The sequence below is a fragment of the Abramis brama genome (genome assembly GCF_963993115.1).
Source record: "Abramis brama genome assembly, chromosome: 6".
NCBI lineage: Eukaryota > Metazoa > Chordata > Actinopteri > Cypriniformes > Leuciscidae > Abramis > Abramis brama.
This window is the reverse complement of record NC_139968.1, coordinates 27,473,958-27,618,136: the sequence shown is the minus strand read 5'-3', so window position 1 is coordinate 27,618,136 and position 144,179 is coordinate 27,473,958. Positions and strand designations below refer to the sequence as shown.

Sequence of the window (144,179 nt, the reverse complement as noted above, 5' to 3'; positions counted from 1 at the left end):
TAATTCCACAAATCAATTCAAATATCTAGAACATGGTTATACATTGGTTACACCAAATAATCGTACCCAGCTTGTACCTGATAGAGAGAGAGAGAGAAAGAGAGAAGAAGAGAGAGAGAGAGAGAGAGAGAGAGAGAGAGAGAGAAGAAGGGAGAGAGATATTTGATTTTTAGAAAAACTTTACTACACAATAATCATTCACAGAAATTTTACACATTATTTCATCTCAATTCATCAGAAAATAGTAAAGCATTGTTTTCAACTTCACAAAGTACATCTCCATAAGTCCAGATCTTTTCAAAATCCAATAAATTTTTCATATGAAAATAAAAATAAAAATCATGCTTAATTCTCGCTTTTACAAGACCTTTAAACACACTCACTATATTGCATTCATTTCCATATTCAATTTTCTGTTTTCTACTTGCATAAATAGACATTTTTGCCTGACCAATAATAAAATTGAGCAAACGCCCCATTTTTCTCTTTGTTTTTGAATCCTTAAAACCATAAATAAAAACATTTATACTAAATATTTCACCAAAATCATTAAAAATCACTTTCAACAATTCAAACAGAGGCTTCAACCTCTCACAATGTGCAAAACAATGAAATATCGTTTCCCTCTGTTCACAAAAAGCACAATTTTCTTTTACAAGCGGATTAAGAATAGAAATAAAAGCATTAACGGCAATAATGCCATGCATGATTCTCCATTGCAAGTCTCCAATAAATTTCGTCAATGGTGGCTTATATAACGTACCCCACATTGGCTTAAAACTAGAATCCACACTTAAGTGACAGCGCCAAGGATTGTCAGAACGATGCATCAATTGTTCTTTATTCAACACTTTTACACACATTTTATAAAAACTCTTTCCACCAATAAACATAATATTTCGGTCCTTCCAACCTTCTGACATTGTTAAAGGACAATTAGTATCTGTATCTGGCAAGTCTGGAGAAAACCTCATTACAGGAAACAAGTCCTCAGCATTTGACTCACTTTTTAATGTTGAAAAATCATAGAGAAGTGTCCATTCCTCTTCAGATAATGAGTCTCGACATTTTTTCAACATCTGTCCAACTATTCTTTCAGACCGAAGTCCTAGTCTTTGAGTCAATGCAACAGAGTTACTTAAATTCCATCCAGTCACTTCCACCAAGTCCTTCATTGTTATTATCTTCTCATTCTTCAATCTTTGTTCAAACCATGGTACTATTTCACAAGACAAATTCAGACGAGATCCATTAATCAATGGTTCTAGCATTAACCAATGCAAAGATTTTCCATCAGTGGACCTTGTTATTTTCATTAAACTCCATGATTTTCGAACACCTTCATAAAAACAGGATATTTCTTTCAACCCCATTTTTGAAGAATTTGTCCAAAATAATTCTCTCTTTAATCCAAACTTTCCAACCACACTTAGAAGCTTAAAAGCTATATTTGTCCAAGACAGTTTCTGATACAATAGTTTTTTAACAAACTGCAGTCTGAAAGCGGCTTTCCGGCTTGCAAGGTGTATTAAACCTTGTCCTCCCTCCTCTACAGGAAGGTACACAACACTCTTTGGAAGCCAATGCAATTTGTCCCAGAAGAAATTAACAAGAGAGGTTTGAATCTTCTCCAGCAAGCCCACTGGGGGTTCTAATACTGCCAAGCGATGCCATAACATAGATGCCACTAAGTTATTGATTACTAGAATTCTTCCTCTAAATGACATTTTACTCAAAAGCCATTTCCACCTCCCCAATCTTCCTTGAACTCTTTCTAAAACATTTTCCCAATTCTTTTGCATTGTGGTCTCATCACCCAAAAATACTCCCAAATACTTAAAACCTCTATTTGCCCATACCATTCCACCAGGCAAAATCGGGTTTTCATCCTTCCAATCACCCATTAAAAATGCTGAACTCTTTGACCAGTTAACTTTTGAAGAGGAAATTTTACCAAAATTTTCAACAATTTCTGTTAGTCTGTTAATGTCTTGTTGATCATTCACTAAAACAATTACATCATCAGCATATGCTGACATTTTTACAGTTAAAGCACTATCATAATTGAAACCACAAATACTCTCCCTTATTTGACTTAACATAGGTTCCAAAGCAATTGAATACAACATACCAGACATTGAGCATCCTTGTCTGATTCCTCTTCCTACCTTAAACGGAGCACTCAAGCCACCATTGATCTTCAATATGCTTTCAATGTCCTCATAAAGGACCTTTATCATATCTATAAACCCAGGAGGAAAACCAAAAGCTTTAAAAGTATCCCATAAATAAAAATGTTCCACCCGGTCAAAAGCTTTTTCCTGGTCCAGTGAAATCAGACCGCACTTTAGGCCAAAAAGCCTAGAAACCTCTAAAACATCTCTAATTAATGAGATGTTATCCACAATCGATCTTTCAGGTATACAATATGACTGATCTGTGTGTACTATCATTCCCATCACTTCTTTTAGCCGGTTAGCCAAGGTCTTAGATAGGATTTTATAATCAGCGCACAACAATGCCACCGGTCTCCAATTTTTTATTTCCTTTAAGTCACCTTTTTTTGGGAGCATGGTTAAAACTGCCCTTCTACAGCTCTGTGGCAGCTTGCCTCCATTTAAGCTTTCATTCAAAACTTCAAGCAAATCTTCTCCCAAAAACTCCCAGTAGGCCTTAAAAAAATCAACAGGCAAACCATCAATTCCTGGTGCCTTGCCATTTTTTAAGCTTTGTAAGGAAACATATAACTCCTCCCTTGATAGGGGTTTCACTAATTCTTCAAAAGCATTTTTAGGCACCCGAGGAAGATCTTTATAAAATTGTTGTGCCATTAAATTATCTTCTTTATGCTCACTGGCATAGAGCTCTTCATAGAACTTAGTTGCTCTTCTGCGTATATCAGCAGTTTTCCTAAGTTCTTTTCCATCCTCAGATCTTAAACAGTGCATTAACCGACTTTGGCCATTCTTTCTTTCCAAGCTAAAAAAGAATCTGGATGGGGCATCCATTTCAGACATATTCTGAAACCTTGATCTCACCAGCGCCCCCTGTGCTCTAACTCCAAGCAGATCAGCCAAAATTGTTTTTTTATTTTTCAGTGCCTTAAAGTTCTCTTGATTACCTATGGACCCACATAAATTTTGAAGCTCCAAAACTTCAGATTCTATTTTTTTTATAGATCTTGTAATGTCCTTTGTCACATTGAAAGCATATTGATTACAAAACTGTTCAATTTGAAGCTTTCCAGCATCCCACCATTGTTGCAGTGAAATAAAATTTTCTTTTTGTAATCTCCATTTTTCCCAAAGATACCAAAGACATTTCTTAAAATTAGAATCCTCAATAAATGCACAATTAAAATGCCAATAAGCACTTGTAATTTTTATAGAATTAATATAGACAGAAGTAATCACCATAGAATGATCTGAAAAACCTACTGGACATATGTGACAACTTTTATAGCATTGAGACTGAAACTTATAACAATAAAATCTGTCCAACCTTGCCAAAGCAATGTGATTTTCTCTTACATGTGTCCAAGTGTATTGTCTTATATCGCCATGCAAGTTCCTCCAGACATCACAAAGTTCATTTGATTCAATAACTTGCAACAATCGACGTCTTGAAGCACTGTGAGGCTCTAAATGATTTCTATCGATGTCATTGGCGGTACAGTTAAAGTCTCCACCAAGTATCAAATAATGCTCTTCACATTGCTGAATTGTATTAGCAAGTGTGTTTAAAAAAATCATTCTCTCAGATGCATTGACTGGAACATAAACATTAATCAATTCCAAAATAACCTTGTCATATTTTGCTGTAACTTTTAATAACCTTCCTTTCACTATCTCTTCTACATTATAGGAATCTGGCAAGAATTTTTTGGAAAATAAAATTCCAACTCCTGCACTAAAAACACTGTTATGACTTAAAAAGATCTGACCATCCCATTCTTTTTGCCATTCTACAGCATTTTCTTGTGTGCTATGAGTTTCCTGTACAAATGCGATATCTACACCTTTAATTTTCAAAACATCATATAGTTGTGCTCTCTTAACAGCGTCTCTCGCTCCATTTAAGTTAATGGATGAAATTTTAAAATTACTCATTAGGAGAGAGCAAAACAAAAGGCACAACACACACACATTTATATTACTCCACCATTTGATCACTTTCATTTTGCATTATTTGAGAACTCAATCTTTGCACAATTTTCTTCAGCCGATACACATCTGGATTTGACAGACCATTTTCCCCTCTTCGCCTCATCGCCACTCTGGCTGACTCAATAAACATCGTCTGATCAGAAAAATGGTCAATGACTTCAACATTTCGCTTCCCCTTAGTGGATTGTAGAAAATGTCTTATTCGCTCCAAACTGTAACCACTAAAGTCTTCCAGATTTGTATTAATGAGAGAATCAACAGTTTCTCTTTCACTGTCTGATTCTGAAACCTCATCTGCACTACAGGGCTCCCCACTAACTCCATCATCATTTGCAACACCGTCCTGTATTTTTTTCTTAGATTTAGGCACAACTTCCCATTGATTTGTTTTTCTCTTAACTGTTGGAACTTTGAAAATTGTCTCCTCATCTCGAAAAAGATCTGCTTGTAGCTCAATCAGATTTACTTCATCACTTCCCTGCGTTTCCTTTGTATTCTCCTCTACATTTCCATTCACCTCTACCTCGTCCACATTTTTTCCTTTTTCACCAACTACAAGCACCTGTTCTATTTCATTGCTCTCCTGATTCTTTTCCTCCGAATCTCCTCCCACAGTGCTATTTTTCTGCGTTTCTTTCTCGGTACATGAACGCATTAAGTGGCCTTCCTTACCACATCCAAAGCACTTCAAACCTTCAGTTGTCGCAAAAATAACGTAGTCAAAACCGTCAATCCTAAACTTCAGAACAATATTCAAATCCTCTATATCGCTCTTCAGCACCATATATACTTGTCTCCTAAAAGAAACAACATGTTTCAATAATGGAGACTTGCAACCTAAAGGAATCTTCCTTATGGTTGAGACAATCTGACCATGTCTTGAAAGTTCCCTCTCTAAAGTTTCGTCCTTAATGAAAGGGGGCACATTCGAAAGCATAACTTTCTTCGCTGGATTAACCAGAGGAAAAACTTTCACAAAGCTATCATTCAGCGTTATTCCTTTCTCAACAACCTCATTCACTTTTTCAATCTTATCCAAAAACAGGACAACAGCACCGTTCATCCTAGATGCAGACCGTATACTGTCATATCCAACAATTTCTCCAATCACTATACTAACCTCCTCCACTGAGCTCTCAATGCCAACCGGCACTTTAATTCCATGCCGCCGGGTGAGCTGCGCAAAACCCGCTCCTCCCGAACTCTCCATGGCCGCCAGTTTTAAAAACTGGCTAACCCTCCCCTATCCCACTCTCCCCCTACAAACACACACGATACCAATTCAGCAAGATATAACAGAAGAGAAAGAACATAACAGACCGTAAAAGTTGAGAAGAAACTTCAGCCACGCTCCGAATCACCCTCCACTCACTCGCTCAACAGACGCTCACGCATGCGCAAACACACACAGAGAGAGAGAGAGAGAGAGAGAGAGAGAGAGAGAGAGAGAGAAGCCCCTTTCACACAGAGATTCCGGAAAATACACGGATAAAGTGACCCGGGTTCATTTGATTTTGGTTCATTCACACTGCCAGTGATTTGCCGGAATCAGAGAGTGCGTTCACACACAACCCGTAAAAATCCTGTAAAGACACGTGACATCGACGTGACATGTAATGTCTCAGCAGCGTCTTCAGTTTGCTTATGAGCTGCGATTTCTCTCTCGAGAAACCACGCTTGTGCATTTTTTTCTCTGATTCGATCATAAACTTGCGCATTACGTACCGTTTCACAGCTGGCGAACGATCCCGGCTTCAGCGTCATCACTACGACACGGCATTATTACGGCTTTTGTTCACACAGTGCGCGTTCCGGGACTTAACACGGCAATGTTACTAGGTCCCCAACCCGGCATCGATCCTGGCATCAATCCCGGGTCATGTTTGCGTTCACACAGAAGGCGTTCTGGCAATTTGCCGGCAATTTCCCGGGTTCAAAGCGCTGTGTGAAAGGGGCTAGAGAGAGACCACCTATCCCATTCCTGTCCAGCAAAGAAGAAGAGCCCCGAGAGTCAGAGCACACCTTCCTTTATCCTCTGACCAGGTGACATGGGGGATGGGCGAGACCACCCTCAAATGGCTTCTATTCAATGAAAGGGGGGCTGGCCTATCTGGCCTTATCTCTAAACCAGTTTTCTCTAAACTTCTCTAAACCTTATTTCCTTTTATATTATCTATCTGGATATGAGATATCCGTACCACTCACTTTGAGACATTTCAAATGACACCAAAAACGCCATTAAACCATGTTCTTGTGTGAGTTCTTTGTTGTTTCTGAGGGGAAGAAAGGCTGTATGGGGAGGTCGAATGTTAATTAGCCAGCAGGGCCATTTTGTCTCATAGACCAGGCCTCAACCAGTATTTTCAGTCTTACACAATGGTCACCGTGATTTTGCCAAGTAAGACATGTTCCTGGATCAACATATTTTGTTGATCCTGGAATAACATTCCTGTCCCAAAATTTAGTCCTTACCCTATCCCTACCCCTAAACCTAACCCTACCCATAACTTTTCCCTAAAATCAGAGGGAAATGATAGGTGAATAACACTGATGTTGAAGCACCTCACCCTTTGTTCTAAGCCTAAACTTGACATAAACTGTAAACTTGTCCCTCAAATCTGATTGGTTGATTGGAAAGTTGTTCCAGGATCAACAAAGATGTTGATCCAGGAACATGTGGTACTTGGTGAAATCACGTTCACCCTTACGCAATATAGATTGTTTCAAAGCAGCTTTACAGTGATAATAGGAAATTACAGTAACAGAGTTTTTTTTTTTGCTTTACAGCAGCTCTAGAATAAAGTTATTGTCCAGCTAAAGTTAGTTTTGATTGATTCAGTTCCGTCACAATGATCATTAGTTATAAACTTAGAGGCCGCTAACACGACACCGTTCTAACAGAAAGTTCTTAAGTTCTCTCTACGCAAACTTTAAAACACGAACCTGTGAGAATGCGGACGGCGTGCACATGCGTATTACGAGTTCAGTCTATAGGTATACGCATTTGAATATGTGCGCAGGCGTGTAGTCCTTCCCTACAAACCAACCCTCAACAAACTACTTGTCTGGCCTTAAAATTTATAAAACATAATTTTTATCGCTTTCTTTAAATTCCAAAATAATAGAACATTAAACACTAACAGATCTCTCCCTATATTAATATTGAGCAAAACACATTAAATTTAATTTTAACATTTGCTCTCCTTTAAAGAGGCTATATGCGATTTTCTGAAATTTAAACTCGCGACTGACACCTGTGGCCAAAAAACGGAACTGCTCTTCCTTTCTGCTCGCTCTCGTACGTGCACACTTCACAAGTCATCCGCTGCAAAGAAGTCAACATTATGTTTACAGAGGTAAGAACAGTCAAATACATATATTGTTTGAGAAACTAAGTTTGTTTGCTGACTAGCGGTGGTGGCAGAGTGATCTGAAACGTTTAACATGAACGCGCTTGACGTCACATCCGCAGACAGCGTGCGAAAAATCCGACCCGACAGAAAATAGGAAAAATAGGATACAGGCTTATAGGTGCACCCACTGTGAGCTGACAAGGTGTCAGTATGCTCATCAGGAGATGTTTGAGTCATAAATGGTCAAATAAAAAGGCTATTGTTACGTTTATTCTGGGGAAAAAGTTGCACATAGCCCCTTTAACAGTTACAAGCAAAGCATGCTGGGAACTAGAAATCTGTTGTAACTCATTCCGTGAATGTGTGTAGATATAAATGTGTGAACATACATTCACATTTATATGGGAACATGCATGTGCAATATATGTACACAATAAAGGATTAAACTTTGTAAATATTAAATGTAATGCTATTTTTGTGTTTATATCTGGTTACACTTTATTTTAAGGTTATTACTATGGTAAGTACATGTAACATTTGTAACAAGGACACTGTAAAATAAAGTGTTACCAAATATTTTAGATATATTAATATATAGCCATACATGATCAATCGCATTATATTTTTCAGTATATTCCCATATATTTTTGTTCCGTAAGGGTCTGAACTTTATTGATTGGAATATTTTTTAGGTTTATCTTTGTGAGCTATAACCCCAACACAATGTCAGCATATTTGAGTATTTTCCTAAACTTGTTTAAGACTATTAGGGCCAACATTACTTTAAATTTTAAGAGTATCTCCAGTTGTAATTTTAACTTGTTAACTGTATTAGATTCAATTATCTCCATGAACTGCTGTCTGGTGTCTCAGGTTTTAAGTCAGACTGACAGGACTAATGTAAACTACATACTGTTTTCTGTTTGTTCATTACAGAACAGAGTCAACGTTCATATTCTATATCAGTGGTAGTTTTATCGTTATTGCTGGCCATAATTGCAGTTTCTGGAGGGATTGTGTTCTGGCACATCAAGAACCGTAAACAAGCAACACCAAGTGGTAAGTATTACTGCAGTTGAAATGAGTCTTTTGTGTTTCACCATTTCAGTTTCATGTATAATTTTTATAGTTAAAATGTAATTATTATAACAGTTGAATTTGAAGTAATACATTATGCTACAACAACATTCTGTGCACGTCATGTACAGAATACGGTAAGATACAGTGTTGCTGTGTGCGTTGTGTCTCGCTGCCTGTAAAGCTCCGCACCAGTGCATTGATGGATCATTCATGATCATTCACACATGAAATCTCAATGCCTGTCTGTGCTTGCTCTCTTATCATAGCCTAAGCAAAGATTCTGCTCTATGTTAAGATGAGTTAAAGATGATTTTAGATTTAATGCTAGTGATTCATTTAAAGACATCGTCTGTCTGTATTATAAGCATGTGGACACCCCTTTCTACTTCTACTCAGCTACACCTGTTACAGGTGCGCACATCTTTACAAATCTGACTGGAAAGAAATGGATAAAAATGACAAATAATCCAGTAGCAACGTCAGAAAAGACTGCAGTTTGTCAGCTGACAGTAAAACCTGTTCATCCTGTGATTTAAAAATCAGTCAAAGAAAGAAAGAAAAGACACCATTTAGACTCTGAGGAATAAATGTTTTAAAGATTTTTTTAAATTATGTAATTTACGTCAACATGTTTTTGCATTGTTGTATATTATTTTACATTATTTAATATTCAACAATATTATTGATCTGCCTGCATCGACACCATTATATGAGAACTTCTCTTGAGAGTGGCTGTATAAGTTAACAAAATGAATAACTTTTTATACAACAAAAATGAACCATCACTGAGCTTATGCTGGACGATGACACTATTTTCTTCTAAAAACAAACTTTATTGCATTATTTTCCTGTTATCACTGTAAAGCTGCTTTGAAACAATCTGTATTGTAAAAAGCACTATACAGTATATTGACTTGACTTTCAATTTTATAATGATGATAAATGCCATGGATCTTCTTTCTCCAGTTTTGCATCTGTTCATCAACACTGTTCCTGATTTTACTTTTGTGTTTTCTTACAGAAAAGCAATGAAGATGCTGAAGTAGTGTACTCAAGTGTTATGACCTAAGGAGCACAATTACTTTTAACATTTTGTCAACAATAATTAAGTCTCATTGCAGTATAGAGAAGTGTTTCTCAACTACTGGCTTATGACCCAAATATTAATGAACCAATGTTACATGCATTAAAATACTTCTGACCTTACTGTATAGATACTGTAAGTTAAATAATTTGGGAGAAAACCTACTTAGGACTGGTAGTGGTTTGGAGAATGGATGCATTTTAGAAACTAATTTCATATTCAGCTAATTTAATGTTAATAAAAACCTGTCTAACAATGAAACAATACTTGAGCTTGTGCTTCAGCTGCCTTAAAACAACTGTCATTGTTTGTGTATTTTCCCATATTTCAGCATTATGTCATGAATGTTGAATGGAATGCAACAGAATAAACAATTTAATTTCACTTCATGAAGCTTTTATTATTAAATCACTTTTCTTAAACTATTTTCTCAAACCTAAAACAATCTAGTCCCTGATAGCGTTTAACATAACAAACACTAATTACACAAAAAAATAATGAATTTAGTTCTTTCATCCAGTTAACATATTAAAACCAGCTTGCTTTAATCTAACTATCACCTCAGCAGTTACTGAAGATTTCCTGCGTGATTCCTCCGGGACATGTTTTCACAGGTTTGGCTCTTCTCCAAGGCGGGAACACTGGATTGTTTTCCGCCCTCATTATACAGGGATCACTGCAGCACATAGCCATGGGTGGAGCGTAAAGTCCAGCTCCCCCTCTCTGGATGTACCAGTAATATGGGCATAATAGGTGGAGTGACGGTCTAACTCGGGATCATATAAGCAGCCGCTCATCTTGCTCTGGCATCCGCTGTTAGCGTCCCTCCTCCTCCCCAGCTCCACTGACATAATATGCATCTTGCTGCCATACTCCTCATCCCAGCATCAGTAGTCCCACTGAGAGCTTTATCTGAGCTGGAGCTGAAGCTGCTTCCTCGAGCCCCTCCACTGCCGACAGCAAGCCAAATACGCTTAACCTTATAGAATGTTCTTATCACATTATTAATATTTGATATGCATTCTTACGGCGTTGAGTGAAACACTCTTAGAACAATGTTCTTGGAACTTCTTAATGATATTGTTTTTACTTGATGAATGTTTTCATAATGTTGAGAGAACTTGTAGAACAACATTCTTGGAACATCCATTGTGTACTTGGTGAATGTTATTGTTGACATTCTTGGAATATTACAAATAAATGGTTACAATACGGGTTGGAGAATGCTGTACTAACATTGTGTAACCTTTTAATTAACGTTCTAATTACAAAAAGAAAACAGAAATCATTGTAGAATCCAGCCAAACTCTGCAGCTGCTTCTGGTCACAGTTTTAATCGTGTTAATCTTCTGTTGCCGCAGGAAATATGCACAAGCAAAAAAGACGGCAAGTATTACAACAGAAAAAATACATATTTATCAAATGCCAACAAATCCTGTAACCATTTGAGTTTTATAAATGCTTTCTTTTTTTATTTTTTATTTTAAATATCATTGAACCTCAAAGTTAAAGCACAAATACACTGATTGTAGCCGTTTACTACAGATTACTGAATTTCAGCATTTCATTTTTAAGCAATTTCTAGAAGAATTTCATCTTTTTTAAGACAGACCACATGTCTGTAGAACACACAACCAATAAAAGGATATGAAACTTTTTTTTCAGGGATTTTCAGAGACTCTTATACATGTAAAATGAGATTAAATGTGTTTAGTCCTGCGTGTGTGTTAATGACTCCCTCTGCTGAACGTTTGAGAGACTTACAGGTATCAATATGTTATAATGGGTTTGGCCGGTTAGCTTGGTGAAGTTAGCCTCTGCTAGTATAACCATAACTACACTGTCTGTGGGACAAAAAGCATCTTTCATAAGTCTTAAATGACGGCCTTTGACTGAATAATTTCAAAACTCCCGTTCTAAAGACAAGGTCATTAAAACAGGCCATTTTTAATTGATTTCTGCCTAACAATATTAGCAAACATTAGCAACATTATTGATGTCATTTAGCTAAGTGGTGTAAACTGTGTAGGAATTTACACATTAAACAATGTAATGAAATTGGCAAGCATGAAGTTTGAACAAGTGAAGTAGTGAACTCTTCAATCCAGGTATAACTAATGTTATAATATTCTGAATGTGACGTTTTTAATCATATAAAGTTTAAATTTTTCTGAAGAAAGGTGTCGTAATGTAAAACAGTAAATAGTGCACTGTTTAACGAAACGTTTTTGCAGCTGCTGTCAGTATTATTTATGTCTGTATAATGTGGTCATTTATGGACACCAGATGAATGTGAGTTTTAGCTCAAGTGTTGTTAGCAGATTTGTTCTTTTGTACTTGATATTTTTAGGCTGCAAGAGTGGCAGTTGTCTGTTTTATGAAGAAACATTATTAAATAATCTCTCTCTGCACTGATAATGTTTGTCTCTTTAAAGTAAATCTCAGATGTAGATGTTGAACATGGTGAAATGAAATGCATTAAAACTGATTCATGTAAACTTGATTGTTTTCAGCCATATTGGATTCTGTTGAATATTAATTGACATTGAGGTTGAAGCTGCGTTTCAATGTACAATATGTGGACTTTATGTCAAACACTTGATGCTGCCTACAAATGTTTCTATATATTGTAATCATTATGGATCACAACTTGTAATAATTGCTTCAATGAGCTCAAATGAATACATGATATAGCTAAACACATGATCTCCATTGTTTTAGAAGTGTTCATTTCTGAAATATGGACATTACTTGGACACAGTCACCTCTGATAACAGATCACAACAGATCACGAGCACTATATTGTGAAAAGCGCTATACAAATAAATGTGGATTTTTTTTTTTTTTTTTTTGTAAGTGATAAATGGAGAAGAACATTAGAAAATTCAGATATATACTGCAGTGTTCGAATGGTTGATTTTTCTGATTATCATGACCAATTAGTCCTGTCATAGATTTAAATTTACATGCAATACTGAATGCTTCATTCCAAGAAGGACATGTGAATGTGACACATTTATTCATGTTAAGTTATATTTTTTCTGAAGAATTATGTTTATTTTATTGTATGTGAGTATAATGACATTAAAGGCATTCTATTCTATTCTATTCTATTCTATTCTATTCTATTCTATTCTATTCTATTCTAACAGGAGTAATCTGTGGGTTGGACATGTCCCCACCACTTTTTGAAACATCTCATGGCACGGATGTTTTTTTTTTTTTTTTTATTGTACATATCATTGTATTATTTTACAGGGGGGTTACCGTTTATGTATTTTAAGGAACATATACTCTTATTCTAAAATATTCTCTCTGATTATGTCATTATGATTTCCCATACCTTATGCTACATAACAACCAGATGGATATTATTGACAGGTTGAACATTGTTATGTAATTGAACATAATGTGGTGGGATATAATATTCCACAAACAGGTATGAATTTTTTATTTTTTTTTCTGACGTTCAAGCTGAAGTTAATAAGCATGTAAACCTGTTCATGGAAAATGGGTAATAGTTGTAAAAACAAAAATCTTGTTAAGTCTCATGGATTAGACCATAATATTGTACTACAATGAATTAGATAAAACTGGAAGAGTAATAATGAGATGCAAATGAATTAGTGAATATTATTAGCTCCTGATGAAGCCACTAGAATTCAATCTTGAAATCTATTGTGAACTTGTCACATCCAATAACTCATTTCCACCAGCAGAGGTCAGTGTCACAACAGTAATGACCATCAGTCTTCAAATGTCTTTGGATGTTCAGACTTGCAGGGCACAACCTAACACTTTTTAACTTTCTCAGTTTGAGTAAATCCACTTAGGTTCATAGTATTTATTTTTTACCACATTAATTTCCCACATGTCTAGTACAATTTTGTTTTCGTTTCATTAATACAGTGTGTACCTTTTTTCTTTATTTACCCCGAAAGAATGGAAGTGAAATGTGACAGCATGCCCCATAGGTGGAGCACATTAACATGACCATATGACAGCTTAAAATGCAATCTGATCTAATAAAAAATATATATATAGCCAACAAGACAAACTAAAATATGTTGTCAATAAAATACAATTATTAACCTTTTCATATAAAATAATGTCATTTATTAATAATTAAAAATACTATATTTTTTGAGTTTGACAATGAACACACCGGAAAACACAGCTATACAACATTCAAAACATAATCATAATTAATTATTTCTGAACATTGACTCTCAGTCTGTATGCACCTTTTCTCATGGTTTCGAAATATAATTCATAAAAGTATAGAATAGAATATCATATTTCTAATAGGGGTTCATTGTAACGCAGTGTGACAACATGCCCCACCTGCACAACTGAGATATAAACCCTGCTAGTGTGTTCTGCTAGTTAGATCAGCATTAAAGGGCACCTATTATGACTCTTTTCACAAGATGTAAAATAAGTCTCTGATGTCCCCAGAGTATGTATGTGAAGTTTCAGCTCAAAATACCCAACAGATCATTTTTTACAGCATGTTTAAATTGTAATTTTTTGGGGCTCAGAAAAACGCACTGTTTTAGTTTGTGCCCTTTAAATGCAAATGAACTGCTGCTGCACGGCACAGGGGGCGGAGCTTCATGAGCTCGCGCTCAGAGTCAGGACAATCTCATCTGATAACATCAGAACAGAAACTCTCAGTTGCGGTGTTCATTTCGACTCGGAGTCGGACAATAATGCCCAAAGAGCCAGATAATATATATGCTGTATGGACATAGAACAGGTATAGTTTAGTTTAATTATGGTTATAACTTATTTGTCATCTGCTTTTATCCACTATTAAACAAGCCTGCTGTAGCAAAACCCGTCCGAATGATGACCAAAATATACTGACGAGTTCAGTGAAGTTTATTGTACATCACACAAAAGATGAGCATTAGTTTTACTCTAGAGAATCACTGTAAGAGCTGAATAAACACAGTATAAGAAGTGCGCATTAAAGTCTTAACCATAAACTCTCTCTCTCTCTCTCTCTCTCTCTCTCATTATCAACAACATACACAGCGAAGTACACAAAACACTCGTTACAACTTACAGTAAACAAATATACACACCTTTTCAGTGGGTGCTAAATAAACTGGTAAACCTTATATCCGTAAAATGACTCGATGAGCTGTCATAAAGAGCGCGCTCTCACTTTCATTTCTGCCGTGTCCAGTCACGTTAGGCCTGTTGCTCCGGAGAGTGTAAGCTTGATCACAAACAGTACAGATCCATCCTTGAATAACAACGGGAGTAAATGAAGACTGCTATGTTCATTCTTACATCCATCAACAACACACCTCAATCGCTTAAGAGACATTCTTGTCTACAGCTGCTCAAGCGTCGAACAATGGCGGACTCTGCACTGTAAAAATAAAAGGTGTCTGGAGGAACCTTTTGGGGTTCTTCACTTTGCCACACCGGCGGAACCGTCTGTAGATCCTCTGTAGGGTCGGTTCTCTGAGGAACCACACAGGTTTCCTGAGGAACTCTTATATTAGGCACTGTGTGGAACCACTTTGGGTGCCTCCAGGAACCAAATTTGATTTTTTTTTAAATATTTAATTTCATATTGTTACTGTGGTTACCTTTGACTTCTATTATAATAAACAAATTGAACCAAATACAAAATAAGAATTGTTTATTACATATTTGATATTCATTTTTATACATACACTTCCATGCACATGGGGAAAAAAAGCTAACTATAGATTAATATCAATGAATACAAAAAAAAAAAAGTATAATACATAAGCAACATGAATAATCAACCATGTATATAGCCTACAATAGATAAACAAGAAAATACATCTCAACAAAATGCATGGAAACACATATGTTCCACGAAATAAATCAATGTAAAAAAATTACATTTTGTCTAATTAAAAATGTCCATCTTCACTTAACTTTAAAACATTTGTGTTTCAGTCCGATGGTAAGTCCAAAAGCTCTATCAGATGTCAAAAACAAACAACAAACAGTGCTAATATACACTCATTGTGCTGTAATATTCCTGAAAATTATGATCCTAACCTTTATCTCTATACCGAAATCTCAGATGGTTAGTTATTCAGCTATTTTGAATCATAAAATGTCTGGGATGCCGTTAGACTGGAGACTCTAATGTACACTATGGCTTTTGAAAAGCTTAAATGTGTGACTTAAATCAACAGTGTTCATAAATGGTTGTTGAGTATTCTCATGGAACAAGATAGAGGAAGTAGAAGTAGAGGCTTCGACCCGGAAACAGTATTAAGGTGCAGTAAAATTATCTGTTGTTCTGTGAATGTTCACTGGTGAATTCCAGTCATTTCAAGAATCCACACGATCAGCAATTTCGTTTGTGGTCAAAAATGTCACTATGGGACCAAATTGGTGTGAGGTACTTAAAGAGTTAGAAAAGTGAAAAGGTACAGCAGATTCATTTTCCGTTTGTTTTTCCTCTTTTCTGGTGGATGGTCCAGGCACTTCAATGATTTTCAGGTCTACAGGAGGATTTTTATTCTTGTTCTAACTTGTATTTCAGCGTAGGGGTGGTGTGGCGCAATGAATAAGACACATGCCTTTGGTGTGAGAGACCCGGGTTCGAATCCACTGTGAGACACCAATGTGTCCCTGAGCAAGACACTTAACCCCTAGTTGCTCCAGAGGCGTGCGACCTCTGACATATATAGCAATTGTAAGTCGCTTTGGATAAAAGCGTCAGCTAAATGTAAATGTACCACAATCCCTGCAAAGTACAAAATGTACTGTTAGTAAGGTTATTAAATTGATAGTTGTGAAATTTTAATATTTTCCTCAGCCTTGTGACGTTCCAAACCTGTTTGACTTTCTGTCTGTGGAACCCAAAAGCAAATCTCAGGCATAATGCAACCCCAGTCACCGTTCGCTTTCACTGCATGAAACACAAGCAGAAAAAAATTGTGTAAATCATTCATGAAACCATTCTTATGTACACTTGTCTAGCTCAATTCAATGCAACAATTTATGTAAAAATGGTTAAGATCCAAAAATGTCCCAGAAAAGATCCTAAAAATAATCAATGAGTTCTCAACTCATGTGTTATGGGTTGTGTTGTAAGTCTTCTGAAGCCATATAATAGCTTTTTCCTTCTTTTTTTTTGTCGAAAAAGATATACTTGAAGTTATAATTCAGAGTTAAAATGTCTTATATTCAAATGCAAATGATAAAGCATAGCATGCATAGCATTATTTGTGAACCAAACCTGTGATATTATTTTTCTGAGTCACATGAATGAGATTTGAGAGCATGAGGGAAGATTTTCAGAGAATAACTGATTAAAAAACACAAGTACACAGTCAAACAATACAATTTCACACAGCTAAAGTTCATAGTAATAAAGTACCTGCATGTGGTGTATAGGTAACTTACTGTAATTCAATGTTGCCACTGAAATGTTCAGATTATTTTAGAAATGTAATGGTTGTTCTGGGGAAACAAAAGAACAAAGCTTATTATTCACAACATAATATTTATTGGCCAGTAAATGGCTTTAAAATGGTATGTGAGAGAATGAGGGAACCTGTAGTAAGTAAAGTTAGGCTAAACAAAAAGACCAAACTATATTAACCTGCTTTTGTTATTTATAACAAACGCCAATGACGACAGCAGGAATCAGCTAAATTAGTTAGGCTATATCAGCAATTTGACGACACAGTTGTACAGAATATGTTGAATTGAATGACTAAATCAATCTAAGACAATAAGTCAATAATTTCCATTTGTTCATTAGATCACCGTAGTTAGCATCGCGGCTAAAACCTTCATACCAGATACTGTGCAATAAACTAGTGGTAAACACTGTAAAAACGTAGTAATGTATAATAAATTTAGTTTATATATATGTGTGTTTATATATATGTGTCAGTGTTTGAATATATAGTGAGTAGACTCTGTATTTATATTTATTTGGTGAGTTTACAAACCTTGTAACGGAGAGCCGAACAAACGGCGGAAGCTTTGATGATGAGAGGAGCCGTTACTTTCAAACCCGATGACGTCGATCAGCTGAGCTTTGTTGCGCGCGAGCAGCGCGAGGATCACTGAAGCGACAGCAGAGGAATAGCAGCAGTTTCGTGACAGAATAAAACTTTTCTCCTCCTGGTTCTTCTTTTTCATATTATTAATATTATTATTATTTAGTGTTGTTGTTTAAGGTTTAAATTACTCAATAAAATAGGCCTATACTAAATAAATGTAAGCTACCCAAGTGAAAAAGACGTAGGCTACTGTTAAATATATTAAAAATGCATTAAAGTATATTTGTATTGTAGGTCTACTAAACACACACTCAAATACCTTTTTTAATACATTTAATAGTACGTCTTTTTCACCTAGGTATGTATACTGAATCAAACTTAATAGCCTGTAATAATAATAATAATAGGATACTAATAATCTTATTCTGGCCTCACTGAACCATTGGGTTCCTCCAGATGCTGGCTTTAACATAAGAGATCTTCCAGGAACCACTTAAATGTTAAAAGATCTTCCAATAACCCTTTTATCGCATTCAAGTTCCTCTATTTTCCCCCAAAGCACTTCAAGGTCTCATGCAGTGGCGTCATGCCCATTCAAAGTGAGGGGGAACGTGCCCCCTCAGATGTTTCCTCCCTGATCATTTTTTATGCTCCATAATACTCCATAATATACCAGAGCCTATAACGACTCAAATGTATTCTTCTGGATGTGTAATAAATCGGTCAGCATCAGCCCGCCCCTTTTTCCTTATATGGTGTCTGTGTATATCAAATCTAGACCGCTGAATCTTTGCTGTGTATGTTCAAGCAACTCACTCGTCTCGCACGTTGAGCTGGCAATGTTTTACAGATGGTCTGTAAGTGGTAAGTGGGCAAAGCAACAAATCGGCATTGAATTAGTTATCGGATGATATTAAAAGGTAGTGGGATTATTTGTGGTTGACCTGGAAATTTTAACTTGATCAAAAAGTTATGGATTTGATATTAGCTGAGAATTCAGAGCATTAACTTAAGTTGTGTCAGTGTAACGTTATCGATAGCTAGCCTAGTCTAACCGTAAACTAGTTGGCTAACGTTACTGCCATACAAAGCCATAGTAACGTTATCTGATCGGTTTTGAAACATCTGTTCTGTTTTGTCTTGTGTCAAAGTCTCCAGCTGGTTCAATTGTTTTCAGTTTCATAGAAACAAGGGTGTTAAATTTGTTGTAGGCTAACTGCAAAATCCAACCTAACGTTATCAAGGCATCGACTTGATGTTTCTCCCATAGACTTATTCACGGTTCTTCACGGATCAGGCAGCTAATTCAAATGCAGTGAAAAAAGATAAAAGCTTTTCTGTTAGCTCATAAATTACTCTTTACAAGTTCCTTATTTAAAATATAATAATGAGCAGTGTAACTACCGTATTTCAATGATTTTACTAAAGTAATGTTACATATTACATTTGATTTGATTACTTTTTTTACATTTCTCTCAAATATTAACCATTTTCAAATAAACAGGGTAGTGTTAACCATATTCAGCACTGAAATCTGTCAAACTTCTTTCAAAGTCCTTCATCACATATTAATATTAAAATAACTTAATTTCAGAGCACCACAAAGTCAGACCTCAGCACCTTTATGTACCTTTAATGTAAGATCGTTCTTAGGTCACATACCAATTTAAAATCATAACATAAAAACTGCAATGGTACTGTTTTTAAAATCATGTGTAGTAGGCCTAAGTGTACAGTAAGTGTGTGTGTAAACACGCTTTAATGAAGTAGACTTCAAAAGCTTTTGAATTTGAGCTTACAGTTCTTTCATCAACCTGTCTTTTACATAAACTTACAAAATAGATAGGCTACTTTAACTTAGTCCTCAGATAGAGGAGGGTTGCTGCTAGCTCCGTTAAGGTATTTCTGTCCCTCCCAAACTGCATTGAAATGGTATGTTTAGCAGCCAGAATTAAAAAATTTTCAGGGGGAGAAACCCCCTGACCCCTCCTAACATGATCCATATCACCCGTCAGAAAACAATTGCAACATCTCAGATTGTGCCCCCCCAGAATTTTGGCTTGCATGACGCCCCTGGTCTCATGGTAATGAAAAGGTGACTCCAGAACCTCTGAACTAAATACAAAGTGCTTAAAGGATCCCATAAGTTCCAGCAAGAACCTCATAGTTTGTCAATGCTCCTCCAGTAACCCTACTATAGGAGAAAGAGCTTTGAGGCACCTAAATTACATTTTGAAGTTCCTTGAGTATCCGACAGGATATTTGAGGCTCCTTTAGTTTTCACAGTGTGTGTCCAGCTCACTCAGGGCGGGTCTATGCTCAAACTGAAGTGTCACTCAACAGTCGTGGGAGGGGCCTGCTCAATTCTACGTCACATTGTGCCGAATCTGAGAACAGCTCATTCTGAGACAGTGCTTATGATTTATTGAGATTGTAAAAAAAAACACTGGGTGGATTTTTATCATTCTAGAGTGGTTTTGCTCACACACTGCCAACACACATTTATGTTCAAACACCATGTAAAAGTGAATTTTGCATAATAGGTGCCCTTTAAAGAACTGTTAAAACTGTTATAAGATTATATCAGATTTGTCTCATTGTATATAAACACTAAAAACTAAGATGAAAAATGACCTTCAGTAAGAAATTTATTTTTGTTATGGTTAAATGATGAGTGAAGTTATGTAAGTTACCGACTAACATCTTTTGATGTAGGCAAGGTTTTCTTTGCATGGTTTTCAGACTTTGTTTTAGTTTTTTTATGCGTTTTACGCTTCCAGTCTGTTTGGGCTATTAATGAATATGATGGTTCATCATTTTGTCTGTTTTTGGCGTGCACAGAACTCCTCCAGGGCATGGGCGGAAGGACCAAAAAGGGCACTTAAAAAAATATATATATATATATTTTTTTTTAATAAATCACCTGTATTTAAAGCAGTACCGTCTGTCTGTTGTGTTTATATTTTAATGACTTCCTCACAATTATTTGGAATATCTCGCTCGATGAAGAGCAGCAGTGGGTCAGAGAGCCTCTCTTCATTACCAATGAAAAGATGTTGATACAATTAGAATGCATAACACATCAAACAAAAATAGGGAAATGATAATAATATTACTAAATATTATTTACTTTACCAAACAAAACAGATAATCAAGTAGGTAATTATGAGGAATTCTTAGTTAATATTAATTTCAGCATTTACTAAAACATTATTAAAATCAAAAGTTGTATTTGTTAACATTAGTTAAGGTCTGAGGTGTTTTTGGGGTCCTTGAGATGTTCTGACATGCCCTGACATTTGTGCTTTTTTCAGTTGCTTATAAACATATTAATGGCAAAAAAAAATTACACACTATTTAGCACAAACAGGGCTACCATAATATGTGAGCAACAAGAATGTACATGTCTGCATTTTTGAGAGAATAATGTTTATGCGTGGTTATTGAAAAAACTAAAAACTAAAGTTTCTGAAATAAGGCCATAAAACACATACTAAATATGTGCCAATAAGACTTTTGTCTAATAGATGTCATTGCCTAGTGTTTTTTCTTCAAAATGATGTGAAAATCACCCTGCCTAATCATTCACATAACACAATACATTGATTTGAATTTTGCAAAGCACTTTCTGTTTGGAAAGCCAATATGCGGAGTGGGCGTCACAGATAATGCATATGTAGTGGTTCACACCTCAGGAGACAATGGGGCCTGCATACTTAATTAGCCATTCATTCAGGTGAGTCACTGAGCCACAAGAATGCAAGAGCAACAGTTGGAAGCATCTCAATTCTTTTTTATTTTTCCACATATTGTGCTTGCAATTTGGCCTATAATATCCAAGGAAAACATGTCTAGTAATTGTGCAGTTAATTCTCATACTGTATTTTCAGTTTTGGAATATTTATCCTCTCCCCAAATTTGTCACTAATAAAACACAATAAAAATTATTTAAAGAAAAGGCTTATATTTACCTTTTAATCGTTTGTTTACATCTACCTTGTAAATATATTTTTTTATTAAAAAGGTTACAATTACAACAACAATTCAAGTGTAATCTTTCTTTGTAAAAACTAAAGTATACATTTTATCATACATATTTCAAAGTTAAAAAGGTTACAACAACAATAATTACAATTTCAACAATATTTCAAGTGTACTCTTTCTTTGTAAAAAAAAAAGATTATAGGCCTACATTTTATCTATGTATTCATTACTTTGAATATAGCCAACATTGGAACAGCTAACATCTTAGTTGATGACTTTATTTTTGACAAAAATAGTAGGCTATTTTATATATAGAAATTGCTAAACAAAAGCTTATTTGATGTGGCAGTATATTCTACAGTAAAAACTGTACCCAAATCTAAACAAAATGTTGTCTTTCATATTTCGCCTGACTGTAACGTTGTTTTCATGAAATATTAGTGCATATTGTTAATTTGCCGTTTAATACGTTGCTTATACAAATAGCCTACATTTTACTTAAACATATTTCAGTTGATTTTTACTCATCTCAGTATAGCAATACAGTTTGCTAAAACAACATAATTCATTCACACACGCGATTTAAATTTAACTTCTGGCAAAGATGAAGTTGATGATTGACTCGCGATCTTCGCAGTAGGCTAGTGAACGCACCGGAGAAATGCACATTTATTAGGCTACATAGTTTTTTTTTTGTTTTGGATGGTTTTGTTTAGAACCAGCTTTCTGTAAATATATTTAAAATTTTTTAGACATGATGGTTCATGATGATCTCCAGTTCAGACCTTATGTTGTGATTGCTAGCCTATATTTACTTTAAATCCAGTAAATTTGTTAATGAAAAAATTATTAAAATTAAGATATAATTGATACAAAACGAAATTCGTTTTAAAGAAAGGATTTGTACTTTCTGTTTTGAGGTCTCTGTGAATGTTTGAAAGTCTTTTAGTGCTTAGAGCGCTCGCGTCCATAATGGAGAACTGTCACGTAATATTGTTTTTTTCCTCATAAATGCGAACACGAAAAATAAAAGACAAAAGACTTTAAAGTAAAACTTACTCCGAAATTGTGTCCTCGGCGGAATTCGCTCTTCAATATGCTGCCGTTCGTCGTCTGTTACAATCTTCCTCTGAGGAAACAACCCGGTATCGTGCATTCTTCCTTCCTCGCTGTCCAGAATCATCTGAAGGGCGTCTTTATTACCGGAGAAGCGTGCCATACTCAAAACGCGATGAACTATCAGTAAGTCTGATAGAAACTGTGTTTTTATGGCATTGATCGGGGGGCGTATGCGATGCATACTAGATCACCTAAACTATTTACATGTGAATCGCGCTGGGGGCGGGGCGCCCGCAGCTGATTATAAAGATAATGAGGCAGAAGGAAAAACGGTACCTCTCCTTGCTTTCAAACGGATTACATGAGTTGAAAACATTTGTGTTTTATATAAATTACTTCATTTAAAAGAAGAGATTTCAAGCTTCATAAAGACATAACTCACATGCCTGTGTGAGAAGTATTCGCTGAGTTATGATTCATTTTCGGACGCGTTTCAGAATGGACTACACGGACAGAGAGAAGGCAGAACCTAGCTTCGTGTTTATTTTTCTTTTTTTGGCAAAAAGCACCACACTTTGTTTTTATTGTGAGTATACACAAAAATAATACACATTTAACAGAATCGATTGATGTATGAAACTCCTATGGAAAATCAAAGTCAACAGAGTATTTATGAGTTTCTTTTACACTGATAAAAAAAAAGCGAGCTGGTATCGCCGGCGATACCGCCGACCTCAGGGGGTTAATGCACTGACTGTGACATAACATGAACAAACAATTAAAAGTTGTATTAGCCTATTATTAACTAACAAATAGGCCTACAGTTAGCCTAACAAATGTTTTGCTCATGATTAGTTAATGTTAGTTTAGTTAATATGAATAATAAACAATGAACCTTGTTGTAAAGTGTACTATGAAATCAAACATATAAATCCCTTACAATTTAGAGCTGGGCATGAACTTAAGATTTCCTTTCACTATAGGCTATTTCCCCAAGCTATTAACACTTGCTATGGCCTTGGATAAAAACGAACGACATTGTCAGGCTCAGAATGCGGCTGAAATGATACTTTTATGATTGTTAAGCATAACTCACATGCTGCCGCAACTTTTACAGTAGCATGGTAGAATAAATGTACTTTCCGTATTAGCTTAAAGGAGAACTTGGTAACTTTTTTAACTTAATAAAACTGTCTAGAAATCATTTGGATGGTTAAACAACCTGTTCTGGTGATATTGGTGACTTTCCCCGCTCCCCCCAGCGTTCCCAGGCGGAAAACCAACCTTGCAACTTGGGGACTACCGTCCCGGCAAGATAGAAATTGGAAGTCTCGTGAGAAGCGAGGACGAGAACGAGAACGAGCGCGAGCGCGAAACACAAATTGCTTTACGGCAATTCGACATAAACACACACACATGTATGATGTTTACCAGATTACCCACCTCGGTAGACATAGCTCCACGCGATACAGTTGGCTTGCTCCGATCAAAACAAACGCACATGAGCAGCGGTAGAGAGGGGGAGGAGGCCGCCGCAAGTGAGTTTTTTACGACCGTGTTGTGAAATATACGCCCCCCCCACAGCTGTAGGGGTAGCTCGTGAGGAAAACATGCGACAACAAAAGGAAAAATCAGCGAAGAAGTGACTAGAGTTCGCTAGAGTTACCGAGTTCTCCTTTAAAGGTGCATTGCGCAAGAGTCTGAGTTTTCGCAGAACTACGCCCCCTCTGGCGGCAAGCGAAACTGCAACCAGAGGTGTGCACGCTCACGGACCACACGCACACGCACGCTTGCACGAGCTGGTCATAACCCAAGGAGCATCAGCCGCACAAATCTTTTGTTTACAATCATAATGTCTCCAGAGGTAATAAAGTTTTAAATCTGCAAGTAATTTAAAATATGTGAAAGGAAAGGCAATTGAGTAAATAACACACTTATGTGTGAGGGACAAAAATGGGGGTAGTAGAAAACTTCGTTTTTTATTCCCATCTATCTCCATGTTGAACTGTGTTATGTGTTTACTGTATCCACTTATGACTATTATTATGGAAACACGTTCATGAACAATATAAGTTACTTTGTAAAAGCTCAAAATAGTAATCATGATACCACACACAGTCGGTCAACAAAGTACACCCAAATGTCTCAAGGTAATAAACAATCAAGTGGCACTATGACGTTACCATAAAAGCCAAACAGGCTAATCCGCCGAAGATTTGCGGGGGTTTAGCCTGTTTTATTGATCAGCTAAGTAGCATATTCCAATAGCAATACATCGTAATTAAGCTGTAATTTGCTCAAAATTTGTGTCTAAGTATCTAACTTATATATCAGCATTTTATATCACAATCATTCTGAACCTGATCACTGACAATGGTAAGTTAGTAAAACCTATTCCGATTGTACATTTATCTAGCTTACGCTAAAGCATTACACATTTTATGGATCGTCATTTATTGTCATTATTGGCCGTATCAGACATTAGAGAATGGGATATATCTTACCTTTTTATCAAGAAAAAAGCCAACTGAGGATCCCGTTTGAGCCATAGAGCAGACCGGAGATCTCTCCATTTGTTGAAAGCCTTCCCTATGTTTACTCTCGTCTTACCCCGACGCCTGTCTGACTCCAATTTGGACCTTTTGGTTGCACTAGACAAAAGTTCTCTTTTTTTTATCTTACGTGGAGTTTGCGTTGGTGTTTGAAATGAACTACAAGCCGGTCTCTTAGAATCCATTTTCTACGGAGAATGGCAGCGTCGGCGCATACACAAACCTGCCAGACATATGAGCGTGCCGTGAACGCGCATGACGTCACGCCCAGTCTCAGATTCCGACCCGAATCCCTCTTATTTATTTTACTGTACAGGATTATAGAGGCAATCGCAGTGATCAGAGAAGGGCTCATTCAGCCCATCAGGCAATTGTTTAAGCATGTATCGGTTAGAAAACGGGTATTTTTAACATGAAAAGTTGCGCAATGCACCTTTAATGTTACCTGCATGTAGGGATGGCTGACGCGAAACAGTCGTTCCGAAGCTTTGCGAGATCCCGAAGCGCAGATGCTTCGAAACACTAGGCTTGTTTGAGATGAGCAAAATCTGCGCAGAATCGATCACCGGTGATCAGCGCGAGATGCATGCCGGTTAGAAATGTGTCCGAGTGCGGTCCGTCTTGCTCTGATGTCATGCTGACGTATGTCAAAAATCTCTCGCGAGCGCAAGGCACACCTGTCGGATTCTGCAGTCGAGCGCAGTTGCTCTCCACCGACTGCGCTGATCAAAAGCATGATGGGAAACGACTTGCTGACGACACAGCTTAATGTTCATTGGTTTAAACAACTGTGATGTATAGTTCTCTTTTAAAATGTTTGATTTTAAAACTCTGATATCATGTTTTATGTGTACGTTATGTGTGAATATTCCCAAACTATCTAACAGTGCGATCTCTATGGGTTATGCAATTTAATTTTTATAAAAAATAAATAAATAAAAACACATAGGCCTATGTCTGTATTAAAGAAAAAAATATTGATAAACATGTATTTGGAATGGAATTAAATAACAAGTAGGCTACTTTGGGTGTCTTGTTCATTTTATTTATTTTCATATAAAAGCAACATAAATTGAATTACATCCAGTTTATTAGCAACACTGTGCACGAGCGTGAATCCCGCGATATCCATCTTTGATCTCGCAGGTGTCAGATCCACTACGAGAAGAGAGATCTGTCTGGCTTGCCTGCGCTTTTTTCACTCCTCCTCTCACTGCAGCCGCCTACTCTCGACTACATTTCAGGCGAGGCAAGGCGCATCTCAAACAAGCCTATTGATCCGAAGCGTGATTCAAAACACCAATGTCACGTGACTATGGCCAAACGAAGCCTCGAAGTGTTTCACAATGAGTGTTTCATCAGGTGTGGTCCGCCGATTCAGCGTTTGATTGACACGGTCGGGAACAGACCACACAATCGCACATCTGTATAAAAATGAAATCAACGCATATTGACCTTTTGGGTTTTTGTGAGAGGAGCCTATAGGTTTCAAGCTTCACATATTAGAAAAATACAATAATAAAAAAACAACACATTTTTTTTTAATGACTCGTCAAGGTTGTTTCAGATCAACACCTGCAAGTGACCACTAGGTGTCACCGTTGAGACGGGTGTCGGATTGATTCGAAGCCTCGAAACAATATGGCCCATTTGGTTCAACTGTTTCATTGCTTCACAAAGCCTCGATCTGCCTACCACTACCTGCATGCTGCCCGTGCAGTTTGAAGACTCGCGGCGAACTGCTGCGTACATAGCGCTGCAAAGGAAACTCCGCCTACCACTTCACCTCCGCCAAATGCTTCCGCCAAAAAAAAAAAAAAAATATTTAACATTTTTTTTGTATTATTATTGTTAGTGGCAATGGTGTATTAGTGTATTCTTATTTATTATAATATTATAATATATATAATATTAAAACACAGTAATGTGTTTGAACTGAATTATTGTACTGATTATTGTACAATAAAAAAAAAAAAGGTTCTTTAAAGGTCCTTTACACGTAGTAAAAGTTCTATTTATTACCGTATCGTCCTGAAGAACCGTCCTTTATATGCTGAAATGGTTCTTTGTGTTAGAGTTTAGGGTTCTTTATTCCCACCTTTTTGTTTTTCAAATCTGTAACTGTAAAAACGCCTCATTACTGATTTTCTGGATCTCAGCTGTACAACTACAGTTACTACACGGACTGTCAACACTCTCAACAGGTACATGATTTTTTTCTTAAAATGTCTATAAATTATAACTTTGAAAATTGTAATAATTTCCTAACAATCATGTATTTTTCTCTTTTAGTTTAACTGAACATGTAAGTGTGAGAAGCTCTGTTCAGTTAAGGGTACTCCTCTTCTCCACAAAGTAAGTAGGCTAACAGACTTTATGCCTAACATACCCAGTCAAAAAAAAAAAAAAAAAAAAAAAAAAAAATTAAAGCTATACCATGACTTTATATCACTTTTTCCTTTTAACATGGTATAGGGCTCATTCTGTCCATTTTTGATAATTGTGGCCAATGTCATTTTGGCCAATTTTGGCCAATGTAACTCTAAACTCAATCAGATGCTGTCCCGTATCATAACCTCATCATCTGCAGAGAGAAACTGCCACTCAGAATACACACATAATGAAGGACGTAAAGACATTATAGGGGATTGTGAAAAAATTTCACTGGAACTTGGTCTTCACATCTGTGTTCAATGTCAGTTGTTATTTAAGAATGTATTCAGCTAACAACTGTTATAGCACTGTCATTTTTGGCTACAATCTTCCATGTCAATGAAAAATAAAAGTACATGAACAAGAACATGTTTTTTTTTTTTTCTAGATGTAAAACCCAAATAGAGGCAATACTAATAGTAATGAAAATAAATATTGTTACAAGCCGAAGAACCATTTTCCTTAAGAGTGTAGGGTTACAGTGGGTGGAGGAAGTAAAACCAGACAGAGTGTGTGTTGTGTGGATATCAGCCCTTTACAGTATTAAAAATATGAAATAATAGAGAAGATTTAATGTAGTGTTTTATTATTGTAGAGTTGAATAAGATGTTTTAAATAGGGAAATTATGAATGTACATCACAAATTTAACTGAAAATGTAATTCTACATGAATACACTGGCTTTAAGGGGTTCCTTTTTCTTTTCCTTTTTGCAGAAAGCATAACAATGATGTTCTTCATGCACCTTGACACACTTTCCAGCTTTCTGAGCCAAAGCGAGATGTGGTCTATGCAGGCTATTGGTTAAAGGCTATTGATTGTATATGTGGAAAGTGTGTGTGGGTAGGTTGGTGGGTTTAGTTGACTGACAGTTTGGCCCTTAACTTCAGAGTAAACAGCCTTACAGCAAACTAGTGCTGTGAGTAACAATACAGCAATCTTTGCCATCTTGAGCCAAATCCACTTTGAAAGTCCCAATGTAAAGAAGAGTTTCTCGTTTCTCCCTTCTCTGTAGACTAGGAAGTATTGGGGCTTACCGTCAACTGCCATCTCTACAAGTGTGAAACAAATGTGAGGAATGCTTATGTTGTTTGTAAAATATAAGTATAAGAGCTGATTGTATGTATGATTTCCTGTTGCAGGTCTGAATGTAGTTTCTAATGCAATCGAATGAACTATGAAATATTATATTTTTAGTAACATACTGACATAATTTCATGGTATAGTAAGGGTTTTTTGTGGGTTTTTTTTTTTTTTTTTTTTTTTTCTGTGTACTAACAATGTCCAACAGTGTATATACAGTACATTAACACATCACAGGATTATTCTGTCATGTCTTTCTTTTTTTCTCTCCTGTTATTCATGAACATTTTCACCACATAAATATTATGTAAGTACATACTGTGCAATTTAAAACAATACTTAGGCCAAAATAATCTCAGTATTCTGTTCTATATTCCATAGTGCAATTTCCTTGATTGTACGTAAATTTGTTAAACAACTTTTTTTATTGCATTGAATTATTTTTCTCATTGACTGAAGGATGTGGATCTGCATAGAGCTGCTTTCTAGGTCAAGTGAACATCACACGGTGTGTAACGAAACATTGCACCATAGCATAGTGTCACCTGACTGTTGACTGATATCTCGCAGGACATAATCTTAGAGAATATGGTTTACACATTCATTTGTTTCTGTTTGTGGCTTTTAGGTGGTAAGTTCCACATTTTTTATGTCTTCAGTTCTTTTAGTCTTGCATGTATAGTCAGTAATGATCTGTCATCCTACCGAGTTTAAATCGTTATATTTTCTACATTAAAGTGGTAGTTCACTCAAAGATGAAAATTCTGTCATAATTTACTCATGTTGTTCCAGACCTGTATGAGTTTATTTCTTTTGTTGAACACAGATCAAACAGTTGAAGGTAGCCATTGACTTCCATAGTATTGTTTTTTTTTCCATATCATGAAAATCAATGGCTACCTTCAACTGTTTGATTACCAACATTCTTCAAAATATATATTTTTTTGTGTGAAACTCATACAGAAACTCATACAGGTTTGGATCAACATGAGAGTGAATAATTGATGACAGAATTTTCATCAACTATCCCTTTAACTATTCAAGTATGTCTTAATAGTTTGGATCTGTTAGATTAAATAGTGTAAAATGGCAACAAAATGGCAATTCGCAACTGTTTTACAATATCTGAGATGGAAAATCTTTGACTTGTTCACTGTTTTGTTCCAGGTGTGTCTGGTGTTTATACAGATGAAACTGAGACGATATCAGTGATGGAGGGAGATACTGTCACTTTACACACTGGTGTTACTGAAATACAGAGAGATGAACAGATTCTGTGGACATTTAGACATAAAAATTCAGAGACTCATATAGTTGAAATCTATAAACAGATCATCTCTATATATGATAGTGGTAAGAAGGAGAGATTCAGAGGCAGATTAAAGATAGATGAGAGAACAGGATCTCTGACCATCACAAACATCAACACATTACACTCTGGATTTTATAAACTACAGGTCATCAATGAAGGGGTCAAACACAAGACTTTCAACATTGCTGTCTATGGTGGGTTAACTAAATAAATCATTATATATATATATATATATATATATATATATATATATATATATATATATATATATATATATAAAATTTTTTTTTTTTTTTTTTTTAGGTCTTCTAACTGATCCTGTCATCAGTGATTTATTGCAAAAGCCTTCAGTGTCAGAAAGATCATCAGAGCAGAATTGTTCACTGGTGTGTTCAGTGTTGAATGTGAGTGATGTGACTCTCTCCTGGTACAAAGGAATCAGTGTATTGTCCAGCATCAGTGTGTCTGATCTCAGCATCAGTCTCTCTCTACCTCTGGAGATTCAGTGTCTGGATGATTCCTACAGCTGTGTAGTGTCTTATTCATTCACCAACCGAACTACACACCTCAACAACACTGATCTCTGTCACACATGTCCAGGCAAGTCAGCATTAATGTTAGTACTCTTAAACATCTGAAAGAGTTAAAGTGCACTATTGTTCTTATGTTTCCTCCCTCAGACTCTGTCCACTGTTGTGGTTTCTCTGAAGCTGTGATCCGATTGGTCATCTCTGCTCTGGTGGGCGTGGCTACTGTTGCAGTGCTAGTTTATGACATCAAATCTGGAAGCATTCAATATGACAGGACCAGGGGGTGATGCTTTTAAATCTTACCACATATTTAGGGGAACTATAATGCTTTTTTCTTTTTTTTTATTCTTTTTTTTTTTTTTTTTTAGTGTGTAATAGCTGTTTGTGCATCTAAACAATCTGTTTCAAGTTACAAAGCACAAAGTCCATGACAAAGGGAGTAAACAAACCTAATATTTCAACAACAGGCTACAGTTTATCTTGTTTTTGCATTTTGTTTTTGTGGTCCATAATTGCTCTTATTTTATATCAGCTTGTGGTAGACTGTCGTATTCGACGTTTCAAATAAATTAAACTTAAAAAAATGTAAATTAAAAAATAAATTAAGCCTTGCATGGTTATTCATTCCACTGCACTGCATCTCATGTTAAGAGCAAAAAAGCATTCTGTGTGAGCTGCATTTATTCAGATCACTGCGATTCATTATGTGTGAACAACTGACCTATAAACACTAAATGATTAGAATTGACATTACAGAATCTATATGTGACCCTGGACCACAAAAACATGGTCACATGGGTAAAAAAAATTAAATTGAGATTTTGCTGCATTCACTCACAAAAATAAATGTTTTATATATTTACGGTAGGAAATTTACTAAATATCTTCATGGAACATGATCTTTACTTACAGTTTTTGCCCGTTGCTTGAACACATTTTGCAAAACTTCGCTCATTGTGCCAAAACTCTACACACAAGTAAACATGACACAACACTGGGAAATATACCATTCACATCTGTGTCAAATTGAAACTCTACTATCAAAACCTAACATTCCTTTGTCAAAATGTAACTCTTATGACAAAATGACACATACTTGCATCATATGCATACACTTTCAGATCAGGGGGAACACACTAGTCTACTTTATATAAAACACTGCAGTCTTTGATTTTCACTGTTTATTCAGAAGGCATATTTTCAGGAGGCACATTTTCAAACAACAAAAAAAGCAAATAGGCCTACTCAATATTGTATATTGCAGTAACATGAATTCAGATAAAGCAAAAAAAAAAAAAAAAAAAATAATAATAGAAAAAACACTATGCTGTAAACACAGAAAATCATGGCAATTGTGCATACGTGGGCTCATGGATCCCGCCGTCTGTTGGGGTCTGACCACAGGACCTCATTGACATCACAAGCAATGTCTTCTCCCGCTAGGCACCGGGGAAAATATCCCCTTGCATGTCGAAACCATCCATGGATTGCTGTCACCTGAATGTCGCCGCAGGCCTGTTCCATTGCCTGCAGAAGAGGCATGCGGGCATGTGGTTGGCGGTCATATACACGCCATCTCCAAGCCGAAAAGAATTCCTCTATAGGGTTTAAAAATGGTTATACTGTAAGTAATCATGCATGGTATTTTTCACAAAAACTACCACTTTGGCTGCAAAAGGAGCATTAGCACCCTGCAATACCCTGTACACGTGATGTGGTAATGTGATATACTGTAGTACAGTGCTGCCTGTAAATACCATCTGAGTAGAGTAGAAGGTAGAGAGGTGAAGACAAACATATCTGTTTTCTAGTCGGAATGTTCTTATTACAGATGCCACTGTGAAGCGGCTTAGATGTGGGTGGACTCTCTGCCCAGCTTCCCTCATAGTCAGGCCATGGTTGATGATGGTCCACCAAAGTTGCTCTTATATCATCAGAAATAGGGGTCCGTGCATGGCCTCTTCGACCTTGACCTTGACCTTGTCCTCCTCCTCCTCCTCCTCCTCCTCCTCCTCCTCCTCCTCCTCCTCCTCCTCCTCCTCCTCCTCCTTTTTGTAGCTGGCTGATTGGTGTTCAGTTTTGCAAGTAAGTGCCTTCAGGTGTGTATTTGAGTGGTTGCAATTACCCGATGTGTTTTGTATTTTGGATACATGTGTTTTCCAAATGGCACCCTGAGATTTCATTTTTGAACAAAGTGTCTTATGCATGAAATAGAGTGTAGTATGCAGGACCAAGTGTGTTGCATAAAGGAGTAAGTGTGTTGCAGAATTGCAACTAGAGTGCAAAGCAGCGCTTTTGTTTAAGGTATGGGTACATGTGTTGGAGGTATGGTAACAAAAGCTTCAAGTTGTGTTACTTTAGTCTAAGCATGGGTCTATAGTGTTCAAGCAACGGGCAAAAACTGTAATATCCTAATGATTTTTTGCATAAAAGAAAAATCGATCATTTTGACCCATTCAATGTTGGCTATTGCCACAAATATACCCGTGCGACTTGTGACTGGTTTTGTGATGCAGGGTCACATATATAGTACACATGATATGAACGCGTCTCCCTACTATGTCCACCACGTGGAGCTATAAATGGTGCTCCCTTGAAAGAGTGTGCCTGCGTTCGTTGCTGAGTGAACAACATGAGGCTTGTGGAAGTTTGACTGGGGTAAATCTCGCTGCTGCACTGCTGCGACAGTGACTTTCAGAAATGACTCCTGCTGGAGTATCTTGGGACTGGAGGTTTGAGTACGAGGCTGGAGAACGCCCTGCCACAGCGTCCATGACATGGAGCCCCAAGCTGTAAAAAGTCTAAGGAACAAAGAGCCCCCAGATGTCACGGACGGGGAAGGAGGTCCTCGTCCCTAAAGGCAAACGGGCCACTGATATCCAAAGCGAATCTCCCTACCACAGAAAGAGGGAGCCTACGGTATATAAGGAAAAAGCAGAACTACCGTCCTTCTGACGCGAGGGGGCTTAGATCACGTAAAGACATGAGGCCCCACTGCGCCCAAGGGACATACGAAAAGGGAGAGCTCTCACTGCATCCAGATGAATACATGCCCTGCGGGGCTAGGTAAGCGGAAAGATGCAAAATAGTAGGGAGAAGCGGCCCAGACTCAGACGGATGCTAGTGTTTGTTGTGCTTGTCTAATGTTATGCAGATCTGAACGAACATATGTTTCGAAGGCATGGGACGACCATCGACCTAGCATTTTGATTTGGTGATCAGAAAGACCCCTCTGCGCTGCTGTGGTGGCTGCCCCTATGCGGAAGGAATGGGAAGAGAAATGTTTGGTTGGGATGTTGGAACAGCTGATGCTAGAGAGAGGGAAGCGGCTGCTTATATACTCAGGCTGTTGATTGAAAGATTAGATTGGCTCACTCCTCCCTAACTGACGTAAATGGAACTTCATAAAGATTTTGAGACTATTTTTTGTGTTATTTAATTTGTCATTAAGATGTGACCATTTCTTCCTTTTATGTAAGCCAAATAATGTTCTGCATGATTTAAAGCAGTGGTGGTGGGCTCCCCTGGCCCTCAGCGTCCACTGTCCTGCAGATTTAGCTCCAACCTCAAACCCACCTGCCCATGATTGTCTACTGCCCATGATTGTCTGTAAGTAAACCTGAAGACTTTGGTTACATTTTCAGATGTGCTCGATTATGGCTGGAGGTAGGCTAAACTCTCCACCTCAAAAGGGCCAGAGTTGCCCGTTCCTGATTTAAATTTAAAAGCAGCAGAAATAAAAGAGTACATGCCTGCACACATACGCATTCAAACGTGCATGACTATGGACTAAACACATAATAATAATAATTTGTTACATTTATATAGCGCTTTTCTGGGTACTCAAAGCCCTTTACATGGAAGGGGGGAATGGGAGTGAGGGTGGATGATGCAACGGCAGCCATATTGTGCCAGAACGCCCACCACACACACACCAGCTTACTGGTGGAGAGGAGACAGTGATGAAGCCAATCAGTATATGAATGATTAGGAGGCCATGATGAACAGAGGCCAAGGGGCAAATTTGGGATTTTTAATGACCACAGAGAGTCAGGACGCAGGTAATACGCATGTGCATGCCGTCACCGTTTTTCAGAGATTCACGTTTTTGAATTTTACACAGAGATTATAACAGTATTGGTTTCAAAACTAACTTTTAAAAACTTGCACTTTGAAACCTATTTCAAAGATTGCGTTCTCAGGCCACCAAAACGCTGTTGTCGTGTAAATGAACGGCCACAACGAATAAAGTTTTCTGTTTCTGAAAACAGTGTTGTGGAAACGGCACATAAATTAATAACTAATGATTTTCACAACGGAAATGAATCAACCCTGAACTTACTTAAACTGAATAATGACTTTCTTTGCTACTCTCTCTCTCTCTCTCTCTCTCTCTCTCTCTATATATATATATATCTGTTGCATTAATCTCCTGTTATCACTGTAAAGCTGCTTTGAAACCATCTGTATTTTAAAAAGTGCTATATAAATAAAAGTGACTTGACTAAACTTTGTTTAATTCAAGTAAAAGAATTATAGGCCATGTTTTTACCTTGGATGTTTTATAAATAAACGCAAGTGATTCTAGTGTCTCTGATCTCAGCCCCAACACCTCCCCCTCTCCCAAAAGGGTGTGGTGTTATGTAACCAGAAGATTTATAACAATTTCCCCCTCATACCTCCAGGTTTAACAACCTGCCTTAATTCGTCTGTTGCAAACATGGAAAACACGCTTTAATGAGCAGATATGTTCGGACATATTTTGAAGAATATGCTTTCAGACACTGCTTTCATCTGCTTGTGCATTCTGATCACAAATGGTAAGTCAGATTTATTTCATAAAATTCTGTCAAAACAGACCTAACATGCAAGTAATTGTTAAATATCAAAATTGTTTTTCAGTCATACACAGTAAATTTTTTCTTAAAACTCAATATTTATTAGAACACTTCAACACACTAAAAATGTCTGGGTTAATAAACACAAAGTAGGTAAAAGTGACCCTGCAAAGGCATTTATGGTTTGTGTAGAGGTTTTACTGAAACATGGCACAGTTTTATTACAGAACTGCAACCAGCGTCACACTTTTACTCGAAAGCCAATAAGTACATCAGCTCTCGCAGCTATATAAATTTTATGTACATAAACCTCGCATGATTCATGTCTGTGTTCCCCTGTCTTGTCCCATGTTTAGCAGTTCCCCGTAATGTTTAAAGCCTATTAGTCTCCCAGGTGTCTCTGGTTAACCACACCCCCTTGTTATCTTGTTTAGCTTGTTTGCCTCTGTATTTAAACCCTGTGTCTTGTGTCAGTGTTTGTGGGTTCTTGACTTTGTTATTGTTTGTTGGCGGTCCTGGGTCCTGGGTCCTGGGTCCTGGGTCCTGGGTCCTGGGTCCTGGGTCCTGGGTCCTGGGTCCTGGGTCCTGGGTCCTGGGTCCTGGGTCCTGGGTCCTGGGTCCTGGGTCCTGGGTCCTGGGTCCTGGGTCCTGGGTCGTCTAGTTTTGGGTTTATTTAATAAAGTTTACTGCATGTGGATTCTGCTTCCTCCTATCATTCAACCACATCGTTACAGAAGAACCCACAAACACTGACACAAGACACAGGGTTTAAGTACAGAGGCAAACAAGCTAAACAAGATAACAAGGGGGTGTGGTTAACCAGAGACACCTGGGAGACTAATAGGCTTCAAACATTACGGGGAACTGCTAAACATGGGACAAGACAGGGGAACACAGACATGAATCATGACATAATCACAGGCTTTTCAACATTAACAACCAATTACAGTTTACTGACAGCTAAAACTTGGAAATCCCCTGAAGTTAAAGGGTTAAAAAATGAAGATGAAAATTCTGTAATTAATTAGGCTACTCACCCCCATGTCGTTCCAAACCTGTAAGACCTTCCGTTCATCTTCTGAACACAAATGAAGATATTTCTGATGAAATCTGAGAGCTCTGCAGTGTTGTTGCTTCATGTGGGATCAGAAACCTCTCGGATTTCATTAAAAAATTCTTCATTTGTGTTTTCCGAAAATGAAGTAAGGTCTTACGGGTTTGGACCGACATGAGGGTGAATAATTAATGACAAAATGTATATTTTTGGGTGAACTAACCTTTTAACATAGTATGCAAAAAGAAAAGAAAAAATAATTCTTGAATACACACCTCAAGTTCGATGGTACGCACGAGTGAGTGAAACAACAATGTAGTGTCTTTAAAATCATTCTTTTGTGCGGAACTAACACTGTAAAAAAAAAAAAAAACAGTAAAACGGCAGCAAAGTTTCCAGACGGATTCCGTTAAATTACAGCAAATAATCATTTCACAAAATTACATACAAAAAAACGTAAAATTACAGAATTGACTTTACAGTCAAAATTAATAAAATTACAGTATATTAATGTTGATAATGGCTTATTACACTGTAGAAAAACAGATAAATGATGTCAAATTACATGAAAAAAATGTCACTTTCAGGTTAAACTGTAAATTTACGGTTTTATAAAGTTATTTATAATAATGCTGTCTATCTACAGTAATTATCTTTTAATATCCTGTGTAAACTATGAACTATGAAGTTATGTATAAAATGCAATAAGTACATAAATTCAAATACAAAGTTTGTATATTTACAGTTTAAATTTTTACAGATCCAATTTCACAACTTTGGCCAATTTACAGTCACTTTCTGTTAAATTAACTAAATGTATAAGTACAGAATACCTGCACATTTACAGTATTAGTCATTAAACATAAACACTGAACATCAAGATACGTGAATGATAGGAAATACATGCTTAGTAATTTAGAACATGTAAAAATATCCACATTAAAAGGCTATTTCTGCATACCTTTATACTCTAATACAACTTATCCAAAGTGACTTAAAAATTATGAGAACAATAGAAGCAACAAGTGCAGTGACAAGCCCCAGTTAGTGTAGCACAGTACAAAAAGCAAGTGTTTTATTTTTTTATTAAAACAGATTTAGTATTATTGGGTCAAGTGTTTATAAAAAGATGGATCTTTAGCAGTTTCTTGAAAATGTGTTGAGTTGGGCAGGTCATCCCACCAGCAGGGAACAGTCCAGGTAAAGGTCAGTGAAAGTGATTGTGTGTCTCTTTGGGATGATGGCACCACAAGGCGCCGTTCACTTGCAGAACACAAGCTTCTGGAGACACAGATCTGAAGAAGTGAGTTTAGGTCTTGCTGCAGCATCTGGATCAGTTGCAGAGGTTTGACTGATGCTGGAAAGCCTGCAATAGTCCAGTCTGGATAGAACAAGAGCTTAGACAAGGAGTTGTGTGGCTCCGATACGAAGGGCCGGGTCTTTCTGATGTTGTATAAGGCAAATCAGCAGGATCACAGCAAGTTTGGTTTGGCTGAAATCCAAACCATTTGGCAAGGTTGAGTTGAAGGTGAAGGTCATTCATCCAGCAAGAATTTTCCATCAGGTAGGCTGAGATGCGAGCAGCAACCGTCAGATCCTCTGGCTGGAATGAAAGGTAGAGATATGTGTCATTAAGTGATAGGAAAAGCCATGTTTTAAAATGACAGAGCCTAGTTGCTATACACAAAAAAAAAAAAAAAAAAAAAACACATAGATGGGTGGAATCTAACACAATCGTGGTTTTACTGTAGCAAAACCAAACCTTGTGCAGCAACACGCCACAGTGGCCTCACAAGGATCAAATTAATATTCACATGGGAAAATATAGTATAACCAAATTACATTTTCTGCCACTTTTAGTGCAATCTTAGGGAATCAGAAGACTCGGCCATTACGATATTTTCCTTGTTTGCCATGATCATCTGCTTTCACACCAAAAAATAAATAAAAATAATAATAATATTTTTTAAACTCAGTATTACATTTACACAAGTCAGAATATGTTCCACTGGGACAGTGTAAAACCTCAACTGAAAAACCTTAAAAATGGTAATCAATCCGCCAAAAACATGGTTACTATAATTTTACTATAAAAAAAAAAACAAGGATGTTTTTTAAGAGAAGAGTTTTCAGCTTTCAGACAGGGTTTTAAAATGTCCCGCAATTCAAGAGATTGATTTACTGACATATACTATTACGTATTAACGAAGATTTTATACACAATTAAACAGACTTTGATATCTACTGAAGCTTGTTTTAGGTCTTTTGAGATGTGGGTTCAACTAATCTTTCTTAAAACAGATGGAAAATTGAAAGACGCATGCTGCTTTTTAAGTGTTTTGCCCTACAGCTCTTGGCGCCAGTTATGACTGAATGTCATTTAAGAATACTAACGTTAGCTTGGAAACTTTAAACTTAACACAAATGTAATATAAAATATCGTTCACATGTAGTATAATGAGACTCTTACCTCAGCCGGTGATCGTTTGGCATGATGCCCGCTGTGACGAACCAGGCTCACTGAAAAGGACGCGTTATTTCAGAAGAATCCGAACTGACTGACTGACTGACAACAGGGCTCCTGCTCACGGCTGCTCTTGACGAATACGATTGCTTTGAACCACTGTTGATCTCGCAATCCACTTCACGAGCTTATACTGAATTCAAATCTCCCGCTTGCCCTTGATACAGATCCAAACTTACTCGACAAGATCAGCTAACCGCTGTGGGCGGAACTAAACAGCAGAAAAGTAATGGCGGCAAATTTGAATCTGTGTCATCCAGGGGGCTAATCCAGCACTGGGAAAGCGAACCATCCCCGGGGGCCGCCATTGGCTAACAAGCCATCACCTGCTGTTAGCATTCCATTGACTCCCATTCATTTTGGCGTAACTTTGACAGCGGACACACACAGGCACACACACAAAGCCCTGAATGTGCAGCAATGGAGATTTGGAAAAATATTGATTCATAAATTATGCCTAATTTCTACTTTCAATGAAAAATGAATTGCAGCAGTGGGTTATGCAACAGTGTGAAAATAACCCAACAAAATTATCCAATAGGCTGAAAATTTTGCCTTCAATAACATTTTGGTTTCTTATATTATGTATTTATTACAAAATGTCTTTGTTCCTCATTATTGGGTACAAATTGTATCAAAATCTCAGTTTCAGGTGAGTTTGGTGCTGATACAGATGGAGTGAATTTAATATCGGTGACTGAGGGAGATTCTGTCACTCTAAACACTGATGTTACTGGAATACGAAATAATAATATATTATGGATGTTTGGACCTCAAGAGACTCGTATTGCTGAAATCTTTAGATGGACCATTAATATGTTTGACAGTATTGAGACATTTGGAGACAGACTCCAGATGGACAGTCAAACTGGATCTCTGACCATCAGAAACATCAGAACTGAACACACTGGACTTTATAAACTACAGATCTTCAGCAACAGAGAATATTCATTCAAGAGATTTAGTGTTACTGTCTATGGTGAGTAAACTGCATGAATCATGTACCAAATGCTATAATTATTAATTAACTTTTAATTTTAGTCTGAACTCAACAATAAAACAATAAAGTAATAATTCAAAATGTACAATTTGCAGCTAAAATGACCTACCAAATGCTGAAATGATCAATATGTACAAAAACTGATTAAATAGTTGCTTAAATGCAATTTCATGTTCTCAGAAGGTGAAGCATAAAAAATACATTTTAAAAACAAATAGAAAAAACTTTTTTTATGCACAATCTGCAACATGTTGTTAGTTATTGATTGTACTCACTACTGATGTAATACTTACTTTTACTTTTTCTTTAATGTTTTCCAGCTAGTCTACCTGTTCCTGTCATCACCAGAGACTCTTCAGACTGTTCTTCATCATCATCAGGAAGATCATCAGTGTCCAGATGTTCACTGGTGTGTTCAGTGTTGAATGTGAGTCATGTGACTCTCTCCTGGTACAAAGGAATCAGTGTATTGTCCAGCATCAGTGTGTCTGATCTCAGCATCAGTCTCTCTCTACCTCTGGAGGTGGAATATCAGGATAAAAACACTTACAGCTGTGTGATCTACAATCCCATCACACACCAGACCACACATCTGGACTTCAGTCGACTCTGTCACACATGTCCAAGTACGTCAGCATTATTAGTCCATTCACTGAACTACCAGTGTCTTTTAATGAAAACATATGAAACACAAATGCGCTAGCTGGTGGCATGTTTGTTATTTTGAGGGGCTGAGTAGTGAAGGGAGGGGTGTGTTTGTTTGTGTAACCAGTCCTACTGACCCGCTCACAGCGGGATTCAAACCATGGTCTCTGGCGTGGGAAGCAGGCGCTCTTAACAAGGAGGCTAAAGACCACAGCTTCTAACATCGGTCGCTAGCGCGCCTCTTGAGATCAGGGGAGTGAGGTTTAAACATACAGCTCTTACTGGCTTATGACATTTACACTCACCCCCGTAAACCTCACTCCCATCCGGGTCACGGCACCAGGTGTAACTGGTTGTTGTCTGTGTTGTGTGTTTTGTGTAGTTAAACACGGGACAGTAAGCGGCAGTTTCTCTGGATCTTTTATTCCTCTCCTCTCTGTTGCAAAAGAACAATTAAGCAACCTCTTAGTGAATTTCCCTTAATGTTCTCTCTTCCATTCAGTTACAGTGCAAAAGGGGTAAATAAAAAAGGCGCATAAAACATAAATCGAGTAAAGAAAATTTACATTAAACAAGAAAAAAGTATACAAATAAAAAAACATACCAGATGCAAGAGAACAAATAAGCAGCCTCTGGGTGAATTTCCCTTAATGTTCTAAGTAAGTAAAATAACATTATACACGTAAATTGAGGTGAAGTATAGACATAAAACCAATAATTACAATAAAGATTAAATAAAATGATCAGAAACCAAATTAAATTGACCTCTCCCATACAAAAGGGAAGAGGAGACAGAACAGGAAATGATGTTGGTTCATGACATCACAACAATTAAAGGGGAAAGCACTCAATTTGATCAGGCAGCCAGGTCAGGTACATGTAAATGAACAATTTTGTGTGAAATATGTTTAAAAGTATAATTTTTATACCTGTTAAATTTGGTTGTCGATTTCAAATATCAACAGTGTTTCTCAGAAATCACTTACTGCTAATTTTAAGCTTTAAGAACTCCATTAGATCTTGCATTATTTCATGTTTGTTGATGTGTGGTGAAACTTGTTTACACTGATTTGGGATTTTGCTTTGTTTCTTGCAGAACTCCACCAACATGTACTTGGGATACTGGTGATAACAGCTGTATTTCTGCTACTAGCAGTCAAAATTGTAGTTGTGCTGAAGTTTTGTAGCTGTATATTTAAAAAACTAGCAAAACGTAAAGGCAAGTATTTCTGACAGCTGATACATTTATGGGTGGCTCTTAATTTTACAGTCCTGTTCTGATAGTGTTCAAACGTGATAAAGTCTTGTAACCTCCATTTCAAATTCATAAAAGCTTTGTTAATTTTATAAATTGATTTGTATTCAACAGCCAAGACTGAAGAAAAGAATGATTGTGCAAATGCAACCTTAGATCCGGTAAGACCTGTTATTTCAAATTTCTGAAACCTGTAAATGATTTATTTTAACCAGATTGTAAAATGTTTTTCATCTTGTCTAAAGGTGTTCAGATTCTCAGTGTGTTGGGTGTAACATCTCTGTTCTTAATGCATGGTTTGTGACTTTTGGCTTCAGTCAATTATTCTTCATCTGGTGCATGTAGTTACATGATCATGCATCTTTGATTTTAAATAGATGTTGGAACCTATGTTATTGATTTGTTGAATTCTCTTAGACATTTTATTCCCCATTTTAACATCCTTTGTGTGAAGGTTTTTTTTTCTTTTTTTTCTGCTTTTTTTCCTCATCTCTCTGCTTAAATCATGTGTTGTATCAACACTGGTCTCTCTTGTCTCTCTCTGACTTCCAAATGTGTTTCTTTACTTACAGGGGGCCGATCAGGGCCATGGATAAGAGGAGGGCAGCTGTACAGTTTGGTGTGAGAAATACCCATAGGTGAACCCCTCGCAAATGCAAAAGCAACAGCAAACTCTCTCCATCCCCTTAGGGGAAACACCAAAATGCATTCATTTTTTTTTATTTCAATCTTGACTGCACCTGTCCAACTTCATACCAACTCCTAAAACAGTATAATCTTGTCTAAACTTGAGTTGAGCTGGTTTGTGTGTTTAATATTCTTAGTTATTTACACAGTTATGAACTGTGTATGAATTTATCCATTAAACAATGTAACAATAATAAATAAAGCAAGAACAAGTTTTAGCTAAAAATGATCCAGTGAAAGCTTCCAAGCAGGTACTAAGATTTCATACTGCAGTTAATGTGCATCAGGGTTACGGGCACCCAAGGCTTATTTATGCACTTGGAAGAGTGCATCGCAGTTTGTTGTGTATGGGGCTGCGTAGAAGGAGACCAGTCAGAATGTTCATGATAACCCCTGCCCATCATCGAAAGCGCCTACAAAGGGCATGTGAGTGCAGCTAAGCCGCATCTCTCCAGGGGTCTCATTTATAAAACTGTGTGTAGGATCCTTACTAAAAGTGTGCATGCGCCTGAAAGGCAAAAATGGCATACGGGAACAAATATTCTGATTTATAATACTGCGTGTATGCCAGAACCTTTAGAAATCCCAGTCAGAGGAAGATTGTTCACATGCGCCTCCACCCCGAAATAACCATATGGAGCTTACAACGCCTAGTTTTATATGCATTACCTCATCTGCATATCATTTGCATATGCATATTCATCTACGTGATACCATGTTTAATACAAAACATTAGGAAAATATGAGATACGCATGTGCCGTCACATTACATTGATAAAAATCATTTAGTAGCCTATCCTTGCCTTGTTTTTGAATAAATAAATCAAATAGTAGGCTATAAAATACATTTCAGAGAAAGATTTTAGATGTTACATACTTTACTTAAATTTACAGTATTGAACCGTATTTAATTATCTGATATAATGTTAATTTACTGACCTATTGAACTTTTGTACCATAGTAATACACTGTCAACGACCAATCACTGTGGTGATGATAATCACATGATGAATTAAAGCTCATCTCAAACAGCGCATACACAACAAAGTTTGTATTAATGTATAGAATCTGCATAGTGTCATTCACACAAACACTAAACACCATCATGGTAACACACATTTTAAAAATGCAATACACATTAATTTAACAACATTAAATGTAACATAAAACCCTAATATCATAACTGATAAAAAAAAATTAAAAAAAACTAAGAAAACTATGAAGAAACATAGTTATTTCAACAAAAATACATCAAATGTACATCAAAAATACATCAAAAGTGTCACGCAGGGAATTGTGGGAATGTCAATTTACGTTTTTTCACTGTAAATTATACAATGACTTGTTAAAAAAAATGTAAATTTAACGGTATTTTACAGTAAAATTACATTAAATGTACTGTTAGATCTATCACAGTTAACAGTTTTTCACTGTAGCATTTTTACAGTCTTTGACCGTTAAAATCATTATAATTTTTTTACAGGCTGCATAACTCAGTCATGCATGTCTAGACTTGAGTATAGAGCTGGTTTGTGTGCTTAGTTGTTAGTATTATTATACAGCCATCCACGTGATACTCTCCTATTCCAAGAGTCAGGAGTCAGAACAAAAAGCGATAAAGAGAAGTAGTAAGTAGTAATGAGAGCAACATGCATTTAGTAGCCTGTTGAATATGTGTATTAGCCAAGAGCTCCCTCTGCTGACTGTGAGTGAGATTTACAAGATTCTCAAACACTGGATTTGGCTGGTTATCATGGATCAAGGTCAAGTTAGTCTCTGCTGGTTCTGTACACTGAATCAGCTGTACTGACTGCACAGCCTGAGGATCAAATGCTTATTTCACCATTTATCTTATAATGGTAATCTGAGATTATCTTTATTATTGTCATGTCAGTGTATATGACACACACTGTGTGTGTATTTACACATTAAACGTTGTAATGTAATCACCAAGCAAGAAGATTTTACAAAGAGACATTCACTACTGAATGCTTCCGTGCCATTAAGTGATGTTAAATAGTGGGCTGATGTAATGTAATTTCTTTTTCTTTTCTTTTTTACAAAAGCTTCAGTGTGCAGTACTTTACTTTATAACAGTGTTGTAATCAGTATGCTGTGTTTTGCATATAGTCCTTCATATAGTGCATGTAAGTGCATTACATTTTAATGAATACAAGCAGCGCTTGTATTCGCGCTGCAACCTTCACTGGAAGGTTTTTCTTTGTATGCAAGAAACACACTTAAGCATAAACACACTTAAGATCCTTGATCACTTCACTTCTGTATTAAAATTATATTATGTATTATTTTAAACCTGCAGTATCTGTTGTCTTATCCGTTTTTTTCACATGAAGTTGACGTATTAGACGTTTACAGTTGTTCAGTTTTAGAAAGTGGAGTGTGTAGTTATTATTATTACAGAGAGATGATCTGAAACTGGACGTTTGTACCTCAAAACACTCGAATAGCTGAAATCATTAGAAGAGACCAAATAAACTATATATTTGTCAGTAATGATGGAAGATTCAGAGACAAACTCCAGATGGACAATCAAACTGGATCTCTGACCATCAGAAACATCAGATCTGAACACACTGGACTTTATAAACTGACCGTTGTCAGAAGTACAGTAAGAGATTCAGTGTTACTGTCTATGGTGAGTAAACTGTTCAGTCGTAAATGTAATTAGCGTTCAATTCTATACATTCTGTGTTTTAAGTTATTGACTTAATTTCTTTAATAAAAACAAGTTACTTTCAGACAATGCTTTGCATTATTTTCATTTGAGTTGTTTTGACATTCATTGTTTTTCTGTATGTTTTCCAGCTTATCTGCCCATTCCTGTCATCACCAGTAACTCTTCACATTGTTCTTCATCATCATCATCATCATCTGTTATTATTAGTGTCATTGCTCTCTAATCTGAATTCACAGTAGAAGTGGAGAGAAGAACATAAACAACCAGTGCAAGATAACCTGTAAATGCATTGTATGAAAGCCCATATAATTAAAATGAATAAGAAATCATTAGTATATTAAAACCTAGTCAGTCAAATAGACTAACATTGCCACTTCAGCTCTGAGAAATTCATGTACTCCCTCCCTCTATTTCAGTTTCTCCATCTCTCCACTTACAAACCACATCCTGACCACACTGTCAAGAGAAACAGAATCAGTGATAATTACATGTAATTAAAATTAAAACCCCTAGGCTATTTCAAATAATATTACATAAAATATTGTATGTACAATTAAACCCTATGCCTATTATGGTAGAGATTATCACAGTGAACTTTAAATTGCACAAATAGGCTATGCTTTCTCAAAATATGGAATGAAAGCCATTTTATGGTGAGATAGTTCTAAATTAATGACAAATAACTGTTAATCAATAATTCTAATAATAAACTATAAACGCTGTATATAGGTGCTGTAGCCCAGTGGTTCCCAATTCCAGTCCTCGTGACCCACTGCTCTGCATATTTTGTATGTCTCCCTTATTTAACACACCTGAACCAGATCATCAGCTCATTAGGAGAGACTCCATGAACTGAACTGAGTGTGTCAGATAAGAGAGACCTACAAAATGTAGTTGGTCACGAGTTGGTTACGAGGACTGGAATTGGGAACCACTGCTGTAGCCTACTGCTGGCATTGATAGTCATACGTCATCTTGTCTTCCTCTGTGTGAGCACGAGCTGCATAGACAGCCATATTTAGAAAAACACAAAGTTTTGTAGAGGACAGTTCGTTGATTTTCATTTGAAAACACGTCATCAACCGCGCTATGATGACATGATTTATCAGAAATCGTTCAGACATCTTTTGAGAAATATGATTTCTAAAAGGCATCAAGGGAAAACTGCAACAGCTTGTGAACCCCAGTCAAGTATGGGGGCAGCAGAGACACCCTGCGGATGATGTATCCAATCCCCAAGCCCAGAAGCCTGGGCCGTTAAACTAACACCCCTTGCTGTGGAGGAGAGCCACACAGTAAGCGAGGGGTTGCCTGGCTCTATAGCCAGGACATTTTTAAACAATTGGTGGGTCAGTGTCCAGTCACTGTTGTGAAGATGCGGGATGTTAAAATAAATTGTTTGATTGACACTGGCTCTATGGTTTCCATGGTAACTGAGAGTTGTTTTACTCTCTAACTGAGTGTACTTGATTCATGCCAAACGAGTCTTTGCTTTTAGATCCTCCGATAGAGAGTGAGGGGAGTTTACCAGCAGACCTTTTAATTATAGGTTCAATAGTGTGTCCCCAGAAAAAGGACAATTGCTGGTCCCAATTATGAATGTGGGGACAAGTGATGTTATTTGTACCCACATGTTCGACAAGCATCTGTACATAGGGCTGAAGTGGTGGTCAGTGGAGGGGATCTCGATATTCAGTTTAGCCTATACAGGAAGAACAAAATTGTACGGTTTTTATTGAGCAAAGTAATGTGTCACAGGGGTAACAGCTGCTCAACAAGTTCGGACCCTTAATTTTCCTCTGTTGAATGGCATGGTTTTATTTCAGTTAGCCTAATAGCTAGTTGATTTGCATTGAGAGATGATCTTATGGAAAGTACTCCATGCCAATCTCTAGGTATGGTGAAGGCTATGTGATGATGTGGGGCTATTTTAATTCCAAAGGCCAAGGGAACTTTATCAGGATATCCTGGATCCATGAAGTAACTGGCCTTTAAAAATAAAATCTGCCTGCCTCTACAGCTGTGGGATCAACACTGTTCCTGGTTTAACCTTTTTGATTGTTTGTTGCAGAAACCTGATGGAGAAGATAACAGTGTACTCAAATGTTATGAGCTAAGATTTTTATTTTAATGTTTTGTCCTCCAATAATTCAGTCTCTCGCTGCCCAGACAGCAACATGCTGTCGACCCAGATCCAGCCCACATCTAGTCTACCAGACGTGTACCGGATCTGGGCCGACACTATATTGCTGTCTGGTTGCAGTATAGAGCAGTGTTTCTCAACTGATAGGTCTGGTCATGAACCAAATATTGCTCTGACTCTTCTGAGGGAAACAATGCAAATATTTAAATGCAACTAACCTAAACTTGATCATGAGATAGTTGGAAAAAAACTCCTAAAGGACAAGTGTTTTGGAAAATAGTTTTCTATTTCAGCACATTTTATGTTCATAATTGATGATGTTCATAGTAATATTAACCCTCTGGGGTCCTTCGTTTAACAGTCACACTCAGGACCTTCGGGTCCAAATGGACCCGGAGGGCGGGATTAATATATATATAAAAAAAATCTTTTTTTTTTTTTTTTACTTGTTTTTTATAATATTTTTTCTTTTCTTTTTTGGTGTTTTGAGATAATTTTATGATTTTAATTAATATTTATGCAATAATTATGACCCATTTTTTCCCATTGAATATAATAGACATTTTTTATATATATTTTATTTTATTTTATTTTTATTAAAAAAAATGTGTGTGTGTGTGTGGTTTTTTTTTGTACTCTTGATGTTTTAGAGCTTCACCCCTTCACTGTTGAGTCCTTTTTTTCTGCATCCTGGCTGATTTGTAGATTGTATGCACAAAAAAATTCTGCTTTTTCATATTTTTTACAATTTCCCATTCATTTCCTATGGGGGTCATTTTTGACCAAACAGCAGAAGTGTGACGTGCTTGGATCATGACCCCAATTTTTTTGTGTGTTCACATACCCAATACCATAAAAGTCACCAAGTTTCGGAACATTCCGATGAAGCTGTGATTTTTAAAAATTCAAAACAGATTTTTGTAATCTGAATTTATTAGTGTATATGTGTATAAAAGTGTGTTTGTGTGTGTGTGTGTGTGTGTGTGTGTGTGTGTGTGTGTGTGTGTGTGTGTGTGTGTGTGTGTGTGTGTGTGTGTGTGTGTGTGGATGTGTCTGTTTTGCACTCTTGATGTTTTATAGATTAACCCCTTCACTGTTGTGTGCTTTTTTTCTGGATCGTGGCTGATTTGTAGATTGTACGCACAAAAAAACTCTGCATTTTCACATTTTTGCCAATTTCCCATTCATTTCCTATGGTGGGTCCATTTGGACCCGAAGGTCTTGAGTGTGACAAATTTTTTACAACCACTTAGACTATTCAAATCCTGTCCCCAATTTTTTTGGGTGTTCATATACCAAGTACCAACAAAGTCACCAAATCTCGGACCATTCCGATGAAGCTATGATTTTTTACATTTTTTTATTTAAACGCTTCGGGTCCATTTGGACCCGAAGGACCCCAGAGGGTTAATCCATTTCAGCATTTGATTTTGTTTTAGTAGTATTACTTTTACTTTAGAATTGTTAACCATGTAAAATCTGGGTCTTGAAATGAAACACTGAAGTAGAATGCAAATGTATTATTAGTTATTCTCAGTTAATCTGCAAAAGAGTACTCAATAACAGCTTCTTCATCCCACAAGAACGGCCAAAAAAGCATAAAATCTGGTCTAGACCTGAAATACATGTTCATGCCTTGTCGTTTTCCTGCATGACAAGCTTGCTTGTACTGAGAAGTTTGACTCTTTTCCAACCGGGGAACACCCCATTCTCTGGGACGCGCACATGTACAGCTTGATTCTCCTTCAAGTGGAGCCGTGGACACTCTGCAGACTTATGATGACCTGATACTGTGGAAATTTGGACCTCAAGATACTGAAATCATTCAAATGAAATCATTAAAATGGACCAAAAAAACGTAACTTTTGTCAGCAATGATGGAAGATTCGGAGAAAACTCCAGATAGACAATCAAACTGGATCTCTGACCATCAGAAACATCAGAACTGAACACACTGGTGTCGCGGGTCGTTCCAGACCGCCACTTAAAAAGGATCACATATGCAAACGAATTGTTTGAATTACAAGATTATTTATTTATGTAGAAAATTATTTATTTAAAAAACATAAGAGCACGTCTAGGGAATAAAAAGAAAATAATGGTTGAAGAGTAATGAAAAGACTATTGGGAGAACTAAATTCCAAAGAGAGAAAGCATTGTTGGGAGAGAGCGGGGCACAACCACAAGTTTGTGTAAACCTACTTTCAGAGTATTTTTTTTTCTCCTGCATTAATTTCACACGTCTAGTACAATTATGTGGTTTTGTTCAGTGTATACGTTTCTCTTGATTTACCCCAAAAGAATGGAAGTGAAATGTGACAACATGCCCCATAGGGGTACATTGTAACATGACCATAATGACAGCTTAAAAAGCTATCTGATCTAATAAATAAAATAAAAAAAAATATATATATATACAAGACAAACTAAATAATTTGTCAATAAAATACAATTATTAACTTTTTCATATAAAATAATGGCATTTTTTAATAATCAAAAATACACTATTTTTTGAGTTTGACAACGAACACACTGGAAAACACAGCTATACAGAATAGTTCAAAACATAATAATAATTAATAATTTCTAAACCCTGCTAGTGTCTTCTGCTGGCTAGATCAGCATTAAAAAACTGTTAAAACTAATAACAGATATATGATCAAAATAATATCTGATTTGTCTCATTTTAAAACACACACACACACACACACACACACACACACACACACACACACACACACACACACACACACACACACACACACACACACACACACACAAAACAGAGATAAAAAATTAACTTCAGTAAGAAATGCACTTTTTCTATGGTTAAATAAATGTTAAGTGATGTATTCCAGAGATTTTTTATTTTATTTTGGCAAAAAAAAAAAAGAAAAAAAAAAAAAGGAAAGAAGACACATTCCGATGTCATACTGCCCCCAAGAGGTAGAAAGTAGAATACAGGGCCGTAACACTGGACTTTATGAACAGCCGTGGGGGTGAAAAAACTGTGGTTAAAGACCTTCACTGAAGAGATTCAACTGTCTGTGGGACAAAAAAAACATTTTTCACGAGTTTTAAAAAAAGGGCCTTTGACTGAATGATTTCACTCCTGAGCTTTACAAAAGACAATATCCTTAAAATAAAAAAACGCCAGTAACATCTGAATAAATATCTCCAGTTTAGGAGTAATTTTAATATGGCAAACCCAGTTCAGGTGAATGAATGTATAGTTCGGCTGGCATTCAGGCTAGGTATGTTTATTTATTTGACGGGAAATAAACTCTTATTCTGAAACATTCTCTCTGTACTGATTACGTTATTGTGATTTTCCCATCTTATATTGGAGCAAAGAGTAAAAAAGAGCTGAAACTTATTCAGTGAATATGATTAGCTCTTGTTGAAGCCACTATAAATCTTCCACCAGCAGAGGTCAGTGTCACAACAGTAATGAATGACCATCAGTCTTCAAAAGTCTTTTGACGCTCTTGCTCTCTGAGCTCAATGAATGTGGTTTATTCTCTTGTGTAGATGTTAAAGCAGTAGAGAGGTGTGTGTGTATGTGTGTGTGTGTGTGTGTGTGTGTGTGTGTGTGCCTGGGCTACACATTGTGAACCCCGGCCCTTTCTGTTCACATAATCCCCTTCATTGAGGCCTTGATGGCAGTCTATGGTCTAGCTAGCCTATAGTCTATGGTACCAATCACGTGAAGCCTGAGTGACACATACTGTAATCGGCATGGTCATGATTGTATGATCTTCATAAAAAAATTATGATAGCCAAAAAAAAAAAAAAAAAATTCTGCTTTAAAAAAACTACTTTACAACATCAGGTCTTAAGTGGCTTGGAAATGCCACAAAAAAAAAAAAAACTACAACTGTTTTTTCAACCTAAAAGCGCCAGGTAAACTCCGAATGACACGACAGACAGCACTTTCCATCAAGTTCTCCGCATCTCCAATAGTGTAAAGGAAAGAGCCACTCGCAAAGCTTTTTTTTTAAACTAAAACCTCCAATCAAAAGCTTCATTGAGTTGCGTGACAGCTGCTCTGCTCTTTGGACTTTGTTCTTTATTATAGATTCAGTTTGCGCGATGTTTTGGAAATAATTAAAGCCCTCCCCTCCTCTCATTCTCGTTCTGTTGATTATATATCATCATGAGCCGCAGCCGCAGATGGTGATGTTTGGTGTGTGTGTGGATGGATTCCAGCTAGTATATAAACTCCAGGTGTGCATATATCACTTTTCCGACCTGATTATTATAGATTATTATTATAGTGAACTTTATATTGCACAAATAGGCTATGCTTTCTCAAAATATGTAATGAAAGCCATTTTATGGTGAAATAGTTCTAAAATAAGAACAAATAACTGTTTCACCATCACCAATAATTCCCACATAATAATCTCTAAAGCACTGTACTGCTGCAGCCAATGATAGAGTCATACGTCATCATCTTACTCTGTGAGCACGAGCAGCAGACAGACACATTCAGAGAAACACGAAGTTTTGAACAGTACTTTGCTAAACCGTTTGAAAACACGTAATCAACCGCACCATGAGTGCTTTAGCCTATTTATCAGCAATCGATCGTACATCGTTTGAGGAAAATGATTTTAAACACTGATTTCATCTGTCTATGCATTCTGATCACAAATGGTAAGTCGGATTTAATCTCATGCAATGCGCGAGCGACTTGAACAAAATGTTTTACAAATTCACGTGTTTCTTATTCACCATTGTTTGTTTGTTATGACATAATATTAACTTGTTTGAATCTGTTTCAGGTGTGTTTGGTGAAACTGATGAAGTGAAGTCAGTGTCAGTGACTGAGGGAGATTCTGTCACTCTAAACTCTGATGTTCAAGTACAGAGAGATGATCATTTGCTGTGGATGTTTGGACCTCAAAACACTCTAATAGCTGAAATCATTAGAAGAGACCAAATGAACTTTGTATTTGTCAGTAATGATGGAAGATTCAGAGACAAACTCCAGATGGACAATCAAACTGGATCTCTGACCATCAGAAACATCAGATCTGAACACACTGGACTTTATGAACTGACCGTCATCAGAAGTAGAAAAACACAGAAGAGATTCAATGTTTCTGTCTATGGTGAGTAAACTGTATTCAGTTATATCACAAATAATGCTAATTATTTATTGAATTCTAGTCTGTAGTGTGCTGTATAATATTTTAATACAGAATTCAAATGCTTAAATAATAAATGAGACATGAAGGGCCCTATGTGTTCTTACAGTTTTTCTAGATTGCTTAAACACATTTCTTGAAACTATGCCTCATATTCTCAAAAAGGTAAACACAAATTCCCCAAACATCCTATTTTCAAGTCAAAATGAAGCTCTACACTCAAAACCATTCATTCTTGCTGAAAAACTAAACTTTGCCCTCAAACATCACACACAAGCCCTTACAAACACACATACTGTACTACAATATAGTCTAACAACTAGTGCAATAAATTCAAAATAAAAAAGGTGAAATAAATTCAAAACAACATTTCCAAAACTGGTAAGTTATGTTGCTTGTGTAAGTTATGCATCCTCTTCCTTCACCTCTTCCTCCACTCCCATCTACTCCTCCCCCTCCTCCCTCCTCCTCCTCCCTCCTCCTCCTCCTCCCTCCTCCTCCTCCCTCCTCCTCCTCCTCCCTCCTCCTCCTCCTCCCTCCCTCAGACGCTAACTGAGCTGAAGCTGTGCTGACTTGAGTGAACATTGCAATATTGAATGCTAATGCTTTCTAAAGGACAACATTGTGTAGGCAATGAGAAATGAAGGGATTTGTGTGTAGAGTTTTGCAGTGACAGTTCAACAAATCTGACTCATGTGTCAAAACAGGGAATAGTGTTTATAGTTTAGGGAAATGGGTGTGCTTTTTGATGGCATTATGGTTTTGAAATTTTAGTTTAAAAGCCTGGTTATAGTGTTTAAGCAATCAAGAAAAACTATAACACACAAAATAAGATAAAAATGAGCATCAAACAGAAATAACCCGCATATGGGGTGTTCAAGGTGCATATATAAAACAGACTGCAGACAGTTCAACAGGATTCAACAGCTCTTAAAGGGGCCACACCCTATTTCCACTTGTTACAAGCTGTTCAAATGAACAGGCATTTCCTTTCTTTCTTGGCCTTGCATTCAGATTGTTGGTTTCTTTTTTATTAGCCTGGCAAGAAAACAGCTGCATCATGTTATATTTTTGTTACTGATTGATGATAATAATACTGAGATACATATTTTACTTATTTCATGTTTTCAGCTCCTCTACCCATTCCTGTCATCACCACTAACACTTCACAGTCTTCATCCTCATCAGAGTCCAGATGTTCACTGGTGTGTTCAGTGTTGAATGTGAGTGATGTGACTCTCTCCTGGTACAAAGGAATCAGTGTATTGTCCAGCATCAGTGTGTCTGATCTCAGCATCAGTCTCTCTCTACCTCTGGAGGTGGAATATCAGGATAAAAACACATACAGCTGTGTGATCTACAATACCATCAGCAACCAGACCGCACATCTGGATATCAGTCAACTCTGTCAACCATGTGAAGGTACGTGAGCTGTGATATTACAGTGTCCTGACCTGTAGCTATTGATTGAAATATTTTGTAGTTTCATCTTTATGAGCTATAACTATAAAAAAATATCAGTAGGTCATATATATGTATGTATTATGTGCCCGTTGGGCATCCGTAGCAGTCACGTGCAACAAGTGTGATATGATTAATAAAAGGTGACTGGTATCTGAGCAAGTGTTCCGGCAGACTGCTGAGAGAGGCAGACCTCTCACTTGAAAAAGGAATGCAGCAAATGTGGCTACAAGCATGAATATAGAAATGGTCCTGCATTTGGGAAAACGTGTTAAAACTGTCAAAAGAAAAATCACTTAAATGCTTAAATGTGCATTTCCAAGAGCCATATGAGCCAGGGTAAAAGAATACACACAGTTGAACAGAGTGAGGATATATTCATTGGAATAATATCTGCGTTATCTCTGGTTTCCGCTCATACTACCATAGTAACTATGGGGACAGACGTGGACAACTGTGTTACGTCTAGCTGCACGCTCACGCTGTTGTTGTTTCGTTCAAACATTATGGACCGTGGCAAGCAGGACAAAAGGAAAACTAAAACGAGGATCAATATTGGCGTGGCGTTTTCGACATGCCGAGAGCTCCACATCCATGACAAACTTCGACTTGACAGAGATGCTGCTCTTGCATGTACTTTATTAGACAGGTGATCAAATAAATATACATAAAACTAATCAATGTTATATAGCTTAACATGATTAAATGAAATCAGTACTCTAATGTTGATCTAGCTTACTGCTATAGTCACATACAGCAAACAAACTAACACATAGAATAACATTATAACTTTCAACACACTCAAATGCAGTTTAGTGTGATAGTGTAGACCAAGTGAAACAGCGCTGTGTTACCTCACAAGTTTCATTCGTCTAATAAACTGACCTGTGTGAGTAGTAATTCAGCACTTGCGTATGAATGAAATGTCCTCATTCCTTTATAACCGCGGGGCATGTGGCGCTGATATCTCTCATTAGCAATCGCGCCCTGCTTCATACCACAGTCATGTTAAAAAACATGAATGTATTCACTCATCCATAAACATTATCAGATCCTTCGCCATGAAGACAAGTTCCATAATTCTGCTTATGCATCATCAACCTACGCCTTTGTTATTGTAAGAGGTTAGCAAACCCTAGCGAAAAAAACAACAACATATTGTAGCATTAAACAAATGAGTTTTTGTCTAATATTTATATAATATATTATGTAGTTTTATTACGATATCACATGAGCAAGAGTGCCGTTTTCCCCAGCACAATTGCAAATGTGATATTTATGTTTAATACAACAGTTGAATGAACAATAAGTGAAAATTGTGAGTAACATTTTAGATACAATATTGTCAGTAGCCTATTGTTTGTTTTTCCTTTATTTCCCCAACGAAAATTAAAAAATTAAACCATAGCAGATGCAACAGACAGCGATGATTTTTATTTTTTTATTTATTTTTTTACACAGACTGAATCCGCAGTTCAATTTTGAACTAATCAGTGTAATTAATGATTCTATGGCCAATCACTAGCTTCTTTCCTGAATGAATCAGCTGTTTGAACAAACTGGTTGAATTAATGACTCCTTAAACTCACTGACCCACTTACTGGTGGTTTTAGTTTCATATGTAAAGTACCCTTTAATTAAAAAGTTCAAATTAGAATAGCAATCAATCAAAAAATCATAGCATTATTTATGCAGTGCACCTGGAAATCAAACTTATGGTGGCAAATTTTATTGCCCCTTAATAAAAAAGAATAATTTCTGCCGCTGCTGTGAAATGACCACTGCTTAGAATATGAATAATATGAATATATTCATGAGTCAGCTGCCAACAACAGGCCTAAACCAGCCATGGTACCAGCTGGTATCATTATTATCAACAAAACTTTGAAAATATCGAGATATAATTTTTTTGTCAATATTGCACACCCTACTGTAACAGTATTCATTTTTATTTCTTAAGGTCTAAAAAATCCTTAAATGTGACTTTAAAAAGTGTGCGAAAAACTGCTCTCAGATCTTCTGTCTTGTGTCTTGGTTGAACTCTACGGACTCACTTACTCCAAGTGCTGTTTTCTTGTTTGTTCATTACAGAGCAGAGTAAACATCCATATCTTGGACCACTGATAGTTGCTGCAGTGCTGCTATTTGCAGTTTTTGGAGGGATTGGGTGCTGGATCCGTAAACAAGCAGGACAAGAAGGCAAGTGTTATTGAAACTCTTTTAACTGTGCTTGGAACAACTGCTTTAATATACATTTTACACCATTTCACGTTCAAGCATTATGCCTATATATTATAGTTAAATGACAATTTAGGTATTCACAAGCAAAAAAAATTCACAAGCAACATATGAGAAGACATCAGAGGTTGGCAGTTGGTGGTAAAAACCTTCTCTAACTTACATTTACAAATCATTCAAAACCAAAAAAAGTGTTTATGTTGTCTGAAGCTAATATTGATAAATATTTTAGCTTTGAAAGCTTGTGACGTCTGGGTGACAGTTTCTCTGCACCCTTTGTAATGTGCATATATATTATAAACTTTGTAGCTTTGTAATTTAATACAAGTTAATACTTACTAAAGTAGATTCACAGACTGAAGACTAAAGCTAAAGGGGTGGAAGTTGTTCTTATTTGGTTTCGTGAGCTGTCATCAATATCCTTTAAATTAATTTCTAGGCAAAATGGCAGTTTTGGAGCTGAACATCTGTCTTAAAAAAATGTGGTCTTCTATGCTGAATTTCTGTTTGTAATTTGTTATTATCAGAGAGATTTGCATCAACACTGTTGTTGTCTAATTTTGTCCCTTTGTTGGGGATTTTGCAGTTTTGACCCCAGGACCAGATATGAAGAATGAAGACCAGGAGTCAGAGATGCAGTTAATTGAAGGAAAAAGACTTTCTACACTTCTGTTTGTCTGAATTGGTCATTCCATCTCTTCTGAGTGCTTGTTGTTCACCACACTGGAGCCACCCGCTACAATGTGTTTTGAAAAAAGGAAAGAAAAACTTTAAAAATCTTTTCATTTTGGTTGAAGATAATATTTTAACAGTGCAAAAGTCGTCCACATTTCATTGATCCATAATTGTATCCGAACGAAGATGCGATGCGAGGTCAAGTGATTGTTTATGTGAAGTTTTACCTGTTTAAAAATATGATTGTATTCTTCCACAAGGTTGAAGCCGTCAGAGCTCTAGCTAGATCAGGAGAACTTTCCTAAAACCTGATAAGATGTACTTTCTCTCATTCTGAAGTTTTAGACTGTTCTTTTTTATTCTTTGGTGAAAAAATTAAAAGTAAATGCTTTAACTTTGATTTTAGAAGGATAGATATTTAGAAACACTTTTATAAAGTAGAGGTGGAGCTCAGAAATCCACCCCTTCACCTTTGTGATTTGTTTCCGTTTTATTAGAGAAACTATTATGCTGCAAAAGACCCTTTATGGAAAAAGACACTGGATGGAGGTTTAATACAGTTTAGCAGTGACAAAGTACATGAAAGGTCCTAAAATTAAACAGATTGAAGGCAAAACCTCAAACCAAACCTCAATCCGTTTATACAGTTTGTACAGTGTTACCATCCGTGATGTAAATGAAGTTGCTGCTTTTGCACAGTTGTGGTCTTTTTAGTAATTAGGGGAGAGCGGGGCACAACTTTACACTTTTTGCTTTTCTCCGTTTGTGTAAATCTACTTAGGGTTCAGAATTTAACACGTCTAGTACAATTATGTGGTTTTGTTTTATTAATACAGTGTATACTTTTTATTGATATCCCCCGAAAGAATGGAAGTGAAATGTGACAACATGCCCCATACGTTGTAACATGTGAGGGGCACATTGTAACATGGCCATGATATGACAGCTTAAAATGCTATCTGATTCTTCGTGAAAATATGTTCTGAAAGATTCCTTAAAGGGATAGTTCACCCAAAAATGAAAATGCTGTCATCATTTACTCTCCCTCAAGTTGTTCCAAACCTCTATGACTTTCTTTCTTCTGCTGAACACAAAAGTAGATATTTTGAAGAAAGTCGGTAACCAAACGACTGATGGACCCCATTGACTTCCATAGTAGGAAAAAAAATACTATGGAAGTCAATGGGGACCAGCAACTGTTTAATTACCAACCTTCTTTAAAATATCTACTTTTGTGTTCAGCAGAAGAAAGAAAGTCATACAGGTTTGAAACAACTTGAGGGTGAGTAAATGATGACAGCATTTTCATTTTTGGGTGAACTATCCCTTTAATAAGCTTTGTTCGGGATGTTAAACTACTTTAGTAGCCCTAAGGACAGCCATGGTGAAAACATTATTTGAAATCTCCTTGTGAAATTTGCTAGAGTACGTATGGGTCAGTGTTTTGATTGCAGAAGAGTTCGACAAAGGATTACTAACACATAATAAAACACAACTCCAGGTATGTTTTTGATGAGGATATGACAATGCAAAATGGTTAAAATCTCTAAAAAGTCTATGTTGGTATAAAGACCCTTTGTTAATAATTTACTTGGGAAAAAAATGGGCAAAACTAAAATATAAGTACATAAACTGATGAATCGATTAATCGTAAAAAATAATCGACCGATTAATCGATTATCAAAATAATCGTTAGTTGCAGCCCTATTGCTACATGCATTAAAATACTTCTAACCTTACTGTAATCATAGATACTGTAAGTAAAATAATTTGGGAGAAAACCTAGGACTGGTAGTGGTTTAGAGAATGGATGAATTTTAGAATATAAAATAATTTCATATTCAGCTAATTTAAACTTAATAAAAACCTGTCTAGACCTGAAATGATTCTTGAGCTTGTGCTTGTGCTTCTGCTGCCTTAAAAACAACTGTCATTGTTTGTGTATTTTTCCCATATTTCAGCATTATTTCATGAACGTTGTACTGAATGGAATGCAACAGAATAAACAATTTCATTTCACTTCATGAAGCTTTTATTATTAAACCACTTTTCTTATACTATTTTCTCAAACCTAAAACAATCTAGTCCCTGATAGCTTTTAACATAAACACTAAATTACACAAAAATAATAATGAATTGAGTTCTTTCATCTAGTTAACATATTAAAACCAGCTTGCTTTAATCTAACTATCACTTCAGCAGTTACTGCAGTTTTCCTGCGTGATAGGACATGTTTCCACAGGTTCGGCTCTTCTCCAAGGCGGGAACACTGGAATGTTTTCCGCCCTCATTATACAGGTATTACTGCAGCACATAGCCATGGGTGGAGCGTAAATTCCAGCTAAAGTTTAAACATCCTTTGTGTGAACTGTTTTTTTTGGTGAAATTCCTGCTTTTCTTTTCCTCATCTTTTCCTCATCTCTGCTTAAATCAAGTGTTGTATCAGCACTGGTCTCTCTTGTCTCTCTCTGACTTCCAAATGTTTCTTTACTTACAGGGGGCTGATCAGGGCATGGATAAGAGGAGGGAAACTGTACAGTTTGGTGTGAGAAATACCATAGGTGAACCCCTCACAAATGCAAAAGCAAAAGCAAACTCTCTCCATCCCCTTAGGGGGAACACCAAAATGCATTCATTTTTTTTATTATTTCAATCTTGACTGCACCTGTCCAACTTCATACTGACTCCTAAAACAGTATAATCTTGTATAAACTTGAGTTGAGCTGGTTTGTGTGTTTAATATTCTTAGTTATTTACACAGTTATGAACTGTGTGTGAATTTATCCATTAAACAATGTAACAATAGTAAATAAAGCAAGAAGTTTTAGCTAAAAATTATCCAGTGAAAGCTTCAATCTAAGCAGATACTAAGATTTCATACTTTCATTTAATGTGCATCAGGGTTACGGGCACCCAAGGCTTATTTATGCACATGGAAGAGTGTATCGCAGTTTGTTGTGTATGGGGCTGCGTAGAAGGAGACCAGTTAGAATGTTCATGATAACCCCTGCCCATCGTCGAAAGCGCCTACAAAGGGCATGTGAGTGCAGCTAAGCCGCATCTCTCCAAGGGTCTCATTTATAAAACTGTGTGTAGGATCCTTACTAAAAGTGTACGTGCGCCTGAAAGGCAAAAATGGCATAGGGCAAAAAATATTCAGATTTATAATACCGTATGTACGCCAGAACCTTTAGAAATCCCAGTCAGAGGAAGATTGTTCACATGAGTCTCCACCCAGAAATAGCCATATGGAGCTTACAACCATAGATATCATATAAAGGCTAGATGTCTTGTCCGCGCTGCTGGCCAATGGAGCTCGACATCCGCACACGGCGGCCATCTAACCACAGGGTGCTCGCTCACTCATAACATGGTGCATGTACTTTTAAATAACCATAACTTGCTCAATTTTCTACCGATTTTCAAACGGTTTGGTTTGTTATAAACGTCAGAGATGTAGCTATTATACTGCATACATATGAATAATTATGTTCAAAATGTTTAAGCATTCAGAATTATAGCCACGTTAATAACGTTTGTAAGAAACCAAACCGTTTGTAAATCCGTCCAGATTTCAGCGAGATAAGAGGATTTGTGTGCGTGCTGCTCACTCACCTTAATGCACAGAGCCCTGTCCTAAGATGGCCGCCGGTGATGCCGGAAGTGACTCCGCCTTAAGACATCTAGCCTTTATATGATATCTATGCTTACAACACCTAGCCTAGTTTTATATGCATAACCTCATCTGCATATCATTTGCATATGCATATTCATCTACGTGATGCCATGTTTGATGGTAAAAAAAAAATTAGGAAAATATGAGATATGCATGTGTCGTCACATTGCATTGATAAAAAATCATTTAGTAGCCTATCCTTGCCTTGTTTTTGAATAAATAAATAAAATAAAATACATTACAGAGAAAGATTTTACATTTTACATACTTTTCTTAAATTTACAGTATTAAACAGTATTTAATTATCTGATATAATGTTAATTTACTGATTTATTGAACTTTTGTACCATAGTAATACACTGACAACGACCTATAACAGTGGTGATGATAATCACATGATGAATTAAAGTGAAGGGGGTGGATTGTAATCCACTGCTGCTTCAATGTATATGTAATGAGTGATTATCATAAAGGTATTAATCAATATTTTTCCTTCTAAATATCACATGAGTTGGATGACTTCTCTGGAGATTTTACTTTGTTATAGAAGTTACCAGTGTGACTACTGAAATGTTATTTTCATGTGTTCTTTAATGTCTGTATTTGATATCTGAATGCAGTAACATTGCTTGCCTATTTATCCCGGCTTCCAGAAATTAAATAAGGACTTGTTTTGTGTTTGAGAAAGGTCTTCAACATGTTAAAACACATTGGGGTCATTAAAGTCTATAGTTTAAGGTACCATTTGTCAGTTAAAGCCTATAGTTTCCATTTAGAATAAAGTGTCCTTTCCTGAGAGAAAGAACTTATCTTGATGTTTTGAGACGAGACTCCTGTTTATGGTTAGAGCCTGGCCAAATCCAACCTTGGAAAAGCTGTGTGTTGGTGTGTGTGTTAGTCTTCTTGCTTATAGGTTAAGGAACCACTGGCATTGTTGGAGATTGACTGAGTTGTTGTTCGAGACAAGCTGGCACCCAGCAACCCAAATCTGCGACCTGGAAGGTCACGACGTGCCTGACTTCAGGGTCCGAGTGTCAGCGGCATTATCTCTGGAGATATGCTTCTGTCTATCTGTATATGTATGGAAAATTACTGTTTATCAATTTCTTAGCCAATCAGAATCATTCAACCTGTAAGCAATGACGTAGTTTAGACCTTGGAAATGGTATAACTGCTGTGATCTTTGTAAATGTAAGCAGGGCGGCCTACGAACTCCTGTGTGAGTCTTGAAGCTGACTTCTGCTTATGAAACTGCAAACTATCTTCAGTAAAACTTTTCTTACATTTTTTATAATTCTGACTCCGGGTCTTCTTTTCAAACATGGGTCCTTAACTGTTAACCCCTACAAAAGCTCATCACAAGCAGCGCTTACACAACAAAGTTAGTATTAATATATAGAAGCTGCACAGTGTCATTCACACAAACACTAAACACCATCATGGTAACACATTTTAAAAATGCAATAAACATTAATTTAACAACATTAAAGGTAACATAAAACCCTAATGTCATAACTGATTAGAAAAAAAAAACCTAAGAAAACTATGAAGAAACATACTGTAGTTATTTTAACAAAAATACATCAAATGTACATCAAAAGTGTCAAACAGGGAATTGTGGGAATGTCAATTTACGTTTTTTTTTCACTGTAAATTACAATGACTTGTTAAAAAACTGTAAATTTAACGGTATTTTACAGTAAAATTACATTAAATGTACCGTTAGATCTATCACAGTTAACAGTGTTTCACTGTAGCATTTTTACAGTCTTTGACCATTAAAATCATGATAATTTTTTACAGGCTGCATAACTCAGTCATGCATGTCTAGACTTGAGTATAGAGTTGGTTTGTGTGCTTAGTTGTCAGTTAGTATTATTATACAGCCATCCACATACTATCCTATTCCAAGAGTCAGGAGTCATAAAAAGAGATAAAGAGAAGTAACTCAGAAAAGTAGATGCAACCATCAATATTTTGCTTAGTAAGTAATTAGAGCAACATGCATTTAGTAGTCTGTTGAATATGTGCATTAGCCAAGGGCTCCCTCTGCTGACTGCGAGTGAGATCTACAAGAATACCACACACTGGATTTGGCTGGTTGTCATGGATCAAGGTCAAGTTAGTCTGTACACTCTCAGAAAAAAAGATACAATTTTGTACCAAAGAAGGTACAAACCCTTGTCACTGGGGCGGTACCTTTTACTGGTACAAAATTGTACCTTAATATAGAGGAACAAATTTGTTCCATTCCAGTTTGTACCTTAAAGGACATGATTTGTACCATGGGCAAACCAAAATGTACCTTTTGTTGGTTAACTTGTTGGTACAATATTGTACCTTTTATCAAAGGTACAAATTTGATCTCTTAAGGTACCGCCCCAGTGACAAGCCCCTTTGTACCTTAACTGTGTCAAATTTGTTCCTACGAGAAAGGCTATTTTTCTATTGAATAACAAGCACATTCAACAACTGAATCAAAAAGGCATCAATTTAATAATTTCTGTAAATACATATCAAATTCATATGAACATTTGAATACTTTCATTCCAACTTACAGTAAAGTATATCTTTGTGTAAATACATCAAAGATTTCACAATACAATAAAGACTTAGCAAAATTAACAGAATATCACTTCTTTAAAAAGATTTGAAAGAATTTAAAATGCAAAAATGTTACAGTACATAAAATATATTTTCTTATCTACAACAAAGCTAGACTTGTTTTTTTCCCCCCACTTTTCACACAATACCCTTGCATTTATTTAACTTTTTAAAACACCATCATCCAACCGAACTGCTCGGCAATTTCAGATCCCTCCATTTTTACACTGCTGAAGATTCTCCTCTCACTGAAGACACGTCCAGTCAAGACATTCCCAAGATCTGCACAGTGGGTTGAGATGTAGCCGGTTCTTCCTGAACATAATGAAGAATCAATATTAGTAAAGACAGATGTAAATTTATTAAATCTATACTTCCAATGACAAGCTCAAATTTCACTTCTAGACTTAAAGGGATAGTTCACCTAGAACTGAAAATTCTGTCATTTACTCGCCCTCAAGTTTTTCCAAATCTGTTAACTTGAACAAAAAAGATATTTTGAGAATCGAAAATTAAACAGTTGATGGGGCCCCATTAACTTCCATAGAATATTTTTCATACTATGGAAGTCAATGGGGCCCCATTGACTGTTTCATTTTTTGGGTGAACTACACATCCTTCAACATCTCGTTTGGCATCCATGTAATGTGCTTCTATAACGGATTTCAGCTTAGCCAACCTCAAATTAACAACCTCAAAAACCTCAACCTGAAAATTATTTTGTTAATTACTCACCCTCATGTCATTTCACACCTGTAAGACCTTTGTTCATCTTCGGAACACAAATGAAGATATTTTTAATGAAATTCTGAGAGCTTTCTGTCCTTCCATTGGGAGCAATGCAACTAACACATTCAAGGCCCAGAACGATAGGAAAGACATCATTGAAGTAATCCATGTGACTCCAGTGGTTTAACCAATTTTATGAAGCGATGCAGGTGCTTTGTTTTAGCAAAAAAACACAATTTAACACTTTATTTATTAGGGGGAGCACTACGACGCATGCGAATTGTGTTGACTCAAGACCGGGTGTTGTTCCATGAATGTGCTTTAGATAATATTATTTTGTAAATATAGAGGTAAATTATGCTTCTTTTTTTTTTTTTGGCAAAACAAAGCTTACATCGCTTCATAAAATTGAGGTTAAACCACTGGAGTCACTTGGATTAGTTTAATGGTGTCTTTACTACCTTTCTGGGGCTTGAATGTTTTAGTTGCGTAGGCTACCAATGGAGGAACAGAAAGCTCTTGGATTTCATCAAAAATATCTTCATTTGTGTTCCGAAGATAAACGATGGTCTTACAGGTTCGGAATGACATGAGGGTGTATAATTAATGACAGAATTAAAAAAATTGCTGAACTATACCTTTAAGGAATCCTGGAAACACCTTAAATCAACCACAGCATGCATTCGGTCCATTTTCTGGAATAACTGAAATGCAGATAAGAAAACAATTTTCACACACAAAAAAACTTTCTGCATTTTTACATTTCCCACAAAGTTTTAAATGATTCACTTAAAGCTTCATATAAAATACCCAGAAAAGTAAAATGTTAAACTAATCCATTTGAATTGAGAAGTTTGGTAAAAAATGTCTGAAGAGACTACCGCTTAGTATAATAAACAGATTAAATTTAGGATTTTATTCACATTTAAACATTGAACAAACAGAATCTCAACCGCACTTGCTTTGACAAGCGAGAACAAACCTCAGTGGTTCTTGCGGAAGCTCAAGCGTGCTGCAAAACACATGAGAATGAACATCATCGGTTTTCGCACGTTTAGCAAACATGATTGAGCTTCTGTTTACTGCAACTGATGTGTGAATTGATGTATATTTTTATGTGAATAAAAGCCTAAATTAAATCTGTTCATCATATAAAATGATCGTATCTCTACAGAAAAACTTGGACTAAACTGCTCAATTCAAATTATTTTACGATCTCTTTATTATGGTAGCATTCAGGTATCAAAAGACATTTTGAAATTTAATATGCAAAATGGCAATGTAATATATAAAATGGCAATGTTCTTATTTAAATTTACATTTTCCATACCATATGTGCAATGTTTGGGGCAAAGTGACAATTCAAATTCAATAATATAATTAAATTAGCCATCTCCTACACTTGTTTTAACATATACCGGTAATTTAAACATATTACAAAATGATTAGAGATGTTTAAAGGCACAATTCACCAAAAATTAAAAAAAACTCTGTCATTAATTATTCACTCTCATGTTGTTCCAAACCTGTAAGACTTTCGTTCATCTTTGGAACACAAATTAAGATCTTTTTAATGAAATCTGAGAGCTTTCTGTCCCCCCATTGACAGTCCATGCAACTAAAACTTTGATGCTTCAAAAAGTTCATAAAGAGATCGTAAGACCAATCCTTTTGAATCGAGCAGTTTACCGTAGTTCAAATTTTCATAAGACATGATCGCTTTATATGATGAACAGATTTCAGAAGCTCAACCGAACATGCTTGACACGTGAGAACAAACCTCTTTCTCAAACGTGCTGCGCAACACACGAGAATGAACCTCATTTGTTTTCGCATGTCAAGGGAACATGCTAGAGCTTCCTTTTACCGTATTATCTGATGTGAATTGATGAATAAAAGCCTAAATTCAACCTGTTCATCATACAGCACAAATTTTAGACTAAAACACTCAATTCATATGGATTAGTTTTACAATCACTTTAGGAACTTTTTAAAGCATCAAAGTGGTAGTTGCTTAGCTGTCTATGGGGGGTCAGAAAGCTCGTAATTGATGAAAGAATTTTCATTTTTGGGTGAACTAATTAACCCTTTAACATGTTCAACGTAAAATTGTAGCAAAATGATAATTTAAATGCTATTTTCCTTAATTGCATTTACACTCACAGTTAAGACACTTATGATTGCATTTTTATTAAATACCCACGATGAACGTGGCAAAATTCAATCTGGATTTAAAAAAAGGATTCCAAGATGATCTTTGCATCAAGTGCCTTAACTTTGAGTGTAAAAGCAACTAGGAAAAATAACCTAAATTATAGTTTTGCTATAATATTTGCTTGAACATTTTAAACATCTAATTTCTGTAATACATTTCATTTTCTATTTTTGAACTTAAAAAAAATTCAATGTATGTTTTAATTTTATGTTAAAGCTAGTGTAGTAATGCAAATTATTATATTATTGATTTTGAATATTTTTTTGCTCCAGATGTTGCACATATCATATAGAAAATGTAAATATAAATACAGAAATACATCGCCATTTTACACATTACATTTCATATTGACATTTGGTACCGGTATGCTAACGTTACCATACTTTGTGAGTGTCAGAGTTTTAGGTGAATATACTTTCAGTTAAGTGACCGAAATCTTTCAGAGTTCATTTGAAGTGCAGTTACTGTGCTTTATCAAGATTGACATCACTCTGTCATTATGGCAAACATTTTGTCTTAGAAATATTCAACCTCATCAGAAAAAAGAATATCATAAGATTAAGAAACTCAAATAACACATTGTACTGATACTTGCCTCACAGCTGAGGACGCAGGAAGACTTTCAGATGACCAGCACTGACAGTTTACCATGCAGTTTACCCCATCATGATCTAAAAATCAAAGACACATTAGCTGATATGACATGTAACTTTATATTACTTAGGACAGAATCCGGTAACGTTAATCGCATTCAAAAACAGAACGAGTGATCAACTATTTTATCTGCGCACTGTTCGTTGGCGCTCAATCACGTTGTTCCAAAACCGCATTGTGGACTAATGTAAAGTAGGCTACACCAGCATGGCACCTCTGGTTGAGCATTCATTTACAACAATAATGTTTTAAATGTGAACTTACGACACAGAAACTCAATTGCTTTAAAAATTATGCAGACGGCTATCACTGACTGGATTCGTACAAATAAGCTATTTAACGTTACACTCGCTATTATCATGTTGAGTAGCTGTAACGTTTTATACATTTTATTTGGTTAAACATAATCATAAAACCCACCTTTGAATTTCCTCTTCTCTTCGTCTTATAATTCGAGTCCAGCCACTAAAGTACGTCTGACGAGGGCGGAGGCCATGGCTTGTGGTGGTGCTCCGTGCTCGTAATCTGCTTCCCGAAGTTCCCGCTCTCCGGTCTATTTGAAAATGCAGTAACGGCTGCAGCAACCTTGGGCAATCAGTTTCATGTCGCCTAATAGCAAAGTTAACATTTAACAGTTAACGTTATGGTGGATAATGGAGAACAAACGCCATATATTGTACACGTGATGACTTAATAATAGTCAATAATTGCATTAAAAAAATTAAAAAGTGTAACGTTATAACTTACAAGTCAAATGGCTAAAAAGCATTTGGAGCAAAGCAACTCGCTAAAATAACGTTAAGTGGCTGAAACATTTATATTTTAGACTTGTGAACTAAATATATACATAAATTATAAGAACTCACCTTTAAATTTCGTCTTCTTCAAGTTTGATAAAATAATCTCGACCGCACTGCAGCCGTGTAGCTGCTTCCCGCTGTCAGTTCGGAAATTTCCGTGGCTGAAGCGATTTCGACCAATCAGTGTCTTGTTGCTATGCAAAATACTCAACACAGCAACCAATCATGAATGAAATAGTAATTTGGTCCATAACTGTACCCTTGATGTGAGAACAATTATGTACCTTCATTTCAATTGTACCTTAACAGGTACCAAACAGTATCATCAGTGGTCTTTCCTGTACCATTAAAGGTACTATTATTGAAAAGGTACAAAACTGTTCTTTGAGGAACATTATTTGTACCACCGTGTACCTTTTTTTCTGAGAGTGTACACTGAACCAGCTGTACTGACTGTAAATGCACAGCCTGAGGATCAAATCCTTATTTCACCATTTATCTTATAATGGTAATCTGAGATTATCTTTATTATTGTCATGTCAGTGTACAGTATATATATATCATACAGTATATATATATACGTCATTGAGGTCAAACGTTTCCTGTAGTTTTTCACCAGGTTTGCACACACTGCAGGAAGGATTTTGGCCCACTCCTCCACACAGATCTTCTCTAGATCAGTCAGGTTTCTGGGCTGTTGCTGAGAAACACGGAGTTTGAGCTCCCTCCAAAGATTCTCTATTGGGTTTAGGTCTGGAGACTGGCTAGGCCACGCCAGAACCTTGATATGCTTCTTACAGAGCCACTCCTTGGTTATCCTGGCTTCGGGTCATTGTCATGTTGGAAGACCCAGCCTCGACCCATCTTCAATGCTCTAACTGAGGGAAGGAGGTTGTTCCCCAAAATCTCGCAATACATGGCCCCGGTCATCCTCTCCTTAATACAGTGCAGTCGCCCTGTCCCATGTGCAGAAAAACACCCCCAAAGCATGATGCTACCACCCCCATGCTTCACAGTAGGGATGGTGTTCTTGGGATGGTACTCATCATTCTTCTTCCTCCAAACATGTTTAGTGGAATTTGACCAAAAAGTTCTATTTTGGTCTCATCTGACCACATGATTTTCTCCCATGACTCCTCTGGATCATTCAAATGGTCATTGGCAAACTTAAGACGGGCCTTGACGTGCTGGTTTAAGCAGGGGAACCTTCCGTGCCATGCATGATTTCAAACCATGACGTCTTAGTGTATTACCAACAGTAACCTTGGAAACGGTGGTCCCAGCTCTTTTCAGGTCATTGACCAGCTCCTCCCGTGTAGTTCTGGGCTGATTTCTCACCTTTCTTAGGATCATTGAGACCCCACGAGTTGAGATCTTGCATGGAGCCCCAGTCCGAGGGAGATTGACAGTCCTGTTTAGCTTCTTCCATTTTCTAATGATTGCTCCAACAGTGGACCTTTTTTCACCAAGCTGCTTGGCAATTTCCCCGTAGCCCTTTCCAGCCTTGTGGAGGTGTACAATTTTGTCTCTAGTGTCTTTGGACAGCTCTTTGGTCTTGGCCATGTTAGTAGTTGGATTCTTACTGATTGTATGGGGTGGACAGGTGTCTTTATGCAGCTAACGACCTCAAACAGGTGCATCTAATTTAGGATAATAAATGAAGTGGAGGTGGACATTTTAAAGGCAGACTAACAGGTCTTTGAGGGTCAGAATTCTAGCTGATAGACAGGTGTTCAAATACTTATTTGCAGCTGTATCATACAAATAAATACATGTTTTAGAGTCAGTGTTGCAGAGTCGCACCTCTGGCAACCGTTTGTAATTTACAGTTCGGTAGGCGGACAATTATGGACAGTGATTCCGGTAAGAGAATCAAGGACAATGGAAGTATCTTCATAAACTTCTCTTTAATAACTTGTCAGGCAGTAAGTGACTATCACGTTGTGTTGTGGTCTGTAGATACATAAATACAGGAATATAATTATGAATACAATGTAACTGTACACAAATTACCTCACCAAGTATCTACAAATGACTAAACGGTCATCATAATTGAATACTCAACTGTCAGATAACAATAAACATTAAATTCTACGATAAACTCCAATATACAGCATAAAGCAGCATATAATGACAACAGCAGGTGTCTGATCATTGATTAGCGGCTATCCGCGATCGCGCCGCGATCGTCATTTGCATATCTCAATCGCCATTTGCTAAACATCTGACAAATATAACAAATACAAAGCGTTGACTAAACAATGTTTAAATAACTACTCACATTTATTGCATGAACGCACAACATTGAACAATATCAGGAAGCACGGCTGGATCTGACTATTGCATCAGTCTGCTGGAAGGAAATAGCAACTCTTAAATCAGTCCGTCATGAATCACTGCATATTTTCCGTTCCGGGACGGACTTTCTGACAGTCAGCTCTTGTGTTATTAACTCAGTAAATGTGTTTGAACTGAAGGCTTGTGGTTTAATGAGCTGGCCGGATGTTCAGTTAATGTGTGTCTGTTTATGAGAGTGTGAGACGTGCAGTTTATTCTCACAACCACAAACAAACCTTCTGAGAACCTGAAATGAGAGTTTTCAAATAAAGAGGAATTCAGAAAGATATGTTGTGATGAAACATTTGTTCATGAGACACACTTTTTAATCCGGAAGTCGTTCTTCTGACTCTCGGCTGGACGTTTGTTTCTGTCACGATGTCTTCTCATCTGTGTGTTCTGATCCTGTTTGTCCTGAGCGGTGAGAAACTCTTAACACTTTTAAACAGCAAATGTGGAGCATTTATTTAAACTCTAGTCTCGAGTGAATTGTAAAAAAAACAAACAAAAAAAAACATAACATAATTTACGCTATCTCTGTTGGACATGTTCAGGTATGGTTTCTTGAGCATTAATGTTAGTGCTTTTTACACAAATAAATATGAGTTAAAGTTCTTCTGAGCACGTCTAGGGAGTAAAAAGAAAATAATGGTTGAAGACTATAATGAAAAGACTATTGGGAGAACTAAATTCCAAAGAGAGAAAGCATTGTTGAGCAGATTACTACAAACTTTTTTTAGGAGAGAGCGGGGCACAACCACAAGTTTGTGTAAACCTACTTAGGGTTCAGAGTATTTTTTTTTCTCCTGCATTAATTTCACACGTCTAGTACAATTATGTGGTTTTGTTCAGTATATACTTTTTTCTTGATTTACCCCAAAAGAATGGAAGTGAAATGTGACAACATGCCCCATAGGGGTACATTGTAACATGACCATATGACAGCTTAAAATGCTATCTGATCTAATAATATATATATATATATATATATATATATACAAGACAAACTTAAATAATATGTCAATAAAATACAATTATTAACTTTTTCATGTAAAATAATGGCATTTTTTAATAATTAAAAATACACAAATTTTTGAGTTTGACATGAACACACCGGAAAATGCAGCTATACAGCATAGTTCAAAACATAATAATAATTAATCATTACATTGACTCGCAGTCTTTATTCACCTTTTTTGGTTTCTCAATAGAGTTCATAAAAGTATAGAATAGAATAGCATATGTCTGGGGCACATTGTAACGCAGTGTGACAACATGACCCAACAGCACAACTGGGATATAAACCCTGCTAGTGTCTTCTGCTGGTTAGATCAGCATTAAAGAACTGTTAAACCTGTTAAATAACAGATATAAGATTACAATAATATCAGATTTGTCTCATTTTAAATAAACACAAAAAAAAACAAAAAAAAGATAAAAAATTAACTTCAGTAAGAAATGCACTTTTTCTATGGTTAAATAAATGTTAAGTGATGTATTCCAGAGATTTTTTATTTTATTTTGGCAAAAAAAAGAAAAGACACATTCCGATGTCATACTGCCCCCAACAGGTAGAAAGTAGAAGACAGGGCCGTAACACTGGACTTTATGAACAAGCCGTGGGGGTGAAAAAACTGTGGTTAAAGACCTTCACTGAAGAGATTCAACTGTCTGTGGGACAAAAAAATAAATAAATTCACAAGTTTTAAAAAAAAAGGGCCTTTGACTGAATAATTTTACTTCTGAGCTTTACAAAAGACAATATCCTTAAAATAAAATAACGCCAGTAACATCTGAATAAATATCTCTAGTTTAGGAGTAATTTATTATGACAAACCCAGTTCAGGTGAATGAATGTATAGTTCGGCTGGCATCCAGGCTAGGAATGTTTATTTGTTTGACGGGAAATAAACTCTTATTCTGAAACATTCTCTCTGTACTGATTACGTTATTGTGATTTTCCCATCTTATATTGGAGCAAAGAGTAAAAAAGAGCTGAAACTTATTCAGTGAATATGATTAGCTCTTGTTGAAGCCACTAGAAATCTTCCACCAGCAGAGGTCAGTGTCACAACAGCAATGAATGACCATCAGTCTTCAAATGTCTTTTGACGCTCTTGCTCTCTGAGCTCAATGAATGTGGTTTATTCTCTTCTGTAGATGTTAAAGCAGTAGTGTGTGTGTGTGTGTGTGTGTGTGTGTGTGTGTGTGTGTGTGTGTGTGTGTGTGTGTGTGTGTGTGTGTGTGTGTGTGTGTGTGTGTGTGTTGTGTGTGTGTGTGTGTGTGTGTGTGTGTGTGTGTAGATCAGAAGAGCCTGTCAGAAAGCACACAGATCATCTCAGATCTGACACCAGTCACTGATCATAATTCCTCATTCAACACTGATTTCACCAAAACCATCATGCAGTTTAACAAGGTCTTAGGTTACAAGATTCACGAATTAACATAAAAATGTCAAATGCATTTGATATAATGAAATGAAATGTGTTCATCATGTAATTTGGTGCCAATAGATGAATCTGCCTACTATAATTGTACTAAAAATGTGTCATAGACACTAAATTAAATCAATAAACTTTTGATTCATCATGTTTTTTTTTTTGTTTTTTTTATATATATATATAATTATTTAATTGAATGTTATTTAATGTTCAGCCAATCAGTATTTCAATCACTTATTTGAAACATTTGAAAGACATTTATCATTATAGTGTGTGATCCAGCACATGTTTTAGAGTCAGCTCTTGTGTTATTTAGGTCAGTAAATGTGTTTGAACTGAAGGCTTGTGGTCTAATGAGCTGGCTGATGTTCAGTTAATGTTGTTTGTGTTTGTGAGAGTGTGAGACGTGCAGTTTAATCTCACAAACACAACCTTCTGAGAACCTGATAGACTCAGAAACAACATGAAATTAGAGTTTTCTGATGAAGAGGAATCCAGAATGATGTTGTGATGGAACATTTGTTTATGAAATAAACAGTGAGAGTTTCTGAAATATTAAGAGGAAGAAAACTAGATGTACCGCATGGCGGTACAAAATATGACCGCCGCTCAGGCCTGCACTGGCTTTCCACAAAAATAAATGACATGGAGCAATTTGGCTGTATTGCGTGTTTATGTACCTAAAAAAAGTAGTAGTATGTGCATGTCTGTCTGTGTGTGTGTGTGTATGTGTGTGTGTTTGTGTATGTGTGTGTCTGTGTGTGTGTATGTGTGTGTGTGTCTGTGCGTGTATGTATGCGTGCGTACATGTGTGTGCGTGTGTGTTTGTGTGTGTCTGTGCATGTGGATTTGTATGTGTGTGTATGGGTGTGTGTCTGTGCGTGTGGATGTCAGTGTGTGTGCATGCTTGCGTTTGTTTGTATTCCTGCATGTGTGTGTGTGACAGTTAGGGTTGCCAACTTCAGAAAAGGAAAATGCGGGACAATCGTGGTTATTTATAGGAAAATGAGGGACACTCAAAATATTTGTACTGTATCACACAGTGTACGTCATTTCAGTGTCTGCAGTTAAGTTTGTGTTTAAAAGGTTATCAGACATAAACACATTTGTATTGCTTAACCTATTTATGTATTTAATTCTAAAAATAATTTTAATGTCATACATGAAAAAAGTCACATTACAAACAAACCATAGTTCAAAATAACAGCATTTATCTAAAATAGAAAGCTTTTTTAACATTATACACTAGGCTTACAGTTCAAAAGTTTGGGGTTAGTAAGATTATTTTTTGGTTAAAAAAATAAAGAAAGTAATTGCCTACTTTTATTCAGCAAGGATGCATTACATTAATCAAAAGTGACAGTTGATAATGTTACAAAAGCTTTCTATGTACTTTCTAAAAGCTTTAAAACATTAATAATAATCAGAAATGTTTTTTGAGCATATTATTCCCTCAGGTAGATTACATGTTTTCTTCATGTTAGACTCATGAACAATAATCACGTTGTTTGCATTCGCCAAAATTGATTTTCGGGGGGGGGGAGTGGCCCCCGGGGACCAAACGAAATTTTTCCGTAAAAGTCTAGTGGGGCTACATGCCCACCAAATTTCATGTTCCCCAGTGCTTCGGTGTCCCTGGTATCGTTGACGAAAAATTCAGTAGATGACGAAAAAAAAAAAAAAAAAAAAAAAACCTTTGACAATCCCTATATGACCGGTCATAATTAGTGTTTGTTTGTTTAATGAGGATTTAAGGTAAGGTTTGCATTTACACATAACAATTGCATCAATAATTTTATGAGATTGTTTTAAATATAACATTTTGAACAGAGAAATATGAAGTGATGATGACTTATATAATGGGGACGGTTATAGAGAGTCTCAACAGGACAAAAAAAAAAACTCAGAAAAATATAAGTAAGATTTCATTCAGGAATCATAAGCCATTATAAATATGTCAATATTCAGTATTGAACATGTTTAATCGCTCCTGCTGACTGAGAGAAATCCATGTGTTCATGAGTTTGGCTGGTTATTGTCAAATCAGTCCTGACATTGATATGAGTTTATATTCACTACAGAATTCTTCATACCAAGAAGGATATGTGGAAGTGACACATTTATTCATGTTAAGTTATTATTTTTCTGGAGCATTAAGTTTATTTCATTGTATGTGAGTATAATGACAATAAAGGCTTTCTATTCTATTCTATTCTATTCTATTCTATTCTATTCTATTCTATTCTATTCTATTCTATTCCAAGATTCTATTTTCTATATGTATTATTTCTATTTTTTTTTTCTATTCTAGAATTTATTTTTTATTCTATTCTAAGATACTCTAACATAGGAGTAATCTGCGGGTTGGACATGGATTCGACCGTAATATTGTACTACAATGAATTAGACACAAAACAGGAAGAGTAATAATGAGATGCAAATGAATCAGTGAACATTTTTATCTCCCGTTGAAGCCACTATATAATTCAATGTTGAAATCTATTGTGAACTTGTCCAATTGTGAACACATCCAATAACTCATTTCCACCAGCAGAGGGCAGTGTCACAACAGTAATAACCATCAGTCTTCAAAAGTTTTTGGACGTCCAGACTTGCTCTCTGTACAGGAGAGAGCAGGGCACAACCTAACACTTTTTGACTTTCTCAGTTTGAGTAAATCCACTTAGGTTCATAGTATTTATTTTTTTCCCACATTAATTTCCCACATGTCTAGTACAATTTTGTTTTTGTTTCATTGTGTATACTTTTTTTCTCGATTTACCCCCTAAAGAATGGAAGTGAAATGTGACAACATGCCCCATAGGTGGATCAACATTGTAACATGATCATATGACAGCTTAAAATTCTGATCTAATCAAAAAAATATAAAGCCAACAAGACAAACTAAAATATTTTGTCAATAAAGTACAATTATTAACCTTTTCATATAAACTAATGGCATTTTCTAATAATTAAAAATACAATATTTTTTGAGTTTGACAATGAACACACAGGATAACACAACTATACAACATTCAAAACATAATAATAAATAAAAATTTCTGAACATTGACTCTCAGTCTTTATGCACCTTTTCTCATGGTTTCTAAATATAATTCATAAAAGTATATAATAGAATAGCATATTTATAATAGGGGCTCAACAGCACAAGTGGGATTTAAACCCTGCTAGTGTCTTCTGCTGGTTAGATCAGCTCTAAAGAACTGTTAAAACTGTTAAATAACAGATATAAGATTTCAATAATATCAGATTTGTCTCATTGTATAAGAACACTAAAAACTGAGATGAGAACTTCAGTAAGAAATTTATTTTTGCTATGATAAAAATAAGTGAAGTTCACAAACTTAATTTCGTGAGGAGTGAACCCATCTAATCTCTCAATGAACTGCAGATCATATAAGCAGCCGCTCATCTTGCTCTGGCATCAGCTGTGTCAGAGTCCCTCCTCCTCCCCAGCTCCACCATCATAATTTAGACATCTTGCTGCCATACTCCTCATCCCAGCATTAGTAGTCCCACTGAGAGCTTTATCTGAGCTGGATCTGAAGCTGCTTCCTCAAGCCCCTCCACTGCAGACAGCAAGCCAAGTACGCTTAACCTTATTAGCTTAGAGATTATATGGGCAAATGAACTTGTGAAATGTTCAGTGATTTCTTCCAAAGATTTTTTTGTTTTTTGGCTCAATTTCTGCTCTATATAGTGTTGATATGGCAATTAGTAAATACACTAAGTTTTGTCATGCTGGTGTGTGTGGAAAGTTTTAAACCACGTGTGTTACAACTAGCCCCGCGTTAGGTTGTGGTTTATTGTGTTGAGATGTGAAGTTTGTCTGTGTGAGTGTAAAGTGTGTGCTTTGTTTTCTCAACCACATATAAACCTCATAATGAGAACATCAGTGTGTGAAAGATCAGATCACAGTTTAAATTATGCTCTTATAACAGTTTTCTGTTGGAGTTGAGGAAAGTCAGAATGACTTCTGTTCCTGTTCGGCCTGTGCCGTGAGTAAATAGAAATCACTTTTATAGTTTGTGCACTTTTTTATTACTATATGTGGATTGTTTACGGACACACAGAGTTTATTTACGAGATCTTCTCTGTGTAAATAACATAATTTTGTCTGGAAAACGTTTATATGCTCTTCAGGAGTGTTTGTTGATACTGATGCAGTGAAGTCAGTGTCAGTGATGGAGATTCTGTCACACACACTGATCTCAGACAGACAGAGAAAGTCAAGAGTTGAGGAAACCAGCCCACAATCAAGGTGGTGCTTCGAGTTAGTGAGACACAGCCTTTTATAGGCAAGGTTTTATTTGCGTGATTTTCAGTTTTTTTATGCGTGTTATGCTTCCAGTCTGTTTGGGCTATTAGCGAATATGATGGTTCAGCAATTTTTCTGTTTTTGTCTATGGATTTTGGGTGGTAACTAAGTTATATTTGTATGGCTTCAATTCTTGTAGTAGCCTATATACTTATACAGTCGGACTAGTCCAGTATGTCCAAACAGTTTGACTAGAAACAGGAATGACTTGGGACTTTTTTTATTAAACTAAAATATCTGAGATAAGAATTTGTTATTTATTTTTGTTGACTCTTTTGTTCCAGGTGTGTCTGGTGTTTATACAGATGAAACTGAGACGATATCAGTGATGGAGGGAGATTCTGTCACTTTACACACTAATGTTACTGAAATACAGAGAGATGATCTGATACTGTGGACATTTAGACTTAACAGTTCAGAGACTGTAATAGTTGAAATCTATAAACAGATCATCTCTATATCTGAAAGTAAAGAGAATAATGAGAGATTCAGAGACAGATTACAGATAGATGAGAAGACAGGATCTCTGACCATCACAAACATCAACACATTACACTCTGGACTTTATAAACTACAGGTCATGAATGAAAGGGTCGAACACAGGAGTTTCAACATTGCTGTCTATGGTGATTAAACTGAATAAGTTACACGGTTTTAATATTAAATCCAAATGCAAATCTGATGTTAACTTTTATTTATTATTGATCTAATGATGATTGAAGATCTTTACACACGTCAATATCAGTAATTGCTTGTTCCTGAAATATGTTTTTCTTTAATGTTTCAAGGTATTCTGACAGTTCCTGTCATTATCAGAGACTCTTCATCATCATCATCATCATCATCATCAAATTGTTCACTGGTGTGTTCAGTGTTGAATGTGAGTGATGTGACTCTCTCCTGGTACAAAGGAATCAGTGTATTGTCCAGCATCAGTGTGTCTGATCTCAGCATCAGTCTCTCTCTACCTCTGGAGATTCAGTGTCTGGATGATTCCTACAGCTGTGTCGTGTCTTATTCATTCCTCAACAGAACTACACAGCTCAACAACACTGATCTCTGTCGGACGTGTCCAGGTATGTCAGCAGCAACATTTTACAACTTTCTTCTTTTTTTCTTTGTAAATGTGCAGTTCATACTGTCTATGAAGTCTGACTGAAAGTATTGACCATTTCTCTTTATTTATTACAGAAATGACATTTAGTGATTTGCCTAAAATATTAATTCTAACAGCAGTTTGTGTGCTGCTGCTGCTGCTTCTGCTGCTGATCATTTCTACATGTGTGTTTTACTGTTGCTGCAAGAAATGCAACCGAGAAAAACCAGAGGGCAAGTATCACTATATTACTATCTGATAAGACAACAACCCTCTTTAATGCAAATTGGCTTTACAACTAAGAGCTAAATTACATTATTAACATTTTTAATAGTTTTAACATGAAAACTTTGTGTATATTGGTAATATAAATAAAATATTATATATATATATATATATATATATATATATATATATATATATATATATATATATATATATATATATATATATATATATATATATATATAAAATATATGATATCAGTGTGAAATGAAAGCAGCACTTGATATTAAATACACTGAAAATGTTTGTGTTTTAGATCAGGAAAGCATGTCAGAATACACAGAGATCATCTACCGTCTTCAGATCTGACACCAGTCACTGATCATCACTCATCATTCAACACACCAAAACCATCAGTTTAACAAGGTCTTCAGGTTGCAAGATTTATGCATTAACATAAAAGTGTCAAATGAAAAAAATGATTCATTGACTTAGTTGAATTTGCTAAAAAAAATTATGTTAATTGGTTCCACATAATTAATTTTAGCTACATTTAAACAAATGCATTACGTTGAACTAAGTTCAACTTGATGCATTTGTTAAAATGTAGCTAAAATCAATTGTGTGGAACCACTTACGATAAAAACATTTAGTAAATTCAATGAATTTACTGAAATCATTGAATTTACTAAAAAAAATGATCATAAGTGGTTCCACACAATTGATTTTAGCTACATTTAAACAAATGCATTAAGCTGAACTTAGTTCAACGTAATGCATTTGTTTAAATGTAGCTAAAATCAATTATGTGGATCCAATTAACATATTTTTTTTAGTAAATTCAACTAGTCAATGAATCATTTTTTTCAGTGTAGATTTGATATAATGGAATGTGCTCAACTTGTAATTTAGGAACATTTGATGAATCTGTCTACTAAAATATGAATTGAACTAAAACAGACAATTAAATCAATAAACATTTGATCCACTTATTCAAATTGTTTTAAATAAATTCATCATTATATTGTGTGTATGATCCAGCATGTTTTAGAGTCAGCTCTTGTGTTATTTAGGTCAGTAAATGTGTTTGAACTGAAGGCTTGTGGTTTAATGTGCTGCCCGGATGTTCAGTTAATGTGTGTTTGTGTTTATGAGAGTGTGAGACGAGCAGTTTATTCTCACAACCACAAACAAACCTTCTGAGAACCTGAAATGAGAGTTTTCAAATAAAGAGGAATCCAGAATGATGTTGTGATAAAACATGTTCATGAGACACACATGTGAGGGTTTCTGAAATGTTAAGAAGAAGATAAAGAATACATTGAACTTTATCAGGAGAGCGAGACAGAGAACAGAGACTACTAAAACCAGCTTGCTTTTGATTTAGCAGTTTAGACTTTGGAAATACCTGAACTTCTTAATCCAGAAGTTGTTCTTCTGACTCTCGGTTGGACATTTGTTTCTGTCACGATGTCTTCTCATCTGTGTGTTCTGATCTTGTTTTTTCTGAGTGGTGAGAAACTCTTAACACTTTTAATCAACAAATGTAGAGCATTTATTTAAACACTAGTCAGTAACAGTGATGGAGGGAGATTCTGTCACTCTAAAACCTGATGTTACTGAAATACAGAGTAAAAAGATCAGATCCTGTGTATGTTTGAACCTCAAGAGACTCGTATAGTTGAAATCCACAGACAGAACGTATAGATGACACTGATATAAACTACATCTCTGACCATCATCAGCAAGAGATTCAGTGTTACTGTCTATGGTGAGTAAAGTGAAAAGCATATTTTCGAATTTTTTACTCCCATGTTTTCCAGCTCCTCTGCAGGTTCCTGTCATCACCAGAGACTCTTTATAATGTTCATCATCATCAAGATCATCAGAGTCCAGATGTTCACTGCTGTGTTCAGTGTTGAATGTGAATGAATCTGATCTCAACATCAGTCTCTCTCTACCTCTGGAGATTCAGTGTCTGGATGATTCATACAGCTGTGTCGTGTCTTATTCATTCACCAACCGAACTACACACCTCAACATCACTGATCTCTGTCACACATGTTCAGGCAAGTCTGCATTAATGTTAGTACTCTTTACACATCTGAAAGAGTTAAAATACACTATTGTTCTTCTGTTTCCTCCCTCAGACTCTGTCCACTGTTGTAGTTTATCTGAAGCTCTGATCCGATTGGTTAATATCTGCTCTGGTGGGCGTGGCTACTGTTGCAGTGCTGGTTTATGACATCAAATCTGGAAGCATTCAATATGACAGGACCAGGGGGTGATGCTTTTAAATCTTACCACACATTAAGGGGAACTATTATGCTTTTTTTTCTTTTCTTTTTTTTCTTAGTGTGTAATAGCTGTTTGTGCATCTAAACAATCTGTACAAGTTACAAAGCACAAAGTTACAAAGCACAAAGTCCATGACAAAGGGTGTTAACAAACCTAATATTTAAACTGCAGGCTACAGTTTATCTTGTTTTTGCATTTAGTTTTTGTGGTCCATTGCTCTTATTTTATATCAGCTTGTGGTAGACTGTCGTATTTGACGTGTCAAATAAATTAAACTTTAAAAACTTTAAAATTAAAAGCCTTGCATGGTTATTCATTCCACTCCACTGCACTGCATCTCATGTTATAAAGGGCAAAAAAAGCATTCTGTGTGAGCTGAATTCATTCAGATCACTGCGATTCATTATGTGTGAACAACTGACCTATAAACAACAAAGGATTTAGAAATGATATTACAGAATTCATATGTCTATATGCGACCCTGCACCACAAAAACAGTCACATGGGTCAATTTTTTTAAATTGAGATTTTGCTGCATTCACTCACAAAGGAATGGAAGTTTGACTTGAGGTTGGAGAACGCCCTTGCCAGAGCGTCCATGACATGGAGCCCCAAGCTGTAAAAAGTCAAAGGAACAAGGGGCCCCCAGATGTCACGGACGGGGAAGGAGGTCCTCATCCCTAAAGGCAAACGGGCCACTGATATCCAAAGCGAATCTCCCTACCGCAGAAAGACGGAGCGGTATTTAAGGAAAAAGCAGAACTAAAGTCCTTCTGACGCGGGGGGCTTAGATCACGTAAAGACATGAGGCCCCGCTGCACCCAAGGGACATACGAAAAGGGAGAGCTCTCACTGCATCCAGATGAATACATGCCCTGCGGGGCTAGGTAAGCGGAAAGATGCAAAATAGTAGGGAGAAGCGGTCCAGACTCAGACGGATGCTAGTGTTTGTTGTGCTTGTCTAATGTTATGCAGATCTGAACGAACATATGTTTCGAAGGCATGGGACGACCATTGACCTAGCCTTTTGATTTGGTGATCGGAAAGGCCCCTCTGCTCTGCTGTGGTGGCTGCCCCTATGCGGAAGGAATGGGAAGAGAAATGTTTGGTTGGGATGCTGGAACAGAGAGAGGGAAGCGGCCATTTCTTCCTTTTATGTAAGCCTACTAAATAATGTTCTGCATGATTTAAAGCAGTGGTGGTGGGCTCCCCTGGCCCTCAGCGTCCACTGTCCTGCAGATTTAGCTCCAACCTCAAACCCACCTGCCCATGATTGTCTATAAGTAAACCTGAAGACTTTGGTTACATTTTCAGATGTACTCGATTATGGTTGGAGGTAAACTCTCCTCAAAACTGGGCCAGAGTTGCCCGTACCTGATTCAGTTGAAAACAGTGTTGTGTAAATGGCCCCTAAATTAATAACTAATGATTTTCACAGCTGAAATGAATCAACCCTGAACTTACTTAAACTGGACAATGACTTTCTTCTAGAGCTGCTGTACAGCTCCAAAAAATATATATGTTGCATGAATGTCCTGTTATCACTGTAAAGCTGCTTTGAAACAATCTGTATAGTAAAAAGTGCTATATAAATAAATATGACTTGACTTGACTATACTTTGTTTAATCCAAGTAAAACTAGATGTACCGCTGGGCGGTACAAAATATGACCGCCGCTCAGGCCTGCACTGGCTTTTCACAAAAATAAATGACGTGGAGCAATTTGGCTGTATTGCGTGTTTATGTATATACCTAAAAAAAGTAGTAGTATGTGCATGTCTGTGTGTGTGTTTGTGTATGTGTGTGTCTGTGTGTGTGTGTGTCTGTGCGTGTATGTGTGCGTGCGTACATGTGTGTGCGCGTGTGTGTTTGTGTGTGTGTGTCTGTGCATGTGGATTTGTATGTGTGTGTGTGGGTGTGTGTCTGTGCGTGTGGATGTCAGTGTGTGTGACAGTATCATCCTAAACCAGCAACCCTTCGCTCAACAGTACCATCTACAGGCCGATGAGTGTACAGTCACTAAATGTGCACATAAATGAATTTATTTTATACCCCCCCATGGATGAAATTCGACGAAACTTAGCATACCCCCAGAGGATGTCAAGTTAATCATACACATGAAATATGGTGCAGTTCTGAACATCTCAACTGAAGATAGGGGCGATTAAAGCAGAATAATATTGCATTTTCATTTTTTATGGGAGGGGCGTAAATCACAAATGAGTGATTATGGGCTAGGTTGATGTGGGCCCTTAAGAGCAACATACCATAAAAATTTCTTCATCCTCGGTGCCACGGTTCAGGTAGTTATTTAGGAAAAACTGCATTTTTGGGGTTTGGGGGGCCCCAGCTCGGGGGGGGGGAGTGGCCCCCGGGGACCAAACGAAATTTTTCCGTAAAAGTCTAGTGGGGCTACATGCCCACAAAATTTCATGTTCCCCGGTGCTTCGGTGTCCCTGGTATCGTTGACGAAAAATTCAGTAGGTGACGGGAAAAAAAAAAAAAAAAACTTTGACAATCCCTAAATGACCGCTTTCGCTAGCTACGCTAGCGGCGGTCATAATAAATATAGGCCATGTTTTTTTACCTTGTATGTTTTCATGTAACCAGAAAAATGATAACGATTTCCTCATACCCCCAGGTTTAAAAACCTGCCTTACTGTATTTGTCTGTTGCAAACATAGAAAACACACTTTCCACAGCTCAATGGAGACTTTAATGAGCAGATATGTTCGGACATATTTTGAAGAATAAGATTTTAGACGCTGCTTTCATCTGCTTGTGCATTCTGATCACAAATGGTAAGTTGGATTTAATTTCATGAAATGCTGTCAAAACCAGACCTAACATGCAAGTAATTGTTTAAATATCAAAATTTAAACGCATATAACAAAGCAACTTTTTTCTTAAAACTCAATATTTATTAGAACACTTCAACCCACTAAAAATATCTGGGTTAATAAACACAACTAAAAGTAGGTAAAAGTGACCCTGCAAAGTCAATTATAGTTTGTGTAGAGGTTTTACTGAATGGCACAGGAACAACTGAAGCAAAATAAAAAGTTTTATTACAAAACTGCAACTGGTGTCACACTTTTACCCGAAAAACCAATAAGTACATCAGCTCTCGCAGCCAGCACGTTCCACAGGGACATTTCCATTTTGCAGCTAATCACACGTTTTTCAACATAAACAACCAATTACTGTTTACTGACAGCTAAAACTTGGAAATCCCCTGAAGTTAAAGGGTTAAAAAATTTAAATGAAAATTCTGTAATTAATTACTCACCATCATGTCGTTCCAAACCTGTAAGACCTTTGTGCTGGGAAGTAATTAGCACAACCCAAGTTTCAGTTAATGCAACACAAATCATTCATGTAATCCAACACAAACTGATTTTACATATATTTAAGCAGACTAAACACAATCAAATTAAGTTAGGACAAAATGTATAGAAATTGTGTTGCTTAAGCTAATTTTAATCATTTTTCTCATTTTTCATTTTCATTTTAAGACAATGCGTTAGGAATTTGTACTGTTAAGTTGAGACATAATTACGTGGACCTATAGAGAAAACATTTCAAGTCAACAAACACAATTATGTAAAGTGCACAACAATGTAATTTGCACAACTTTCCTTTTTCATTTTTGAGTGCTCGCTTCATTGCTCTTCCCACAAAGCTAATATGATTAGCTCTTGTTGAAGCCTCTAGAAATCTGAGAACTTGTCACATGCAATAACTCATTTCCACCAGCAGAGGTCAGAGTCACAACAGTAATGAATGACCATCAGTCTTCAACTGTCTTTTGACTTTCTTGCTCTCTGAGCTCAATGAATGTTTATTCTCTTGTGTAGATGTTACGTGTGCGTGTGTGTAAAATGTGTTGTTTGTTTTCTCAACCACAACCACCTCTTAATGAGAACATCAGTGTGTGGAAGATCTGCTCTGAGTTTTCTGTTGAAGTTGAGTAAAGTCAGAATGATTTCCTCTCATCTGTGTGTTCTGTTCCTGTTCAGCCTGTGCCGTGAGTAAATAGAAATCACGTCTAGTTTGTACACTGTTTATTAGTATATGTGGAATGTTTACTGACAGATTTTGTTTAATAGATCATCTCTGTATAAATAACATAATTATGTCTCTGGAAAACGCTGATATGTTCTTCATGTGTGTTTTGTGATACAGATGAAGTGAAGTCAGTGTCAGTGATGGAGATTCTGTCACTCTAAACTCTGATGCTAAAATAACTATTCAGACTCTTCATCATCATCATCATCATCAGGAAGATCATCAGAGTCCAGATGTTCACTGGTGTTTTCTTTTTATTACAAAAATGTTCAAGAATTCATATTTCATTATAACAGCTGTTTGTGTGCCGCTGCTCATTTCTGCATGTGACAGGACATTAAAATAACTCTTATACTCTTATATGCAAACATTGTTTTAAAATTAAGAGCCAAAATTTTATTTGTAACTATTTTAATAATTTTGAAATTGAAATATGCTCATTATATAATCTAAAATATGTGACCCTGGATCACAAAACCAGTCATAAGTCGCACGGGTATATTTGTGGCAATAGCCAACAAAACATTGTATGGGTCAAAATTATAGATTTTACTTTTATGCCAAAAATCATTAGGATATTACGTAAAGATCATGTTCCATGAAGATATTTTGTAAATGTCCCACCTTAAATATATAAAACATGTATTTTTGTGAATGGATGCAGCACTATCGCCAATAGAAATGGAAAACTTTAAAGGTGATTTTCTCAATATTTAGATTTGTCTGTACCCTCAGATTCCAGATTTTCAAATAGTTGTATCTCGACCAAATATTGTCCTATCCTAACAAACCACACATCAATGGAAAGATTATGTATTCAGCTTTCAGATGATGCATAAATCTCAAAATTACCCAAGATTAAGACTGGTTTTGTGGTCCAGGGTCACATATATGATAGCAGAGTGAAAGCAGCATCTGATGTCAAATAAACTGAAAATCTCTCTGTGTGTGTGTGTGTGTGTGTGTGTGTGTGTGTGTGTGTGCGTGCGTGCGTGTGTGTGTGGATCAGAAGAGCCTGTCAGAAAACAGAGATCATCTCAGATCAGACACCAGTCACTCCTCATAATTCCTCATTCAACACTGATTTCACCAAAACCATCATGCAGTTTAACAAGGTGTTTAGGTTACAAGATTAATGAATTAACATAAAAATGTCAAATGCATTTGATATAATGAAATGTGTTCAACATGTATAATTTGGTGCCAATAGATGAATCTGCCGACTATAATTGTACTAAAAATGTGTCATAGACACTAAATTAAATCAATAAACCTTTGATTTCTCTTTTTTTTTTTTTTTAAATATATATGTTATTTAATGTTCAGCCAATCAGTATTTGAAACATTTGAAAGACATTCATCATTATATTGTGTGTGTGATCCAGCACATGTTTTAGAGTCAACTCTTGTGTTATTTAGGTCAGTAAATGTGTTTGAACCGAATGCTTGTGGTTTAATGTGCTGGCCGGATGTTCAGTTAATGTGTGTTTGTGTTCATGAGAGTGTGAGACGAGCAGTTTATTCTCACAACCACAAACAAACCTTCTGAGAACCTCTTAGATACACAGTAAGAGTTTCTGAAATATTAAGAGGAAGATAAAGAATAAATTGAACTTTATCTGGAGAGTGAGACAGAGAACAGAGACTAAAACCAGCTTGCTTTTGATTTAGCAGTTTAGACTTTGGAAAAAGCAGAACTTTTTAATCAGGAAGTTGCTCTTCTGTGTCTGAAGAGACTCTCGGCTGGACGTTTGTTTCTGTAACGATGTCTTCTCATCTGTGTGTTCTGATCCTGTTTGTTCTGAGCGGTGAGACACTCTTAATCAGCAATAGATCATTTATTTAAACACAAATACATTTTTATAAGAGATCAAAATGTTTTATCTTTTAGAAGTACATGATTAAACAGGAAATGAGATTATATAAAGTCTGTCTGATAATGATATATTCTTGTTTAGGTGTGTTTGGCGCTGGTACAGATGAAGTCAAGTCAGTGTCAGTGACTGAGGGAGATTCTGTCACTCTAAACACTGATGTTCAAGTACAGAGAGATGATCTGATACTGTGGGTTTATAGACATGACAGTTCAGAGATACGTATAGCTGAAATCTATAAGCAGAACATTGAAATGTTTGACAGTAATGTGACATTTGGAGACAGACTCCAGATGGACAGTCAAACTGGATCTCTGACCATCAGAAACATCAGAACCACAGACTCTGGACTTTATAAACTGAGCATCGTCAGGAGAAGTATCACACACAAAAGTTTCAGTGTTACTGTCTATGGTGAGTAAAATTAAGTGTTGATCAAGAAATCAAGATAGTGGGCTGGTGTAGGGTGATTGAGAAGTGGAGATATACAGATGTTTATGTTTTTTGATTGGATGATTATTAAATGAACATGCTGCTCCTGACCTGAACCATTTCCATGTTTCCCAGCTCCTCTACAGACTCCTGTCATCACCAGTAACTCTTCAGACTGTTCTTCATCATTATCATCTTCATCTGAACGTTCATCAGAGTCCAGATGTTCACTGGTGTGTTCAGTGTTGAATGTGAGTGATGTGACTCTCTCCTGGTACAAAGGAATCAGTGTATTGTCCAGCATCAGTGTGTCTGATCTCAGCATCAGTCTCTCTCTACCTCTGGAGGTGGAATATCAGGATAAAAACACTTACAGCTGTGTGATCAACAATCCCATCAGAAACCAGACCACACATCTGGACATTAACACATTCTGTCACACATGTGTAGGTACGGCAGCAGCAACATTTTAACATATTTTTACAAACATTACAAGCAACATTTATAATTTTTTTTAGAATTGTGCAGTTCATATTGTGTCTAAATGAAGTCCGACTGGAAGGATGACCATTTTCTCTTTCTTTATTACAGAATTGCGACAGATTTCATATCTTTTTATATTCATTGTAACAGTAGTTTGTGCGCTTCTGCTGTTCATTTCTGCGTGTGTTTTACTGTTGCTGCAAGAAATGCAACCGAGAAAAAACAGAGGGCAAGTATTATTACATTACTAATTGACAAGACAAAAAAACACAATTTTTATGCAAATTATTTTTACAACTTAGAGCCTAAATTTAATTTTAAAAAATTTGAATAGTTCTAAAGTGAAAATGATGCTTATTATAGAACAGAAAATATATCAGTGTAAAATGTCATCTGATGAAATATCATATATTAATGTTAAAAACACTGAAAATCTCCATGTGTTTGTGTTTTAGATCAGAAAAGCATGTCAGAATACACAGAGATCATCTACCGTCTTCACATCTGACACCAGTCACTGATCATCACTCAGATCATTAATATTCATAACAGTAATGTGAAATTCAAAAACGGACTCCAGATGGACAATCAAACTGGATCTCTGACCATCAGAAACATCAGATCTGAACACACCGGACTTTATAAACTACAGATCATCAACATCAGAGGAACTTCATACAAGAGATTCAATGTTACTGTTTATGTTGATTAAAATATGATTTAAAGATTTTTAACAAATTTACTAAATTAAAAGAGATTAAATTAATTGGAAAATACAAAACAAGTATTGTTATTTTTTTATGCATTTGATACCCTCTTTTATATAATTTAGTGTTCTTATAATTTTTAATTTCCATTATCATGTAGCCTATATCATGTTTGATTGCCTTTTGATTACTGCATTATGTTTCAACTAGTGTCTGCTTCATATCAGATGTTTATGCATCAATTAGCATATTTTCTTGATTTGTGGAGGTGTTAAGTATTTCTAGATGACTTAAACAGGGCGAAGGAACTTGTGTAACCACAAACAAGCTTCACACACTTGACTTTCTTTCAAGAAAGGTCCATATCTATCTTTAACTTGTTTGTTATCTTGCAGGCTACTCTCAACAACGCTTATGATGAAACCACGTGCAGATGCTAAACTTAGAATGACGTTACACTTGTCATTCACTCATCCATATGCTTTTTGTATTTACTTCATCAATTGATAATTTAATAAAATTGTTATTCCTTTATCCACAAATATCATTGTCCAACTTGTATTGTCCGCTGATTCTACTCGCCTCAAAACGTATATAAACGAGTGTTCATCTTCTGACTCATCTGACTATTCAAAGGTCAGGACCATTATTGTCCAGTTTCAATTATTCACACACATGCAAACATTGTTATGTAAGCAATAAGGTACGAGAGGCTGTGAAACTAAAAGCCTTCCTTCCGCTGGAAAAAAAATAGTCCCTGACCGTAAATATCAACAGACGTTACATACATTATTTCGCCATTAGATGGCGGCAAAAACTCTTTATGAGTGAGTCTGCCAGTAGAGAAGACTTTTACAATGAAAGGACCCAAACTTGTGAACACGGAAAAGCAAGACACAACCAAATGCCTAGGGCACGGGGAAACCCCTTAACTGTTAAAAGGACAAAATGTCGCAGCGGACATTCAAACTGATTGTTTTTTTTTTTATTATGAATATAGGACTGACCTGGAGGAAAATGCCATATCTACTGTAAATGCAGGTACACTCGCTTACTCGATCTCTCTCACTCTCCTCTAGCTTCAATGAACAATATCAATGAGATCAAACATGTTTAAATTGCTAAGAGTGGTTGCTTTGGTTGCTGTTGTGTTCAGTTTTGAATGTGAGTCACGTTACAAAAATACCTCTAATAACAACTAGTCTATCAAATTGGCACTTTCGAAACGCCAATACTTACTAAAAGCATCGAAACGTTTGCAAATCATTTGTTTCGAATCAGTGATTTCAATGTGTATAAAATAAACTGCAAAATATTGGCGTGATTTCAGTTAATAAAAATGTTTCGAAACGTGCTGAAATGTCAGTGGTTATATCCATAACACCTACTATACAGACATTTCATTTTATTAAGTGATTTGTATTTTAGATTTAATATATTACACTTTCAATAAAACAAACGCTGCCCCCCCTGGTTTTGAGCTACAGTGAATCATTTTAAAGGGTCATGAAACCCTAAACCAATTTTTCTGAGATTTTAACAGAGGTAGGTGTGTTGAACACCATAGAAGACAATGTTATAATCTGTAAAATTTAATAATAGGATATAAATGGTTAAATTTGAGTTTGTATCCGCTGGACTCTGACTGCGGGCGGTTGGTTGGCCATCAACCACGGGCACATCTAAACTATGTGTGTGTAGCAACCATTCAACTGGAGAATGGTGGACTTCAGCCTTGTACACCAATGCAGGTTTCGTCTTGTAGTGATGCGGTCCCGAGCCTAGTAGTGATGGGTCGTTCGCGAATGAGCCGGATCTAAGAGCCGGCTCTTGTAGGTGAACGACGGGAGCCGGCTCGCATATCTGAAGAGCCGACTCTATTTTTAAAAATATAGTCTATAGAAATTAAATCATTATGTAGGCTAATAATGAAATAACAAATGATTTTAATTGTATTTAAAATAATTGACTAATTCAAAGACCAACAGAAAAATAATTATATAGGCCTAAAGGCGCACACACATTTGTTTCGACTGTCTGATCAGCCTCACATTCTGTTCCTGTCAATCATACACGCGATGTCAACCAATTAAAATGCATGAGGGAGGGCCGAGCTAACTCACACACACACTCGAGATGCGGATAAACCGCGGATCAGGCGGATGACGTGACGAAAAGTAATATTTTAATTAAATTCGGGCGGGTGGCCGTTGAACCAGTCAAATGAAAAAAATTGCCAAAACCTGCAAGCTATGAGCCCAGCTGTGAGTAGCCTACTATTGGAGGAGGGCTAAACGTCTCGTAGATGTGACTGCCTAACCCTATTTTGTTTTTTGTTTCGATATTAATTATATTTTAAAACAGCCAATCGTAGCCTACCACTCGTGGAATAGGCATTTAAAAGAGAGATAGTTTATGGTCTGATATGACTCAGAAATGACATCGGGCAATTGCACCGCAAGATGTTTAGAAGAACACAAGAGCTAAACTTCTACAAGCTCAATAACATCCATAAAATAAAATAAAAAAAGGTAAGAAGAATAGTCAGTTAGGCTATAACTTTGCCCATTAATTAGATGTGCAAGGCAAGCAGACAAGTTTTTGGGTTGTTATGGACAATTACAAATGTGAATATTCACGTTGCACAGTTGTGCGGTGGACTTTCAGCGAGTTAAAACATATATTTTTAAAGAGCCGTTTGTGAGTCAAAAGAGCCGGCTCTTTTCAGTGAGCCGAGTCAAACGAGCCGGCTCACGAAAAAGAGCCGGATTGCCCATCACTAGAGCCTAGGACTTTTCTATCGCTTCAGAGGTGTGTGTGTGTGTGTGTTTGTGTCTAAATGTAACCCTGACCGTTTTTACTTGCCTTTTGTTAAATAATCACTCGTTATTAAAATGTAGATATTTCGATAATACATCAACGCATGCTTAGTTTGTGCAAATTTATGTCACATTCATTGTCCATCTTTAGTGGGTTTAGGGGGCGTGTCGTCTAGGCTATTTACGGAACGTTTTTTTTTTTTTTTAAGCGGAAAATGTATTATTTTCAAATATATGCATTTATAGTGTTAGTGTATATAAACAAATATATATTTTATAATGGCCGATATGCATGTAGCCTACATGTATATGTTTTAAATAGAATGATTACTGTAGTAGGCTAATATGTGTAGCAGGGCATTCAGTTACTTTTTAAGGACAAAAATAAGGTGTCAGTGTATTTCATTAGACTTTAACTTTGCCAGCTATAAAAAATCTAGCATTTCCTCACGTTTTACCACTGACAGTGACGGTCGATATGCATTGGCCACTGGCTTTGACCACACCAACTCCCCCTCCCTTCTTCTCACAGCCACCACGCCCATTTAAGTTGCATTTTTCAAAAAGATTATGAGCTAGACTTCAGCTGAAAGAGGGGGGTTTCATGACCCTTTAAAGTCTGCGTGAACCGGAAGTTGCAAACGACTTTTCTCCAGTGTTGTGACGTATTTCCCAGTGAAACGGAATATTGAACAGAGGGCAGGGTTTTACTCTAGTGCTCCTCCTCTCCATCTCTGCTCATAGAGCTGGTAAGTCCCGCCCCTTCCGCTAACCCCACTGGACCTCTAGGTTGAAAAATCGTCAATGCAAGAGAATGTGAGAAAATAATTATTTTCTGGTCCCGTTTGAATTGTGCCATGAATGTGAACATATGTTGTCTGTGAATTTTTTATATAACTTTTCGTGTAAAGAATGCTACAAAGTTTGATACGGTTAGACTTTGTGTGAGAGCACTTTGTGGACTACAACTCCTCGCTGCTTTCGACGCATTTGAAACGTCAACACCACTAGCACACGGACACTAGCTCACGGATCCCGCTAAACATGGCTGTGTCTTTGGTGCACTTCACCGCCTTCTTTCAGGGAGAGGACAAAATCGTTGAGGTTGGCGAAAACCACGGGTAAGTCAACTTTATGGGGTGACGTCACATAGGCGACATGTACCGGTAGTCTTTCTCGTTATGTCTTTTCCACAACTGCTAGCCGAAGAATCATACCATATACTGTCAAACTCGTAACATGAAAAGTTATATAAAAAATTCACAGACAACATATGTTCACATTCATGGCACAATTCAAACGGGACCAGAAAATAATTATTTTCTCCCATTCACTTGCATTGACGATTTTTCAACCTAGAGGTCCAGTTTTACGGATGGGCGGGACTTACCAGCTCTATAGCAGACTAACGGTTTGAGGGGAGTGGTTCCCAACCCAAGCCGTCAAGCCTACACATAGACAGTAAAAGAAATGGACACAGCGACCCCATTGGATTCAACGGAGACAAGTGAAGTCAATTAGAAGCACTAACTTCCTGATGGTTGAGCGTACTGCGCAGACTCAAACTGAGCTTGACGACGTAGATGTGACGTGAGCAACCCGTCTGTCTTCTAGTAGCTGTGCCAAGAGAAATCTGAATCATTCCCTTCCGAGACTTGCAGAGATGGAGAGTGTGAGTAGGAGGTGTCCATGAGCTAGCAGCAGGAGAAACTTTTGCTATGTATTCTGATTAATTATTTTGTCATTTTGCCTTCACGCCCCCCCAATTGCCCGCGAGCTTCTCCTCCTGCCCATACGGTAATTCTCTACTGTGCGACAGAGAGTCGCATGGTTATGACGCAATCGTTAGCCTATTTTTACAAAAATTGCTTCTACGGGGCCATAAGCTACAAGGTAATGAAGCCTTTTATACATTTTCGTGTTTCTTTAGAAATAAATAATGGACCAATGGAGTCTTAAACTAAATAAAGGAACTCTTTAAATCAGAGAAGGAACGCCATTCCAGACCGGAAGTAACTTTTCAGACTTTGATTAAAGATTACCACGGCAAACAATTTTTTTCTGTGTATTAACTTGCACGGATTAATTTTTCACCACAAGACTAGTAATATGCGCTAACAAAGTAAATAGGGTCAATTTTTATTTCAGTTGGACTTTAATTTCATTATGTGCTGTTCCTGAACTCTTCAAGATAAACAAAGCTTTTGAAACTTTGAATCAATTGAACTTGGCACGATTAGATTATATGCTCCTCTTGAACTTTCAATCACTACGGAAGAGTAATATTTTAATGAAAATAATTAATAACAGATTAGAATTGTTCCCAATTGGTGCAACTGAGGCGCTTATGTTCTGTTGACATTTGGTTAGCCTACTCTTTTTGCAGTTTGAAGGTGGAGATCGTGGATTTTGATGGGGAGGGAGATGACTAAGGATACACATACCTCGACTTGATGGCGGTAAGGTAATCTTATAATACACGCAGGTAGAAGAACTGGAGACGCTGGAGATAGTGATGTTACATGTGACACTGAAGCTTCAAAGCGTGCTTGTCGAGACGCAGAGCAATTTCTCATGAGTATTGTTTTCAGAAACACGTGATCAATGAAGCCTCGCTTTCTTTCCAGTCAAGTCACGTCACGTGAATGCTGCACTTTTGCATGTCGAAATGTTTGAACCCAGACCACTACTCGACTGGTTTATGGACGTTCAAGTCCATTTACTAACAATATTTAGTCCAGCATTTACTTATTATTATTATTATTACTATAACAACATTTAATTCACTTTAATATGTGAATTTTATTATCTGAAAACTGGACATTTAATGTCTGGGAACGTGGGAAATGTAGTCCAGAGTGTGAGTGAGGAAGGAGAAGCGACATTCATGCATTCACGTTGCGTTTGTCATTATGAATAAAAAAATATATATATAAAAATAATTATTATAATTTATTATAATTTATATTGTCATGGTTTTACAACAAATGCCATGGCAAAAGTTAGTCACTTTATTGTTGAGAATTTGCATTTGGAATAAGTTTAGATTGTAGATTTAGATTTTATGCCATGCATTTAAAAAAAAAAAATGAATGGTTGTTTTGCATAAACTTTGCATAACCGCTTAAGTTTAACTTTGCATAGCAAATTTTATTGTGCTTTCAACCTGGGAAACCAAAATTTTAGGTAGATCATAAAAGTCTGATTTGCATGTTTTTTTTGTTTTGTTTTTTTTATATATATAGCTGAAGTGTTTACTTGGCCTTGTGTTAACTCCACTCCAACAGTCTGTTTAATAACTGTAATAACTGACTGATAAACATGTTTTTTGGCACATTTTTAGTGACAGCAGAGGAGGGTTTTCTTGACTCTGAACTCAGCATTTAAAGTATGGATTGACCTCGGGCTGTTTCCATTTATGTCTAGTTATCAATTCATGGTGTCTATTCAGTATTTGGCATAAAGCTCATTTGTGTAAACATGTTTTTGAGTTTAGCATAGGCTACCAACAAATAATATTTTCATAAAAAATGCTCAAAGAAAATACCTTGATTTTATTTTTGTTATTTTCAGCTTATTTTATTGCTTGTTCTGTCTTACTCAAAATATATTAAAACATATTTCCCAAGGCATTATTATATAACCTAACCTGTTTTTAATACAAAACGGTTTAGATTATTTATTATTTCAATATTTAAATGTCAAATGCATGTAAAACAAGATGTTCTCTTTCTTCTACACTATAAAATTGACTATTTTTGTATTTTAATGTACTTATTGTTTTCATTGTTTTCATTTTGTTTAATGCAAGTATAAAAACTAAGGTATAATTTATTTTTGTACATGTTTTTGTAAAGACAACATTTTTTGAGAATCTGATAAGATTTTGGTTTTTCTTGGTTTTTCATAACATGAGTCTCACAGGATGTGGTTTGAAAGTGAGAGATGGAGGAAATGCCAGTCTCGCAACACAGACAATTTTTTCCATTCTCTTACAGGTACAGTTCACTCAAAAAATGAACATTAATTTCATGTAATCTTAATAAGAATCTTAATATGCTTAATCAGAAGATATTTACATAAATGACTCTGTGTAAAATCTGTACAATTAAAGTCAAAAGTGGTTAAAGTTTTGGATCCCATTTACTTTCTTTGTATGGACAAAAACAGCTGTACGTCACAAATGGAATCGCAAATGGAATAAATATACTTAAATTCAGTGTGCAAATGTAAAGTCAGTTTCAGTACTCTGCAATGCAATTTCTCAGTTTTGTGCATTTTGTGTTGCACATTTCTTAAACAATGTACTTTTTTTTTTTTTTGCAGTGATCAAAATAAAGATGCTTTTCGTGCACAGTGGCACTTTCCAGCTAAGTTACTGAGTCAAAGTGAGATGTTCTGTGGTCTTACCCAAGGCTACTGATTGTATAGGGTACATCCGTGGAGTGGGTGTGGGTGGGTGGGTGGGTGGTTTGGTGGGTTAAAGAACAGGACGGTTTGTCCCTCAACTTTAACATCAGAGTAAACAGCCTGGCAGCAAACTAATGTTGAAAATATCAATACAACAATGTTTATAAGAGCCAAATCGGCTTTGCCGGTCATGATCTTCATCTTTCACGTGGACTGAACTGCACGTTTTTTCATTCCATTCAATGCACTGCGTCTCATGTTTCTAAGATTAAAAAAGCATTCTGTGTGAACTGCATTCATTAAGGTCACTGCATTCATTAAGGTCACTGCATTTCATACTATAAACACCAAAGGCCCGTTCACATCAAGGATGATAACTATAAGGATAACGATAAAAAGTAGTTTTAAAAAATCCATTTAAATGGAAAAGATTAGCCCAAACCCTACAACAGCTCTATAATGATAACACAGAGGAACCATATCACTGGAATCACTTTCAGAATTCAGTTCACACAAATGAAACATGAAATAACTGCTAGTTTACAGCAAATCTCTTGCATTCATATGTATTAAATCTCTCTCAGTGTTTTTCTGAATCTCCCACTCGATTTTAGCAAAGCAGCCAAAGAGGTTGAAAAACGCCCCAAAATTGGGAAACGCCCTGTGAACAGTAGGCCTAAGCCCGCCATTTTAATTGGTTTTGGTTGGCCATCATTTTGTGATTGACGATTAGACTTCTGAGGCAAACCAGCCTAAAATGTAATTTTTTAGACTGTCATCCTAACAACAAACTGAGCCATTCATAATGGAGACCATCAGAGCAGCAACAGAGGTAGTGGGAGGGCAATCTATTATAAACACTTTTTGTTATACTGTTTGAAACTCCTGATAGCAATCAATAATATAAGTCGTCTAAACATAAAAACATGTACATATATATTTTTGTGGAAATCTCAGGACCAAAAAATGCAATGAAAGGCTGTCCTACCTGCCTGTCAACATATGTATTTCATTACCTCCGTGCACCCATTATTATTGTAATGTTATGTTGTTTGAGACATGAGGTAATTTAACCTCGTGACACTTTGCAGACTCGGTGTGAGTTCATGTGTTCTGAAGATGGCGTGGCTTTGGAGATATTGTGAAGGGAGGGTGGGATCTCATGCTTGCAATGCTAACTTGTGAAGGGTTGGATTCTGGAATCCACTGCCGCTTCAATGTATATCTTTTGAGCGGTTGTTAGTAAGTTATTAATCAATTTTTATACTTCTAAATATTAAATTATTTGATGAGATTTTATCAAGTTTATGAGATTTTATGTAGTCTACTTAAAGGGATACTTCACCTCTGGAAAGATGAATGTGTATTTAAATTGGGTCATTTATGTAGAAGAAATGTGAAATTATTTTTGAATTTGGAGCCTTCTAGAATGAGAAAAGCCAGAAAATGTATTTTTTGGCTCATGTGGATGAAAGACAACAACTCCCAGAATGCACTTGCTTTGCTGCCCTAGGAGGCCACTCCCAAGCCACGCCTACCGGTTAGAGCACTGTTTCATAAAAAAATTTAAGCTTCCCTGGGCGCCACCATTGATTAGTGGACCCCCACCTGCTGTTAGCATTCCATTGACTCCCATTCATTTTGGCGTCACTTGGACAGCGAATAACTTTACATCTGAGGCACTTAAAGACTCCATTTGTCCATTATTTATTTCTAAAGAAACACAACAATGTATAAAAGGCTCCATTACCTTGTATCTAACGTTATGGCCCTGAAGCAATTTTTGTAAAAATAGGCTAACGATTGCGTCATAACCACGCGACTCTCTGTCGCACAGTAGAGAAATTACCGAATGGACAGGAGGAGAAGCTTGCGAGCAATCGGGGGGACGTGGAGACAAAATGACAAAATAATTAATCATAATACTTAGCAAAAGTTTCTCCTGCTCCTAGCTCATGGACAGCTCCTACTCACACTCTCCGTCTCTGCAAGTTTCGGAAGGGAATGATTCAGATTTCTCTTGGCACAGCTACTAGAAGACAGACGGTTTGCTCACGTCACATCTACGTCGTCAAGCTCAGTTTGAGTCTGCGCAGTACGCTCAACCATCAGGAAGTAAGAGTTTCTAATTGACTTCACTTTTCTCCGTTGAATCCAATGGGGTCGCTGTGTCCATTTCTTTTACTGTCTATGGGTTAGAGAGCAGTTAAACAACAAAGCTAAGCTACTAGTGAGTCTCCGTGACAAGTCTGCTCGGGTTTTTGAGATCGCACAAAATGTCCTGGATTCGGCTTTTGTGTTCTACAGTCGCCATTCATCATGTTTACTGTGGCGAGCAGGACGAGGCTAGGGCCATGGGCGAACGACGCGAGGCCGGTGGCGTGATTACTGATGAGCTGTCAGACGCACCGGTCTCGTATCTCTCACGGAGGAGCGGGTATTTTCTTAGCAATGATAAAACGCACATCCACCTATCACTTTTTTAGCGTTCATGTAAACACTACATTCAGATTCACCAATCGTAATGAATTCAGTTAGATTGAAACAAAAGGTGTGCATGAAAACAATGAATGGCGACTGCGGAAAGCAAAGCTGAATCCCGGACATTTTGGACGAGGATGTATGGTAACCCCTACTACTCAGCTTTCTCCACAGAATAAGAACCTGTTAGCTTAGCTTCCAAATAAAAGACGGCTGACACTGTTTGTACATTCTGTGAGTGAGATCCCACCATCTATGGGCGGGTTGAAAACATGTGGGACAGCCCCTACTACTGGCTGTAGTCTTTAGCCTCTGGCCAAAAAATCCTTGTCTGGATTTTTTCCAGACAAAAAATACAGAAATCTCTTGTCTCAGGGGGATATGAGGGAGGAAAGCATGGTAATTTGAAAATACTACAGGTTTTCTACTGATACAAAGCTTAATGCTAAATCCTGAAGTATCCCTTTAATGAAATGTGCGCTCTCCATATTTTTTTGAGAGCACACAATTGTCTGTACTTCTCACTGAGAGAAAAGTACAACTTATACTTTATATAGTGTTTAGTGTGGAAAGTGTTTGATTAGAGCTCTTGCTCAACCAACTTCAACCTTAGAGAAGCTGTTCATGCTGTCTGAGGTGAACACCTTGCACCTTGGGGAGAAGAGATGACTTGTTGTGCTCGACAATCTGGCGTCTAGGATGTCAGTCCGGTGTAAGTTTACTAAGTCAGAGGCTTTGGTGTCAGCATACTCGATGCAGATGTGCTTCTGACTATCTCTGTTCATGTGTGAAATTCACTGTTTATCTACTCTAGCTAATTATTTAACCTGTAGTGACTACTTATGGTATAATTGTGGATGTAAATGGAATGTATGCAGATGGCCTACGAACTCCTTGAGAGGCTTGAAGCTGGCTTCTGCTGATGAAACTGCAAACTATTCTTCAGTAAACTTTTTCTTCAATTTGTTATAATTATGGCTCCAGGTCTTCTTTCATCACATCGGGTCCTGGGTCTCTAACCGAAATTGTCAACCCTACCTTTAAGAATATCAAATATTTGATTGATTTACAATGTGACCAATTTTAATTATCTCAAATTATTTCTATAAGCAACTTCTTGAAAAAATAAGCCCAAAGTCTTGTATTATACATGGACTTGGCAACTCTGAAAGTCAAACCGTTGCTGATATCAGGGTACCAGGGGCGTAATTTGTGGGGGGGTTGGGGGGGAGATAACCCCCCCAATATTTAAAACTATGCATTACAACCCCCCCAATATTTATACCATGATCACATGAAAAATATGCAGACCCAAACTTCAACCCCCCCAATGTTCAAACCAAATCTACGCCCTTGCAGGGTACGCATATGTCTCAGACATCACGGCCACAGAACGCTGACTGAACGTCTGATGCAAATGGCACACAACTGATTTTAGCATAGGATCAGGATCTAAACAATCGTAATGTTTTAGGATTTGCTAAATTTGTCTCAGACGGCTAAATCATGGCCTAAATCGTACAGTGTGCACCCGGCTTTAAAGCAGGATGAGAAACGACTTTCTGGTGACAAAGCTTAATACTTTGGTTTAAAAAAAAAAGTGATTTATTGATCTCTTTTAAAAGGTTTGACTTTAAAACTCTGATATTCTGTTTTATGTGTATAAATTATGTGCGGATATTTCCAAACTCTCTGGCAGTGCTATCTCTGTGTTAAGTTATAGTTGTCATATTTCTAAAAATAGTCTCTCTCTCTCTCTCTCTCTCTCTCTCTCTCTATATATATATATATATATATATATATATATATATACATATATATATATATATATATATATATATATATATATATATATATATATATATATATATATATATATATATAGGCTATGTCTGTATTTAGGTAAAAATGATTGACAAACATGTCTTTCGAATGTAATTAAATACTTGTCTTGTTCGTCATATTTTTTTTATATAAAAGCAACAGAACATAAATTACATTCAGCGTATTGACAACATTAGCAGCGATATCTGACTGCCTTTAATGGAGGTGTGATCCACTGTGAGAAGACAGAATTTGTCCGTCTTTCCTGCACTTGTTTCACTCCTCCCCTGACTGCAGAATCTCCGCCTACATTTCAGACAAAGCGCATCTCGGACTGTTATTCAGATCTACGCTGAATGGAGTATAACTCTGACCTAAAGGTTCCCTAAGAATTGTCTGACAAAATACAGGGTCCGTAATCATGTAAATGAGCGCTCTTTGCCACGAAATAAACAACGGTTTTTAACCGCAGGAATTTATTCAGCTCTGAAATATTTTATTTGCGCACAATTGAGTCCCTCGAAGTATTAGCCTGCTTCTTTTTCCTTTTCCATCAGAAAAGCGAACTTCTTTTCTTACCGTCTATGGAAAAGACGTAGACAACTAGAATAGTGTTGCATAATGTTGCGTTTTATGCTTACAAACTGTTTGAGCTGTTAAAGAAGATGGTTTACACATCTTTATTTTTTTGCTCATTACTTTTAGAGGGTAAGTTACGCATTTTTGTTTATGTCTTTAGTTCTTGAATGGTCTTGTCTCATAGTTCTTGCAAATTACACGACAAACACGTAGCCTAGACGACAAACATGTTGTTGTTCTTTACAGTGTGCTTTTAATTGTTCTGATATGGTCAATTACACTTTTAATCTTATATGCTACGCAATATAATATAAATGGGGGAAAAAATATTTGTGTTGTTTTTCCTGCTTAAAATGGGACACTATAACAATATCAATAAACATTTTCAGAAATATTATAGAAAATGTGCAGATCATGTGCAGATATTTTAGGTGAATTTCTAATCTTATAAGGGCATAACAAAATCATCCAAAATTGCAAATATTTAGATAATTCTAACTCTTTTCCTTACAAATATAATATATTTCAATTCCAAACTGCCTGGTATGGCCTTATGCGATCTAAAAGGTCCTCTAAAACATTTAATAATATAATGTAAAATTCTTGAAACTACTTCTTTACTTACCAGTGAAGGTGACTCGTATTTTTTGGGGGATGATTAACTGGACGCAAATTGATTTTTTTTTTTTAAATGAATGTTTTGTACTTATATTTTTTATTGATTAAATGTTAATATGATGTTATTTCAATATACATTTTAGAAGTTCAGCTATGTTGTGTAACCTTAATAAAGTTTGGTGATGTAATGATTCATAATTTATTTAATACAAGTAAACAACAAAATACAAACTGGAAAGTTTGAATTTAGTCTATTTTTGAAGTTTAAATTTATCTGTACTTAAACATTTAAGTTTATTCAATGAAAATACCACATTAGGTCAACTTAATTAAATGGAGTTGTCAATTTCCCCATCACTCAGTTGAACTAGTTCAGCAGAATAAGAATATGTGAATAACTAAATTTTGACAAAAATGTCAGATAGAACCTTATAATTCCAAGGGGACGAAATGGTAAGATGATCTAAGATGATCTTATTTCATTAGGGTGCAGCTTATTGTAATGTCCGGATGAAGCTTTATGCTTTTTTGTTGTTGTTGTATCTTTGGCTTTTATGTACTTTGTTTAAAATCTTAGGTTTAAGAAATTATTCTGGTGTTTTATTTTGTCTTTCTCCAAATAAACTCTGAAAGATATGTAATAATCTGTGACTATGTTGTGCTGACTGTTTTGTTCCAGGTGTGTCTGGTGTTTATACAGATGAAACTGAGACGATATCAGTGCTGGAGGGAGATTCTGTCACTTTACACACTAATGTTTCTGAAATACAGAGAGATGAACATATTCTGTGGATATTTAGACTTAAAAATTCCGAGACTCGTATCGCTGAAATCTATAAACAGATCATCTCTATATATGATAGTGGTAATAATGAGAGATTCAGAGGCAGATTACAGATAGATGAGAAGACAGGATCTCTGACCATCACAAACATCAACACATTACACTCTGGACTTTATAAACTACAGGTCATCAATGAAGGGATCAAATACAGGAGTTTCAATATTGCTGTCTATGGTGAGTAAATCATAAATTCTTTATTTTGGTCTTGTATGTGGATGATTGAAGGCTGTTAGTGTCTGCATTATTCTTTAGAAAAATTTGAAAAATGTCTATTAATTTGTATATCGAAAAACTTCTGTCAAGTTGCCATTGTTCATGCCTTATTATAGTATTAGTTTTAGAGCATATTAAGATGCATTGGTATTTTTATATTGAGAATCTTTAGAGACATCTTAATGACTGATTCTTCCTAAAACAAAATGTCTTTATTTTTTTAGCTCTTTTAACTGTTCCTGTCATCAGTGATTCTCCACAAAAACCTTCAGTGTCAGAAAGATCATCAGAGCAGAATTGTTCACTGGTGTGTTCAGTGTTGAATGTGAGTGATGTGACTCTCTCCTGGTACAAAGGAATCAGTGTATTGTCCAGCATCAGTGTGTCTGATCTCAGCATCAGTCTCTCTCTACCTCTGGAGATTCAGTGTCTGGATGATTCCTACAGCTGTGTCGTGTCTTATTCATTCACCAACCGAACTACACATCTCAACATCACTGATCTCTGTCGGACGTGTCCAGGTGTGTCAGCATTCGACAAACTCTGCATCTTGTAGTTGAACATTGCACACATTCACATGCAATTCACACATTTAAGCATTTTCTAATCACACCCTGTTTGGTGCATTTGATAGCATTTTCCCCATTACATAACAAACATTTTATGGATATATTCTTATTGTCACAGCCAAGTTTGATCATTTTTTGCTCTGAGATTTATAAGTTTTTTCTTATTTCTATCATTTCTGAGTTAGAGTTTCCTGTGTTTTTTTGTTATGTCTATTTGTTTCCATGGTTTCCATTCATTGTTTTTACCTGTATCCAGTTAAGTTGCTTGTCCCCCTTGTGTATTTTTTTTTCTTTTTTTTTTTACTTATTTACAGTAATGATGTTGTTGTCTTATGCATTGCAGGAGCCAGTCATTTATTTCTCACAGAGCTGATAATTGCTGTATTGCTGGTAGTGGTCATAGCGGGGGCTGTGTTGATGTATTGTTGCTGTAAACACAAACGGGTGGAAAAAAAAGGCAAGTATTAGCGAATGATTGCAATGTATATTTTTTGCAGAAGTAGTGCCAACAATTTTTTTCATTTCTAAATTGATTATTAAACAGTTCAGACAACCGAGGAAGAGGTCAGTTATACTGATGCAACATTTACCACACACAGAGCTTCAGATACGGTAAGATACGTTTTTTATTTGTCTGCTGTTAGAAAACTACTATGTCAGTATTGTTTGTTTGCATATCTGCTTGTGGCTGCTTTTTATATGCATGACGTTGCATAATTTAACACTCAGACGTCATGAATAATTGTTCTTATTTTGCTGATGCTTGTGGCCTAGGTAATCAATTTTTTTTTACCATAAACATGGTTTGCGTTCGCACATCAACCTCAATGATATGCTGATGGTGGTGCATTACGCGTCACTCGGCTTTAGTCTTCAGTTCTTCAGTGAATTCTGTGCATGTTCTTACATGATAGTGAAGCTCTTGACTAGATGTAGGATTCTATTGATAGTGATACAATGAATTCTCTAATATATTTAATTCCCCATTTTAACAGCCTTTGTGGAACATTTGTGCTACATCTTCTTTATAGCTTATATTGTTTTGTGAATTTGCTCTTTCATCTTTCTGCATTAAGCATGCATAGTAGTATCAGCTCTCTTTCTTGACTTCCTTTCTTTTCTTTCTTTTCTTTCTTTTCTTACAGGACACAAATATCCGGGATCAGACAGAGTATTCAACAGTTGTTTTGAGATGATGAGCACACAGTCTGTTATTGTACAGCTCTCTTATTAAAGTACAGACAGAGCATGTTGAAGCACACCTGCTTCATTACTCAGTCCATTACTCAGTCATGTCTAGACGAGTAGAGCTGGTTTGCATACTTAGTTGTTAGTATTATTATACAGCATGATACTATCCTATTCCAAGAGTCAGGACAAAAAGGGACAAAGAGAAAGAAGTAAACTCAGAAAAGTAGATGCAACCATCAAGATTTCGCTTGTGAAGTATGTGTAATGAGAGCAACATGCATTTAGTAGCCTGTTGAATATGAGTTAGCCAAGGGCTCCCTCTGCTGACTGTGAGTGAGACTTACAAGAACCTCATGTACTGGATTTGCTGGTTATCATGGATCAAGGTCAAGTTAGTCTCTGCTGCTACTGTACATAACTGTAACTGCACAACCTGAGGAGCAAAAGCTTATTTCTCCATTAATGACAAGATGGAAGATCTGAGGAAAATATCTCATAATGGTAATCTGAGATTATTTTTATTATTGTCATGTCAGTGTATAGGCTATGGTACAAACATTTACACATTAAACGTTGTAATGTAATCACCAGGCAAGAAGATATTGCAAATAGACAACACTACTGAATGCTTCAATGCCATTAAGTGATGTTAAATAGTAGGCTGATGTAATGCCATGCTAAAGTGTTATTTTTTTATTTTATTTTTTACAAAAGTTTTCAGTGTACAGTACTGTATTTTATAACAGTGTTGTAATCAGTATGCTGTGTTTTGTGTATTTGCTGTGAAATAAACATTTCTTCAACTTTCACTACTGATTGTGTTTGTCTCCACTAAACTTATAAGTATGAAGTTGGACACACTGGGTGAGGTGGGTAACGCAGTGTCCTTCATATAGTGCATGCAAGGCTATTCAAGGTCATTGTATTTATTTTTTATTTTTTTTATAAATCCCAGCATCGGACATTATTTTTGGTTGTGTGATCCTGTTGTTTCTATGTTAACTTGACAGTGGGTTAAAGATCTGTTGATTTCACAGAAGGGTTTTTTTTTTTTTTTGTATGCAAGAGAAGCAGAAACACACTGAAGATCCTTGAGATCGCTTCTGTATTAAAATACACATTATATTATTTATTATTTTAAACCTCTAAAATCAGAAAAGTATCTGTTGTCTTGTCTGTTTTTTTCACTTCAAGTTTCATGCTCTGACGCTCACATCTGCGGTAAAACCTTTGGTCTGTTTTTTAGGTCAGTTTAACATTTTACTCGACAAACCTTTGTGTGTCTTATTAGACGTGTGCAGTTGTTCAGTGTGTTTTACTTTGTTCAGGATTTAGAAGGATTTTACAATTTCCTTTGAGAGTTTTAGAAAGTGGAGTGTGTAGTTGGATATTTCCTGAACTTCTGTTGTTCATCACACCACAGCACTATGAGGAGTGTGTTGCTTTCAGAGACATTTTGAATATGATGTCAAACGCTGCCGTCTTCTGTCTATGTGTGTGTGTCACAAATTGTAAGTGGATTTCATTTAACTTTATGTATTTATGGATGTGTTTGACATGTTTAATTTGAGTTAGACTATTTTAATTCAAACTGCACTCTTAAGATTTTATTTTCCTGTTTCAGGTGTGTTTGGTGAAACTGATGAAGTGAAGTCAGTGTCAGTGACTGAGGGAGATTCTGTCTCTCTAAACTCTGATGTTCAAGTACAGAGAGATGATCAGATACTACTGTGGACGTTTGGACCTCAAAACGCTCGAATAGCTGAAATCTTTAGAAGAGACCAAATGAACTACCGGTATATATTTGTCAGTAATGATGGAAGATTCAGAGACAAACTCCAGATGGACAGTCAAACTGGATCTCTAACCATCAGAAACATCAGATCTGAACACACTGGACTTTATGAACTGACCGTCATCAGCAGTAGAAAAACACTGAAGAGATTCAATGTTACTGTCTATGTTGGTGAGTAAACTGTTCATTGTAAATGTAATTAGCGTTATAATTAATTATAATACGTTCTATGTTCTTGACTTACTTTCTTTAAAAAAAAAAACAAGTTACATTCAGACAATGCTTTGCATTATTTTCATTTGAGTTGTTTTAACATTCATTGTTTTTATGTGTGTTTTGCAGCTTATCTACCCATTCCTGTCATTACCAGTAACTCTTCACAGTGCTGTTCATCATCATCATCATCATCATCAAGATCATCAGAGTCCAGATGTTCACTGGTGTGTTCAGTGTTGAATGTGAGTGATGTGACTCTCTCCTGGTACAAAGGAATCAGTGTATTGTCCAGCATCAGTGTGTCTGATCTCAGCATCAGTCTCTCTCTACCTCTGGAGGTGGAATATCAGGATAACAACACTTACAGCTGTGTGCTCAACAATCCCATCAGAAACCAGACCACACATCTGGACATCAGTCGACTCTGTTACACATGTGCAGGTATGTTAGCGGTCATATTACTGATCTGTTTGTAGGACTGATTTTTTTTTTTATTTATATCCTTTTTTTGTCTGAATTCATAACAGAAAGACGGAAAGATTTTCTCTTTATGATCAATACAGAACAGAGCCATCGTTCATATTTTATTCCGACAATGTGTCTGTTGGTGTTCACGTCTGCTGTTATACTCATATGTTGCTCCAGGAAATTCAGACTCCACGATTCGAATGCTGTCTTCTGTTCCTCTTTTAGATTAAAAAACAAGTCTAAGTTGTTCATTGTAGCGGCCAAAGCCGTTTCAAACAACTGGTGTTCATCCATAGCCATCTTTCAATGTTTACTAATGACTTCGACGTCACAGCGCTGTCGTCATCTGTTTAGCTCGCCTCTGGCCCGCCTATATCAGATAACCCGCTGTGATTGGTGCAGCCCAGATCTAGGGGCATATTTAATGAGCATCATTAGTCAACGCCAGATTAACTTGCTAATCAAATTCAATTTGTGCTCTCGCGAGAACTCTGAATTTCCAGGGTAGCACATGTAACTTGTTCAAAATTTACAAAATTAAAAGAATTTACAAAGTGAGTCAATACACTATCAATCCTTCTTCCAAAACGTTGTATATTACAGTTGATTCACTATAGTTTGCCCGTTTTAAGTGTTTATATATATTAGACCTGTCATGTCTACTGTAAGTTGCTGCCTTAAATTTTTAAGCACAATAAACTTGGAAGTATAAGTCATTTAAACTTAAATTACATTAAACTGACTTGAGTTGAATCTTCTATAACTTTAAAAAAAGTTGAAAATTGTTAAAAAAAAGTTAAAGCAACGTGAAAACACATGTTGTTATAACTTATTGATCATATAATTTTTTTACAGTGTGGCAAGAACTGAGGGATTTGAAATGTTGTAAAAGCGACGCAGAGATAATGGCGTTTTTATTACTCAACGGTAATTTCCGCTCATGTGTTTGTGTTTGCAGACCTGACATTCACAGAACAGCAAAGCATGTCAGAATACACACAGATCATCTACTGTCTTCAGATGAGAGATCTCCCACAGGTCAGCAAACACTGATTTTACTTTAAATATTTCACATTCATGAATAGATGAAGGTCTGAAGGCCTACTTTCAGCAGCACAGAAGGTTATCTGTTTGTAATGGTGAATGTTCCTTCCTTATAGATATCCTTATTGAGTGTGGACAGAACAGTGACAGCTGTGAACTATCAATAGACATCAGTGAAGCTCAATATATGATGAACTGAACATCTCAGGAGAACAGGAGGATAAAAGGACATCAAAACAAACAATAATCATTGTAAGATGACCTGAGTATTGGATGTGATCATTTTGCACCTGAAGAGGTTTAGAGTTTAATGAAATGATGCTGAATAGTGTTAGGTGCTTTCCACCAGTCTCACGTTTTTTTTTTTTTTTTAGCTTAAACCTCCAATCAAAAGCTCCATTGAGTTGCGTGACAGCTGCTCTGTCCTTTGGACTTTGTTCCTTATTGTAGATTCAGTTTGTGCGCTGTTTTGGAAATAAAGCCCTCCCCCTCCTCATTCTCGTTCTGTTGATTATATATCATCATGAGCCGCAGATGTTTGATGTGTGTGTGGATGGATTCCAGATATAAACTCCAGGTGTGCATATATCACTTTTCAGACGTGATGGTTAGTCCTGGAGGAAGAAACACGACAAGGGTGATTCAATGAGATGATGTTATTTAATCTCTCATAGAATATTCATTTGATAGAAATAATACACAAGCCTCGTCCTTGTGTGAGGATAGGAAGCAGATAAATGAGACTGGATTTGTTACTTCTCACCAAATTTAATTTCTTTAAAACATGCACTTATGGTGGACCTGAAACAATATCCACCTGTCTTTTTTCCTAACATACCTACGGCATAACTGTAACAATATGAAAAAAGGTTGAATCTTTCAGAGATTTTTTACAGTTTAACGGAAGTTACACCCATAATTTGCATAAAGCATCATGGGGTGTAGGAAGAAGGCTGATATATAAATATTCTGAATGTTCTGATCCAATTTGACTTCTGAGCTGTAATGCTGCCTGAATCATAATCATAAAATCATATTCATACACTGTTTGCTCGTTGGCCAGAGGAGAACTGGCTCTGTGAATGGTTTCTCTCACATTTTTTTTCTCCATTCTGTCTCCTGATGGAGTTTTGGTTCCTTGCCACTGTCGCCTTTGGGTTTTGGCTCGCTTAGTTGGGGACATTTAATATTCAACAATATTATTGACACCATTGTATGAGAACTGAACTGAGCTGGACGATGACATCACAGTTTTCTCCAGCTTTTTTTACAACAAAAATGAACCATCACTGAACTTACTTAATCTGAACTATAAGGATAAGGATAAGGATAAACTTTATTTGTCCCCGAAGGGAAATCTGTCCTGGGCAAAGTGCTACAGTACAACACACAACACAACAATGTATACATAGCACACCAATGTATAAAAAATAAATAAAATAAAAGATATGTAAAATACTTAACACATTAAAATGCTACTGCTAATGTGTTATAGGTGCATTGCTCCGGGTCATATTCAGCAGTTTTACCGAGGCAGGAACAATTGAAAGCTTCAGTCTATTATTCTTACATATTGGCATTCTCAGTCTCTTTCCCGATGGCAGCGGCTGGTATTTACTAAAAAGAGGATGTTCAGAGTCAGTACTAATACTCGCTCTCTTCATCATTGCCTCTTCATATAGAGTCTGTATGGGTTCATATTGTTTTAATCCTATGACTTTCATGGCTGTTTTGTCGATATGACGCTACTTTCATCAAGCTAATGCATTACGGGAGAGACAGAGAGAGAAAAAAGATAACTGCTTTTTCATCATGATAAAATGGTTAATATGTCGTTTTGAAAGTTGTGGTGTAGGCTACAAATGAAGTGTATATTGTGTAATGCAATTTGTGCAATTTGTCACAATTCAAGATTATTTCATTTTGTAATCAAATTGCTGATAATTAAAGACCATTTTTTAACAGAAGATTTCTCAAGGGCTGAATGAAATTTGAATGTTCCCGAAAGGATTGATTTGCCTCGCCACCTTTTCTAATCATTCCCACGATATGCATTTAAAGTTCATTGCTCTTACAACTGGAGAAACATGTTCTTTCAGTGAGATATAAGGATAATCTGCAGTTGCAGTGACTCGCTCAAGGCCTCAGATGGTCTATTTTAACTCTGAGTGGAATCAACATGAGGCTCTTCATGCACTGTGACACACTCAGTGTCAGAGTCAGAGCGAGATCTTCTGTGGTCTGGTTTATATAGGACAGGGGTCTTCGCATGCACTGAACCCATGTGGTTTTGTTTTGTTTTTGGTAAATGCACAGCAGTTAAATGAAAGCTTGTCTATTATAGGATGTATGTGGTTGTTGTTTCTGCATTTGGGCAGTTGGCCACTTATGTTCTCAAGCTCATGACCTTAAGTATGAGTAGAAAACGTTACGTTACTATATGTAATTATTTGTTTTAAAGTTTTTAACCTCTTTCTCTTTTTCGGCATAATTTAAGATTTTCAGGTCAGTTGTATCTTCATGCAAAATATATGAATGATGCTAAAGATTCATTACATGCTCAGCCTAGATCTCTAAAACATTATGTGGCAGTGTTAGTACAGATTTCCTGGGTCAGAAGAGCACACTTTCCTCTTATTTTGACCTTCTATGTTTCCTTTTTATAGCATAACTGTACATTATGATGATATCCATGTTTGCATGGAAATATGGGCAGGCCTGAAATTATTTTAATGATATTCAGCATTAATCACACACCACTGTTAATTCTGATTAACACAGATAACACTTTGTGTTTGTACATTGCCCAACAGGAAATATTGGGCTACCAATGTGTCGAAAAATCTCTAGAGGTGTGAATAGAGGTGTCAATATTGATTACATCTTTTTTAATCAATGTTTTTTTTATGTTTTTAAAGACTGTTTATGTTTATGTTGTTTTAATATGCTTTAAGACAACCCATTTGAAATTTCATATGCTCTTCCTCTTCTTCTTCTGAATCAGTTTCTGGTTCAAGCATAGGCTATATGAATTAAATCAATATTTCCACTCTCCATTGTGAAGTGTTTAGCTGAACTGCTGTGATTGAGTGGAGGAAGGGACTTATGCATATTCATGATTCCTCATTTACAAAAATAAGCAAGGGTGTAGAGTTATTCAAGCTATTTAAGGCATGAAGAAAAAAATCTCTTAAACTTCAACTTTAAATATGTAATTTTTATTTTGATTAAGTTTTAAGAGATAAAACTGACTATAGGGGGACTTTAAATAAACAATTGTGCACTTAAAAACTTTAGATATACCAATACGTTGTGCTAGCCTACTCGAGAAAGTGCAAAGCGAAATATCGCAGCATAAGTCTCGCTTTCTAAACAAAAGAGCCAATTGCAAATTTGCTGCATTAGCTCCGTTGCCATAGAAACAGTCGCTATTTAAAAATACGCTTTTTAACGCTAATTTTGCATTAAAAAAACTTTTAAAGTAACTGTTCATTTGACTAGATTTTTAGATTCTTAGATTTTAGATATAGTGTCCCTTATGAAAAAAGTGCACTTTAGTGTACTTTTATAAAGTGTACTTATTATACAAATAATATACTTTAAATGTATACTCTTAAGTGTGACTTAAAGCTCCACTATGTAACTTTTGTATTTGACCACAAGAGGGCGCAGTTTCCAACAATAACAAAGGCGAAGCTTGATGACGCTATGAAGGAGGTGACGATGGGAGATGTCGTTTTTAATGCGTTTTCACCATAGCAATGTATCTAAATGGAATTAATGAATCATGATCACGGATGAGGTAATTTATTCGTTTTTGTATTACCTGTATGTCTGATTGTATTATTTTATGTCATCATAATTAATGAACTGCAAGGAACGTGAAATGTTATGCTATATTATCCCGTTACAACATACAGCTATTTGTCAAATGATTTGTTTGGTTTATGTTGTGCAGTTTTACGTTTTTATGGTTAATGCCGTGTTGTTTAACGTGTTCAAACCAATATCTAAAAGTAAATTTGAACGAACATTTGCAAGTAATGACTAAATATATTTTTAACAACATATCCGATTGTATTTAATTGTACTGCCATAATCTCGGTCACCACACGTGATAAAAAGCCTTACCGAAGTACAAAGAGCAATATAACTTTGTTTATAAGTGCTATTATTGACAGTTGCATGTCTTACCTGTCTATCAATACACTCGCGAGAGCAGAGTCTCTGTCAAGTCCAAGATAGTCGCGCAGCTCTCTCCATCTCGAAAACGCCTGGCGATATTTATCCGGGTTTTATTCCTCCGTTTGTCACACAGTCCGTGACTCCGCGTGTATCCGAATATGGACGCTTTCGTTTTGTTGGCACTTCAATACTCGCCAAAGAGTAATCGTGATCCATAACAGCTATAACCATACAGTCTATGGCAATAACGCTATAACCACCACTTCCGCGTTTGACCGTGATATTCCGGTGTGGTGGGTCATATTTTTTATTTTATTCTTTTTTATTCTTTGTCAGACGTCTTTATTGTTTATTGTGATAAGAAAAAAAAAACTCAATAAAGTTGTTGTAAAAAAGTAAAATAAAAATCCGGTGTGGTGGAATATCCTATCACATGGTCGGAAAAAAAGGATAGAGCGGACATTGCGTCACTGAGGCGCGACATTTCTTTTCCGGGACGGCCAGTTATTTAAAATCGGAATTTCTCTGAAATAAAAAATCTTTGGAGACTTTTGAGATATTTTAAGTACACAACTGTAGGAAATATATCACACTGTCCAAGTTATTTTCAGAAATTGTATTACAAAATTCCTACATATTGGAGCTTTAAATGCAATGTTTTGGGTGCACTGAATGCACATTAAAGCTCCAGTATGTGATTTTTTTTTACCACAAGAGGGCGCAGTTTCCAACAATAACAAAGGCGAAGCTTGATGACGCTATGAAGGAGGTGACGATGGGAGATGTCGTTTTTAATGCGTTTTCACCATCTAGCGATGTATCTAAATGAAATTAATGAATCATGATCACGGATGAGGTAATTTATTCGTTTTTGTATTACCTGTATGTCTGATCGTATTATTTTATGTCATCATAATTAATGAACTGCAAGGAACGTGAAATGTTATGCTATATTATCCCGTTACAACTTACAGCTATTTGTCAAATGATTTGTTGGGTTAATGTTGTGCAGTTTTACGTTTTTATGGTTAATGCCGTGTTGTTTAACGTGTTCAAACCAATATCTAAAAGTAAATTTGAACGAACATTTGCAAGTAATGACTAAATATATTTTTTTAACAACACATATCCGATTGTATTTAATTTTACTGCCATAATCTCGGTCACCACACGTGATAAAAAGCCTTACCGAAGTACAAAGAGCAATATAACTTTGTTTATAAGTGCTATTATTGACAGTTGCATGTCTTACCTGTCTATCAATACACTCGCGAGAGCAGAGTCTCTGTCAAGTCCAAGATAGTCGCGCAGCTCTCTCCATCTCGAAAACGCCTGGCCGATATTTATCCAGGTTTTATTCCTTCGTTTGTCACACAGTCTGCGTGTATCAGAATATGGACGCTTTCGTTTTGTTGGCACTTCAATACTCGCCAAAGAGTAATCGTGATCCATAACAGCAATAACCATCTATAACCACCACTTCCGCATTTGACCATGTGATATTCCGGTGTGGTGGGTCATATTTTTTATTTTATTTATTTTTCTTCTTTGTCAGACGTCGTTATTGTTTATTGTGATAAGAAAAAAAAACTCAATAAAGTTGTTGTAAAAAAAAAAAAAAAAAAAAATCCGGTGTGGTGGAATACAAGGATAGAGCGGACATTGCGTCACTGAGAGGCGACGTTTCTTTTCCGGGACGGCCAGTTATTTAAAATCGGAATTTCTCTGAAATAAAAAATCTTTGGAGACTTTTGAAATATTGTAAGTACACAACTGGAGGAAATATATCACACCGTGCAAGTCATTTTCGGAAATTTTATTACAAAATTCCTACATATTGGAGCTTTAAGTATAATTGATTTAAAATACATCACATATTAAGTTGAAATAAAATGCAATATGTTGTCATTAAGAGTGATTTTTTGGTATCACTTAAGTGGGACTTTAATACAACTTAATATTTACTTTCATAATTGCTTCTAGTGTCTTTAAAATTGATTTAAAGTCTATGGCGTTATTTTCCTGTCAAATGTCGAGAGCACATTATTGTAGCGCGAAAGTACATTAATATAATGCGCGAGCGCGAATCTCTCTGCTCGCGCGCGGAATATAAATGAATACGGAATATGTGCCGAGTGCGAATCTCTCTGCTTGCGCGCGAGAACTGGGCACGCGCTCTCAGATACACGTTGCTCTTGTAAGAATTTTCTCTGGGCTCGCTCAGAGAATATGCCTGCACTTAAAACGTGTTCAGTGCAATCGCGGATCTCTCCTCTTTGCTTAAAGTAAGCATGTATGTGCTTAGACTGTGTGCCGTGCGTTCGCGCATGCCTAAGTACTCTTCAATTTCTTCTTTTTTTCTTTTTTTTTATTAATGCCAAGGTATCAAAAATATAACTTACATAGCAAAAATGTACAAATTACATACAACGGAATAAAGAAAGCAAAGCACCATATACTGTATATATATACATATAGCCTGTATATGCTCATAAAAAATAAAAAAACAGAACAGAAAGCTGTAATGAAATAAAAAAGTTTGAAACAAGTTTATTGTCTTAAGAGCTTTAAGATTCTTAGATAACGAAATGCTTTGGATGTATTGTTAGAGTATTTTATTATTAATCTATTATTGTTCCTTGCAAAATTTCACATTCACCGTAGTAAATTCACTCAGCAGAATCCCTTATTCATTGTTTTTAGAAGAGAGGTCCAACAATACATCCAAAGCATTTGGATGCTTGCACGCGGAATATAATGCGCGAGCGCAAATCTCTCTGCTCGCGCGCGGAATATAATGTGCCAAGTGCAAATCTCTCTGCTCGCGCGCGAGAACTGGGCTCGCGCTCTCAGATACACGTTGCTCTTGTAAGAATTTTCTCTGGGCTCGCTCAGAGAATTGCCTGCACTTAAAACGTGCCTTCGCTTAAAGTAAGCATGTATGTGCTTAGACTTTGTCCCGTGCGTTCGCGCAGCATGCCTAAGTAGCTACTCTTCTCTTCAATTTTTGAAGAGAAGATAGTATTATATTCCGCGCGCAAGCAGAGAGATTCGCGCTCGCGCATTTATATTCTGTGCGCGAGCAGCGAGATTTGCGCTCGCGCATTTAAATTCCACGCGCGAGCAGAGAGATTCGCGCTCGCGCATTATATTAATGTACGTTCGCGCTACAATAATGCACTCTCGACATTTGACAGGAAAATAACGCCATAAAAGTGCACTGCTCAATGCACTGAACAGCAATTAATGTGAACTAAAATGTACTTTAATGTCATTTAACAATACACTTAAGTGTGAATTAAATGTAATGTGTTCACCGCTTAAGTGCATTTTATTTGTATTTAATTTCAAATGTATCACAAATTAAGTTCATATTAAATGCAATTAGTTGAACTTTCGAATGCTTTTTTAAACAACATAAATGGGATTTTAATACATATTTAATAAGTACTTTCATAATTGCAAAAAGTGTATTTAAAATATAGTTAAAGTGTAGTTTAATGAACTGACAAGCAATTAATGTGAACTAAAATATACTTTAATGTTACTTAACAATACACTTAAATGTGAATTAAGTGTAATGTTTTCAACAAATGCATTGCATATTATATGTAATTGATTTCAAATGTTTTACAGATTAAGCTCAAATTAAATGCAATTAGTTGAAATTAAGAGTGCTTTTTGGAACTGTTGTAAAGTTTTCTTTGATCGAAGCAGAGACCAGTGAGACAGTTGGGATTGCGTTCAATAGAAGTTGTTCTTTATTGAGAACTCCACTGTACGCGGCTGTCGAAACTTCCAACATGATCTAACTCTAATACAGTATGCATTGTAGTTATATACATTCCAAGGGGGAGGGATTACATAGAGGTGGAGACTCTGAACAAAGCATGCAAATGAAGTAGGAACACACCCTACTCTGAGTCCAATTGAATCAGCATAACTATTCACATGCTGATACTGGCCAGGAGCTCCAATTCCAAGAGCCATCCCAGAGCCATTAAAGACAAAAGGTGAAAGTCAATCAACCTAACGATTCAACGTCTGGGCTCCGAAAGGTGAGAATCAAGTGATCTGACTCATTTGAAACACAATAGAGAAAACAGGTCTGGCAGGAACGGAGACTCTTGCTGGAGACTCAATAATCACCTGAAATCAGTCTACTCAATTTTATCAGTTTAGATACTATTGCAGTGGAAAAACTCAATTAAACATTTAATAAAAATGTAATCCAACAGAACAACAAGTGGGACTTTTATACAGTTTTATATGAACTTTGAAATATGATAAAAGTGTACTTCCAAATATACTGACAAGCAATTAATGTGGAATAAAATATACTTTAATGTAATACATGTACACTATTATATAATTAAATACATTTGTAATTAAAAAAATAATAAAGTTGTAATTTATTTCAAATTTGAATAAAATCTTAACCTAGTTACAATCAACACAAATTCAATTTAAAACCCTCTACATTTACTGACAAAATCTCTAAAATAAATACATAAAAACCTTTCTGTTGATGCACAAGAAAAACCAAAGAAACACTATACATAAACAGTTCACTTTAAAATGAAAATTCTGTCATCATTTACTCACCCTCATGTTGTTTCAAACCTGTATGAATTTCTTTCTCCTGCTGAACAGAAAGGAAGATATTTAGAAGAATGTCAGTAACCAGACAGTTTCCAGTCCCAATGACTTCCATAGTATATTTTTTTCCTACTATGGAAGTAAATGAGACAAGAAAATGCCTGGTTACTGATATTCTTCTAAATATCTTCCTTTCTGTTCAGCAGAAGAAAGAAATTCATACAGGTTTGAAACAACATGAGGGTGAGTATATGATGACAGAATTTTCATTTTAAAGTGGAGTATCCCTTTAAGAGTTAAGAAACCTGTTCTATCTGTGATTAACAAATTAGTCCAAAAAAAAAATACAACCCCAAATATAAAAAAATCTGTCAATAGGTTTTTGCATTGTTGAAAATATCCCTGTAAGTTGCTATGAAGAACTGCCTACAAAACGTAAAAACATGTCTAGACCTGAAATGATAAGCTTGTGCTACAACAAATGTCAGCATTGATCATATTTCAGCATTGAGGGTTTATTATTAAATCACTTTTCTTACACTATTTTCTCAATATCTCAAAATCCTGTGTTTTTCTAAGCTATATTTACGTTATTGACTTAATTTCTTTGATAAAAAAAACAGAATCAGTGACAATTACATGTTATTAAAATGAAAACCCCTATTTCAAATAATATTACATAAAATATTGGATGTATAATAAAACCCTATAGTCCTATATATTTTTGGTAGAGATTATTATAGTGAACTTTAAATTGCACAAATAGGCTATGCTTTCTCAAAATAAAATGTAATGACATTCTCAATGAGTTTGATGATCTGTTTGTAGGAATAGGCTGCTCATCCGGTTAACACCACATACGAATAAACAAAGACATCAGACCAGTCGTGCATGCTCCAAGGAGGATCCTAGCTATTAGAGATAGAGTAATTGAAGAACTACAAAAAATGGAACAGATTGGAGTGATTGCAAAGCAAACTGAGGCTATGGGGTGGGATAAACAGCATGGTGACTGTGGTCACATAAAAAAAAAAGTGCATATGGACTCGATACAATAAAGCGATACAACGAGAGCATTATCCAATGTTAACTGTTGAAGAGGTGGTCTCAAGCATGCCAGATGCATTCCAAATGATCCAAATTATGCACGATGAACACACCCATTGGACGATATCGCTTTCTTCGCTTACCCTTCGGATCTCTTCAGCATCAGAGGTTTTTCAAAGGTTTATAGCCCAATGATAGAAGGCCTGGAAGGTGTTGTGAACATCATTGATGACTTATTGGTGTGGGGAGACACAGTTGAAGAGCATGATCAAAGGCTGATGCAGTTATTGAGAGGAGCAAGGGAAAATAATCTGAAATTAAACAGAAAAAAATGCAAAATCAGAATGACAGAAATCAAACAACAGAAAGAAGAAGAAAATTGGTAAATGTAAGTTCAATTATAAATTCATTCTTTATGTACATAGGGGTGTGCAATATGTCTATGGTGATATTCTAATCGTTTTAACGATGTGCGAGGTACTGCGAGCTGAGATCGCATTTGTCACTCCTGCTTTTACATGCGTAATGTTTGCAGTTATATGGTTTGTCAGTTGTATGAACAGCTAAAGGGTCAATATGTAAGATTTTTGTAATAAAATATCCAAAAATCACTTGCACAGTGTGATATATTTCCTGCAGTTGTGTACTTACAATATCCCAAAAGTTCCCAAAGATTTTTAATTTCAGAGAAATTCTAATTTTAAATTATGACTCGTCCCTGGTCATTGTCGCCTGTCAATGACGTAATATCCGCATTATGTTTGTACTGCCATAGTAACCATGGAGACAGACATGGACAACTGCTTCTAACGGCACGCTCACGCTGTTGTTGTTTCGTTCAAACATTATGGACTGTGGCAAGCAGACTTTGGGACAAAAGGAGAACTAAAACGAGGATCAACATCGGCGTGGCGTTTTCAAGACGCCGAGAGCTCCACGTCCGTGAGAAACTTCGAAATGTTCTCATTCCTTTATAACCGCGGGACTCGCGTGTGGTCCATAATTCCGCTTAGGCGTCATCAACCTACACCTTTGTTATTGTAAGAGGTTAGCGACCCCTAGCAGTAACATATGAGAAGACATCAGAGGTTGGCAATTGGTGGTAAAAAAACCTTCTCTAACTTTCATTTACAAATCATTCAAAACCAAAAAAAAAGTGTTCATGTTGTCTGAAGGTAATATTGATAAATATTTTAGCTTTGAAATCTTGTGACGTCTGGGTGCCAGTTTCTCTGCACCCTGTGTAATGTGCATATACAGGTGCTGGTCATAAAATTAGAATATCATCAAAAAGTTGATTTATTTCAAGAATTCAACTTAAACAGGTGAAACTAATATATTATATAGACTCATTAGATGCAAAGTGAGATATTTCAAGCCTTTATTTGTTATAATTTTGATGATTATGGCTTACAGCTTAGGAAACCCACAAAATCAAAATCCCAGAAAATTAGAATATTACATGAAATCACACAGTAATTACACAGTAATACCATGGTCATTGAACCAGGTTTTGGTTCTTTTGGCAGTGTGGGCAGGTGCAAATCCTGCTGGAAAATGAAGGAAGCATGAAGTGATCTGAAAATGTCCTGGTAGACGGCTGCGTTGACTCTGGATTTAATAAAGCACAGTGGACCAAAGTCCTCTTTTCTGATGAAAGCAAATTTAGCATCTCATTTGGAAACCAAGGTCCCAGAGTCTGGAGGAAGAATGGAGAGGCACACAATCCAAGATGCTTGAAGTCCAGTGTGAAGTTTCCACAGTCTGTGTTGGTTTGGAGAGCCATGTCATCGGCTGGTGTTGGTCCACTGTGCTGTCCACTCAACGCAGCCGTCTACCAGGACATTTCCAGAGCACTTCATGCTTCCTTCAGCAGACAAGCTTTATGGAGATGCTGACTTCATTTTCCAGCAGGATTTGCACCTGCCCACATTGATAATTCATTCATTTTCAGGGACTAAATGTAAAATGAGGCTAAATGTGTTCAGTGCTGTGTGTGTGTTAGTGGCGCCCTCTGCCGAAATGTACAGGAATTAATGTTGTAAAAGTTTTGGCTGGTTAGCATTGTTCAGTTAGTTTCTGCTTGTGTAACCATAACTGTTTGTGGGACAAAAAGCATATTTTAAAAAAAACAGCATTTGACTGAATAATCTTAAAACACCTGCTCTATAATAAAGACAAGATCCTTCAATTTTTGTATTTATTGCTGCCTACCAGTGTTTGTAAATTATCAGTTCAAGATGATAATCTCAGATTATTCAGATTATTGATCTCATTTAGCTATGTGGTGTAAACTGTGTGTGAATTTACACATTTAACATTGTAATGTATTGTAATCGGCAAATAAGAAGTTTCTACATGCATTTAGTAGTGAATGCTTCAATCCAGAAACTAATGTGATATTATTTTTGAATGTGACACATCTACTCATATGAAGTTTTTATTTTTCTGAAGAAAGGTGTCGTAATGTAAATCACAGTAAAAAGGTGCACTATTTATCAAAAAAAAAAAAAAATCTTATTAAGTATTATTTATGTCTGTATAATGTGGTCATTTATGAACATCAGATGAAGCTCTTGAGAAAATGGTAAATGCCATTACAGTTTTTATCAATTGTTTACACGCAATTTTGAAAACCGGGTTCTTTTTTTCAAAATATAATCACAATTATCCAAACACCACACTCAATTTGCATAATTTCTAGATTGTTTGCAAAATGACACACTTCAGTCAAAACATATACACATATTTGTGAAAATGCTATTAGTTTTCATTTAACCAACACAGTCCTCAATGATCAGACACTATTGCAGCCAGTTTCACACTACTGTGATAAATAAAAAACACATTTGTAAAAAAAACTAATTTTAGGAAATAGCATGTGCTAGATTTTTGGCCAGACATTGTTATGTAAGGGATCATTTAGATGAAAAAAAAAATAGAGACAAACCCACAACATTCTTCATGATTAGTTTGAGATATAGGGAGAATGCACACAAATAGGCCTACTATAAACTTACCAAGCACTGCACAACACTGATGCTGCAGACTGAATATTTCAAGTATTTATTTCAATATTTACAGTATTTCTTACCATAATCAGTTACAGTAATCAACCAACAATGAAACAAATAAAATCTGTAGACAAATACAAATTACTGCATCAAGTACAGTGGTGTGAAAAAGTGTTTGCCCCCTTGGTAAATATGATCAAATATGGCTGTAAAAAATAAATCTGCATTTTTAATCCTTTTGATGTTTTATTTAAAAAATGTGCAAAAATCGAACCTTTCATTGAAGTAAAATAATTGAAAGTGGGGGGAAAATCACATTATGAAATGTTTGCCCCCTTTTAATTAAATACTTTTTGCAACCTCTTTTTTCCAAGATAACAGCTCTGAGTTTTCTCCTATAATGCCTGATGAGTTTGGAGAACACCTGACAAGAGATCAGAGACCATTCCTCCATACAGAATCTCTCCATCCTGTTCTCCGTTATAAGATTTCTAGCACAGGCTGTCAGGTTTAGATTTTTTATCTGTTGGTATTTGATCGAATCCGTGATGCCATGTATCTGAACAAGATGTCCAGGACCTCTGGCAGAAAATTAGGCCCACAGCATTAAAGATACAGCAGAGTATTTCATTTTACACATGGGGTACTTTTTTTATCCCTGTGTGCACCAAACCCATCTTAAGTGTTTGCTGCCAAAAAAGCTAATGTTTTTGTTTCATCTGACCATAGAACATTTGAAAAGTAACTGACACTACTGGAACTTTTTGGCAGCAAACACTTTTTTTGAGAAAACTCTTTGTCCAGCTTCCATCAGTGTCAGTCCATAGTCGATAACATGGTCAATAAGTGTTGCACGGATTTCTTGAGTCAAATTTGGTCCTCGTCTTCTTTGTTCAGGTTCTATCAACTCTTCAAGTCCTTCTCTACCTCTTCCTCTACCTAAGCCTCTTCCTCTATCTCCTTCTTCTCCTCTTCCTCTACCTGGGCCTCCTCCTCTACCTCCTTCTCCTCTTCCTCTACCTCCTTCATCTCCTCTTTGAGCTCCCCCTCTCATTCTCATTCTCACTCTTCTTCTTCTTCTTCTAGCTCCTTCCATTTTTGTTGAAGACAGGTGAACTCACCTGCTGCCTTTTATAGCACACCTGAGTGCTGCGTTTTCAAATTAGCACATGTGTGCTTCCACACCTGGTGGATGTGATTATCCAATTCGTTCATTAGTGTGGTCATTGGCAATCCGGGGCTTTGTAATGACAAGGAAGTAACCTCACAATCCTTAACTGTGTCTAAGGTGTGAAAATGTGTGTAGAGTTTTACAAATCACTGTGTGTATAATGTTTTGCAAAAAGGGTGAAGCAGACATTGTGTGTAATGTTGTGCAAATCTGTGGAGGTGTTTTGCTCATTGGAGTAGAATTTTGCAAATTGTGTGGAAATTTTTATTTTAGTGTGTAAACAATCGTAAAAAACTGTAACATCTGAATAAATATCTCCAGTTAAGGAGTCATTTTAATGTGACAAACCCAGTTCAGGTGAATTAATGTGACTGATGATTTGAGTTTTAGCTTTATTCAGATTGTTTGAGTGTATAATTTTAGTAATGCACTGAAGATGATGGCTGCCTTTTTTGCATCGAGCAGGTTTATTCTTGTGTACTTGATTTTTTTTTTAAGCTGTAAAAGTAGCTTGTCTATTTACTGAACAAACATTATTAAACATTCTCTCTGCACTGATTATGTTTGTCTCTTTATGCCAAAGTAAACCCAGATATAGAGGTTGACCGTGAACACAGTGTCATCTTCAGTGAAGTGCATGCAGCTGATTCATGGAAACTTCATTGTTTCCAGTATAAGACTGGATTCTGTTGTTTCTCGAATAACTTGACAGTGTGGTTGAAGATTTAGGTTTCACAAGGGCCTTGTGTAACCACAAAAAAAAAAAAAAAAAAAACTAAACAAAAAACTGCACCTTCTTCCAAGCAAGGCAGATAGCCTATCTAGGCTATCTAACTAGTTTATTATCTTGTAGTAATCGCTATAACGATTATAAACTAATATAAACTTAGAATGACGTTACACTTGTAGCCTACTTCACTTACCCATATGCTTTTTGTATTTGCTTCAGCAATTAATAATTTAATAAGATTGTTATTCCTTTATCCACAAATAGCATTGTCCAACTTGTCTGGTGATTCCACTAACCTCAAAGCGGATATATGCCGCCATCCTGATCACTGGGAAGAATTTGTGTTCGTCTTTTGACTCATCTGACTATTCAAAGGTCAGAATACTATCTTATCCCAAGAGTCAGGACAAAAACAGAAAGAGAAAAGAGAAAAAGTAAACTCAGAAAAGTAGATGCAACCATCAAGATTTCGCTTATGAAGTGTGTGTAATGAGAGCAACATGCATTTAGTAGCCTGTTGAATATGTGTAGTAGACAAGAGCTCCCTCTGCTGACTCTGAGTGAGATCTACAAGAATCTCAAACACTGGATTTGGCTGGTTATCATGGATTAAGGTCAAGTTAGTCTCTGCTGGTACTGTACATAACTGTAACTGCACAACCTGAGGAGCAAAAGCTTATTTCTCCATTAATGACAAGAAAATATCTTACAATGGTAATCTGAGATTATCTTTATTATCGTCATGTCAGTATTTACACATTGAACATTGTAATGTAATTACCAGGGAGAAGATTTTGCAGAGAGACATTCACTACTGAATGCTTCAATGTCATTAAGTGATGTTAAATAGTGGGCTGATTTAATGTTGTTTTTTTTTTTACAAAAGCTTCAGTGTACAGTAGGCCTACTGTACTTTATTACAGTGTTGTAATCAGTATGCTGTGTTTTGTGTATTTGCTGTGAAATAAACATTTCTAAACTTTCACTCTGTACTGATTGTGTTTGTCTCCACTAAACTTATAAGTGTGAAGTTGGACACATGCACTGGGGTGAGGTGAGATGAGATGAGATGAGATGAGATGGGTAACGCAGTGTCCTTAATATAGTGCATGCAAGACTATTCAAAGGCATTGTATTTAATTTTTTTATGAATCCCAGAATCAGACATTATTTTCGGTTGTGTGATCCTGTTGTTTCTATGTTAACTCTACAGTGGGTTAAAGATCTGTTGATTTCACAGGAAGGTTTTTTTTTGTTTTGTTTTTTTTCCTTGTATGCAAGAAAAGCAGAAACACACTGAAGATCCTGATCACTTCACTTCTGTATTAAAAAGTATCTGTTGTCTTGTCTGTTTTTTTTCACTTCAGGTTTCATGCTCTGACGCTCACAGCTGCGGTAAAACCTTTGGTCTGTTTTTTAGGTCAGTTTAACCTTTTACTCGGCAAACCTTTGTGTGTCTTATTAGACGTTTGCAGTTGTTCAGTGTGTTTTACTTTCTTCAGGATTTAGAAGGATTTTACTATTTCTTTTGAGAGTTTTAGAAAGTGTGTAGTTGGATATTTCCTGAACTTCTGTTGTTCATCACACCACAGCGCTATGAGGAGTGTGTTGCTTTCAGAGACATTTTGAATATGATGTCAAACGCTGCCGTTTTCTGTCTATGTGTGTGTGTCACAAACTGTAAGTGAATTTCATTTAACTTTATGTATTTATGGCGTTCAACTATGTTCTATGTGTTTGACTTGTTTAATTTGAGTTAAACTATTTTAATTCAAACTGCACTCTTTATATACTTTTTTCAGTTTCAGGTGTGTTTGGTGAAACTGATGAAGTGAAGTCAGTGTCAGTGACTGAGGGAGATTCTGTCACTCTAAACACTGATGTTCAAGTACAGAGAGATGATCAGATAGTGTGGACGTTTGGACCTCAAAACACTCGAATAGCTGAAATCATTAGAAGAGACCAAATGAACTATATATTTGTCAGTAATGATGGAAGATTCAGAGACAAACTCCAGATAGACAGTCAAACTGGATCTCTGACCATCAGAAACATCAGATCTGAACACACTGGACTTTATGAACTGACCGTCATCAGCAGTAGAAAAACACTGAAGAGATTCAATGTTACTGTCTATGGTGAGTAAACTGTATGAATCATATCACAAATGCTATATTTTCTGATGATAAATGATCATTCAAATGCCCAAAATTTCAGCCTTTAATTCAGATTTTTGGTTTCTTTTTTATTAGCCTTGCAAGAAAACATCTGCATCATGTTATTTTTGTTATTGATTTTTGATAATAATACTGATTTAAAGCATTCATAATGTTTTTTAAAATCTTTCAAAACTTGCACCTTGGAACCTATTTCACAGTTTGTGTTCTCGAGCCCAACACTGCTGTCGTGAAGTGAACGGCCAGAACACATTAAACGTTTTCTGTTTTCGGGAAAAACTGTGTTGTGTTAGCGGCCCTAAGTTAATATATAGCCTAATGATCTTTACAATGGAAGTGAATCCATCAAAACTAACTTTAGCTGGACTATAACTTTATTCTAGAGCTGCTGTAAAGCCAAAACAATCTCTGTTACTTTAATTTCCTATTATCACTGTAAAGCTGCTTTGAACAATATTGTTAAAAACACTAAATGAAGGTGACTTGACTTGACTTCATGTTTTCCAGCTCCTCTACCCATTCTTGTTATTTCCAGTAACTCTTCAAACTGTTCATCATCATCATCATCAAGATCATCAGTGTCCAGATGTTCACTGGTGTGTTCAGTGTTGAATGTGAGTGATGTGACTCTCTCCTGGTACAAAGGAATCAGTGTATTGTCCAGCATCAGTGTGTCTGATCTCAGCATCAGTCTCTCTCTACCTCTGGAGGTGGAATATCAGGATAAAAACACTTACAGCTGTGTGATCAACAATCCCATCAGCAACCAGACCACACATCTGGACATCAGTCGACTCTGTCACACATGTGAAGGTACGTCAGCGCTCATATTACTGATCTGTTTGTTGGACTGATATTTTCTATTTACAGAATTGTTGTGTCTGAATTCACAATGGAAAGACTGAAAGTTTTTCTCTCTATGTTCATTACAGCACAGAGCAGGCATTCATATTTAAGTCTGATAATAATCAGTGTGTGTCTGTTGGTGTTCACGTCTGCTGTTATACTCATATGTTGCTCCAGGAAATTCAGTCGAGTGCAAAAAAAAGGTTAGTATTACCAACAACTGACAAAGTTCGCCATATGGCATATAATATTATATCATATATATAATATCATATTTATACACGTTTTGTTTATATATTAAAATGTTTAAATAAATAACATTAAATAATATAAAACATTTCATTCAGTTCATAAAATGGTTTGTTTATATAAATGCATATTCTTGTATTTTTGGTGGGAAAACAGAAAAACTATTACAAGTTCTCAATATCTCGACAGTTCATCACTGTCAGGTGAACTCTATTGTCTATTGTCATGTCGTCATGTTCCACTAGATGGCAGGAAACCACAGAACATACCGATGTTAAAGCTGCACTATTTAACTTTTCATTTTCCTTAACGTGTTTTGTATTACTCTGGAAGGTGAAGTGTTTATATTATAGACCTGTCAGGATGGTTTTCACAGGAAATTGCATACATGCGTCACTCGTCTCATCAAATCTGTAAATCGAGAAAAGCTTCTCTGGACACTTTGACGTGTGTATGGTGTGTGAGTGGAAGAGGTTAGTTGTCACAATGAGCGAGAAAGGTTGACATTGAGCCGCTAAATCTCAAACCTCTGGGGAATCACCCGTTTTAAACGAACACAAACATGAGAGTCTGCTGGCAAAAAGAGAAGCTGACAGAGCTCGTAATAAACCCAGGATCAATGCTTGGCTTTTTGGAGAACTGAGGGATTTGAAATGTTGTAAAAGCGACTCAGAGATAATGGCGTTTTTATTACTCAACGGTAATGTGTTTGATGGCGTTTTTATTACTCAACGGTAATTTCCGCTCATGTGTTTGTGTTTGCAGACGGTGACCTGACAATCACAGAACAGCAAAGCATGTCAGAATACACACAGATCATCTACTGTCTTCAGATGAGAGATCTCCCACAGGTCAGCAAACACTTTTACTGATTTTACTTAAAATATTTCATATTCATGAATAGATGAAGGTCTGAAGGCCTACTTTCTTCAGCACAGAAGGTTATCTGTTTGTAATGGTGAATGTTTCTTCTTTATAGATATCCTTATTGAGCGTGGACAGAACAGTGACAGCTGTGAACTATCAATAGAGAAGATCATCAAGATAAACAATAATCATTGTAAGATGACCTGAGTATTGGTGATCATTTTGCACCTGTAGAGGTTTAGAGTTTAATGAAATAATGCCGAATAGAGTTAGGTGCTTTCCACCATTCACACCTGTTTTTTTTTCAGAGCTAAAACCTCCAATCAAAAGCTCCAGTTGTGTGACAGCTGCTCTGCCCTTGGACTTTGTTCTTTATTATAGATTCAGTTTGTGCGCTGTTTTGGAAATAAAGCCCTCCCCCTCCTCATTCTCGTTCTGTTGATTATATATCATCATGAGTGCAGACCAGATGGTGATGTTTGATGTGTGTGTGGATGGATGGATTCCAGCTAGTTTATAAACTCCAGGTGTGCACATATCACTTTTCCGACCTGATGGTTTGTCCAGTGGGAAGAAACACGACAAGGGTGATTCAATGCAGGCACAATGAGATGATGTTATTTAATCTCTTATAAAATATTCATTTGATAGAAATAATACACAAGCCTCGCCCTTGTGGGAGGATAGGAAGCAGATAAATGAGACTGGATTTGTTACTTCTCACCAAACTGAATTTCTATCCACTTTTTTGCTAATGAGCCTATGGCGTAACTGTAACAATATGAAAAAAGAGTGAATATTTCATGATTGTTTACAGTTTAACGGAAGTTACACCCATAATCCGCACAAAGCATCATGGGTAGTAGGAACAAGGCTGATATATAAATATTCTGAATGTTCTGATCCAGTCTGACTTCTGAGCTGTAATGCTGCTTCATTCATAATCATACATTGTTTGTTCGTTGGCCAGAGGAGAACTGGCTCTGCGAATGGTTTCTCACAAGGATTTTTTTCTCCATTCTGTCACATGATGGAGTTTTGGTTCCTTGCCACTGTCGCCTTTGGCTGTTGGCTCGCTTAGTTGGGGACATTTAATATTCAACAATATTATTGACACCATTGTATGAGAACTGAACTGAGCTGCATGATGACATCACAATTTTCTCAAGAGCGGCTATAAATATAAATGAACAAAATTAATAACTTTTTACAACAAAAATGAACCATCACTGAACTTACTTAAGCTGAACTATGACGCTATTTTCCTATAGAAACAAACTTTGTTGCATTATTTTCCTGTTATCACTGTAAAGCTGCGTTGAAACAATCTGTATTGTAAAACAAGCTATATAAATAAAGGTGACTTGACTTGATATATACACAGATGAGCCAAAATATACGCCCACCTAATGTGCTGTTATTCCTCCATGTGTTGCCAGAACAGCGCCGACCCGCCGAGGCCTGGACTCTACAAGAGCACTGAAGGTGTCCTGTGTCCTGACGTTAGCAGCAGATCCTCAAAGTCCTGTAGGTTGCGAGGTGGAGCCACCGTGGATCAAATTTGCTAGTCCAGGACATCCCACAGATGATCAGAGGGATGGTCAAAGTTTCTCAGATCTTTATTTCTACCATTTTCTCCTGCATTCAATACGTTGATTACGAGATCTGATTGTTTGCTTACTATCTAATCTACCCAGATCTTAATATGTGGCCTTGTTAGGAGATGATGAACAATATTTGCTTCACCTGTGACTGCTCATAATGTCTTTTGTTTGTCTTCTTTTGGGTGTGTACCAATTCGGTGAACGTGATTTCACCAATGTTGCTGGATCAACATTCCAATCAATCAGTCAATCAATCAATCAATCAATCAATCAATCAATCAATCAATCAATCAATCAATCAATCAATCAGATTTGAGGGACAAGTTTACATGCAGTTTATGACAAGTTTAGGCTTGCAATCAGGGTTTGCTGCTTCTACATCGGTGTTAATCTGAGTTTTATGATTTTAGGGATAAGTTATTGGGGTAAAGGGTAAGATATTGGGATAGGGTTAGGACTTATTTTTGGACAGGAATGTTATTCCAGGATCAACAAAGTATGTTAATCCAACATTGTCTACTTACATGTCTGAGTTAAAGTATGGGTTAGGTAAATATGACAAAATATTGCATAAAATATTATTTAAAAAATTACATTAAAATATTGTATGTAACATTTAAAATGTGGGTTTTCATTTGAATTATATATCATTTTTATAGTCACGTGCTGATTCTGTGTCTCTTGACGGTGTGGTCAGGATGTGGTTCGTGAGTGGGAGATGGAGAGATGTAGAAACTGAAATAGAGGGAGGGAGTGCATGAATTTCTCAGAGCTGAAGATGCAGAGTTTGTATGTTTGACTCACTAGAATTTGATATAGGCCTAAACATGCTTTCTCATTCATTTTAACAAATGAAGCCATTTCTTTGATTTAACAACTCCTGAAGAGTACGCTGTGGTTTTTATTCAAACTGTCACAGTCAAGAAAAGATTTTAGTGAACATAGGATTTTAGAGAACTCAAATCAAAAATGGGGAACTTCAACTATCATGTTAAGAGACGAGAAGTCCAGTCAGCAGGAAGTAATGAAGCCCTGTGATCGTCTGTGAAGAGCATTAGAGAATCATCTGAGTGAAATAAGAGCTGCCATCAAGCTCATGCATTACGGGAAAGACAGAGAGCGAAAAAAGAGAACTGCTTTTTCATCATGATAAAATGGTTAATATGTCGTTTTGAAAGTTGTGGTGTACAAAGGCAGTGTAAAAAAAAAACAAACAAGATGTGTAGAGAGTTCAAATAACCATGCGTCAATGGAAAAGACACCAAAAAAAAACCTGACATCTAAGCAGTTAATGCACAAGCCCACATGGTAACCTGCTATTATCAGAAGCTGACTTAACAGTTTGGAGTTTAATTTACAGTAAATAGTCATGAATATTTACTGCAGGCCAGCCAGTAAATGATTTTAATCCATGTTTTGAATATTATTCCCACAACTTTTTAACCTGAAAATGGAGGTTTATGACAGGAGGACTTTGAAGTAATGACTAAAAACACAAACTAATTTTGCTGCTGAAAAGCAATAACTGTCCTTGAGCTTGATTCACTCGAGATTATTTCATTTTGTAATCAAATTGCTGATACTAAAAAACTGTTTTTTAACAGAAGATTGCTCAAGGGCTGAATGAAATTTGAATGTTCCTGAAGGGATTGATTTGCCTCGCCACCTTTTCTAATCATTCCCACGATATGCATTTAAAGGTCATCTACAACTGGAGAAACATGTTCTTTCACTGAGATATAGTGTCTGCAGTTGCAGTGACTCGCTCAAGGCCTCAGATGATCTATTTTAACTCTGAGTGGAATCAACATGAGGCTCTTCATGCACTGTGACACACTCAGTGTCAGAGTCAGAGCGAGATCTTCTGTGGTCTGGTTTATATAGGACAGGGGTCTTCGCATGCACTGAACCCATGTGGTTTTGTTTTGTTTTTGGTAAATGCACAGCAGTTAAATGAAGGCTTGTCTATTATAGGATGTATGTGGTTGTTGTTTCTGCATCTGGGCATTTGGCCACTTCTGTTCTCAGGCTCATGACCTACACTTAAGTATGAGTAGAACACGTTACTATATGTAATTATTTATTTTAAAGTTTTTAACCTCTTTCTCTTTTTCTGCATAATTTAAGTTTTTCAGGTCAGTTGTATCAATGTCCTCATGCTTCATACAAAATATATGAATGATGTTAAAGATTCATTACATGCTCAGCCTAGATCTCCAAAACATCAGGTGGCAGTGTTAGTAGAGATATCCTGGGTCAGAATAGCACACTTTCCTCTTATTTTGACCTTCTGTTTCCTTTTTATATCATAACTGTACATTATGATGATATGTTTGTATGGAAATATGGGCAGCAGGCAGGCCAGAAACCATTTATTTTAATGATATTCAGCATTAATCACACACCACTGTTAATTCTGAGATAACACTTTGTTTGTACATTGCTCAACAGGAAATAGTGGGCTACCAGAACCCAATGTGTCAAAAAATCTCTAGAGGTGTGAATAGTGAATAGAGGTGTCAATATTGATTATATCTTTTTATATATATTTTTATGTTTTTAAAGACTTTTTTATGTTGTTTATATGTTTATGTTGTTTTAATATGCCCATTGGAAATGTCATATGCTATTCCTCTTCTTCTTCTGAAGTTTCTGGTTCAAACATAGGCTATATGAATTAAATCAATATTTCCACTCTCCATTCGTGTTTAGTTGACCCAGTGGATCAGGTAATCTGAACTGGTGTGATTGAGTGGAGGCAGGGACTAAAATGCATATTCATGAATCCTCATTTACCTCAAAATAAGCAAGGCTGTAGAGTAATTCGAGCTATTTAAGGAATGGAGAAAATATTCTCTTCACATGAAAAAACTTTAAATATGTCATTTTAATTATCAAAGATGAGTTTTAAGATATAAAATTGACTATAGGGGGACTTTAAATAAACAAGTGCATAGCCTACTCAAAAACTTTAGATATACCATGTTGTAGCCTATTCGAGAAAGTGCAACGCGAAATATCGTGGAATAAGTCTCGCTTTCTAAACAAAAGAGCTTTTAGATTTTAGATTTTAGATACTGTATTGTTTGATAATTAAAGCTGATTTTTCAACACATGTAATTTAATGGTGAAATGAAATAGTTTTAATATAAGAAGAATTAAATCACATAATAATCTTAAAAGCGCTGTACAGCTGCAGGCAATGATAGAGTCATACGTCATCTCGTCTTCCTCTGTGAGCACGAGCAGCAGACAGAGACATTCAGAGAAACACGAAGTTTTGAACAGTAACGTTAATTTGCTTTAAAAAAAAACGTTTTCAGCAGCGCTATGAGGACTTTATTTATCAGAAATCGATCGGACATCTTTTGAGGAATATGATTTTAAACACTGATTTCATCTGTCTATGCATTCTGATCACAAATGGTAAGTCGGATTTAATCTCATGCAATGCGCGAGCGGAACCACCCAACAACAAATGTTATACACTACACATGCAAATACATTTCTACTCTCTAAATGTACTTTCTACTCTCTTTTTTTTAATTTTTTTTTATTATTATTTCAGGTAGAAACATCGAATTTAACTTTTCAACTTAATTTAATAAAATACAATACTCCTTCCTACTTTAGAAAATGAATTTGTTTTAATCTGTTTCAGGTGTGTTTGGTGATTCAGATGAAGTGAAGTCAGTGACTGAGGGAGATTCTGTCTCTCTAAACACTGATGTTCAAGTACAGAGAGAAGATACGATATCGTGGACGTTTGGACCTCAAAACACTCGAATAGCTGAAATCATTAAAAGAGACCAAATAAACTATATATTTGTCAGCAATGATGGGATATTCAGAGACAGACTCCAGATGGACAATCAAACTGGATCTCTGACCATCAGAAACATCAGATCTGAACACACTGGACTTTATAAACTGACTGTCATCATCAGTGGAATAACCTCATTGAAGAGATTCAATGTTACTGTCTATGGTGAGTAAACTGTTTGAATCATATCACAAATGCTATAATTTCTGATATGATAAATGATAATTCAAATGCCCAAAATTGCGGCCAAAATTATCTAATTGTTGAAATAATGAATAAGATATAATATGCACGCTAGCTGTCCAAATGATCAATCTGTATTTTAATTTAGATGCAGGCATTTCTCTTTTTTCAGCCTTTAATTTACATTTTTGGTTTCTTTTTGATTACCCTTGCAAGAAAACATTTGCATCATGTTATTTTTGTTATTGATTTTTGATATAAATAAAACTGATATAAAGCCTTCATAACGTTTTTTTCAAAATCTTTCAAAACTTGCACCTGGAACACATTGAAATTTTTCTGTTTTCGGGAAAAATGGTGTCGTGTGAGCGGCCCTAAATTAATAGGCTAACTAATGATCTTTACAATGGAAGTGAATCCATCAAAATTAACTTTAGCTGGACAGTAACTTTATCCTAGGGCTGCTGTAAAGCCAAAACAATCTCTGTTACTTTAATTTCATATTATCACTGTAAAGCCGCTTTGAAACAATCTAGGCTATATTGTTAAAAGCGCTATTTAAATGAAGGTGACTTGACTTGACTTCATGTTCTTTCATGTTTTCCAGCTCCTCTACCCATTCTTGTCATTTCCAGTTACTCTTTAAACTGTTCATCATCATCATCATCTTCATCATCATCAAGATCATCAGTGTCCAGATGTTCACTGGTGTGTTCAGTGTTGAATGTGAGTGATGTGACTCTCTCCTGGTACAAAGGAATCAGTGTATTGTCCAGCATCAGTGTGTCTGATCTCAGCATCAGTCTCTCTCTACCTCTGGAGGTGGAATATCAGGATAACAACACTTACAGCTGTGTGATCAACAATCCCATCAGAAACCAGACCACACATCTGGACATCAGTCGACTCTGTCACACATGTGAAGGTACGTCAACGCTGAGATTACAGTCTTCTGAACTGTATTGATTGGAATATTTTGTAGGTTCATCTTTGTGAGCTATAACCCCAACACAATTTCAGTATATTCAAGTATTTTTTTAAACTTTACCTTTTGTTTGCCTATTGGGTTTTATATTATACTTAAAACGCCTGGGGCAAGTTGCATAAACATATCATGTTAAGACAGTGTCTGGATGACCCACACTTGGAGTTAGTCAAGGGGCAGTCAATCTTACTTTTTGTCATCAATTTAGGCCAATCTACGTTTTTAACACTTAAAAAAGGTATGAACAGTCTTAAAGAAAACAATTTGATGACTAATGCCTAGTTCACACTACACAACTTTAAACGTCGGCAGATCACTGTGCTGTTTAGACAACATGCCTTGCTCTGGAGTCTTGAAGTCGTTGTGGTGTTCACGCTACGTGACACTACGTAAATGATATGCAACAGGGGGTTACACACTACGAGCTGTCACCCAATGACTCTGTCCGGTCCCCAATTACACTAGTTTAGTTTAGTTAAATTTTGTCACGAAAACACACGCGAGAAGTGGAATGGAAAATGACGCGAAATAGGAGTTGTCTATTTGAAAATAGACGGCGGGACAAAATTGCTGGTGCAAGTTGTTTGCACAATGATCTGTTTAGAACCCCGAAAAAAAAGATGGGTGAAAGAATGGATAAGCACACATGGGCAGCAGGGATTGTCTGTGCTACAGAGAGAGTTGTAGGTAAACATAAGTAAACAAAGTAAAACATGTTTATAATGAAAATTGTGGTTTGGCAATGATGGTTACAAATACAAAAGGCTTGTGTAATGTGATAACAAGCTGATCATTGGCTGTTGCTCGTCGCGACACTTGACACTAAAGGCCAGCGAGCGTTTTTGATGCGTCGTTTAGTATTTCACACATAAAGATTGGCGAGCGTGGATCACCCGCAGATTGGACTTAAATTGGGCTTACTTGTAAAACTAGTCTTAACAATTTATGCAACCGGCCCTGGTGTTAAAACTCTCTGAGCAAAGGCTGGTCACCATCATGTCAAGCTAAATAGTTAAACTATTTTTAAGAGATTTTCTCCAGTTGTGTTATATATTAAATTATCTCCCTGATCTGCTGTTTTGTGTCTCAGTTTTAAGTAAGACTTGCAGGACTAATGTAAACTACATGCTGCTTTCTGTTTGTTCATTACAGAACAGAATCACCTTTCAAATGTTACACTAGTGGTAGTTTTATCGTTATTGCTGGCCATAATTGCAGTTCCTGTAGGGATTTTGATCTGGCACATCAAGAACCGTAAACAAGAAACACCAAGTGGTAAGTATTACTGAAGTTGAAATGAGTCTTTTGTGTATCAGAATTTCAGTTTCATGTACAATTTTTTATAGTTAAAATGTGATTATCATCAAAACAGTTGAAACTGAAGAAATACATTATGCTACAACAACATTCTGTGCACGTCATGTACAGAATACGGTAAGATACAGTGTTGCTGTGTGCGTTGTGTCTCGCTGCCTGTAAAGCTCTGCACCAGTGCATTGATGGATCATTCATGATCATTCACACATGAAATCTCAATGCCTGTCTGTGCTTGCTCTCTTATCATAGCCTAAGCAAAGATTCTGCTCTATGTTAAGATGAATTATAGATGATTTTAGATTTAATGCTAGTGATTCATTCAAAGACTTCATCTGAATCAGGACACCGCTTTCTGCTTAACAGGGTTTGGCTATTTCAGTTACACCTATTGTATTACAGTTCCGCAAATCTTCACATCATCTGACTGGAAAGAAATAGATTAGAATGACAAATTGTTCAAAAGCAACAGACTGAAAAGACGGCAGTTATTCAGTTAACAGTTAAGAAACCTGTTCTACCTGTAATTAAAGGATAATTCCAGTATTTAGCACGTCGAGTCTCTTTTCTGGTTTGTTTTGGATGAACTAGAGTGGTGGAAACAGAAAATTTTGACGATGGGTCCTGTCTCGACTTTTTGACTCGTTTAGAATCGCCTTTGACCGCTTCAGAGTGGCTGTCTATGGACATGCACGAATATGTCCTTAAAACAACCCTTAACGTTCGTTTTCAAAACTGTGCAACTCACCGAGTGGTTAGTGGTGTTCGTTGATGATTAAAAACAAATATATTGGCGCAATGTATGATTTCAGTCTGTGTTATTTGCTATAGTGGAACTATTTTTTCAGATACCTCACAACCGCGTATAAACCTCCGCTCGATATATGAGTCTGAAGCGCAGTAATATCAACGAGCAATGAGTCCTCCCAACAGAAATCAATGGGATTTTGCAAAATGCCAAATAAAACACGACAGAAACTGCATTTCGCTACTCTACTTGTTTTGGAACATCAACGAACATCTCTAACCACTCGGTGAGTTGCACAGTTTTGAAAACGAACGTTAAGGGTTGTTTTAAGGACATGTGCATGCCCATAGGCAGCCACTCTGAAGCGGTCAAAGGCGATTCTAAACGAGTCAAAAAGTCGAGACAGGACCCATCATCAAAACTTCTGTGTCCACCACTCTTGTTCATCCAAAACAAACCAGAAAAGAGACTCAAAGTGCTAAATACCGGAATAATCCTTTAACAAATCAGCCCAAAAAAGAAAGAAAAAACTGTTTTGAAAAATCATGCAATTTGTCAATAGGTTTTTGCATTGTTGTAAATGTCCCTGTAAGTTAGTATGAAGTGATGTTAAATCAAACACCTGCTGTTCGCACTTGCCAAACAAAGACACAGAATGGAGACAATTTTTTGTTTCCTTTGCTGTTTATATTTACTTGCAAATAGATGTTTAGTGAAGATCTGGAATAACAAAAATATAATATTATCAAGCTTAATTGATATTGATATCATATCATACGTACCTTATAATGATGTTGTTTTACGCCCTTTGATTGAACATCAAAAGGAAGACTTTATTGCTGTTGTCTTTTGCTGCTTTACTGTATCATATCTAAAATCTTGTGATTTGTGAGTTTCTTTGAATGTTCATAGAGTGCATATACTTGCGTGATCACATATCTGTGTGTGCAGATCATGTCATGTATGTTCCAGATTGACTAGATGCATGAAAACTTGGTTTTCATAGACATCTCAATTGTAAGATGTTCTGCTACCATTTTTTCTTTTGTCATTTGTCAGTTTTGATGGATGCATGAACCATCTCATTCAGGGATTTGGATTCTGATTTGATAGGAAACACAATTGTTCGGCACAATGTCTCTTTCAGAACTTCCTCTCCAGTATAAAACGAGTATTCATTCACACTGAGCCACAAAAACAGTCATGTTCTGAACTTCTGCATTTCACACAAAAGAATGCATTAAAGTAGATTTACAGACTGTAATCAAAAGTTGCACTGGGTAAGATCATTTTTAAGGCTTTTTTCAGAGAAATTTCAGGCAAAATTACAGTTTGGGTGCAGAGCATCTTACTTTCAACTTTATTAATCATGATAGACCTCTGTTTTTGATGGATTTCTTGTAATTTGTTATTCTCTGAATGATTAACCTCTTTCTCCAGTTTTGCATCTGTTCATCAACACTGTTCCTGATTTTACTTTTGTGTTTTCTTACAGAAACGCAATGAAGATGAAGTAGTGTACTCAAGTGTTATGAGCTAAGGATCAAAATGACTTTTTTTTTACTAAAATTACTAGAGCAGTGTTTCTCAACTAGTAGCTCATGACCCAAATATTGTTCAGAGGGAAGCAATGCTGCATGCAAGTGTAAAAATACTTCTAACCTTACTGTAATCATAGATACTGTAAGGGAAACAGTTTGGAAGAAAACCCTGTCATATTCAGCCAATTTAATTAAAACAGTCTGGAAATTAAAACAGTTGAGAATTACTGAAGCAGAATCTAAAAATTTATTATTTTTTTAGTTATTTATTTGCACACTGCCATCTTATTGTATTATTCTCAGGTATGACCTGTAAAAAAGTGGATAACAGCTTCATAATCCCACAAGAACTGCCTATGAAGCGTGAAAACGTGTCTAGACCTGATATGATTCTTGAGCTTGTGCTTCAGCTGCCTTAAAACAACTGTCAGCATTTGTGTATTTTCCCATATTTCAGCATTATTTCATGAACGTTGTATTGAATGAAATGCAACAGAATAAACAATTTAATTTCACTTTAAGAAGCGTTTATTATTAAATCACTTTTCTTGTACTATTTTCTCAAACCTAAAACAATCTAGTCCCTGATAGCTTTTATAAACCCTACATAACAAACCCTAAATTACACACACAAAAAATTTAGTTATTTCATCCAGTTAACATATTAAAACCAGCTTGCTTTAGTCTAACTATCATTTCAGCAGTTAAAGCAGTTTTTCTGCGTGATAGGACATGTTTCCACAGGTTTGGCTCTTCTCCAAGGCGGGAACACTGGAATGTTTTCCGCCCTCATTATACAGGTATCACTGCACCACATAGCCATGAGTGGAGCGTAAAGTCCCCCTCTCTGGATATACTGGTAAAATGGGAATAAAGTCACTATCTTGAAATCACTATTTCACAGAGATGCATTGTTGTAGTCACAGAACAAATGAGTTACACACCAGTAAATGTCATAGCAAAACCAATCCATCATACAGAACAGTAAAAACAACCTGCATAATAGTGATGGCAGAAAAGGAGATGACTGAAAGAGCCCGAAACACTGTACAGTAGCGACACCTGCTGTAAATGCAATGGTAACACAGCCATACCAGAGTCATTGGAAGGCAAGCCAGCAACCTTTAGCCAAAAAAAAGCATTTTTTTCCCATGGATATCAATGAAGGAGAGGCAATACTTTTGTTGGGAACTATATGTAGATTTTTACCTTGATAAAATGCTATTTTTAAGAGAAGGTGCTCTACTGCATTACCACCAGCAAATGTGTAATAGTATTTAAAGGGTTAGTTCACCCAAAAATGACAATTCTGTCAGTAATTACTCACCCTCATGTTGTTCCAACCCCGTAAGACCTTTGTTCATCTTCGGAACACAAATAAAGATATTTTTTATTAAATCTGAGCCTTGTCTCACTCTTCCATAGGCTTCTATAGACATTATAACTTGCTGGCCCAGAAAATGTATTAAAGACATCGTTAATATAGTCCAAGTGACTACAGTGGCTCAATCTTAAGTTTATAAAGCGACAAGAATACTTTTTGTGCGCAAAATAACGACTTTATTCCACTATTCATTTCCTTCTCTCTTAGTCCAGGCGTTTTAAGCCAAAATGGGGGTCAACCGTGAACAAATTGCAACAGAATCAAACTCAACTGATTTTGTATCCTCAATATGTCCCGATTAAGGAAAAAAAAAGCCCTGAAGAATCCCATTAGGGGAAAGTTCCGAAAAAGACCCAAATATATCCTATTCATACGCCTATTCATTCTTTTTCTCACATGAATAGGGTAAAAAATTTAACCTTTAGATATCACCATGAAAATTACTGAGTTGATTACTTATATCAAGACAAACAAAAAATGTATTACAAGTTTTTTTGAAATTATTTGTTAACATGGACAAATGGTGCATAAACTAATTACGTATGTGCTAATTTGCATAAATACCACAACAGATCTAAACATTGGGTACAGCCAGGTGAAAATGTCTTGTTGAATCTTGTTGACACAGAACAGTAAAATACTTAATGTTAAGGTCTGATTGGAACCCATTTAGGCTACCCATGAGTATTAATACATAGAGGCAGGAAGAAGGACTTTAGAAACCAGCCTTTATTAATTTTTAAGAGACTGGGTTTGGGGCTGGGTCCTTGGGACTGTTTCTGGGGGACGAGTCTGAGGGAAGAACAGGAGACAATGGTAAGGAGAATGCATAAGACCAAAGGTAGGCAAAAAAAAAAGTGAATCCCCAGAAACAGTCCCACGGACCCAGCCCCAAACCCAATCTCTGTAATATAATTAATAAAGACTGATTTAAAGTACTTCTTCCTGCCTCTATGTATTAATACTTATGGGTAGCCTAAATGGGTTCCATTCAGACCTTAATATTAAGTATTTTACTGTTCTGTGTCAACAAGATTCAACAAGACATTTTCACCTGGCTGTACCCAATGTTTAGATCTGTTGTGGTATTTATGCAAATTAGCACATACGTAATTAGTTTATGCACCATTTGTCCATGTTAACAAATAATTTCAAAAAAACTTGTAATACATTTTTTGTTTGTCTTGATATAAGTAATCAACTCAGTAATTTTCATGGTGATATCTAAAGGTTAAATTTTTTACCCTATTCATGTGAAAAAAATAATGAATAGGCGTATGAATAGGATATATTTGGGTCTTTTTCGGAACTTTCCCCTAATGGGATTCTTCTGGGCTTTTTTTTCCTTAATCGGGACATATTGAGGATACAAAATCAGTTGAGTTTGATTCTGTTGCAATTTGTTAACCCTTTTTTCCTAAAACGCCTGGACTATCTGGGCCTCGAGTCTTTTCACGTAGTATAACTGCGCAGCGCTTCTGTGTTGTACGTCACACGTAGGCTCACTATTGGCCGACGCTGGTCATGTGTGTGATGCGTGTGACGTACAACACAGAAGCGCTGTGCAGTTATACTACGTGAAAAGACTATAAAGACAATAAAGCTGTCTTAAATGAAGATCCAAATCTAATCTCAAATGTGGTTGTAACAAGGTTAGATGTTATGGCAAGAAGGAGGCGGGAACCGGCGAACAATCAACAATTTTAATAAAAAATAAACAAATACAAAAATGAAAGTAACGACAAAAACAAAACATCAAATAAAATCCAGGCCTGGCCTCTCTCATCCTTCACTGTCGTCACTCCTCCTTTTAAGCGTCCGCTCCTCCGTGAGAGATTCGAGACCGGTGCGCCTCACAGGTGTCACTCATCAGTGATCCTGCCACCGGCCTCGCGCTGCTCTATCACGGCCCTCAGCCTCGTCCTGCTCGCCACCGTGGTTTTATGCGCACTGTAGTAACCAATAATCTACTGTTAACAAGCATTTCGCGTAACAATTTTACAGCTCGGCGAAGCACATTCTACAAACATTGTAGTCTTAAATCACTGCATAAAGATGATACTGATTAATAAATGCTGATTAAACATGGAGTAAAAGGATATAATAAGAAGGCAAAGGAAAGCCGATGGAGCTTAAGAATCCACTCCCGTTCACTATTATAAAATGTTTAAATATAAATTTAACAAAATACAAAAATCATAATAAAGCATGATTTGGTATTATATCATGAAGTAAACATTTATACAAGAACTTCTTAGATATTGCTGATTTGGGAGAAACTCAAGTTGATCTCGGTCTTGAAGAGGAACTCTGTTCACTGTAATAACTTTGAATGTTTCATTGTCCTGTCGTCACTTTTTGTGTCTGGTTTGGGCAGATTTATATAGAAGAGATAGATTTGATTGCTTAGTTTTATTGTTTGGTGAGGACACAGTGTCGGATTTGAATGTGATGGATCTGAAGATGAATTCAGACATGATTTCATGATTTCAAACATTTGTTTTTTGTATGATTGAGTAGAGAAGATGAATAAGTGAAACTCTTCCCACACGGAGGGCAGTGATACGGTTTCTCTCCAGTGTGGATCCTCTCGTGTGATTTCAGAGATCCTGACTGACTGAAACTCTTGTCACAGTGTGAACACTTGTAAGGTTTCACTCCGGTGTGGATCCTCTCATGTTTTTTCAGATATTGTGAAGTTGTGAATCTCTTGTCACAGTGTGAACACTTGTAAGGTTTTTCTCTAGTGTGAGTTCTTTGGTGTAGTTTCAGTTCAGCATCTCTAACAAAAGTCTTCCCACAATCAAAGCACATGTGATTCTTCACACCATTGTGTCTTTTCTGGTGTACATTTAAAGAACCCATCTGACTTAAACTATTTCCACACAACGAGCATGTGTAAGGCTTCTCCTGTGTGTGAATTTTCATGTGGTCCATCAGCGCATCTGCCCTAAAAAATGTTTTACTGCATTGATCACAGCTAAACGGTCTTTCTCTGGAGTGACAACGCATGTGTATTTTAAAAGTGTATGCTTTTCTGAACCTCTTCCCACACTGATCACATGTGTGCGGCTTCTCTCCAGTGTGGATTGTCATGTGTTCATTAAGGCTTCCTTTTAATGTGAAACTCTTCCCACACTGATCACATTTGTGCAGATTCTCTCCAGTGTGGATTTTCATGTGATTATTAAGGCTTCCTTTAAATGTGTAACTCTTTCCACACTGATCACATGTGTTTGGCTTCTCTCCAGAGTGGATTTTCATGTGTACATTAAGGTTTCCTTTTCGTGTGAAACTCTTTCCACACTGAGGGCAGGTGAAAGATTTTTTGGCTCTTCTTTTCAATAAATTACTTTCAGTCTGTGAGCGACTCAAAGACTTTTCACCAGTTTTGACATGATGATGTTTCTCCTCCGCTTCACTCAGTTCTTCACTCTCTTCATTGTCTTCCATCAGGTCTAAAATGAAAGTAAGGAAAGGTTCATTTTCAGTAAAACAAAATAGAGAAATGTAAAGGGAAAGACACAAAGGTGAACCATGATGTACTATCAGAATGAATATAACTGCTATACAATTATTATTTTGATGCATTTATGTAAGAGATCGGCCAAAAAATGCCATAATATATATATATATATATATATATATATATATATATATATATGTATGTATGTATGTATATGTATGTATGTATGTATGCATGCATGTATGTATGTATGTATGCATGTATATGTATATATATATATATATATATATTTATTTATTTTTTTTATTTTTTTTCAGATATTTAAGGTTTTTTCTTAATCTGATATCCATCTCGAAATCGCTTGTAGGGACACAGTGATCCTGGAGACTATCAGCATCTCACGCCATAGGCTGGAAAACACACTGGATTGATTAACACTAGGGATGTAATGTTTCTGTAAAGAAAATTTCATATCACGATTATTCATACTTTGCAGTCACGTGACTACTATGCATACCTGGCGGGCAACAAACGGGTATTTTCAACGTGGAGTCCTATAGTTCCAGGTCTTTCTAGTAGCTATCAAGTCTATTAGCGAGCTAGCTGCATAACTATGGACTAGGATTAACTCCAAGGTAGCTAAATTGTGTAAAGCAGACAAGGTTTTTTAAGATAATCGAGCAGTAATAATTCCTCCGTAAATAATCTAGCTCTACTGTTGGGTCATCTCTGGTTCTCATTGAAAACCATAGATATCACAAACCTCAAAACAACATATCACACACTTTTGTTGTTGTTAGCAAAAGACGACAGCTGTTACTGTGCATTCACACCGCCACCGGCGAGAGCGTCAAAGTGCCCGGAAGTCATTCATTTTCAATGAATTCTTGCCCGTCAGCTAGTACTTGTGACGTCACGTGCAAAGTGAATAGTGATCAAAATTATCATGACGATTATCAATATTATCACGGTTTTGTTAAAATGAGATGAAAATGTTCTAAAAGAACAGATGCGCACACAGAAAACATTTTAAGTTTTATATTTGGAAATCAACAAACAACAAATATAATTAGCAGCTCTATGCACTTTTTTTAAAGTATACACATTAAATTATATGACGTTGTTATTAGCAGCGCATTATAACACAGTGCACATCTCTTCTATCACTCTCTCGTTTCATTAAAATGCTATTATAAATGAGGTTTGTGGATAATTCAGCAGCAAATGTTGTTATAGTGGGAAAAAAAGATAGGACAGCACAAGCAAGACCATTAATAATGTTAATTTTCATTGCGCAAAAGTATTAAGGCTTGAATACAGAGCGGCAAAGCACCAATGCGAATCCTGTGCGCAGCCGCAGAATGATGCGCTCGAAGCAACATGCTGCGTCATATCATTACGCCAGCTGGACTCATGGTACAGCAGCAAAGTTTCTTGATTATTACGCAGGAATGTTCCTAGTCATATCAGCCTAGAAAATCGCAACTTTTCATTTTCCGTCGGTCTTCGTACACGATGTAACTACAGAAGAGTCAAATTTTAAATAGGAAAAAGCCTATTTCCAAAAAAACTGGAGTATCCCTTGCTGTGCCAAAAATTCTCATTAAACAATCATCACTGCGCAAGAGACACTCTGAAATTCAAATAATCATTAAAAGTATTTTATTCTTGCAAGAAGGCCCAGCTGCCACACAGAAGTCAAGAGTACAGTCTGTGGAACAAGTGCGACAATGAGGGAGGAAGAAACAGAGCCTTTATATCTTTTCCAAGGTCTCTTACAGGCCGGCTCTTATCTATAGAAGGACAGGTTTTCTAGTGATCTAATTCTTTTGAGTTTATTCCTACAAACTCAGAAGTCCCAAATGGGACCACCTCTGATCCCAATTGGTCAGAGGTTCCCTTTTCAGCTGTCTCCCCCTTTGTCTCACAGTGTTCACATTAGTTCAGAAACACAAGTCAGCTATAATATTATTTCAAAGTCTAACTGCAAATGGAGATTCATACTGCAATCAATGAAAATCAAAAAATTCCATTACACCCTTTAAGTAGAAAAGTGGCTAAAATTTTAGAACAAGTACTAGTGTCATTAAAAACAAAAATTAGTTTCTGAAGCGAGTTAGCGAGACTTAGGTACCGTAAGAAGTCATTAAGAACTTCAAAAGACAAGAGAGCGTTAATTGGTAAAGAGAAGTTTCAGAGTCCAGAAGAAGAGATGGAGACTATGCTAGTCTGACTTTTAACCCAAAATTCAATGAAGAATAGTTTAGGTCAAAACCTATATATATATATATATATATATATATATATACATACATACATATATATATTTTTTTATACTCTTATACTAATGGTAGAAGGTTTTTAAGGATTTGAAATGCCTATCATTCCAGCCGCTCAAGATAGCCAAGGAAACACCCTGGACAGTGAGATTTAAATTTAATAATTTGATTGAGGACTCAATAAAGCAAAACTGTTTAAAGCTGTAGAAGTTGTGTTAAAATTGCCTAGGAAGTCAAGTTTGAGGATTTAATAAGTATATATACAAAAGATTATTAATGTTTAACGAGTTTGAGTTTAAGAGTTTTAGATTTTGGAATATGAAGTGGTTTATACGCATAAAATACATAGCTTAATGGGTTACATTAAAACATGTTATTGCTAGCAAATAATGAAGCATATTTACATATTAAGAATTTTTTTTTTTATTAAACTAAACAGGAATAAGCTGAAATGTTAGTGCAATTAAAGCAGCCATGTGAAATACGTCGAGTTCTATAGGGGGAAAAAAAAAATGTGTTGTTATGTGCGAATGTGCGAATATAAAACCAGCTTTACCCAATTATTAATAATACATTTATTTTATATAGCACCTTTAAAAGTTGCTTTCTCAAAGCGCTTTACAGGCAAACACAAGAAGGAAAACTACACATTTTAAATACAAATATAAACAAATAAAATGGACAATCATGTAAATCCTAAAATAAAATGTTTTAAGAAGAGATTTAAGTCACTAAAGTGTTGCTTCACTGCTGCTGTATTGGCAGTAACTTTACCCTAAGTATCTAGTGCGATTATAACTAGACTAATGAGACAAAAACATTAGGACATTTGAATATTGATATTGATACAATATGATATCAATTAATAAAATAAAATAAAATAAAAACATACCT

General features: G+C 36.3%; 8 protein-coding genes and 1 long non-coding RNA gene across 16 annotated transcripts in view; 8 read left to right on the top strand and 1 right to left on the bottom strand.

Moving 5' to 3' along the window:
- Window positions 1-10,900, top strand: part of LOC311085677 (uncharacterized protein) — a 16,491-nt gene extending 5,591 nt beyond the window's left edge. The window contains exons 4-5 of one of the 2 annotated variants that reach the window (XM_084118257.1): window positions 8,456-8,578; window positions 9,621-10,900. In XM_084118257.1, coding sequence (XP_083974383.1) covers window positions 8,456-8,578; window positions 9,621-9,631 — 134 coding nt within the window. In that variant the 3' untranslated portion in view covers window positions 9,632-10,900. The remainder of the gene's footprint in view (window positions 1-8,455; window positions 8,579-9,620) is intronic. The other variant, XM_084118258.1, reaches the window with a different exon arrangement.
- Window positions 10,901-35,321: 24,421 nt separating this feature from the next.
- On the top strand, window positions 35,322-44,968 carry LOC311085670 (CD48 antigen-like). 2 transcript variants are annotated; one of them, XM_084118245.1, is made up of 7 exons: window positions 35,322-35,473; window positions 39,716-40,048; window positions 40,390-40,695; window positions 41,811-41,933; window positions 42,084-42,130; window positions 42,215-42,265; window positions 42,542-44,968. In XM_084118245.1, exons 1-6 carry the CDS (start codon window positions 35,401-35,403, stop codon window positions 42,242-42,244), a joined length of 912 nt encoding a protein of 303 aa, XP_083974371.1. In that variant the 5' UTR covers window positions 35,322-35,400; the 3' UTR covers window positions 42,245-42,265; window positions 42,542-44,968. The 2 variants fall into 2 exon arrangements, with proteins under 2 accessions (XP_083974371.1, XP_083974372.1); XM_084118246.1 differs by lacking the exon at window positions 42,215-42,265 and having other exon boundaries at window positions 35,328-35,473.
- Window positions 44,969-51,935: 6,967 nt separating this feature from the next.
- Window positions 51,936-59,047, top strand: LOC311085674 (natural killer cell receptor 2B4-like). Its single transcript, XM_084118253.1, has 5 exons — window positions 51,936-52,156; window positions 52,285-52,614; window positions 53,782-54,072; window positions 56,203-56,310; window positions 56,936-59,047. Exons 1-5 carry the CDS (start codon window positions 52,108-52,110, stop codon window positions 57,028-57,030), a joined length of 873 nt encoding a protein of 290 aa, XP_083974379.1. The 5' UTR covers window positions 51,936-52,107; the 3' UTR covers window positions 57,031-59,047.
- Window positions 59,048-63,061: 4,014 nt separating this feature from the next.
- On the bottom strand, window positions 63,062-70,082 carry LOC311085701. Of its 3 annotated transcripts, XR_014606905.1 has the most exons (6): window positions 69,984-70,067; window positions 67,769-69,655; window positions 67,323-67,511; window positions 66,844-66,919; window positions 64,672-64,737; window positions 63,062-63,619 (listed from the first exon to the last, which is right to left on the bottom strand). It is a non-coding gene; the product is annotated as an uncharacterized lncRNA (long non-coding RNA). The 3 variants fall into 3 exon arrangements; XR_014606904.1 differs by having other exon boundaries at window positions 67,323-69,655; window positions 69,984-70,082; XR_014606906.1 differs by lacking the exon at window positions 69,984-70,067 and having other exon boundaries at window positions 67,323-69,844.
- Window positions 70,083-70,372: 290 nt separating this feature from the next.
- LOC311085693 (uncharacterized protein) lies at window positions 70,373-80,728 on the top strand. Of its 4 annotated transcripts, none has more exons than XR_014606893.1 (6): window positions 70,373-70,460; window positions 77,608-77,895; window positions 78,011-78,148; window positions 78,457-78,566; window positions 79,964-80,209; window positions 80,291-80,728. XR_014606893.1 is itself a non-coding variant. In XM_084118278.1 (4 exons), exons 1-4 carry the CDS (start codon window positions 70,418-70,420, stop codon window positions 78,507-78,509), a joined length of 522 nt encoding a protein of 173 aa, XP_083974404.1. In that variant the 5' UTR covers window positions 70,385-70,417; the 3' UTR covers window positions 78,510-80,728. The 4 variants fall into 4 exon arrangements, 1 of the variants encoding a protein (XP_083974404.1); XR_014606894.1 differs by having other exon boundaries at window positions 70,378-70,460; window positions 78,457-78,574; XR_014606895.1 differs by having other exon boundaries at window positions 70,382-70,460; window positions 79,964-80,728.
- Window positions 80,729-86,017: 5,289 nt separating this feature from the next.
- Window positions 86,018-88,541, top strand: LOC311085668 (CD48 antigen-like). Its single transcript, XM_084118243.1, has 5 exons — window positions 86,018-86,314; window positions 86,465-86,794; window positions 86,948-87,262; window positions 87,404-87,524; window positions 87,751-88,541. Exons 1-5 carry the CDS (start codon window positions 86,272-86,274, stop codon window positions 87,833-87,835), a joined length of 894 nt encoding a protein of 297 aa, XP_083974369.1. The 5' UTR covers window positions 86,018-86,271; the 3' UTR covers window positions 87,836-88,541.
- Window positions 88,542-99,737: 11,196 nt separating this feature from the next.
- Window positions 99,738-105,510, top strand: LOC311085666 (uncharacterized protein). The gene is made up of 6 exons (XM_084118239.1): window positions 99,738-100,244; window positions 101,413-101,751; window positions 102,015-102,311; window positions 102,703-102,816; window positions 102,904-102,971; window positions 103,505-105,510. Exons 1-6 carry the CDS (start codon window positions 100,202-100,204, stop codon window positions 103,553-103,555), a joined length of 912 nt encoding a protein of 303 aa, XP_083974365.1. The 5' UTR covers window positions 99,738-100,201; the 3' UTR covers window positions 103,556-105,510.
- Window positions 105,511-123,323: 17,813 nt separating this feature from the next.
- On the top strand, window positions 123,324-127,526 carry LOC311085883 (uncharacterized protein; the record flags this gene model as incomplete). The annotated part of the gene is made up of 6 exons (XM_084118503.1): window positions 123,324-123,499; window positions 123,622-123,957; window positions 124,504-124,809; window positions 124,929-125,045; window positions 125,857-125,942; window positions 127,398-127,526. Exons 1-6 carry the CDS (start codon window positions 123,451-123,453, stop codon window positions 127,524-127,526), a joined length of 1,023 nt encoding a protein of 340 aa, XP_083974629.1. The 5' UTR covers window positions 123,324-123,450.
- A 2,718-nt stretch (window positions 127,527-130,244) lies between these two features.
- On the top strand, window positions 130,245-139,245 carry LOC311085662 (uncharacterized protein). The gene is made up of 8 exons (XM_084118232.1): window positions 130,245-130,702; window positions 130,812-130,988; window positions 131,224-131,550; window positions 132,176-132,493; window positions 133,706-133,828; window positions 133,926-133,987; window positions 136,111-137,698; window positions 139,096-139,245. Exons 2-7 carry the CDS (start codon window positions 130,940-130,942, stop codon window positions 136,153-136,155), a joined length of 924 nt encoding a protein of 307 aa, XP_083974358.1. The 5' UTR covers window positions 130,245-130,702; window positions 130,812-130,939; the 3' UTR covers window positions 136,156-137,698; window positions 139,096-139,245.
- The last annotated feature ends 4,934 nt before the right edge of the window (window positions 139,246-144,179 follow it).

Coding starts and splice junctions, on each gene's coding strand:
- LOC311085670 (XM_084118245.1), top strand. CDS start 35,401: ATGTTCGGACATATTTTGAAGAATATGCTTTCAGACACTGCTTTCATC. Junction 35,474..39,715: donor GTGCATTCTGATCACAAATG/GTAAGTCAGATT, acceptor TCAAAATCTCAG/TTTCAGGTGAGTTTGGTGCT. Junction 42,131..42,214: donor CAAATGCAACCTTAGATCCG/GTAAGACCTGTT, acceptor TCTTGTCTAAAG/GTGTTCAGATTCTCAGTGTG.
- LOC311085674 (XM_084118253.1), top strand. CDS start 52,108: ATGATTTTAAACACTGATTTCATCTGTCTATGCATTCTGATCACAAAT. Junction 52,615..53,781: donor ATTCAATGTTTCTGTCTATG/GTGAGTAAACTG, acceptor TCATGTTTTCAG/CTCCTCTACCCATTCCTGTC. Junction 54,073..56,202: donor ACTCTGTCAACCATGTGAAG/GTACGTGAGCTG, acceptor TGTTCATTACAG/AGCAGAGTAAACATCCATAT.
- LOC311085693 (XM_084118278.1), top strand. CDS start 70,418: ATGTCTTCTCATCTGTGTGTTCTGATCCTGTTTGTCCTGAGCG. Junction 70,461..77,607: donor GATCCTGTTTGTCCTGAGCG/GTGAGAAACTCT, acceptor TAATGTTTCAAG/GTATTCTGACAGTTCCTGTC. Junction 78,149..78,456: donor CAACCGAGAAAAACCAGAGG/GCAAGTATCACT, acceptor TTTGTGTTTTAG/ATCAGGAAAGCATGTCAGAA.
- LOC311085668 (XM_084118243.1), top strand. CDS start 86,272: ATGTCTTCTCATCTGTGTGTTCTGATCCTGTTTGTTCTGAGCG. Junction 86,315..86,464: donor GATCCTGTTTGTTCTGAGCG/GTGAGACACTCT, acceptor ATTCTTGTTTAG/GTGTGTTTGGCGCTGGTACA. Junction 86,795..86,947: donor TTTCAGTGTTACTGTCTATG/GTGAGTAAAATT, acceptor CATGTTTCCCAG/CTCCTCTACAGACTCCTGTC.
- LOC311085666 (XM_084118239.1), top strand. CDS start 100,202: ATGGTTTACACATCTTTATTTTTTTGCTCATTACTTTTAGAGG. Junction 100,245..101,412: donor TTGCTCATTACTTTTAGAGG/GTAAGTTACGCA, acceptor GTTTTGTTCCAG/GTGTGTCTGGTGTTTATACA. Junction 102,312..102,702: donor TCTCTGTCGGACGTGTCCAG/GTGTGTCAGCAT, acceptor TATGCATTGCAG/GAGCCAGTCATTTATTTCTC.
- LOC311085662 (XM_084118232.1), top strand. CDS start 130,940: ATGATTTTAAACACTGATTTCATCTGTCTATGCATTCTGATCACAAAT. Junction 132,494..133,705: donor ACTCTGTCACACATGTGAAG/GTACGTCAACGC, acceptor TGTTCATTACAG/AACAGAATCACCTTTCAAAT. Junction 133,988..136,110: donor CACGTCATGTACAGAATACG/GTAAGATACAGT, acceptor GTTTTCTTACAG/AAACGCAATGAAGATGAAGT.